The sequence below is a fragment of the Pipra filicauda genome, unplaced genomic scaffold (genome assembly GCF_003945595.2).
Source record: "Pipra filicauda isolate LSUMZ 115617 unplaced genomic scaffold, ASM394559v2 scaffold16_size7369187_pilon, whole genome shotgun sequence".
Taxonomy (NCBI): Eukaryota; Metazoa; Chordata; class Aves; order Passeriformes; family Pipridae; genus Pipra; species Pipra filicauda.
This window is the reverse complement of record NW_024104207.1, coordinates 3,021,824-3,163,292: the sequence shown is the minus strand read 5'-3', so window position 1 is coordinate 3,163,292 and position 141,469 is coordinate 3,021,824. Positions and strand designations below refer to the sequence as shown.

Sequence of the window (141,469 nt, the reverse complement as noted above, 5' to 3'; positions counted from 1 at the left end):
CCACAAGAAGCTAGCATGAAGATCTTCCATTGACATTGCTGAACTATCCTAACAGCTCCTTTTGATGAAGGTAGGAGGAGGAAAAAAAATTCCTATACACCACGATGCCACTCCAACTCAGAAAAGGAGGATACGGCATCTTTGAGGAACAGCACAAATTACTTGGTGAGGTCACGAAGCCAAAACATGAAGCACAGACTAACCGCGAGGACTTTAGGACAAGACATGGAACGCTGTGCTAGCTGCCAGGATGTTAAAGATAAGCCTTTCCACCACCTCAGATCTATACTACTTTTCTTACCCATCGCCATTTGCCTTTGTAACCTAAACAAACTGCTGTGAAACTGGGCTTCATCATCATCATGGCTAGGCTTTGCAAACCAAGATTTGGGAAAACTGGACTTAACGCTATGACATCTGAACATGAGACCCACCAGAGAGATGTGCCTCAGAGCTAAATGTTTGATGGACAAAACTGCAGTGAAAAACTGTTCAAGGAGCAATTAGGAGTGAGTTGAGCCAAAAAACTCAACCTGGAGACAGACCATCTTTGTTTCCCAGGAAAAGTGGGAGCATTTCCACCAGCAGCATTCCTGTTTCAACCCCATAAAGGACTTCAGCACTTTCTGTTAAGTTCAGTTCTACTGATTGCCAAGCACAAACTTCAAGGCAGAAATTGCTCAGCAGAATTAACATAACATGCCTTAACACCAAATGGTTATGTTTAATATCTTATTTTTCTGTTGCTGCACTAGTGTCAATGAAACAAGAAGTCTACTGAGAAAAATGCAGGCTCCAGCTCTTCACAGCTTTCAAGTATGAACCCTGAGGTAGCAAAAGCCTGACAAAATTATAGCACTAGCCCAAAGTTTTTAATACCAGCCAATTTGCATTCCTGAGTCACAGTCCTGAACTGACCACTCCTTTCCTCCCTCCTTCTCCAAAGCATCCAAGTCCATCACTTTCTCAGCTTTAAAAACTTATATACACAGTTACTTGCTTGATCATGCTGGAAAGATGCTGCTATGCATTTCTTCCTTGCTCACTATGGAAAATTTAAAGCAAATTCGTTACTCAATAGAAATTCTATCTTTGCTGCAAGAAAGTGTGTTCAATATCAGTAATAAAGTGCTATTACCTTCTTGATGAAAGGCAACCTATTAGTAGTCAAGAGTCTTTCTAATTTGTACAGGCCATAAAAAGTCTTGAAAGTCTTTGATGTGTTCAGAAGTATTTTTTTCATCAGAAGTAGTTTATCAAATTATCATCAAGGATAACAGAGTATTAAAGAGGATGTTTAAAGGGGAAGTCTAATTGTCAAATGACTTCTAGAAGCATCTCATTTGGTTTCCCCTTAGGAAAAAAAATAGATTAGAGTTTTATAATGAGTTATCTTTGCTTTTTTGGAAAGGCTTAAGACGACTAAGACCATATGTCCTCATTTCCCCCTACAGCATTGCAGAAGAAAGCCCCAGCAGTCGATACTAACCTTCCTGAGCTTCAATGCAAACTGGCAATTCTAATACACAGTTCTAAGAATGATCTCTAACTGTGTTTAAACTACTTGTTGAAACACTGGTGGCAGACTAAGATCTCAACACACTACACTGTCCTTCTAAATTCACAGAAGGGACTTTCAACAGAACTTCTTGTTTTCAAACACCTTTTTAGCCTGAGAAAAACAGTCTTGAACCATGCAGATTTTTGGCAATATCATATTTTATGTGCTTCACAGAATTATTAGGGTTGGAAGGGGCCTCTAGAGATCATCTAGCCCAAGCCCCTGCCAAGGCAGGGTCACCTAGAGCAGGAGACACAGGAATGTGTCCATGTGGGTTTTGATTGTCGCCAGACAGGGAGACTCCATGACCTCCCTGGGCAGCCTGTTCCAGTGCTCTGCCACTCTCAGTGTAAAGAAGTTCTTCCTCATGCTAAGGTAGAACTTCTGGTGTTTTAGTTTATGGACATTGCTCCTCATCCTGTCACTGGGCACCATCAAGAAGAGCCTGGCACCATCCTCTCAACAACCTCCTTTGAGATATTTAGATGCATTAATGAGATCCCCTCTCAGTCTTCTCTGCTCTAGACTAAACAGGCCCAGCTCCCACAGTCTTGTGTCATAAAAGAGATGGTCCAGACCCTTTGTGGCCCTCCGCTAGAACCTCTCCAGCTCCTTGTCTTTCTTGTATTGTTTCTTCAGAATCCTCAGCACGCAAGGCTGAGGCTATTATTAGTCATTACAGCCGCAGCTTGCACCAGCAAAGCACCAACACCCAATCAGTGTTTAATCAAAAGGTGTGCCAGGTCGCCTGGAAGAATTTCGCTGCTAATAACGCCGCGCTGCAGGATCAAAACAGAGTCCTGAAGAAAACTACGCCTAATCGCAGCCACTCGGGCTGATCGAATCAGTGCCGACACTTGGGGTTTTTTTTTTAATGACAGCCTTGTAGCGTGGATGCCAGATCCCGGTGGATGCCGGTTCCCGGTGGGTGCCGCCGAGCGCGGTAAGCGGCTCTCCATCTGCAGCCGGGGCGGCCCCACCGCCCCCGGCCCCGACCCTCCCCCGCCGCCGGTACCGCCGCGTTTCATGGCACCCGCGGCGGCCGGGCCGGGCTACGCGGGGCTGCCCCAGCCCGGGCCGCCCGCGCCCACGGGGGCCGGGGCGCCCTTCCGGCCCGAGGAGGTGCCGGCGCCCCCCGGCGCCGCTCGCCACGTCCGCCGCCGCCGCCCCGCCGAGACCCGCCCCGCTCACCATCTCCTTGCGGAGCAGGGCCAGCGCCGCGTCCAGGTTGGGAGGCTTGGGCGGGCGCGGCGAGCCCCGGCCGCCGCCGCTCAGCTCGTCCTGGATGCGGGACTTCTGCGCGTAGAGCCGCTCCAGGTCCCGCCAGCGCCCGCCCTGTCCGCCGCCGCCGCCCGAGGACGAGGAGTTGAGCAGCCCGCTCAGGCTCTTGGGCAGCGGCGGAAGCCCCGCGCCGCCGCCGGGCCCCAGCAGCCCCGGACCGCTCATGCTGCGGCGGCGGCCACCGACGGAAAGAGCAGCCCCCGCCCCGCCGCGGGAGGCACCGCCCGGAGACCGCCCCGCCTCCGGGCCGGGCGGGGGCGGGGGAGCCGAGCGGGGCCGGCGCAGGGAGGGAGGGACGGGGCGGGGTGGGGGCGACGCGGGGGCCGGGCCGCAGGTGCCCGGTGGGCTCGGGGTCGGGCTCGGGCTCGGGCTCGGGCTCGGGCTCGGGTTCGGCAGTCGCAGCACGGTGGCTTTGTCTGGGCCGAGGCGAGTCCCTTCGGGCGAATCCTCAGCCTGTGACCCGCAGAAACACCCCCGCGGCACCGTCTGCCCTCGGGTCATGGGAGGCAGAAGGGCCCTGCGGGAGCGGGGCTGAGCCTCTGGGCTCGGCCTAGAGGCTGGGGGAGGGATGGAACGCAGTGAAAGCTAGCATGAAAGCAGATTAACTGCTGCAGGCGGAGGGTAGCTATTTCTTCTGTGGTGATGGTGTTACATCAGTTGCCTGATAACGCGACAGTGCTCTCCCCTTCCATCAAGCTGTTTCTTTCTGTACTGTTTTGGGCTGCGATGGAGTTAATTGCTTCTCAGTAGCTGATACAGTGCTGTGTTTCTCATTCAGAATGATAGTACTGTTGATAACAGATCGATGTTTTGGTTTTTGTTAAGTCGTGTTTATCCTAAGCTAAGAATTTTGTGTATGTGTGTATGTGTGATGCTCTGCCACTGGCAAGGTACCCAAAAGAAGCTGAGAGGGAGCATAGCCAGGACAAATGATGTGAACTGGCCAAAGGGATATTCACCTTTTTTAGTTGTACTTTGTTTTCAATTAATTAAACTGTTTTTATCTCAACCTACCAATTCTACTTTTGATTCTCACAGCCATTCCACTGGGGTAGGGGAGAAAGAGAGTGGAGTTGAGTGAGCAGCTGCGCAGTGCTTAATTTTCAGCTGGGCTTAAACCACGACACCTTCACATCCCCACAGCTAAGTTTTGTACCAAGTGTTTTATTTCCAAGCACTGCAACCACTCAAACTTCGGCCTACCGAAGTGGGGTTTTCTTTTCAAGAAATAACCAGAGTTAGTGATTTTGAGTTAAGCCTCTACATATTTTCAGTTTTGTTCCTGGACTTGCATGGCTTTTTCATGGTTTAAATGTCATCAGACTCTGTGACAATTGTTTTCAAACCGCTTACTGTGGAGGAAGCTTTTGTCAATTTTCGTTCATGTTTACACACCACTTTAGAGATTGATTTTTCGGACAACCTGATATGTTTTTCAGAGCTTTGTACACTGGACTGAAGAAGATTTTTTTCCCCCTGTTAGTCATGATGCCACTTCTGCCCAGGTTAATTGTGAAAAACAAAATTGTGCTGACAGCTTTTTTGAAACTAAAGGCATTTTAAACTATCCCTATTGTAGATTAAAAGTGTCAACAAACCCCTCATCCTTCCAGGCCAAAGGTGCCTGACTGCAAAAATACTGATTTGGTTTGCTAAGGAAGTAGGCGCTGTATTATGTTCCTGCTTATTAGCAAATACATTTATTTGTTCTCCTTCCAAACCCTCCCCCCTTTTTTTTCCCAGATGACAGCTATTTGGAAAAGCTTGTGAGTAGTCTTATTTTATCTAGACCATCTTATTTTTTTTCAGTTTACCTGATCTCATGAAATTCTGAGTGCATTTTCTTCACATTTGGGTCCTTTAGGCACCTTGTTGCCATATCTTTACTATTGCAGGAATCTTTATGCTGGCTTACTACTCAACTTTGTAATCTGAAAAATAAAAAAAAAAATTACGTTGTGGGTTTTCAGTGACCCTTCTCTCACTTGGCTACATTATCTAGCCTTCATTCATATTAAATTTGTAACTACTCTTTAAAATCTGAATCTACTGCTTTATTTAGTCTGACCTAGTTATAACATGGTGATAATGGAAGCTGGAGTCTCTTGCAGTTATGTCCCTTGGTTATGGAGTAAGGTTTGCGAGATGTATAAACCTCTTGGTCTTTGTTGGTTCCTAGAATTGAATCACAGAAATGTGTTACTTGTCTAAACTGATCTTTGCTAAGGACGTTACCTAAAAAAACCCTACATTAAAAATACATGTAGTTATGTCATAAAGAATTAGGAAGTGGCAGAAGAGCAGTGTTCCATACCGTTTCCGTACAGAAATGCATTATGTCGTATTTTTAATTTACGTGTTCATATGTGGTGTTTTTCCTTTCCTCATTCATTAGGAGGTTACACAATGCCTGTGTATCATTTGTGCATCATTTACTAACATTCCTTTTTCCAAATGTGGTGATCTATATGCATTATAGTGTACCTTGAACTGATACATTAAGACTATTCCCTACAGCCTTTTCTCTGATGCTTTCCCCTCTCATAACTGACTTATCTACAAATGTTAATGGAATTCTTCTTTATGACAACATTGTGATAGAAGATGGTATTGTTACCCACAGTGGGGCAAGGACAACAGAAAGCTAAAGGTAGGTCATGTTAAAAAAACATCTACTAATTTTAAGTGCCTGGTTCATTCCTAAGGATGATTTTCCACCTGATAGAACTGACAGAAGGATGTGTGCCTCTGCTTCATGCTACCCCGCACAGAGCAGCACCTTTGCTTAAAGCTACCTTCGTTGGAGATTTAAAGTAAGACTCCAGATATTGCAGCAATAGTCAGCTGTGCATCAGGGATATCATAAGACTTGCTAAACAAGATGCACCAGAGCTCATCTGTCAATGTCCTTTTTGTGTTTGCAAGATGTCTCTGTTGGGTTAACTTACAGTCAGGATTGCTTGTCAAGGACAGGTCAGGATCCAGATATCACAAACTGAGCATAAGTAAGAGAAAATAATAATTACTGACACATGCTTTACTCTTCCATTTACTCCTCTAGTCAAAGTGCCTGAACATTCTCTGTTTCTTGTGAGGTCTATGGTTTTTATCACTGATGGGGAGGAACAGAGATCACGCTGTTCTGTGGCTCTCTGGGATTCATAGAATCATAAAATATCCTGAGTTAGAAGGGAACCAAAAGGATCGTTGAGTCTGATGTGAAACTCAACCCTTTGGCTAAAGAGAATCTAGAAGATGCTGGCTTCAATTGGAACCTGATATGCAATGCCATATAGTGGCATATCCAAACAGGAATCAGGTTTTCAGCTGAAGATCATTCAATTCTTAGGCATCGTTTTTCATCAGTTTTAAATAAAAATGGCTGAGTCCTAATTTTAACACTTTTTTTTTCCAGGTGTAGTTCCATATCAATGCCTAAAAGATGAAACTCCAATATATTCTAACACATATCACACGAGCTTCCAGCTAGGTCCCTAGCAAAGTGGTATCCTTAGATCTAGAGCAGGGATCCTCCTATTTAAGATACCTGAGTAAACAGGAGCAGTAATGGCCTCTTACCATTTTAATGTCTGCTACCTCATAGATACCCAAGAAAGACACCTCAGCCTTTACAGGGTTCAGAATGAACTGCTAGAAACACAGAAATATGGAGATCTGGGGATCCAGGCTTCAGTTTAAAGTTCTTGATGAAATGTATTCCTGTGGTTATAAACCCACTTGCTCTCCCAGCCTGTTGTTATAGCCCTTGTCCTTGTCCTTGTCCTGGCATGGACCCTGTTCCAAAGCAATGTCCCCTACCTGTGGTCTCTGATGCCATAGTTCCTGTCCCTGCCTTTTCTCACTGCAGCTGCCACACACACATGCTTGAGCTGTATGCCTCTGGAGAGAGACCCTGGACAAAGTAATGCCGGGGACTTTATACCCCTTCAGTCTGTGCACCTGCTCTTTGTGCGCCTTTCACACGCCTCTTGGTCCAATCGCAATTTATGGTCTGGGTTCTTCTAACACTTCACTGGATTCTTTCTTCATGTTCATGTGGGCAGGCCAATCATTTTTCTTGCCTTGGGGCCCTCCAGGGTCTCAGCCCTTATCTGAAGATATCCAGTCTTTATTTACTTCCCTGCTTAGCCATTCACGTTAACAAAGGCAGTTCATTTAGAGCTCACCTATGCTGATTTTTGAGCAGGGCCCACTCATGCTAAGCTCTAAGCAAGTTACAATTAAACTTAAGCCTACACAATAATTTCTAATATTGTATACATAAACTTATTTTAATCTTCAGTACTCTTGGTGCTGCCTTCTTCAGCTTCTCTGCCATGTCTAATGCTGCCCTTTAGCCCTCTGCAGTGAAGTCAGACTGCAAATTCTTCCTTTTTCATAAAGAAACAAAAAAAAAAAAAAAACAAACAAATTTTGACAGCAGCAGAGAAAGAATGTGTCTAGGACATGGGGGTTAGGTATGACAGAAAAGTGATTGGGTGATTAGGACTGGGCAAAGCAAGGGCAATAGATTCAGCAGGAATCAGAGGTTACACAGAGAGACTGGTCTACAGAGATCTGTTAGTGTGTGTGAGTAACAGTTTTATTACTGATGGCATCTTCCAGCCAGTCATAATGCACATGTAAGGTTTTTTGTGTTTTGGTGGTTTTTTTGTTTATTTGTTTGGGTTTTTTGTTTGGTTTGGTTTGGTTGGGTTTTTTTTTGCAAGTGGCAGCTGCTCAAAGAAGAACCCTGATTCCTCTCTCCTTTTTTTCAGTGAGCACGGTATGGATTTTTGAACTAATTTATGACCAGCAATTAAAGCAGTGAGAAGGAGTATGGAAAACTGAAGAGCATGTTCATGTGGCAAATAGGCAGTTCCATGTCTGTAATGATGAGTGATCTGATTCCTCTCTCTCTTGCTATAATTTTTTACACTGCCATCAGTTCCAAGTGCTACTGATTTATGTTGTGAAGGGGAAAGAAAGACTCAAAGTCTGTACTTTCATATAAAAAATTATAGCAAGGATCGTGCTTAGAAGAAATAAGGACTTAATTTGAAAGTAAAGTTGATGGGACCTCCAGTTAAGGTAACCAAACCTTTATTTTCCTGATGATACCAAAATATGGCTTGTTCATGTCTGTTTAACCTTAGATCAAATTATAAATCTTCTCCACAGTACATCACTCAGTGATGTACATCACTCACTGCAACACTGGTTTTAAAATCTCCTTATTCTGTTCTCTCACTTTATTAAATTAGGTGTCACGGTATCAGTCTTTTTCCTACCTCTCCAGCCTCATAGATTCTTCCCTTATATGAAATCCAGAAAAAGGAGTTGTCATTTAGACCACACCAAATTCATATTCCTATAATGTGTCCTTGTCTTCAGGGTTGCTGTTGTAATTAAGAAAGCAAGCCATTTTAGTATTTTTTATCAGTTGGTAAAAGCAAATCCCTCAAAATGAAATGAGAAACAATGGTAGGCTGTAGGAATTAATAATTTCAGTATTATGTGAAAATTCATAGCCATGAAAGAACCCAGCAGAGTTTTGTGAGATAACTGTGTAATAAACTAATGTCATGCCCACAGCTTTAATGGCTCTGAACATCTTTCCTTCATCTCCTTTTACTGTGCCAAAAAAACAAAATAAAAAAAGGACTTCAAAGTGCCTTTTGATATTTTTCCTCCCTTTCCTATGAGTTCAATATGGTTCTGATAAGCCTTTGCCTCTTCAAAAAGATGGCTCGAGGCAGCATTTATTACCACTACTCTGCAGTTAGTTCAGTTTGTTAGTCTCACAACACTGCACTTCTTATACTCTTAACAGTGCCTACTTGACTTACAATAACAGCTTTCCAGAATCTGATTACTGAAAGCAGATCGCCAGGGGATCAGAGCTACAGGCTTTAAGGGTATTTGTCTTATTATCCCAGTGACACTGAGCAGACCCTTTCCTTTAGTGAGATCTACATTGGGGTCAAATCTGGAGGATGCTGTCTAAGCTGGGCCAAGGTCATCTGAGGTAAAAATGATTGGAGTTCTAAATCTGCAGGCAAAACCGCACAGCAGAAAGCAAGCTGCTGAACAGGGATGGCTGCGGGTGTGCAGAAGTAGGAAGGATTTGTGCTTGCGGAGTGCAGCATATTGCAGATTCTCTAGCAATTTGATATCTGCCTTGAAGGCTTTTTTGCATGAGTCGTCGTCATTGGTCATTTTCAAAAAAGAATTATTTATTTCTCTGCAAAATGGTGATTTGTAAGCAAACATGGAAGTTTCTATGTACTATTATGATCAACTGATGTTAACAAACAGGTCATATTTCTTGTTTCTTTCTTCTGTGTTCTCCCTTAGAAAATGTATATAGGAGATTTTTTCCAGACTGAATATGGAAGCCTGTTAGGTAACATAAGATAGATGTAGATTACACTGCTCAGGAGATAAACACTTGTCTTCAGCTGTGAATGGCTGTAATGCTTGCAGATGGGGCATAATTTTATATTCAGATGTACCTGTGTTCTTGTAAAATGACCTTTCCTCTCCCACAATGCAAGTAGACATAGTTGTGCCTGAACTGAGTTGCTGAATAATCAAATTCATAACTGAGGCCGTAAAAAACCCCAGTTCATACACTTCAGTTCAGGTGGGCCAAATGCCATTGACCCATACTGCCCTCCGCCTGTGCTGGAGTTCTGCCTGCTGGTGCAAACAGCCTGTGCTCCTCTGCAGGCTCTCATAAAGGGAGAGTGATGAGCAGATTTCGGTAGGGCCTCTTCCTTCCAGCAGTTGAGGTTGCGCAGGATGGATGAGGCTACAGCAATGTCTGAAAGCGCAGCATCCAGTAGCCGAATTAAGGCCGGGCCAATGCTTGTGTGGAGCATCCTTGTAGGAACCTGGATCTCTTTGTCTTGTGCTAAAATTGAGCTGCCTCTGAGGTGGGACAGGGCAATAATTTAACAGTGCATAACATTATTTCTAAACACTTTAGAGGAGAAAGGTACTCTCTGTAATTGAAAATTCATTTAGGTAGAGAGAATGTAATTACCTGGCACAGTTAGAAAAGCAAAGCTATTGTGAATCTCTGATGGAAGCTGTCATCAGTTGTTTAATGGCCAACAAGTGAATAGAATTTTTGTTTCATATTTCATACAAGAACAGCACATTCAGCAGCCCAATGACCCCTAAATTCAGTGTGGGGACACTCAGTAATTACTGACTCAGAGGCAGATGTTCTACTAGCTGAACTATGATCATTGCTTCTTGCAGCATTTTAGTATGTAGCACGCAAAGAGCAACAAGTTTGAGCCTTATTTAGTATGGGGAACCAACTTCTGTAATGGTCCCTTCTTCTCTGTTAGAAAAGACTCTCAGGCAGTGCAAACTGTGGTTGCTTCTCTGACTCCATCCATGAACTGTAGACCAACACATAGACTGAGAGAAATGCATCCAGTGCACTGATGGGATCCAAAATCTTCGTTCATCTTGCCTTTCCGAAGCCCCTCCAGCTTTTCAGAATTGTTCTTCCTTGGCAGAGCCATTGGGCATCAGCTGTAATGCCAACAGCTGTCACTGCCAGGTAGGAATTGTGCTGGCATGCAACAATTGCTGCACACACCTTAGACACCTGCAATATTATTGGAGACAACTCACACATGACAGGACCAAATCATATAATAATCCAGTCATGTCTTAGTCATTTTACAACTTGGTGCCATCTGGAGAATAGCACAGACAGGGCCTAACCCAAAAAGCAATCTACAGTTAAGATTGCACAAAGAAACAAAACCCTAAAGTGAAACAAAAGACTAAAATGCCTGCAGGGGGGAAATACGACAACACATATCCACAAAGAGGGGAAGCTACAAAATCCAAACATCAATGCTGGAAATGACATCAGATCAAGCTGATCACTAATCAGTCGTTGACAGGAACAAACAGGTATGCAAATGAGTTAGAAGGAAAGAACAGGGATTTATGAAGTATTTTTGGCAAGTCTGGAAAACTGCCTGGGCAAAAGCAATCTAAAGTCTTCTTTGCTTTTCTCTGTTAATTGTCCCGGGAAGATGAAAGCCTACAGAGACTGCCTGAATAGGAGCCATCAGAAATAGGGTTGCTAACAAGTCCAACACTTGCCATGAAAATGTTAGTTTTAAGGCCCATCAGTGATTTTATTTCCACTTGCATCCCTAAAGAGTGCTAATGAGAAAGAAGTGGTGGATATCTTTTGAAGCTCTTGAGTTTACAGGTCAGGTAGGCAAAAGGAATTTGTTCCTTCTCACTCTTGTTTCTCTCTTAGCTTCTTGTTTAGAAACTGTGACAGGGTAAACTGAATGTAATTTATGCAAGGCCACAAACCCCTACAGTGTGAGAAATAAGATTTAACATACAAGGTATACATACTCTGAGTTCAGCTTACTGTTTTTACATGATCACTTTTCAGAGTTCAATTGCTCTTTAATTAATTATGAGTTTTCAGAACTTTTTGGAATCCCAGTAACCTGAAATAACTTTGAGATATCTCACAATTCTTTTCAATTTTCAGCTGTAAGCAAAAAGTATCAAGAGCCATCTCTTTTATGTTTCAATGAAGATGAAAATTTTTAGAACAGAGTCAACATAATTCAGTCAGTGCTCTGAAAACAGGTTACTTGCATCCTGTGGCGCTCACTCTTTTGAAGACATTTATATTTACCAGCTATATTCTTGTTGAGTCATGCTTTGCTCTGATATTGCTTTGAGGCAGAGAGAGAGAGAGAGGTAAAATGACAATTTTATGACTTCGGTGTACTGTCATAGATCAGAAGATAAACAGTAATTTATAAATACCATGATTTTTTAATAATTTAAAAACTGAAATACTTTGCTGTCTCTGCAATTAATTACTTTTCATTCTCATTCATTTAATGAAATATCAATCAAGCCATAGCTAGTTTAAGCTTCAAGAAGTGTGCAATTTAAGATAGTTTCTAATATTTTTGTAGGAAGATGCTTCCTAATATGTTCTTGAGATCTGTGGCATTCCTAAAATAAGCTCCATGAAGCTTGATCCAAATCTCGTGGAATTCGGTGTCGTTCTGTCCACTGACTTCAACTGTAAAGAGGATTGGGTTAGGTCTTAGGGCTGAAATAACAGAAGGCCTATGCATGTCATGCTAATTGGTACTCAACCTCAAGGACAACCTTATATCAGTTTTTAGTGGAGGCAGCAAACTGGTTGTCAAACGCATCCTGGGAGCAGCAATGACTTACAGTTGTTTGTGTTACAGGAACACACCACAGTGTAGAGCCAAATCAGTGCATATGGGTGATTTTTGGAGCCAGCACCACCAGATGCAACTCTTTTGTCAAGGGACATATGGCCTCTTTAGCTTTTCATGCTGTATGTCCACACCTTCCTGAACTACAGCTTGGGCTGTTGTTGGGGAAAATGGGCTTTTGGGGACTAGTGCAAACCTGTGACATAACAGCCTGACATATGATTGTAATCAGTACAGTGGTGATGTTTGAGGTTTCTTGTTTCACCTCTGGAAGAAAAAAGGGTAGATTGAGCTGGAAACAGTTGGTCACACAGATTGCTGTGACCAACTTTTTCTTACTGCTCATAAAAAGCAGTTGGATGTCTGTGGGGTCTGAATGTTGGATACTTCAGAGAAGAACTGGCGAACGAACTTGCTGTCAAGCTTTTTCCTAGGGGATCTAGGTTCTCAGAGAAACACTGATTTACCAAATAGACCTGGGAGGTGCATAATAATCACATAAACAAGGATCAAGAAAAATGGTGTCATTTGTAATACTGGCCTGTGTAAAGGATAAGTGGAAATGTAGGGAATTTAAAGAAGGATTTCATTAAGCAGTATTAATAGGAATGTTCTATCACATTTCACAAATAGACATTAAATGTTTTGTTTTTTCTTACCTGAGGGCAAGCACTTACCGTGCGATTTACAAGTGCTACTTCTGATACTGGCAGTGATACCAGACGATCTGAAGAACTGCAGGTGATCCTGGCCTGGATTGTAGGTGTATGATAACATCTCTGTTTCACTGCCAAACGCCCAGGCTGTGCAGATAATGTATTTTTACTCTTGTCCTTGTTGGTTTCACACTATTGCTCCATCTGGCTGATACAATTGAGTGTAGTTCAGCCTTACTCAGTTTTAATCTTCACCTTTCCTCAGGCGTTTGTTATGGTTTGTTTTGGTTTTTTGTTTTGCTTGGGTTTTGTTTATTTCTTTTAATAGCCATATAGCAATACCTTTACCATTGCAGACTGAAAGGCCTGGTTTGCTATAATCACTCCTTTTCCTCAAAACCTCTCCTAAAAGTGCACTGCCACATCCATTTGAACCTCAGCACAGCAGGACTACAGCAGAGCAGTTAGGTTGCATAATGCACTTCTCTAAAACAACTTGAGCAGATGGGAAGGAAAATAGCTTGAACTAGTACAGCACAAGTCCCCTTGGGCGCTTTTCAGATGGCAGTGGAAGTGCAACCTGGCAATGCCCTACTGTCTTTTATTTTGTCCTTTCGAATGACAGAGGCAGCCTAGTCTGAACGAAGGATTATTCACCCTGGCTCTTCCTCTCCTCCCAGTTTACACTGGGAGCACTGTACAACTACATACTTTTGAACATTCTTGTATGGTAATTTTTCTCATTGCACATTGCTTCATTTCTACTGGTATTTAGGAAAAAAAAAAAAGAAGAAAAATAATAAGTTAAATACTCAAGTGAGATATAAACAAGAACAGCATGGATTAAAAGGTAACTAAAAATAGTGGTATTAGTAAGTCTTTTTTTATGCTTATCAGGTAGGGAGCTCATGGCCTGTATGAAGAAACTAGACCTTGTCAGTTTATTAAAACTCTATGATCACAACTGGTTATTTATCAAAAACAGAAGGAAGGGAACACTACCAAGTGAGGCTAAAACCATCGCTTAATTCAACTTCACTGTGGTCACCAAAGTCGTAAATTTGTGTTTGGCTGGCATCATCTGTTCTCTGGTGTAGTAGCAAATGGTTATATAAAAACAGCAAAGAAATCAAGTTAAAGCTGACTGTTGTAATGGATCTTTAGAGAAAACAAACTACATGGTAAAACAGTTGAAGCAGAATCCATTGGTTTTGAGCAAAATCCTCACCCGAAAAATTTGTTACTGTGAAGTTAATTACACAGACGAATGTCAGTGGTGGTGTCACAGGCTATTGAGTCCTGGGTCAGCTAGTCGGTGAAGGAGGGACACATCCATGATCTGGCTGGAGGTGCTGCTTGTCCATGCTGACTTATGCTTAAAGGTCTGTTTAGTACTCTTGCCCCAGAGTGAGCCATGGCCGTACCTCAGAACCTGACCAAAGGGCCATGAGAAGATCAGACTTTTCTCCTGTCCTTGTTCTAATAAGACAGCAGAAGAGCCTGTCCTCTTTTTCTTCTTGTACTTCATCCAAAGATTCAGTTCATTTCCAACCCTGTTTCCTCATATAATTTATTAATGTCAGTGGTTGGGAAATTGCTAACTTCTTTAAGCTTTTACAATTTTCAAAAAGACTACAGCCTTGTGTGCGAGGATATTCCCTTATGTATGTCCTCTGCAACTTAAATTGTTCTAGACCTAGTTTAGGATGACAGCAATATGGGCCAAAGAACTGATAAAGCTACAGAGGGTTTAGGTTGTGAAATACTTTATAGTCCAGGGACAAATATTGAATACTAGAGAACCTGGAGCAGCAAGGTGCTGAGACAGATTTAAGCCTTTCTAAGCCAACTTGGTCCTGATTTTCCATATATGCAACAGTTGGGTTAACTTAACTTTGAATTTGAACAGGCTCTAATTCCTCCCAATCTCCTTCTTTTTCCTGTAAAATTTCTCAAGTTTTATACCACTCTGCTCAGTATCAACCTCTCATCTTAACCCAGCGCTATCTATTTCTTTCACATTTCTGAATGTGAAAGAATTACTCTTTTAAATGAGTAATTTTCTAACATTTTTGCTGCACTTGCTTGTCTTGCAAAGGTTGAATGTATTTTTTCCTACATTTTTGAAGCTTCAGCGTAATGTAAAGCATCAGGGGAGCCCTTCTGGGTTTTATTTGCTCTGCAGGAATCTGTGGTTAGTTTACTGTCTTTGCAGGATACCAAGTGAACAGCAGAGTTCATAACTGACGTTAGAGGCTTGAACAGGTTACCACTATCAGCACAGGTAGAGCCGATGCATATTTCATCACTTTGGCAGGGGTTTCTACGGGCCTTGTGATCAATGCAGGGATTCTTGTGGGAAATTCAATGAGGAGAGTCTCGAGAGATGTTGCAAGACAAGAAACACAGAGGCAGCTTTGAGGGGGTTGTGTTGGTGGTAGAAAAGAGAGATAACGACATTGAAAAAGAAGCAGTGAAATAAGAAAAAGGTAAAGAGAGAAGAAAAGCCTCTTTTGAGGTTAAGACCTCAGCAGGGAAGAAGGAGCTGAGTTCAAAGATCACTGGGGCTTTGGCTAGAGCAAAGATAATGGGGAGGAATTCACAAATTTGAAGTGTGTGTTTGGGGGATACTGCACCAGTGGTATGGTGAGGTGTGTAACAAGTGAGAAAATAAAGAAAGAAAAAAAAAGAAAGATGTGGCAAAAGGAAATAAAACTTTGCTGGAAACAGTGATTAGAAAAGTAGTACCCTGAAAACAGTTAATAAAATTGTCAGCAAGGTGGAAAGGGGAAGCCAAAAGAAGGGGGAGGAGAGAAAAACAAGAACATCTATGCTGAAATGCATTCAGGGGAGAGGGAATTCTTATTCCCCTGTTTTTTCTTAAACTTCTATTAATACACACAGTGAAGAGGTCTTATTTTTCCATTCACATATTTCTTTGCGCCTTTCCACATAACTTTTCTATGTTCACAGATATATATGTGACTTATAGGTAGAGTGACCCCCATTTTGCATCATCTCTGAGGGTTTCCAGAGAAGTTACAGCCTCAACAGAACACAGCTGTCAAACCATCTCATGGTTTGCAGTGTGAACAATCTGATGGGCAGTAGGTAATGGACATTTCCAACATTGATTCTCAGCTGTTGGAGGGTTTTCTTGTTTTCTTGAGAATATACTTCAGCATTATATTTTTGACTGCTACAGAGTCAAATCTGTCATTAAGAGCTGTTGGGGATTTACAAACCATGGCCTAGGTCTAATATGCTATGGCTATGCAACACTTCTGGTGAAAACCTCTGCTGTGCCATGTCCTAGTCGGGCAAGGACTGTTAGTAGCTTTCAGGGAAAGGTTACAATTTCATCTCTTTCCCTGGATCCTTTTTTTGCAGGAACATGGAAGGATTGGTTGGATGGGTAACATGTTTATTCAGGGACATACTGTCTCTTCTGTCTCTGAGAGGGAATGCATTTGGCAATGCGTTATTTTCAAGCTATATACATGCAGTCTGATGAGAGTCTTGTACACAGTGTACTGTATCTCTCTGTAAGAGGAATAAATGGGTACATACTGGTATAAAGCCAAGACCTGTAGCAAGAACTCAGCTCTTCATTGACAAGGAAAGTGCAAGTGACATTTGCACAGGACTTCGCAGCAGCTTCTCACAAAATATTACAAAGACTGAGAAAAAAACAGCCCCTGAAGAAACAGATGAAGTTGCATTCCTCAGGGATTACTGTGTGATGAGACTTCAAGAGCAGCGTGCAGCACTGGTAGCCAATGTCCCAAGAGCAATAATAGTTCTCTTGCCCAAGGCACTGCCATCATAAATGGGTAGCTCTGCCTCTGAAAAACTGGGGGGAGGGAGACAGTTAAAGGCAAACCCTGACATTTGGAAATTAGTCAGCCACCCTGTCTCAATCCTGCTTGCCTGCCTGTTTGGCAGTGGAGCAGGCTGGTGAAAATGTTTCTCTCATCACAGCTTGGAAGCAAGCTGGCAGATCTACAGCTGGAGCGTGTGTCAGTGTTACCTTCAATCAAAATGTTTCATAAAGGATTCAGTTTAGTAGCATAAAAAATAAAGGCTTGGCTTAACATTTTGTCTCTCTTGTCTTTGTCTTGCTTCTTCCCCTAGATGAACCTCATGCAAATCCCCATGAAAGGAAGGTAGTTTCAAACAAGCTTCTCACATAAGAGCCACACTCCCACCCCAGGAATTGTACCTGCCTCCCTCAGTTCAGTCCCATCCTACAGTTCTCCAAGGAATCCAACTAATGTTTAGAATAAATCAATTCCAATCCCAAAATCTGGTCTATACTCTTATATAGCCAAAATATGAACTTGAGGCTTGCTTTTCTCCAAGTTGTTGCCCACCTCTATGCCTTTGCAGAAATTCTTACCCTAGTTAATCACCTTTCCCTTCTTCCTCTCTGTCTCACTGTTATCTCTCTGCCATGCCGCATGTGGCTCAGGCTGTTATCATTTCAGCCTCCTTCCCTGCGGAGATCACAAATCCTCAGGGTGGAGAAAGGTGCCGCTGAGAGACGAGGAAGAGCTGAGAAGCAGTGAACCCCTTGCAAGAGCTGGAGAGGGCTCTTCTCAGCTTTCTGCTCACTCTCAGACATGCTTCCTGTCAGTCTCACGGCTCTTAGAAGAAAGTGGCAGAAGAGCTCGTTTTGTCTCAATTTGGCAGACAACCAGACAGTCAGGTAGGGCAGAGGGGTGCATAGCTGCAGATTAAGAAACAAATATCTGAAGTCACTGGAATAAAGTTGCACAAAGCCAGAGAGAGATTGTGAGAGACAGAGACTTCAGACAGCTTTGCTCTATGGTAACTTGAACCATGTTGAAAAATAGATTTTTTACTATTGTTGTAATGGAAGTGTTGCGTTTTGACAAATGTCTTTCAAGTGCTTGTTTCTTCTTCCTCTGACAGAGCTCTTTTTCAATAATTCAGATAAATTCTCCTTGGGAGCTGCATTTCTGTACTGAAATAATTAAGGTATGAGATTATTCCCCTAAAGTGCTAGACAGTGTGGCATCAATCATATCTGCCAGCAAGACTTTCCTCTGCTGTAGCAGCAGGAGTATTGACTCAGCAGCGGTTTGTGGACAGAAGAGAAGCAACGTTGGTAGGGAGATGGAACAGCTTTTATTAGATCAAATGCAGACCTGAAGAAAGGCCTTTTTATGAAAAGTTGCCCATTTTCTCCAATGGTGTGTGCTGGTCTAATGAAAGACAGGATTTCTTCTTGCTAGCCTTGTGTGCTTATGTTACCTGTGCTTTGATCAGGGCCTGCAGTTCTCTTCAAACATTTCCCTAGGACATTTGTTTGTTTTAATCACCACTGGCTGTTTCTTTTGCTATCAAACGAGCTCCTTTTGCTAGCCTTTGATATGAGGAATACATCACCCTGTAATCAAAGTGTTTAACTCATCCCTGAACATCTGGAGAGAAACCTTGAACAGAAGTTACTAGCTAAATGTAAAATACATATGTATTGAAAGCTGGGCAGGCTCAAGGGTGTGTGTGTGTATATGTGTCTAGTTTGTCATGCTGTATTGCTGACATGTGAAGGCAGCTGCTTTTTTAAATTACAGATTCAAGGCATACTTTTTAAACAGAGATCTAAAATAAAAAAATAATGCACAGGAAAAATATTTTCAATTTCTTATAACGTAATACCATTCAACTGAGTGTCTTAGAACATCACAAAACCACAGTTACATACTTACAGTGATCTTGTGATTATCATTGTAAATATTAGTAGTGGACTGACAAATGGCTTAGCAAAAATGTTTGCATTTTTAAATATTAAAGAGTCAGGCAGAGGGCGAGTGCCTTTCTAGTCTCACCGGGGTCACCTCAGAAGCCTCTTCCAGAATTCCTGCAGACTTCATATAGTTCCTATATACCTCTTCTGGGTTGTGATGGAACTACAGAAAAGCAGGCTGAAATTACTTATAGTTGATCAACAGGTATGTCTTATGTATATATAGCCATAGAACAAGTTTACATGCATGTAAAAAATTCTACTGCTTGTTTGCAACCTCTGTTGTCTCAAATAATGACTTCATTGACGATGTCACTACACATAGGTAGTAATACAGGCCAATCTCAATATCACCCAAGTTTTAGTTTAGAATGTCCCATCTTTTGCTTAACCAGAGGCTTTTCGCCAGTGGCAGTTCACCTTAGATTAGAATACTGTAATTACGGCTTCCGCTGAAGAAATGATTGAACACGCTCCCCGCTCTCCAAGAAGCCACAAAGTGAGCCATGTGGTATTAGTAACAGTTCCTGAGAAGATAAGGAAGACCAGGGGAATGTTCTTTAGCATGCAGGAGGTAATAGTGAGGTCCAGTGCCCTCAATGGGGCCAGGGCTGGACCATCTCCAGGTGCTGGAGGAGGGCTGCACAGCCATGTGGCTGCTCCTGGCTGTGTGGCTGGGGCAGGCAACATGGAGAACCTACAGTCTCCTTGAACCTCTGGGCAAGACGGTGACAGGAGAGATGGAGGGCTCTCCAGACAAGGATACATGGCCTATTTCAGTGTATTTATAGCGTAGTCTCCTTTTGTTCTGATCTGTGTCCTTGAGGTATAAGAGTCAATTAAGTCTGAATGTCAGAGCTAACATTGCTACCCGCAGTCACTGTATGAACAGGAATGTCTGTCAGCAAGGCCAGAAATAACCTGTCACCCAAAAATGGACAGGGCAGTGGGTAGAGTGGGCATCTTTTGTACAACCTGGCCTTTTGCCAAAAGAGTGATGCCCTTGTCTCCTCCAGTGTTACTTCCTGCAGTACCTGTCCAGTTCCTTACTGTGGGTGCTGCAGTCACTTTAGCAGGCAAAGTCGCCAGAGACAGCATTTCCTGCACCCAGATTGACTCACCTGAAGGGTGGGTGTCAGGTGGAACCTTGCTGGCTGCCTGGAGTGGCACAGGCAGGGAGGTGGGCAGCTGGTCCCCAAAGCCAAAGACATCCATCCTGCAGAGGGATGAGCCACACTCTCCAGGTGGAATAAATCCCACCCTCCATCTCTTACTTGTGGACCTGTGCTGTGCGCAGATCACAAATGGAGGCTCAGTTTTACCAAATCAGAAAAAAAATAAACCCAACTCAGCAGTGTTCAAACTGGAGATATTCCAAATATTAGGAACAAATAGAAATCACTGCGCTCTTCTTGTACAAAACATTTCTGGTACTGCTAAATGAGCCACTGCAAACGATGTAACAGTCCACTGATTTTTTGTTACTCAGCAGCTACTGTGGTGGTTGAGCAGTGAATAGGCTAAATTTCCTAGCAGAAAAATAATGAAAGAAAGTGGAAAGCTCAAGAGGTAGAAAGGGACTGACGAGACTGGTGGCACAGAGGAAGGGAAATGAGGAGCAAATGGAAGTTTGGCAGTCTGGAAAGGTTAGGTTTCAAACAGAGCCCCTAGAAAGGGATCAGGGGGTCACCATCCTATTAGGAGATCAAGGGATGGCAAGTAGTGAAGCCAAATGGAATAATTTAAAGAAGTGAGAAAGAGACATGAGGACATCACAGCATACTACTAGGACAGAGATCTTCCTGGTTTGGGACAAAGGAATTTGGTAGGACTATTATAATCTTAATTTTCCCATTAACTGAACAATTACAGAAGATACCAACACATAGTTTGATGATACACAATTTGGACTTGCAGTTAAAACTGGTTGAATCTTAGAGACAACATCTCAAGTTAAAAGGAAAAGCGAATTAAAAATGAATGGCTTGCCAAATCCCTGCTGCTCTGCCTGTGCGTGCAGGCAGGAAAGCTGATCTCCATCACTGCCATCAGGTAAGGGAGCACTCATGCACAACCCAGAGTGCTGCCCCATCTGAGCACTGATCCTGCTTGGAGCTACCTCTCTAGAAATCCATAGGGGCTCATCCCTGAGAGTAAAGCCTCACACAAATATACAGCTGTCTACAGAACTAAGGGAATTATTTTAGCTCATCCACCCACCTTAACCTCTTTTTCATCTTCCTCAAATTCTCCTTAGCATCTTTTTCCTCATCTGTTTTGTTGCACTCCTATTTTGTAGTCTTCCCTCTGTATCCATTACTGACGGCTGTCAAAGATAAGGTAGACCAGATGTGGTATGGCCTTTTTTAATGTTCTTCCTCAAGTAATGGCTTGCTAAAAATTAAATCATTTAGTAAAAGGACAAATTAAATAATCAACTAGGGTTCTTTTTTCCTCGGGTAACATAAGAGCATGTATGTTACATTTCATTTGAATTAAGGATATAATCATATCCACATTGCTGAAACTTATGTTTCATAAAGTGGTCTTATTATTTTCTGCATATTTTCCTTTGTGTGTGGAGTTTTTTCTTTCTATTAAATTGCATATCCATGGAGGATTTGGGGGCACTCAGCCAGTCAATCCAATTTGGAGTTGGATGGTGGTTGTAGTGGGCTAAGTCCCTTATCTGTCCCTTTCAGCTGTTTGACTCCTCTGCTATTGATGGAAATATAAAATTAAAAGTGAAATCAACTCAGAGGAGGCAAGAGCCCAGCAAGAGACTTAGGAGGGAAAAGTTGAGGAGGGAGATTCTGACTAATGTCACTGCAGCTGGGGTAATGTGCTGACAGATTTGGCTTTAAATGTGCATGCAGTAGATTGGGTGCTTCACAGGTATTGTCATTTTTTTTTTGTGTGTGTGTGGGTATCACAGCAAGCATAAGATGAAAACTGAAATCAGACTGGTAATGGTTGGGGTTTTTTTTTGAGAAGTGGAATTTATGGAATTCTGGTTTCCCATGTGGTGTGTACTGGGAAATGACAAAGCTCAAGGAATGAAAAAGACGTCTGAAAGTGGATTAGCCATTCCTACAGGATGATAGCAGAAGCATAAAGAGGAACTAGCCAGAGTATATACTTGATTCTATGCATGCATCCTGTTACGTACAGGCTATGGTGAAAAACCAGCTGAAGCAATTGAAATCAGTGGTACAACGGTGCAAAATCTGGCACAGGTAAGAATTAGACTCTGATGGACCAGACTGTCTGGTGTGTCCTGTGGGATTCATAGTTCTCTTTGTACCTTCTGATTTTGGATCAGAGAGGGCCTTGCGTTTCTTCTGCATTAGTATTTCTCAGTAGGCTAAATGGTGACAGCTTCCTACGTCCCGCAATGACCCAGAGTCACACTGGAGATACACAGGAGTCAAGCAATGCTGCTTTATGCAAACCTCTCTTCTGTGCTTCTGTTTTGGGCTGGCATTTGGCAATACACACTGCTGAATAACATCTTATGTAAGGGGTTCTCCCCAGGGAGGATCCTCTGCCTGTTGTATCCCAGTGACGTGAAAAAGAAAACATCATGGTCAGCATGGTACCCCATTGGCAGGCCAGTCCTTCTGCAGTGAGGGCAGGAAAAGGACGATCCTTTGTGCCTGAGGGACAGACAAGAAAATCTTCCTTCTCTTGAATGAGGGTTTCTTGCCATAGCCAGTACAGAGGACTGATGGGATAAATCCCACCTCTTTGGTAGGATTCGTGTTCTCCAGACCGCTTCCCTCTTGTCCATGTGGGAGACAAAGGTACACCTAGGGCTGGACTCAGTGTGAGGTGGGAAACAGAGTATTGGAAGGCAGAGGCCTCTATCTCTGAGAGAAGCTGGGGGAGAAGGGCAGAAAGGCTGCGATGAGTGTCAGGAGGAGAGGGTGAAGGAGAAAAGGAGTTTCTCTGCATCAAGGAGAGAGTGAAAAATAGTGAGGGGAAGCAACATAAGGAAGAAGGAAGCAGAATCTCACTGCTTATGTAAGAATGTTAAGTGATGCTGTCATAGATGAAAAGAGAATGCAGCAAAGGGAAAGAGAGGACAAAAGCAGAACTAAGTTGTTTTTCAGATCAGAAAATGTAATGCTAAATGAAGCAATAGGAAACATTGCTGGTGCGAGTGCGATTGATTTGGCTGACATCTATTTTCTCCCTCCTACTGGGCAGCTCAACAAGCTGCTAAAGAGAAGGACACATAAATCTCGGGTAGGTAAGATGTGTTGATGAAAAAAGGTATATAAACTTGGCCTCTGGTGGACTTGCCTCCCCATTTGACTGATGCTGATGTCTCAGGCCACAGACATCGCTTTTTGGATCTTGTACAAATTCTCAGCGGTTCTACAAGGGGCCATTCCTTCAAACTTCTGTCCTTGTGTAGACATGGATACTTCTGAATCAAGATACTGATGCTGAAAGCTAATTGTCCTGGGCTGGATTAATGCCTGTAGCTGTGTGAAAGCTACTGTAAGTACAGAAGAGGCTATGAGAATGGGCAGCTGGGGGTGGTGTCAGAAAGAACCTTCTTTACAGGGGTGACACAGATTTATGCTGGATTACAGTGCTCATCTCATCACCAGTTGGCAGGACACAAGTTCCCATGCACGTAAGAGGCCTCTCCTGTCTTGATTATCTGGTGCATATCAATGTGGGAGTTCTTGTTTACTTATCAGAAACCAATTTGAAAAGAGAAAGGGAAGCTCAAAGCAGCCTCTGTTTCTGCAACCTGTCAATCTGGCCCCACTCACAGTTATAATCTCCCACATTTCTCTTGGCTCCTACCCCTCATTTCTCTATACGGCTTCCAAGTTTCTTTGTTTTCAATGCTCCTGCGTGACATTCCAATACATAGAGGAGACTTTGGTCAAACCCCCTAGAACTCTATGTAAATTTTGTCCCAGTACAGTCAAGGCAGGTTTCACAGGTCTCCTGGTCTTTCAAATACATACTCAGGGCATCATTTCTGGATGTGAGAGGTTCTGATCTTGAGATATTTGCAGAATAGAAAAGTAAAGTCCATCTGTTATGGTATTTATAGATCCTTCATGGCTCAGGGAAATTTCCTCTTGCTAAACAATAGCACTTTATGTCTTTTCTTATGTATAGTTAAGCTGTAGAAAAGCTACTTGGGCCTCCCTTCTTGATAAGAGGACTTTCTTAGTCACACATGGATCAGGTCTCTAGCCCTGTTCACAGAATACTGCCCACCCTTTCAGGGACAAAAATTCACTACCCCCTTTATGTAAGGATTTTCTTTACATGTGAAGAGATTGCCACATGGTGGCAAATTACCTCCACTTTACAGCTGTACATACAAATGCCTAACCCAGTCTAGATTCTCTTCCAAATATGTTTTCTTTCAGCCCTTCCTGTGCTCTTAGGAAACACTGGCACTTCAATGTTAAGATTACATATTTCTTGTTTGTTTTTGTTGGGATGTTTGCCCCTCTTCTCTATTCCCTCCCACTTCACAATGCTTAGGATGCCATTACTTTTTCCTACTTCCTTCCAGCCTTCCTACCAAAAGAGAATATTTGGACCAGTATAATCCCTGGCTAGTTTCTTAAAAAGCCAGATAAACTTTTCTTTACAGGTATGAATGGGATGACTGTAGGGATAGCTGAGGGAGGAGGGAACCATGTCAGGACAAGTTCAGAGGGTTGAGACAGACTCTAAGTCCATGCTCTGAACAGCTTCCTACGACCCTCTCTCCTCAAGAGAGGGAACACAGGAGACAATTGAGGATCCATAACCCACTCTCTGCCATAATGCCATTGAAACCAAATAATCTCTGTGAGAAGTTTACACGCTTACTTTAAAAAAAGGCAGCAAATGCGACACGAGCTCTCTATAACAATCATATGTGAAGATTTTAACTGTGTGGTGCTCTGAAATGGGTCCAAAACAGGGCACAATTTCCTGCTGTCTCTCACATGCAGCTGCTCAGGGTCCAGTGCTCTTGTCCTCTCTCAAAAGAGCAAGCACCCTTTAGGATGCTGCTTGCAAGCTGAACTGTAGCATTGAAGGAAAAGTATCTCGCTCCACTGCACAGAAACAACAAGAAAGAGAGGACTCCAGGCACAGCAGGAAAGCCAAGATGTCCCTGAAGTAATTCCAAAGGCTTGCAGGCTGAGGTGTTTTTACAACACCACAGAAATATGAGATCTTATTTTTTGAGAGTCCAGATTGTAGGCTAGTGCCTTTTGTGCTTTCTTTTCAATACAGATTTGTTAAGAAGTGTTGAAACTGACCTCTTACTGAAATTTGTCTGTGCCAACATACCACTGTTTAAAGCAGTATTTTCCTTTGTATCTAATTTCATTCTTAGATGGCTGAAATAGATTTAGAAGGGTGAGTATTTGTTAAGCAATGTTTAGGATCAAGCACCATTTTTTGCCATTTAACCAAGCATATACCCATCAGACATTCTGAATAAAATTCCATTGTATGGGATTGTCTTCTGTTTTGACTTATATTTTTATGGCAGATTTACTCCTCTGACAGAGAAAATTCATTATGTAGCTGCATTTCTATTACAGATAGAGTCTTCTGCTAGCCAACAGATAAGCTTTCTATCAGCAGCCATGCTTCTGTGGCAGACTTCTGGGCTGTTGCCAAGCTTTGCCGTCCCTCCTTTCATGAACAGATCAATGTGCAAACATTTGAAAACCCTAAATAATATAATAGCTACGTGAATGCATGCTCAAAAAAAACCAAACAAAAAAACCCCCAAAACCAACCAAACAAAAAAAACCCCAAAAACCAACCAAACAAAAAACCTCCCAAAACAAAACAAAAGCAACAAACAAACAAACAAAAAAACAAACAACAAAAAAACCAAACAAAAAACCCCAAACCAAACCCACAAAAATATTACACCTACATAATATACCTAATGCAAATCTACAAAACCAAGCAGATAAGGGAAAGAGGTAGCAGGTAGCTACCATTTCCAAAGCTTCCCTGATCCATGGACCATATACATCAACTTTTCCTCTAAGCCACAGTGGAAACCTACCCTCCTATGCCTCTTTAACTCATCACATCTCAAACAGAACATGCAATGACAGCATCAACCAGAGCTTGTAATGTTGAGAAGAGCCTGGGTAAAGAACATGACGAAGAATAAGTAGACAGGAGAGATTACAGTGAGCTGGGTTGTTTATTATTCATAAGAGCAATGACAAGGTATGTGGGGTGTGTGTACTACCACTGGTTAGTACTCCAGCCTAAAACTCAGAGATGACTAGTAAGTGCAGCTGTGTTGTCCACAGTGGTTACTGAGGGCATCCTCTGCTGATAATTGAGCACCATGCACTTATAACAAGGCAGCAAGACTTTCCAGCTCATACTGCCACACAGGCTGCTGGCATTAGCACACATGCATTTTATCTTCTCTGCTCTCGTGAACTATCTCTCTGTTCTCCTTTTTGCATTGGAATAAGAACCTGGAGATAAAATCCCTTTTTTTCCTCTTTTACCCTTCAAATGAGAGGATGTGTGCTTGGAGTGATGCCTGCTAGCGGAAGAGATGCTGGAATACTGGAATCAAAAGATTCCCCGTGGATAAACAGCAGTGGTAAAAGAAGAAAACTGAACACGGTGAAGTGACCTTGGTGGACAGCTTTGAAGGAAAAAAATGAGAAAAGAAAGAGGGAAAACTAACTGGAAAGGGGTTAATGTGTGAGGGCAATATAAAATATAAAACAAATATAAGTAAAGGAATGGGAAAACAACCGGAAAAGTAACAACGAGCAGAATGAGAAGGCATAAGCAATAAAGCAAGAGAGGCAAAAAGATAAATCAAATCTCTCCTTACTCAAGGGTTGTACCACAACCTGCCTTGTCTTTCTTTTAAAATCCAAATTTACAAATAAAACTCATTAGGTTTTTTTTTCCCATTGGGGGGATATAAAAGATGCTAATAAGTTCTTACAAAGGGTAAATAGTTTAAGGGAATGATACTAGTGATGCTGAAGTATAAAAATAAAGTTCAAAGCCAGGACTGCCAATATAGGGTTTCTAGGTTATCCATACACTGCTACAGCACTAACAGATTAAAGTCTCATTTTAATATAAAAAGATGAAAAATTATAGGGATTTTATAATGTAGCCATTATAAAAATACCTTGATTACAAAACATAGTAAAGGCCCTATTCTATCAGGCTCAGAGTGAACAGTACTTTATGAATAGTTCCATTAATATTAGTGGAATCAACTTAGTGGGATCTGCTTCTTGGCAAGAGTAAGGGTGTCCAAGGTCAATCTGCTCAACCTCAGTGACATTTTTCAACTCTTAGACCAATTTCCATTCTGGTCTCTGGAGTAGTAAGGATGACAGTGATGACTGTTCAATTCCATCAGCAGAGGCACTTAGGTTTATATAGATAAATATTTGTCATAAGGAGAAGAATCTGTACTCTGCAACCTAAACCTATCAGAGCATTGAATGTTACAGTAGGTGCTAGTTCCAGCAGCAGTCTCCGATGCCATGAGGATGAAGGTTTCTGTGCTGAAACTCTGCAAATCCCTGGAAACAAGACCTGTTCTGGGATCAGTAGGACAGGTAAACAGGGGTACCACACCATGCAGCTCTCCCTGCTCTCAAAGCCTCAGCTGTCCTGGGCATAAACTCACTCAACAGATGAAAAAAGACCCTGACTGAAGTCAATGTCATACCACAGGACAGACAAGACCAGATCATTTTTTTATTTCCATTTCAAATGTCATCTGTTATAGAGATATGCTCTCAGGCCAAATCAAGTTTGTGGAGAGGAGAAGAAAACTTGAGTTTGAAAGAGAGTGGTTGTACTTCTGAAAAGGTTTCTTTCTTGCCATTTCCCATGTCAATTCCCAACAATTCTAGGATTTTACATGAGCTCTAGTGTAGCATTCAAAATGGAAATATTAAAAATTTAGTGTATTAGAACTCTGGAAGTTGCAGGCCCCAGCTAAAAAGCAGCTGTAAATTGGAGTTGGTTGAGTTGGTGTTCATACCTTTACATTTCCACAACTTACCTGTCTGATATGTCCACTTTTGCTCAGATGTCTCAAGCCTGATGCTACCATTTTGCACACTATGATCACTGTCTCCTTAACACACAGGACAGGTAAAGAAAGAAGGAAAAAGTCCATGAAAAAGCTATCATGCCTTCCTAATAAACTGTAGCATTATGGCTTCCAACATAAACTTGAAATTTGCCACTTGAATTCCCCTATAGGTCTGCAAGAAATCTTCAGAATGCATCTGCTTTCACTGCTGACAGATGGTAGAGAAGAGAACAGCAACCATGAAGACAACAGCATTTCACCCACGTATTTTTCTTACTATGTAGTAGCATAAGGTAGCTGTGAAATCAATGGTGTTTCAGAACATTTCTTGCACTGCTGACGTTTCTGGCTGGAGTTAGCCCTAACACACAGTCAGTCTACAAACTCTCAATCTCAGCACAGAGGTCACATAAAAGAAAAAGAAGCCAGAAGACAGGCAGGTTTATGTGGGTCAGGACTGTTTCTTTTATGTACCAGAGGCCAAACCTGCTGCTTTTCACCTCAAAATGGGGAACTACAAAGCTTTAAAATCCTCAGACTCTTTGCCCCCTCAGCTTGTCATAAGAGCAGCAAGGCAAGATACAAAAAGGAACTGCAGAAAGGAAAGAAAGAAAAAAAAATGAAGCTTTAATATATTCCTACTCTTTGACCCCATTCCTCATTTTCTGTGCATCAACAGTTTTAATAATCTGGTGAAAGCAAAATCTGAAACTAGAAAATCTTTTCCTAACTAGTGTCACAAAAAACCTTGTCATTTACTAAGAAACATTATGATGAGATTCAATGGCTTTAATAGGTTTTCTCTTTTCCTCTTTTTTTTTCTTTTCATTTGACAGCAGTTAGTTCTGCATTTTTTTAAATAGCTGCTCTGTAATGACCAGTTTGCATTTTAAAACAAATGAAAAATTAGGATCTATTTATTGAACTGAAGTTAATACAATAGTGGCTTTTAAATAAGCTAGATGAATAACAATAATAATAGTAGTAAAGCAGTGAAATCATTCTTACATATAATCTCTTCACTATGAAAATAAACCACTGCTACATCCACGCTAAGCGTATCTAGAGTAAACAAAACAGATGGGGGATTTCCCACTGCTGGTTTCTTTCTTCTAAGGATGGTTATTTTCAGTTCATAAACTCTCAGCTGTCATCCCCGATTTATCTTCGCAGCAGATTCCTGTTGGGGTCACAGGGCTGGGCGCTGGGGCGATGCGGCACGTCCCCCGCTCGCTGCGCTCTGCCGCCCCTGCCAGCCACGGCGTTCGTAGCCGGGGTTCGCGCTTCCCTTTTAACCCCTTTCTCATCCCTCCCTCTGTCAGTGCCTGACATTTTGTGCATCTTGGTTGTGCTCCAGCATGGTAAGTGCTCTACGAAGGAGAGGCACGCGTTTAGTTTGTTGGCGAGCGTCCTCCTTTTTCGGGGAGGAGAGAAAGGGCTACTAGGGACAACGAAACGCCGCCTGCGTTCAATCCGCTACCCAAACAATAGCTTTATTTAAAGATATGAAGACATCGCTGTGTAGAGATCCTTTAAAAAATGTTTTCGCCGTCCCCAGCCGCAGAGAGCGCGACCACTTTATTTGCTGGAAAGGGCTCTTCCCGCCCCTTCCCACTCCTGCCCTCCCTCCACCCCCCGCCTCCCTTCCCCATATATTATTACTCTATGCCACCAACGTTAAAACAGTCCCACCGCGCTCCCTGCCCTAGCTACGGCCGGCGGGGAGGCTTTCCCTGGCCCCGAGCAGCCTCCGGCCGCCGGGAGGCTCCCCCGGCCCCATTCCCGCTCCCGGCTGGGCGGTGCGGAGCTGTCTCTGCCCGGAGGGTGCTGAACCGCGCGGCGCGGGAGCGGCGGCCGGAGCCCTCCTGGCCTCGCCCAGCGCCTGGAGTGGAGGTAGGAGGCGAAGGGGGCGCCGGGGGATGGGGGGAACCGGCGGCGACCCCGCGCCGCCCGCCTGAGGAGCCCGCGCACAAAGCCGCGCCGCGGCCATGGAAGAGGAGCTGAAGTGCCCGGTGTGCGGCTCGCTGTTCCGGGAGCCCATCATCCTGCCCTGCTCGCACAATGTCTGCCTGCCCTGCGCCCGCACCATCGCCGTGCAGACCCCGGAGAGCGAGCAGCACTTGCCGCCCCTGCTCCACCCGCGGGGCCCCGCTCCGCCGGCTGCCGCCGCCGCACCGGGAGCGGGAGCGGGGCCGGGGACGGCCGCGGGCTCCGCCGCCTGCCTGGACTCGGAGTGCGCGGCGGGCGGCGGCGGGGACCATGCGGACAAGCTGAGCCTGCACAGCGAGACCGACAGTGGCTACGGGTCCTACACCCCCAGCCTGAAGTCCCCCAACGGCGTGCGGGTGCTGCCGCTGGTGCCCGCGCCCCCGGGGGCCGCGGCGGCTCCGCGGGGCGCTGGCCCCGCCAGCTCCTCCCTCACCTGCCCGCAGTGCCACCGGAGCGCATCCTTGGACCAGCGCGGGCTCCGCGGCTTCCAGCGCAACCGGCTGCTGGAGGCCATCGTGCAGCGCTACCAACAGGGCCGCGCCGCCGCCGCCGCCGCCGCCAAGTGCCAGCTGTGCGACCGCAGCCCGCCCGAGCCGGCCGCCGTGCTGTGCGAGCAATGCGAGGTGCTGTACTGCGCAGCCTGCCAGCTCCGCTGCCACCCGGCCCGCGGGCCCTTCGCCAAGCACCGCCTGGCCCCGCCGCCCGCACACCCCGGCGCCCCCGGCGGCGGAGGGGACGGCGGCGGCGGGAAGGGGGCGGGCGGCGGCCGCAAGCTGCCGACGTGCGCCGAGCACGACCTGGAGAACTACAGCATGTACTGCGTGAGCTGCCGCAGCCCCGTCTGCTACCAGTGCCTGGAGGAGGGCAAGCACAGCAAGCACGACGTGAAGGCCCTGGGAGCCATGTGGAAGCAGCACAAGGTGAGTCCCCCCGGAGGACCGGGAGGACCTGAGTGATGCCCAGAGCTGGGGTGATGCTCAGCACTGGGGTTTGTTCATCCCAGTGCCCCAACAACACACTGGGGTTTGTAGGACATGAGGTACTTCATGTCCATCATCCTCCCAGACTTTTCTCCCTTTGGCCTGGTGCTCTTAGGTCTCTGGTCCTTCCCGACTTCCCGGGGACCCTGCAGCCCCTGCTCAGATTTAGAAAACCCACAGATTCCCTGCCATGTTGGCCTCACCTTAGCCAGAAAATCTTAGGCTCAACCAGGCCTGGAATTAGCAAGTCCATCTCACTAACTTGTTTGCCTTCTGCAGGGTTCTTGGCCATCCTGTCCTCAGCCTTCCCATCCTCTCACAGTGGCAGCAGCTGCTTATGAGGAGATGGGATAGTTGTTCCTTCCTTTCACCACCTTCCTTTCACCCAGAACTCAGTGCAAGCTGCCACAACCACATGTCAATGAGGGAGAGTAGCCCAGAGCCACCCAAATATTTTAGACAAGAAAGTATGACACAGAGAATCACGGACATCATGTTTCCCCTGGGTCTCAAAGAGGTCTCCTCCCACTCAGTTCCCAAAGAAGCCAGGAGTAATGGCTGGAGAGACTTTCATGACAAAAAGATGAATAAGGAATTGTAGAATGGATGAAGACTGTGGACAAGTAAAACTTTCTCTAATTCCCTGCTCCTTACCCCTCCCTGGATCCCTCTGGGGAGATGTCAGAGCTGTCCGCTTTTCCACACATGGGGTTGGCTGAGGTCTGGTAGAGCTGCTGGGTCACTTGGCCATGCTCTCCTTGCTAAAAATAAGACTTTTCAACCATTTGAATGAAGACCAAGACATGACTTTAAAAGTTGAAAGTGTGAAGTTAGCTCTTTCTTTCTAAGAACAGTGGACCCTGGAAAAATGATTACTTAATACATATGAATGTACAGTGGACTTAAATACCTGAGAACTGGGAGCAGTCCTTTGGAACTTCCCTCTGTACTGGGGGTAAGGCACTTCTACTACAGGTGTTCAAAGAGCTCCGATGGCTATAGGATTCCCTTCTTCTCACTCTCTGTTTGCAGTAAGCAGTAAAGGAAGCACAGAGAGAACCTTTCAGGCACCGTAGGAGAGGTCAAAATCAAGACTGGTCTCATCATCACTCAGCCATGGAGTGGTTGAGCACAAGCTAAGATATTTGCAAAGCGAAAAATTGACTTTCAATTTTAAGATTCAAAAAAGATGCCTCTTGGGGTGATCTGCATTGTTTGTCCATCCAAGAAGAAAGACAAACTTTTGTAGTTGTTTCAGTTTGAATGCTCTGCCAAGGTCTCAGCCATCTGCTGCCTAACATGATGAGTACTTGTGCAGAGAAGTTCTCTTGGCTCAGAAGGAGTAAATTAAAAATTCACAGTTGCTATTCATATGCCAATGGTAGAATCCACTTCTGAGCAGAATTGTTTTAATGAGTGAGGTCTGAGTTCACTGTTCAAATGTGGCTGATGTTTTGGAGAGTGTGAGAGATCAGCTTGTGCTGTGTTATTTTCTACCTTGAGTTAAAACTGTTTGATGTCTTTTTGAACAGTGTGATAAACTCTTGTGTAATCAAAGTTCAGAATCAGTAATTTTCTTTCTTTCCTACTGCCAAATATTGTCTAAAGAATGAACAACAGCCTTGTGGCTTGTGTTTTTACTGCATTTTTTCTGTGACTAAGGTATCACAGATTATGATTTTTTTCTTGATTTACAGACTCAATCAATGTCAAAATCCTAGCAAAAAAAACCCACAAAAACCCCCCACAAAAACAAAAAAACAAAAAATACCCCCAAAATTAATTATTCTGGGGACTCTAAAACTGTGCTCTTATGAGTATTATTTTTCCCAGAACAATGTGCTTGGCAGAAAATAAGTATAATGGAACCATATAGCTAGACAGCTTAAATCATCAGCTCACAATCATTCAGATAAATTGCTTTGGAATTAGATATTTCTGCTTAGAAAGAGTTCTCTGATACAGCAATTTCTACAAGTTTATTACCTTCAGTTATTTTGGCCAAACCGTGAATTACTTACATTACGCCAAATGTAATTTAAGTTTTATGTGTTCTCTCTAGATGCTCCAGGCATAGCTGTTAGAGGTAGCTGGAAGGCTTGTTCTTAGCCAAATAAGCTTTTCATGTATTATTAGCTCTTTGCTCAAACTGTTTGACTCCTTTGTCTTGGCTTTATATAGCAATCTAGTGGCAAATTACAGAGTGTATAACCTTGTCCACAATGTGCTGTGGACTATGCAATGAAATGTGCATTTATCCTCAGCTGTACTGCTGACACAAAAGCTATACTAGACTGATTGGCCCCTGTTATTGGTGCAGGTTCTGCGCTACGGTGCTGTATATAACTTCTCCTACAGAGAAAGTAAAATGGGTGTAAAATAACAACAGGGCCCCAATGGCATAAATCTATGAAAATCCCCTGATTTAGCTGGACTTTATTATATTCACTTGCACGAAAAGTGCATCTGAACCAGCAGTTCAAGGTTATTAAGTAAAACCCTAAGTCTTCTGCTACAGTTAAATCCTTTTATACCTTTATAGCAAGAACAGTGACACCATTATAACATTTAGGTAGGACTTTTGGCCTATCAATATGAGGAACTATGAGGGACACATTTTAGCTCTGCCCATTCTAAATGGTTAAATATATGTATATACTGAAATGCTGAAACAGCCACAGCTGGGTAGCAGGGTAGCAGGCAGGTGTTGGAGTCCAAATGCTTGCTTTTATTTCCTGGCCTAAAGAGTTGTGTTCCCAAAATCATGTAAGCTTTATGAGAATTCAGCATCAGGACAAGCTTATCTAATCAATAGTTAATCTGCTGCTAAAGAGAGATGGAGGGAAAGCAAGTTAAATGAGCATGAACTGTTTGGTTGAAAAAGGACGTGGGCATTATCTGGTTTGTTTTCTGACATCAAAGGAAGCATCGGTCTTCTGTGCTCATCTGGGTTTAATTACTTACCCTTGTGATCTCAGTGTTCCTGTAATTAACGGAAATAGAAACTTGATATCCGTCCCCAGCCCCCACATGATTGGTTGCAAGACCAGGTATTAAAGTAAAGATAACTCCAGGTAGAGTACCATTTGTCAGGAGTTATTAATTGTCACAGTCAATGGAGTTTGTAACATCTCAGTTTGGTTTCCAATAAATATTCCTGCAGTACGAAAGATTGCTCTGGCTGTACAGGGCATTTTTTATGACTTGGTTGGTTTACTGAGGGCTTAGTCATGTAGCTCCATTTGATTTTAATGGGAAGGGCATGACTAAATTCCACTGCTTTGTAAGGTATCTTTTATAAATGCTTGGAAAAACAAGGCTATTATCTCTAAGTGGGTTTCACAAATGGAAATCTGGTCTTCTCAGCTTCATGCGGCAGTTGCGTTAATGCAACAACAGTTTTTAATGAACAGATCAATTCGCTTATGAGCCCTTTGAACAATGACACGGCTCAGTTTCTGTTGCAGCTCTTTGCAATGGGAGTGTGCCTGGAGCCAGGAGTGCTTGTGCTAATTATCATGGGTACATATGCTGGTTACAATTGGTCTGTGGTGGTTTTCTATGGCTGCTGTGATGCCCACACACAGCTTTTAGCTCTTCTTGTCTGGACTTCGAGATGATTTGAGAGCTAGGGCAGATGTTGGAAAAGTAGAAATTTTACTTTTGTCAGGACCAACCATTGGTTTTGATGTGAAAAAAAGGAGCCTTTGCCTTCCTGGGACAATTTGGTCAGGACAGTGATGCCTTAAGGTTCTTTTAGTTTTTTTTATTTTTCTAATTTTTATAAGTAGTTATACAGCAGAAGTAGATTTTAGAAGCTGCAGCATTTATTCCTTTACCCTTACCCTTAGCATAGTAACTACACACATATCCCAACCCTTTTACCCTGTTCCATGTTCCCCATATCAATTACCCCTGAATTCCATTAGAATATTTAGACTTATGTTTAAGATAGGCCTCTCCAGTTTGAGAACATTTGTACCCTAGCCTGAACCGCAGAGTACATTCAAGAACTGGGTAACCATGTGCCCTTTGTGCTCCGAGGAAGACTAAATGATGAAGTAGGTGGTCTTGAAAAGACCCCAGCCCCAATTCCCCAGGGGTGGATAGGGGGTGGGCCAGGGAAAAAGTCAGAGGGTGGAAAAACCTGGGATTGGTTAGACAGTATTATAAAATTGTAACATCCAAGGCAGAAGGGGTGCATGCATTTTGTAACCTATGTGCCTTGGAGGCACGATTAAATCCTTTTCTTATCTCGCCCCTAATTAAATTGCTGTGGAGTTTTTTTCCTCAGCTCCTTTAGGCATCAACAGTCCATGGCATAGCATAATATGCTTTTACCACCTATTTCTTTCTTGCTTCTACCCCAGCCACTTGGTCATATGCTGTTTCCACCTGGTTCTGTCTCAGGTTGACAAACCAAAGATTCAATGTGCCTTGTGGGTGAAGCAGAATGGGTGACGAAAAAGGCTGGGCTTCAAAGGCTGGGCAAACATGATCAGCCCATGGAGAGCTGACCTGAAGTCCTGATTGTCTGATCTAGCAGAAAATAGGATCTCTTTCAAGGACCTGAAATTTGCTCCTTTGACCTCAAGTAGTGCCAATGTCAAACATTGTCATTTTAAATTTTTGTGCATTGACAGGAGTTTGTGCAGGAAAATAGTAAATATTCAAATATGGAGAAACATACACAGTAATATGTCTTCCCTTTACATTGTTACAAATTAATTCTATAAAGCATATTTTAGTTTAAAATTTATCACTAATGGAATACCTGCAACTGGGCTAAAAGGAAAAAGTTGTGTCTAAATGAGGAAAAAAATCTCTAGGATGCCTTCTTTCTCTATAGCTCAGTCATAGCTCCCAGTCAGGGTTTGTATCCACTTCCTGCAGAGGTGTATGGAGTTAGGCAGCGCTTCTGCCTGCTGAAGGCTGCCTGCCTTGGGGCTGGGCTGTGGAGCGCCCACGAGGAGTTGCCAGGTCTGCTCTTTGCTGTCCTGTGTGAATAAGCAAGCACAGGGGGAGAATGAGTAGGAGACATTCAGGTGACATTCAGGTGGGAGCTACACTCAAAACGTTGGCAGCCTGAAGAAGTGTGCTGTGCCCTTTTCAGGGATGGAGGAATTTATGTCCCTCTAGGAGCAAGAAGGAAGCAGAGAATGAGTGGTGACTTACTGACTTTCAACCAGGTTCAACTTCTTGGAGGCTCATAACCTTTGTACTGTCCTACATACAAGGCTCTGTCTCAAGGCACACTCTGGTTCCAAGAAACAAGAGATACCAACTTTCTGGAAACCTCATGTTAGCAAAGATACTTTCCCTTCCGTTTCCTGATGTTGGTTACCATATACATTTGGTAAGGATAATTAACTGGACATTGGCAATCTGGTAGTTGCCAAGTCTGCCTGAAGGGTAAATCCACAGAGAGAGTGTCTAACCTACAGGACACTCATGATGGGATTTATTCAGTCCTGCATTATAGAATCATAGAATATCCTGAGTTGGAAGGGACCCACAAGGATCATCAAGTCCAACTCCTGGCTCCGCATAGGACCATACCCAAGAGTCACACCATGTGCCTGAGAGCATTGTCTAAATGCTCCCTGAACTGTCAGGCTTGGTGCTGTGACCACTTCCCTTGGTAACCTGTTCCAGTGCCCAATCACCCTCTGGGTGAAGAACCTTTCTCTAGTACCAACCTAAACCTCTTCTGACACAACTTTAGACCATTCCTTCCAGTCCTGTCACTGGTCACCACAGAGAAGAGATCAGAGTCTGCCCCTCCTCTTCCCCTTGTGAGGAGGTTGTAGACTGCAATGAGGTCTCCCCTCAGTCTCCTCTTTTTCAAGCTGAAACAAAACAAGTGACCACAACTGCTCCACATATGGCTTTCCCTCTAGATACTTCATCATCTTTGTAGTCTCCTTTAGATGCTCCTTTAGGAGCTTTATATCCTTCTCATATTGTGGTACCCAAAACTGCACACAGGACCCGATATGAGGCCACACCAGCACAGAGAAGGGCGGGACAATCCCCTCCCTCGACTGGCTGGCGATGCTTTGCCTGGTGTCCCCCAGGACATGGTTGGCCCTCCTGGCTGCCAGGGCACTGCTGATTCATTTTCAAGTTGCCACCAACCAGGACCCCCAGGTCCCTTTCTGTGGGGCTGCTCTCCAGACTCTAGTTCCCCAGTCTTATGTACACCCAGGGTTGTCCCATCCCAGGTGCAGATCCAGCACTTGCCCCTGTTAAACTTTATGTTGTTGGTGTTTGCCCAGCCCTATAATTTGTCTAGGTCTCTGTTCAGTGCCTCTCTGCCTTCAAGGAAGTCAACAGCTCCTCCTAATTTAGTGTTGTTAGCAGACATAATTATAACTTATAATGATAAGTATAACTTTGAGTCCTGCATCCAGGTCATTTTTGAAGATATTGAAGAGCATTGGTCCTAGAATGGATAATCCCTTTTACCTTTGTGCCTGACCTGTGAGCCATTTGCTCACTCATCACATGGTATGTTTATCTACCTGTGTGCTGGACTGTTTATCCAGAAGGATCCTGGGAGAGGCAGTATTGAAAGCTTTACTGAAATCCAAAAAGATTACATCAACTGGCTTCCCCTGATCAGCTAGGTGGGTAACTTTGTCATAAAAAGAAATCAAGCTTGACAAGCAGAACTTTGCCCTTGTGAAGCCATGCTACCTGTGACCAATGGCTGCCTTGTCCTTCAGGTGTTTTTCAATAACTCCTAGAATAATCTCTGTAATTTTACTAGGCACTGAAGTGAGACTGACAGGCCTATAGTTTCCAGGTTCATCCTTCTTGCCCTTCTTGAAAACTGGGACAATGTTTGCCAGTTTTCAGTCAACTGGGACCTCTCCTGATTCCCAAGACTGTTCAAAAATAATTGAGAGAGGTCTCTCAATGACATCAGCCAGCTCTGAGTACACTTGGATGATCCTATCAGGCCTCATAGACTTACTGGGATCCAGCTGTTGCAGCAAATCTTGCACAAGCTTGGTGTTGACTGGGAGTTTATAATTTTCACGGTCATGGTCCTCCAACTTGGGTCACTGGGACCCCAGAACCCATCATCAGTGTTGAAGACAAAAGCAAAGAAAAATTGAACACCTCTGCCTTGTCTATGCCACTGTTTGTGAGGTGACCATCCTAGTCAAGTAATGGGCCTATCTGCATGGAGAAGTAATGTTGGAGCACAAGCAGAGCAATATAGTTTCTGTAATACCATCCAGGCTTCCAGTGAAGCTGCTCCTGGGTCCAGTCAGACCATGTCGATTCTGTGTCTGCTGGGGGCAGAACTGTTGTTTCCTTCTCGTCCTCAAAGTCCATCAACAAGCCTCTGGTTCAGCCTAGAGATCTCAGGTGTCAGCTGAGGAACGGGAAGATTAGATCTTCAGTATGGACTTACAAAAGACATGTTTCATGTATCTCACCAGTCAAAAGTTAAAGGAAGGGTTTTTTCCAACTTTTCCAGAAACATTCACTCATTTGTTGAGTTGGAGCATGGAAAACAGGAACCCCAAAGAGACTTTACTGCGAAGTCTGAGACAGCAGATTTGTCTTTGAAATCCTTGTGTATCTCAGGTTTGGTAAGGTCTACCACATTTGTAAAGATTGCAGACTTTGATGGAAAAAAAAGTGCCATTTTGGGAAGCACTCGGGGATTTTTCAACATGACAGATGCTACTCTGTAAGTGTAAGACTATTATCTGCTTATACATGTGGGTAGCTGTTTTATAAAAAGGTATTTTGACTTACCTAGTCACTGCAATAAAGTGGAATGTGCAGACACAATACTTGACTGCCCCCACATGCATATTTCACCCTTATTAAATCTTATTACAATAAAAATTTTAACTGTTCTTTCCTAGCAAAAACACTTTGTGCATGAAGAATACATGCAACAACAAGAAAGACTTTTAGCACATTATTAATCATCAAATCCAAGGATTACTAAGAAACACATTTGCATTTTACTGCTTTTTCTTCTTTCCCCTCCTTTTTTTTTCTTTGCAGGCACAGCTCTCTCAGGCTTTAAATGGTGTTTCAGATAAAGCAAAGGAAGCTAAAGAATTTTTGGTTCAGCTGAAAAATTTATTGCAGCAGATCCAGGTAACTGTAGAATATTATCTGTTTTGATAATACAGTAATCAATAGAACTGAGTGAATAATTTATTTGATGACTTTGTCTCCTGTGCTATTCTTATCTTTCCTGGAATCATCTAACCTTTCTTGAATGGATTTTCTAGGTACAATTATTCATCAAATAATGCCTGCAAGCCCCTCTTAGCTTCTAGATTGTTGGCTGTTTATTGCAAGAAGCTGATACTCAATACTGGACATCTGAGCTGTTGATTAGTATTTGAATCGATTGGTCATGCTTCTGGGCTCCTTCCTGACTGCAGTTGCTTGAATTAGGCATTTAGGATAAGTTTTCATTTTAACACATTCAAAATTTACTACTAGATTTTCATCTTACATTTTCTAAAAATGTCCTCACTTCTGGAAAAAATCCAATCAACTTGTTTATTAGAGTATTTGTAGGAATTCCCTATACATACTCAGAAATACAGGAATATTCTACTCCAAAAAAAAAAAAAAAAAGAAACTGCTGCTAAATCAATGTGGTCATTTATTGAAGCATAAGATATTTTCATGCCTGTAATGGTCCAAATTTAATAGTCAGAAAAGGGCTCATGGTGAGTGCAGTAATTGAGGTTACAAACCCAAAATGAAACAAGTGCCTACTTCAACCAAATTTAGACTCATCAGTGCTGGAGGTCAGGTGATCCTTAAGGTCTTTCTCACTCTGCAGACTGTGCCTGAAAATGTGCCACAGTAATTTGAGGACACACACAGCACCCAGGAGGGGATAATTGTTTTTTGCTGCAGCAGTGCTGTACAGTGATGGTATATATGTCATTTGCTCTTTGATAGCCCACTCTGCTGCTTGCTCATCTTTCATCAACAAGTCCTGTGCTTGTTAGCAGCAGAAAACCATAAAAGCAGTAGTTCAAAAATCTGTATTTCGTTTATAATTTAATTATGAAAATATTCTACTTAAAACTCTAGATGATGACTTTGTACTACAAATGCTGTCTAAGCTCTCTGGTTGCCTCAGGGCAGCATAACTACCCACCCTCATAGTCTTCCATGCCCTCGTGGGGCAGGGAACAAACCAAGACTGAGAAACTGGCAAAAAATAAGGACAACTAACTGAAAGAAACCAGTGCAAAGCCACTGAGTGGCACATGTAAGGTTCTATGTTTTGGCTACAGTGTGAGGTTTCTCTTAGCTGACTTACCTATTTAAAGGTTAGGTAGGTCAGCTAGTCTAATTATTTAGACTTCTTTCACTGTCCAAGAAGAAAGACAGGCACCTCTAGAGAGCAGTTCTTCCTATAGATATGAACAACCATTTTAGGATGGCATAACTCATCCAAAACAGTAGTCTCTAGAAATCTTTTCTTGAGTCACCTAGCTCCATTAAAAATGTATTTTTCCCCTCTTGAAACCTAAAAGTGGCCTATTATGACTATTTACAACTATGCTGTAAAATCCTTTAATGTGTTTCAATAAAATCACTGCCAAATTGCTCTGCATAAGGGAGCTGCTACAATGGGATCAAAAAGCAAGTCATTTATTTGATGCTGCTCATTGCTTAAAATGCTAGAGGAGAGCTCAGAAGAGGAAATTGTATCCAGCAGCCACCCTGTCAAGTCTGGGCACAAAGCCGAATCTGACCCTCACATGTTGAGCCAATCTCCATCCTGAGTCTGAGTGAGGACATCAAATTTCGGCAAACCAAAACAGCAAGACTAATCAGCTGCATATGTATTCCTAAGTAAAACAAGGCCAAGGCACAGGTCCAAGATGATCACCCACACACTTTAACCCTTAAGGAGGTCCCTGAAATGGTCTTCTCCCGTGGCAAATTGCACTCTTCTCATGCGATGTTCAAGCATCATTTGAGGATAGCACATACTAGGGAATGTTCCTGGTAGGCAGGTTTGGTACAGGCACACTCTTTGAGGGGAAAGGGCTTAGAGTATGTCATGAGCTGATCTGTGCCTTTTGATTTGGACCAAAAAAACAGATTATTTTGGGGGCAAGAGATGTAGCATTTGTGCATAGATTTATACTCAGAATCATGTATTCTAGTAGAAGGCTTATAATGATTGCCACACACACATACAGACATATACCCCTCAGCAAAATGTCTTTAAAAAGTATGTTTACACAAAGGAGCAAGCAATATGTACATTTTATTATCCTGTCTCAACGCACAGCAGGTCAAACAGCCATCCACACACTTTATCTCCTCTCTGAGTTTGCCAGAGCTACAGGGAGCTGTGTTTTTATTATTGCTACATTACTTGGGTCAGTTTGCAAATTCATAATCTTTTTTTTCCCCTGCTTTGCAAATCTGTTGTTTTCCCCTCTTTTTTTCTTCATTTCTCTTTTCTGAGGTCATTTTTATATCTCTTGGTCTCTTCTTGTCAGATACTGCCTGATCCTCATTGCTCCCATTGCTTCCTTGCTCCTCCTTGCTGCTGTCATGATCTGATTTTCTCATTTTCCCATCTGCTATAACAATTTCATACTTTCTCACTTGAAGGAGGCATATCGCCAAACACCCCCTTTGATGCGTGAACTGAAAATGAGGAGAGAAATGATGCACTACAACCACTGACTGATTCAGGCTCTGTACACAAAACAGCACTTCAAGAGTAGCTGGATGGAAATGGGCTTAAGGGGGAGTCTGGTGTGATATAAGCCGAGGAGGGAGAGAGGCAAACAGGAAGAGCCTGAGACAAACCTGTGAGCAATCACTGAGCCGTCTGGTGTCTCTCCACCACCACACCCCATCTTGCTGGCAGGTCTAGGACTGCGAGGGGGCCCTCTTGGGGAGCACTGACCCTGCATCCCTCAGCTGGAGAATAGGATGCATGGATCCCAGTGAGGGAAGAGAGTACAGTGCTGAAAATTTTGAACTCAAATGAAAGAAGACAAAGTAAATGAATAGAAGAGAAAAATAAAAGAGCTAAGAATTAGAAAAGAGTTAGGGGAGTATGATGATTTACCAAAGAGGTGCCTCTCCTTCAGGACACTTAAAATCTTCTCACATTTAATGATGCTTTTTTCTTTTTAAATTTGTGTATTTGGGAGGGAAGCTAATAGTACAGTTAAACATCTCCTCAGAAGAGGAGCTTGAAAGCTTTCTCCTTCTAGTCTCATGAACAGAGGACATGAGGGAGAGCCTTCTTTTGAATGGGTACTTCAGCAGTTCCAGGGATTTATGTAAAACTAAGTTGTACCCAGCCCCTACTAAAAGCTCAGTGTTGGCTACCTCACATGCTGGCCTCTGCCTAGAGAAGTATTTTACCACAATGTGAATAAAAACATGTCTTTATTTTTTTTTTTAAAATCAAATACAGGGCTCCACTGCTGAGTGCTAGCTATTTTTAAAAAAAGTGCGTGAAGCAATACACGAACCTCAGGGCTTTGTATCTCATTAATTTCCTTGTCATAAGCCAGATTCTGGTCCATAATTCTGTTCTAATTGGTGTGGTGTAGAGCCAGTGATTTCAAAGTTGCTACAGTGGGATAATTAAAACAAAACGGAGCAGAATCCTCTTATGTATATGTATGCACTGTGTATGTTACATTTAGCTCTTACATTATGTTGTACTACATCTGTTGTCCAGAAAGTGCCAGTAAATCAAGGTTATAAATAAGCCCATTTGTGGCATAGTATCTTACTGTTTCATTTTATAGCACAAAGCTATTACTGGTACAGCTGTAATGAAATCAGAAAGGCAACAAAAATTCTGATCGTCTTGAAAGGAAATATTTTCTGAATCGAAAAACAGGTAAGAATGAGCAATAGCTTAAGCTGTAAAATATGCTTTCTTTGATAAGTATGACTTTCACCTTCTTCTAGGAAAATGGGTTGGATTACGAAGCCTGTCTTGTTGCTCAGTGTGATGCCTTGGTTGATGCGTTAACACGACAAAAGGCAAAATTGCTCACAAAGGTGACCAAAGAACGTGAGCACAAGCTGAAGGTGAGCACTCCTCTCATCAACTCAGCACAGCTGATGACACCTGGTGCAATTTGTCAAGTCCCCAACTCTTTACGTCATGAAATTTCCTAGTGACCAAATCCTGAAGTCTTTAAAGAGGTTGCAGTTCAGCAGTTTAGTAGAACTGTGCTTACATGTTTAAAACAAAACATATACTTCAGCAGTTTGTTGAATCAGGCCATCAATCTTTATTTATCTGATGGTTTTGGGTTATCTTTTGAGAGGTGCTTATCAGTGAGGTGCTTATCAGTGCAACTTGTGTGTCGTTTGGATTCTGGGACTTTCTGCCCAAGTAAAATGTGATTTTGATGGCTCTTCAAATCTGTAAATTCAGGCAAACCTCCTCCAGAAATCCATGAGCCACTCAAAAGATATTAAAAAATATAGTAAAGGGATGTGGGGAAAAGAAATCTAAAATGGTTGAACAAAATGGCAGTCAAGAAATATTTAAACAGACAAATTTCTTGAAATGTTGAACTGTGTATGTGATTTTGAGGTACTGTAGTGCCAGTCACACTAAAAGTATATAAGACAAAAGGAAAAATTGAAGTGAAATATCTAACATAGCAACTACTAAAATCTACTGAGATCAGCATTTAAGTTGCTTGACAAGAACCAACACTTAAGACATACTACTGACAGCACAGCAAATCCTGCAGTTTATTGCCGTCACAATGGTCCAACAGAACACAGTGCTATTAGGCCTAGTCTACAGCCATGTGGCAGTAGAATCAAGTCCAAAATCTGGAAAAATTAGATGCAGCTTTTTTTATTTCTTAATTCCAGGAAGGTGTTCTTAAGCGGAGCAGGAACAAAGGTGAATTGTGAAGAGAATGGTAGAGTATAATCTGCAAGAAACCACTCATGAAGTTTGCCTTTTAAGTGAAAGATTTTTTAAAAGCTTAGATTTTATTGAAAGTGTGATTGGAAATGTGAACACTGAAGATGCAGAAACATGTTCTGTGCTCTTTCTGCCCTGAGCAAGGCTGATCTTTGAGCAATTAATCTGCTCTGAAAATTGAGATTCCCTGTGCACAACATTTTGCCAAGCTAATTATCGGTATTTACCATACAGAGCGAGTGAAGCTGATGAAGATAAGGCAATGGCCATATGGCAGCTAAATTAAGCATAGCTTTAACACACTCTTCCATTCGTTGTCTATTCTGAAATAATTTTATACAATTCACTGCAAGCTGAGGCACTCATCAGAACTGTACTGATGCTTGTTTTCCAGGTTGTTTGGGACCAGATAAATCACTGTACACTGAAGCTACGCCAGTCAACAGGGCTTATGGAGTACTGCCTAGAAGTTATCAAAGAAAATGATCCCTCTGGGTTTTTACAGGTATTTTTCTTTCCAATGTCCTGAGGAAAAAAAAAAAGAAAAGGAAAATACATTAAAGCTAAATCTAAAAATGTGTGGCTTTGCTTATTAGCCTCTTCCACCTCCAAGGTAGGTTCACCTTAACTCCTGATAGTACTGTCTAAAAGCTCAGGGATCTTGGTGACTGCATGAATGTCCCAGCAAAGAGATGGCATTAACAGCTGCACTCTGACCGAGGCAGGGAGTTAGCAGTCACAGCACTTCCCTGACTGCTGATGTCTTTCCTCTTGCCAGTCCTTCCTTCTGGGCCGCAATAAAGGTAGTATGTAGTCAATGATAGCTTTCTGAAGAATATTATTTTATTCTCATGCAAGAAATGCAACACAGAGCTCCCTGATAAATTCAGAGAGGTCTATGACTCAGTAGAGTAGTATTTGCCCTTTGTGCTTCTCCCTTTTACCTTCCCATGTGAGAGTCCTTTCAACACCTCCTCTGTGAGGAAATCCAGCCTGAAGGGCTTGCATGTAGCTGTGCTTTACTGGGATTGTTGTACCTTGCAGGGCTGCAAGGCCTGTCTTGAAGTTGGAGGATCCAGGTAAACCTTTCTTTGCAAAATATGGCCTAGTGAAAATTGCCTTAGTTTACAGGATATTGTTTCTTAGGTGCAAGCAGTGAAAGTGCCTGTTGATGAGGCAAAACATAACAGTTTTATTATCCATAAATTATTTTTCTTATTACTTCTATTATTTTTATTACTTATTTTATTTTGCCATATTAGTTTTGTTGCCTTATTAGTTGGCTACGAAGAAAGGCACATCAAACAAAATGACTTGTGCACGGCTGTCAGCTGAACAAGGCACCCTGTACGTGTGAATGCATGACTGTCAGGGGACTGTCAGAGCATTCCTAAAAAACAGGATGAGAATAAGCCAACTTAAACCTATTAGCACTCCAGATTGATTGTTACTGTCATGTCTGGTCTCAAGCAAGAGAGGGGAATGTGTGGTGTATATTAATCTCAAGGTTACACAGATTTTAGCAGGCTGCTGGTTGGATACTACAGGACAAATGAAACCTTTAGGTTTTACCTATGTTCTGGCTAGATACATGCTTCGTTTTCATTTCAGCTTACTTTTTCTATAACCTTTGTGGCTTCATTCTTTGCAGTCCCCTTTTATAAAACAAATACTTTTGGCTTTACCTTTTCCTGGTTCATCTAATGATGGTTTCAAGACAACCAGCAAACACAGACGGGCTGCATTACTTTGAACAACTACTCCTGCAGTCAGGACATTGAGACACAGCCAAGGGATTCAGCATCCCAGTGACTCCAAGGTTGTAGGAAGGCTATGGGATGCTCCTCCACTTACTGCACAGACTGATTAGAGTTGTGGATGCAGAGGCTCAGACAGGAGCGTCTTCCAACAAGAGTAATGAGAAAAAGTGTCTGAACTCCTGCAATAAAGAAAAACTCTCTCTGACAAATCCAAAGGAAAATTCTACTCCCTGTAACTTACAGGAAGCTCACTGGTGGGGTCTCCAGATATCCAAATGGCAGCTTCAATGAACTCAAGGACAGTTGAATTCAGTGATTTCCACAGAGCCAGGATTTCACTTCCAGAAGAATTTGTTGTGATAATTTTAGTCTGACTTTTGACCTAATTGTCTGTGGGCTGGGCTAGAGCAAAGCTTTGAAAATGAAATTTGCTTTTGATGTAATGGCAGAAAATCCATACTATTCTTCAAAACCCTATCTGACAATTTAGAACTCCCACTGTGAGTAATATACACAGTTCTTACCATTTGATTTTTTTATTCCTTTAGGTTTCCTCCACTGAATCATCTGTGCTGAATGGAGAGACTCTAACATTTAAGTCTCTCTTTGTGCAACTTCTTTTTAAACAGGAGAGCATAAGTAGACTGCAGATCAGAGAAAAGAGTGCAGAAGTATATGTGGCATTCAAAGGCATGACACACAATGTAATCTTTCCAGGCTTTATAAATACAGTTTTTAGTTTCCTACCCTAAGATGAGATTTATTTTGAAAAGACAAGATGAAAGGATGCAGTATAAATGGACCTCACCCCAAAACAATCAGATCCCATCTCATCTGTTGTACTGTCTCCTTCCTGTGTCCTTTGTACTGTATCTCACAGGCATTCTGTCACTTTTAATGTGTGCATCTGCCATTTCACTATAAATGTGATACTTTCTTTCAGATTTCGGATGCTTTAATCAAGCGTGTTCAGGTATCTCAGGAACAGTGGGTCAAAGGAGCCTTGGAGCCAAAAGTGTCTGCTGAGTTTGACTTGACTCTGGATAGCGAACCTTTACTGCAGTCAATTCACCAGCTGGATTTTATTCAGATGAAATGTAGGGGTGAGCTTTTATGATTTTCCTTTTTCTGTTTTTCATGCATGTGTTGAAACAGTGCTGGGAGGGGTGAGGACACTGAGGGAGGAAAAAGAACTTGAAATTGCTGGATAGTTTTAAAAGGCATTCAAGCAAATTCAGATTACTGGGTGTTTCCTGGAAAGGTGTGCTCCAGGCACATATAGTGAGCTGAACAAGCTCAGATAGAGATACAAGATGCAATTAAAGATTTGAAAAGATACATTCTTCAGAGTAAGGCTTTGAAGATTATTAACACAGGAGCTGTATAAACTTTATGCAATTTTGTAGCATTCCTAGGTTTAACATGGTTAACTCAAAATACCAATTGCCCCTATCTTGTCAGGAACAGCTGAAGTAGTAAATAAATATTACTGGCACACGCACATGTGCTTGAAAAGGGAAAAAAAAAAACCCAACCAGCCTTTGACTTTTGACTTATATCTGAACTGTGCTGTGAACGGTGCCCAGCTTAATAAAAAAAAAATCACAAGGAAAAGATTCACAAAGGGAAAGTAGCTCCATGGCTATATTTTACCATGGTTTCAGGTGTCTGAATAATACTGAGGAACATGCTAAAGGGAAATAAGGTTTAAAAAAGTATTTAAAAGGACAAGCTAATGAACAATAGATACCATTGCCAAAAAATAAAAAAAAAGAAAAGAAAATCATGAGCTTGTAATGAGGTTTGTTTATATGGAGCAGGATGAGAACTGCATCAGAATTAGATAGATCCATAGAATGGCTGAATTTGAAAGCCACTGTGGTCCCTGGGAATGATGCCATTAGCTTCCCTCATTGGTGATTCAAGTCTTAATTATAGATGTGGATGACAGGATAAAGGCTGCCAGAAATCAGTGAATGAGTTAAGGACATTCACGTTGTGATGTCTGATGTGCTTTTTTTTTAATCTGAGCAAGCATAAAGATTTCTGTTCAGTTTATGTGGGCCTAATTCTGTATCTGAGAGACCCAAGATGAAGTAATTAGGATGGATACTTTGACAGCTAAATATGTGGAGAAACAATGGACAAACAGTTAAAGGCCAGAGTTTGCTCACCAAGAATGGTTTGCATCTTGATATAAGTGAGCTGTGTTAAAGTTACTCAAAAAACATCTGAGAACTGCTCCCTTGAAATGTTGTCAGATAGGCAAGTGGAGTCAAGAGAGGAAGAATAGTACTGATAAAACTCCTCTGAATACTGTCTGCACTCATCTTTTAAAATCAGTTGATATTTAATGCTGGCCATATTTATTTTAAAATGTATTTAATACTAATCTTCCACCACTCTCCTTTACAAACACATGTAATATTTAGTTAAACTAGTCACATAGATTGCTAATTAACCACAGGTCATCTGAGGTGAGGGCAACTTCAGTGTTTCGCTTTTGGACGTTCATCTGGCTTTAAGCTTGAAGACTTACAAGACTTTAACTGAGCCAAATTCACTAGGGCTTTTTGAAAGACAGTGTTGTCTGCTGTGCTTTCATTTATCATACAAATCACTGTGAAGCTCTAGTATCGAGCTAGACACAGTTTGAGGAGCAGAGAAGAGGACAAGACTGCTTCTGCCCAAACCTGTGCAGAGCTTCCCAACACCCTTGGGCTTTGCTCCCCAGAGGCATCTCAGGAAGGGCTTTTGCTTGAGCTGTCTTGGCCTTGATCAGGGATTACCTGTTGCATGTCCCATCAGGTTGGTCAGCACAACCAGTATGACCTGTACACACCATGCAAAAATTGTGAAAAGGGTGCTAACCTGGCCACCATTCCTGAAAGTGCATGAGGGATGGCGTTACTTCCCCTCATGCCCCCGCGTGCCCAAGCAGAATAAACCAGTGACTGGTTCCAACCTAACATTCATAGATATTGAGGATTGTTTAGTATATAGAAGTGTATTTATATTGCTCCATTTATGACAGGAAGTCTGTTTCCATTTGAACTGCTCAGTCTGACACTTTGGCCTTTTGTTTTCCTGAAATTTTACCTCTATGACTTCTCAACCAGCTCTGCATTATCTTAGAATCAGATTGGTTTGGGTTGGAATGGGACATTGAAGATCACTTAGTTCTAACCCTTCTGCCATGGGCAGGGATACTTTCCACCAGACCAGCCTGCTCAAAGCCCTATCCAACCTGGTCTTGAACAATGCCAGGGATGGGGCATCCGGAACTTCTCTGGGCAGCCTGTTCCAGTGCCTCACCACCTCACAGTAAAGACTTTCTTCCTAATATCTAATCTAAACCTACTCTCAGTTTAAAGCCATTCTCCCTTGTCCTATCACTAGATGCCCCTGTAAAATGTCCCTTTCCAGCTCTCTTGTAGGAGAGCTCTTGTACCCTTTAGGTACTGGAAGACCACAGTAAGGTCTCCCTGGAGCCTTCTCCTCTCCAGGCAGAGCAACCCCAACTCTCTCAGCCTGTCTTCATAGGAGAGGTGGTCCAGCCCTCTGATCATCTTCATGTCCCTCTTCTGGACCTACTCTAACAATTCTGCTTCTTTCTTGTGCTGGGGCCCCAAAGCTGTATGCAGTATTCCAGGTGGTGTTCCAGGAGAGCAGAGTAGAGGGGCAGAATCACCTCCATCAACCTACTGGTCACATCTCTTTTGGGCTTCAGCCCAGGATATGTTTGGCCTTCTGGACTGCAAATGCACCTTGATGGATCATGTCCAACATCTCACCCACCAACACTCCCAAGTCCCTCTCCCCAGGGTTGCTCTTGCTCCATTCTCTGCCCAGCCTATGTTTGTAGCTGGGGTTGCCCCAATGCAGGTGCAGGACCTTGCACTTGGTGTTGTTGAACTTCATGAGCTTCGCACAAGCTCACCTCTCAAGCCTGTCCAGGTTCCTCTGAATAGCATCCCTTCCCTCCAGCGTGTCAACCACACAACATAGCTTGACACTGACAAGGATGTTAAACAGTACCAGTCCCAGTTCTGACCCCTGAGGAACACCAATTGTCACTGGTCTCCACTTGGACATTGAACCATTGACTGCAACTCTTTGAGTGTGACCATCCAGCCAATTCCTTATCCACAGAGAGGTCTATCCATCAAATCCATGTCTCTCCAGTTCAGAGACAAGGATGTTGTGTGGAATAGTGTCAAATGCTTTGGGGCAACTTCAAGTAGGTATCATCAGTCACTCTTCCTTCATCCACCACTGATGTAACCCTGTCATAGAAGGCTACCAAGTTTGCCAGTCATGATTTGTCCTTCTTCAGATGCATGATTTGCATCTTCTCACATGTAGTAGTCTTGCATTTCAGGAGTGAACATCCAGACTTGGAATATCACTTCTCCGACTGTGAGGAGAACCTAGGATAGCAGGGTGATGTTTTGCTATTTATCACCATGAGAACTTGCATATTTCTGAAACCTGCAGTTTCACAAAGAAAAAATGTATGTGTTTCTTCACATCGGCTTCTCTTTCTTCAATCCTACCTGCCCCAGCACACCGACAAGTCATTAATATTTGCCAAATGTTGGTGTTGGAGTGAATGTTAATAAGTCACTGCAGTGGTTGATCTGAGAAGAGCAGATGCACTAAAGATGTGAGAGATAATCTGTAAAGGAAGTTTTGGGGAGATCTAGGGGAATAGGGCCAGCGTGGCTTTTCCAACTGAAAATTGTTTTGTTCCAAAAGCTTTGCAATATAAGGTCTGTACTATTGTTGTCAATGCTTAATGCATGACTAAATTTCTATTTTTTTTCAAACTCTGGCCTCATTCAACCTCAGTGATCTTGCATGGGTCATTTAGAGTGAAAGCATGCTTGTAAGTAAACATTGATTCACTGTGGTAGGCAAAGAAGAATGAAAATGAGAACAAATCACATTACATTTGCTTTGATGACATGTTCATGTACCTTACCGATGGACTCTCTGTAAGCACATATCTAAAGCTCATCTCAGAAGATAAAAATCAGAAAGAAAAAGCAATTTGGTAACAAATTAAATGTGCAGAGATGTGATAGGTGCAGAAGTAATGCTTAAGCAATCATGTTGACCAAAGGGTATCACCGATAACCCTCTGACAAGAGTCCCACTCTTCCCAGGCCAGCTGGCCTGCTGAGACACACACACAGCTCTAGTAATTGCTGGCCTTTTGAGCTTTTCCAGATCCTTTTCTCTGCCCATGTTTTCTTCTCTCTATTGCTTTTACTGAGTGCCTTGGCACGAATTTCCTGTCCTCTGATGACTGGCTTAATGCACACATCACATTTCCTAAATTAAAGCTATGGGAACAGGCAAATACATATTCCAGGTTTGTTTTGTTCACATAGCTGAACTGCCATGCAGTCATGGTTTGTGGTAAAACAGAGACTAGGTACAAAATAGAATACTTTTCTGTACTACCTCTGAATATTCATTCATATGCCCCTTCTCCTTCTCAGGAGTGATTCCTTCCCTCTTCTGCAGACCAGTCCATGAAGATTACCCAGACACATCACATGCCACAAATCTCTGCTTCTCCAGCCATGAGCTGTACAGCTCTGACAACTAAAGGGCAGCTGTTTCACTGTAGGCTTTGCCCTTGGTTCTTTCTGCTCTGTGTCATGGACTCGGGTCTCTTTGCCGTCCTCTTTCCTTCTGTCTTGGTAACACTGTTTGTAGGGCACTTGCTACATCAGTGACTCAGGTTGTTCCAGGGCTGTACTGCAGTTTTGGAGAAGATTCAAGTTTTCATGTTTCTGAGGGTCCTGTTCTTTCACTGCACTTAGTACTTTAAAAATTAATCTGGGAAGGTAGAGGGCATCACTGCACCACTTGCTTGTCAAGAAGACAACAGACAACACCTTAGAGCAGCCGTATTGTTCCCTGTGAGAGGACTACCCTCATCAGCTGTGAGATACATTGAGCAATGTGTTTTGGGGACTGCTGAGTTGACATGAGACATCAGTATCACATTTTTTTATCTAAGAGCAACCTGCATGAAGCACTTTAAAAATAGAAGGACATCATTCAGACTCATTAACAGGCCTTGCTGTGCCAATGCAGTATCATTTTCCCCTTTATATTTTTAATCTTTTGCTTCAAAAAGTCTCTAGAGGACTTTAAATTGAACAAGAAGTGGGACAGCACTGTAATTTAACATCTGCGTCTTTTTTTCCTGGCACTTAGCCTATATTTTTCTTTTCTTGGTCCTATCCCATTGCTCTTCCCTGTATATAAGTGTCCCAATTATGCAACTCACTTTGTGCTTTCCTATGACTTTTACAAGTGTTCATCTTTTCTCCTCCCAAAGGTAATCTGAGACCAAGGCAAATCTCTGCCCATCTGCACCCAGTGGAGCAGGCAGGAGGACAGGCACAGAAAGCATCATCCAGCAAAGCTGCACAGCTCCTTGGCATGAACATCTTACCTCTCCTTTAGGAGAGTTGTGCAGTTCAGGCCACTGGCTGGCTCAAAAAGAGTAGGAGGTTGATATGAATTACACACAAAAACTTGAATGTCCAGCAACATGGTAAAGGAGATGAGGAACTTCCCCACAGTATGTGTAACTATCGCACACAGTGTCAAATTCATGCTTCCACTGGGAAGTGGGAACAAGAGCACTTTGCTGGATGAAAGCATATTCTGTTCCTAAATGGTATTCCTGATTCTGTAATTAAAAAGGACTCATAAAACAGTTACTCTCTCCCAAAAATTCTGCTCTTTTCCCCCCCCCCCCAGCATCGTGCATTACATGAAGAGTCCCTGGAAGCCTCACATCAGTGTTCCTAGGAGTTTTTTTCCAGGGCTGGAAAGGTTAGTGGTTTATTTAGAGGTGAGGCAGCATTGTCTATTTTGCATCTTAAAGACTTCAGGAATTAGGTTTTCATCCAGTCTTGCCAGGAGGAGTCTTAGAAATGGGGAGGACCTGGAGAATGCCTCCTGAGAGGGTTAACTTGTTAGCAAAAGTGGCAGGAGTGTGGATGGCTGACACAGCCCTAGCTTCTCCCAGGCTCATCAGTCACTAGGAATGCATGGGCTAACAATCACAGAAAAACTCTAAAGTTGAAATGGTTCACTTAAAAAATCCCGTTATCTCTGAATTGCTCATTTTCAGGTTTTTGCCTCTTGTAATGTCATGTTTCTGTTACTTCTCCAGACATAGTGTCTCTTAGAGAAGAGTCTGAACTTCCCATGTGAGAAAACAAGCAGGCTTTTATTTATGACACCCTCTGAATCACCCTTAAATATCAAGGAATAGGAACAAGGCTTTCTTTTCACAGAAAAACCTTCAAGAGCTAATTTATAAAGCTCTTTTGTTTCATTCTTCTAGGCTACCAACCAGCTACATTCACTGTGGTGATGGATAATGCCAGCAGAAAGCCACGGTATCTTCTGCACTGTTTATCACAAGTTCGATGTTGACTTTCGTGTCACTTCCAAAGTGGGGGTGAAGCCTTAGCCCCGTCACACAGTGTCGTCCTTTTTCCCACAGTCTACTTGGTACACAAAATGTGAACAGTCCTGTTTGATCCAGAGATATAAAATAGGGTGAAAGGAACAGCACAAGGGCTTATGTCTCATGCAGACAGAATGGGAAAAAACAAACTGGAGGGTCAAAGCAGACTAGATGAAAGAAGAGCAAACTGATATTGCTAAGAACTAAGTCAATGAATGCTCATACCACTCAGTTCCTTGTAAGATATGATTGAGCTCTGCAGAAATGATACTGAATGGTGAAATACAGTCTTGGGCAGAAGACCAGACAGGGTCTGTGCATCCCTTGCATCCTACTTAACCTGTATGGTCTCAGCAGTGCAAAAGATACATGCCTGGTCTATCCAGAAGACTAAATTTTCACTTTATAATTTTCAGCAAAGAGTGAACAGTGAGAGTTTAATTGTGTTTAGGAGAGATGGGATAGGGGCCTCTTTCCCACAGAAGCACAGCTGAATGTTTTACTCTGTTTCTTTTTGTTTTTAAGATGCTGCTCTTGATGTTTCTCCTGAGCAAGTCACTAAAAAGGCACACTGGTAGATAACTTCACACTTGTAATTTCCAAGAGGAGTCTCCTGTGGTGCAGGAGTCCATTTTGCTCACCAAACCAAGGGATTTAGCTAAAGTTTGCAATTGGAACAGTTTTCTTCAACAGTTTCTTTTAAGTATGGCTTCCATAAAGATAACATATCTGAGGTGGTTTTAATGAAAAGTTGGGGGGAATGGGGGTGGTGCATTAGATTAGATTTTAAAAATTAGATTAGGTTTTTTTTAAAAAAAAAACACAATTAAAGTGATGAATTACCTTCCTACTGTTGTTAAAGTTCAGGCTCTGTCTTGCTGCTGTGCTGGGAGGAAGGACTTGTCTGCTGATTCATAAACCAATTCTTTGGTAGTGCACTGAACTTCCCGGCAGCACTGCATCTTCCATGCTGCCTGAGACACTCCCTGCCCCTCCTCTTGGGGACAGCAGGTGCTCTAATGTGAGAAAAAACTGTTCCAGACTCCTTGGAAGGAAACCAAACATGAGGTCCCCACACTGTAGTTCTTATGAAGCGACAGAAGCAAGTCCAGATATGTTTCTGTTTACGTATTTCAGCCAAATTATTTGTCTAACTGGCTAACAACAGCTTGTTATATCATTTTTACTGCCTTTTGTTTCAAGAAAGGAAATGGACCCTCTTCCTAACAAATACTGGCTCCCCTGTGAGGGAAGTGAGTCATTGCCATACTACTCGTGGCACAGACTAATGGGGTAGGGCAGAGTTACACTAATCTGTACCCAGTTCCTGTTTCAGTGCCACCCGTCCCATTACTGCAGCTGGAGAAGTGTTGCACCAGAAACAACAGTGTGACATTGGCCTGGAGGATGCCACCTTTGAGCCACAACCCAGTGGAGGGTTATATCTTGGAACTTGATGATGGAGATGGTGGCCAATTCCGAGTGAGAATTTCATTCAGCATTTATTTGTGTTTCTTTGTATGTGAGTTTCCTCTGGATATGGATTTGTTTCTGTCTGAGGGTGGGGAGAGGGGTTAGGTAAGACACAAGCTGTCAAAACATCCCTGCTTTTCCATTGTGTTGATGTAGAAAGCAGTGCAGATGCTGCTTATTAGAAGGACCACTGGCTTAGGTAGAAACTTGGCTGAGGTTATTCTCAAGCCTCTCGCAAAGCAGGCCTTGAAGCATCCCTGAAGTGTACTAAAGCAGAAAATCCCATACTAGCCTGCAGGAGCTGGAAGCGGTTCATGCACACAACACCGATTTCTTTGAAGCCCTTATTCTCATCTGTCCGTAACACCCCACTTCAACAGCTGACATTCTTGCTCCGGAAATGCAACTCAGTTTTTCTTGATTTTCTGAGTGAAAATGAAATCCTGCATAAAAATACAGGGTTTGTAAAACTTTTCCCTGGGAGTGGATGAGACCAGGCTGGTGGAAGCTTTCCACAGACAAGCTGTGATGGAGTTGGTAAGTATGGAAAGGCTGTACTTCAAGAACCTCAGGGTGAATGTCACAACTAATTGCTCCTGGTTGCTGGTGCAAGGTACTTATAGGCTCCCATCCTTTCCTGACATATCCTAAAAAACAAACTACATAAGTAATGCAATCAGCTTTCTGCCAGCCATGTCTTGCTAGAAGCTGTGGCTCTTCCTTGTCAGGCAGGCTTCAGGCTCCTGTTGCTCCAGGACCACGCTGGCCCAGTGCTTTCCCTAGGAGCTAGTGCCTTGAAAGCATTTGGAGATCATTTTGGGGTACAGCTGCTCTCTTCACAAATGGGAAATTTTGCTAAAACCATGCAGTGGCATTCCTTTGGGAGATGCAAACTGGCTTCTCACTGGAAACTTAAAGATTTCTCAAGCTGAAAATATCCTGGCATGGATCCACCTAAGGAACTGCCTCCCTGTACCAAACCACTACACTCACAGCCAGTAAAGGTACCTGATTTGGACACCCCTCATTAGAAGAGGCAGCAATATTGGCAGGACATTTTGAAGTGCACTGTGGTTTTGTAAGGTCTCCTCAGTTCCTTGGTCCAAGTAACATTTTACAGGGATTTGGTCTCCATTACTGAGAGTGTAAAAAGATACTTTTGTGAATGGCTACTGGGAGCTGCCAATAGAGTTAATATTAGTAGACAAGAGTGTTGTCATGTGCAATGAACGAAGAGTTAGAGACAAGGTGTTAGAATTCCAATGTCTTTGATAGATGTTTTCAAATAGTATGCACATCTAAATAAATACTTGTGAACAACAAGACTTCAGGCTGGTGCGCACCCAAGCTCATTTGTGCGGATGGGTTTTGTAACTGCCAACGGTTTTAGGACTGTCGGCATTGCCATGTCAAGATTTTGGATCGAAAAAGTTACAGAACCATCTCAGTCCTTAAAAATATAGAGTGACAAGTTCTGAGGGGAATGCTCTGCTTGCTGTGTTAGAAACATCCTCAGCTTTACCCATTAAAAGATAAAAGGCAGGCTTCTCAGCTGTGCCATTTCCACAAGGGTTTGCTAACTCTTTTAATGAAGAACTATATATCTGAAAGCAACTACATTGACCAATGTTTGTCAGTATTTGGTGGGTGGATTTAAAGAACAATTTTTGTCTCCCATTGGAGCAGAATCTGAATAAACAGAAACAGTGAACAGTGGTAAAAATGAAGCAGATTAGAAAATGTGAGAGTTTTCCTACAAATACAACTTTTTTGCACAGACAATTGCATGGACATGGAGACAAATTAAGTTATTCTAAGAAAACTCTTCTTTGTCTCCATGAAAGATCACCAGCTAACTCAGGACCCAAGAGATTTTGTTGTTTGTAGCAGCCACCATGGTAGCAAAGCGGCCAAACACATGGCCTGCTGTAAACTTAAGTAATCCCTTTCCTATTCATCACATACTTAATTCACTATAGGTACATAGCAAAGAGCCCTAATCAGCAGAACTGCTCCTAGGCATGTACTTAAGTGTCTTAACTGAACTGGGGCCTGAGTGGTCTGCTTAGTGACAGGCTTAAGCACTTCAGGGCCTTTGCTACCATAAACCTATGGACTTCACAGAGTCAGAGAAATCACAGGGGGAAAGGAATTGTGTCTTTCAACCTCCTGCCAAGACAGGATTTGTTTCCTTTTCTGTCAATTTCTATTCAGTTTTCAAAAAAAACACATAAGTTTCTAGGCTTCATTCAGTTCATAATAGCCTTTATAATCTGACTGATCCTCTTCATTGGTCTGCCTAGATGTTCCTCTTCCTGAAATATTTCACATTACACAAGTGCTTGCTGTTTTATAAATCTTTGCAGACTTTTTTGATGTCTCTGTTGTCTAGTTACTGTTTACTCATGTGATGTGTGTGATCCTAATTCTTAGGAGATCGTTTTCTTCTGGCTCTGTGTTTTAAAGTTTCAAAATTATATTTTAACTCAGGCATGAGGTAACCTTTCCAACAGAATAAAAGTGCACTTACTTGGCTTTTTTATTTTTATATGTTCTCCTCTTTCTGTCTTACATAAATATAATAATGGCCACAATGTGTCAGACACTGGGACTACTATCCAAAATAGTGGTTTGGAGTAGATATTTAGGAAAAGGGGATAAAAATCAATATTTGTCTGTTGCCCTATATTGCTTTACCCTTCCAGTTTTGTCTTCACTTTAGTGTCTCCACTGCTAACAATCCTTGATGTTAGCACTGCTGTGGTTGCTTGTGATATAACAGTATAATTGCCACATCCTGGGAAAAAATGAGAAGCTGTTCATTTTTGGCTTATATTTATGGAAGTCCTAACATGTGACCATGAGGCACAGAGAAACAGTTACACTATGTCCCTCTTTCTCTCTCTCCCTTTTTTTTTTTTTTTTGGAATGTTTAGGAAGTATATGTTGGCAAGGAGACCCTCTGCACCATTGATGGCCTTCATTTCAACAGCACTTATAATGCAAGAGTCAAAGCTTTCAACTCCTCAGGAGTTGGTCCTTACAGCAAGACAGTTATTTTACAGACGTCGGATGGTGAGTTGGGTTTTTTCCAGTTTTTAAGTCAAAAGCTGCAGGTCTAAGTGGCACATACCTTTACACCCACTAATGTGTTTGACACTTAGGGCATGGAGATTTTGGATCATCTGAGAGAAGAGGTGAGGAACTGAGTGTGCACAGGGATTGAACTCTCTTCCTACCACTTTTGGTGATTTTCCATTATCAGTAACACACTTCAGGTTTCAAATCTTGTGATTTTAGTTGACTGTAAACGTCCAGGATTTAACTAAGATGCTTGCTTTAGCATACAGAAGTAGTTATGCAACTCATGTGGTACTTTTTGTTCCACTCTGTCTCCCCTTCTCCATACATCTTTGGGATTTGCCTTTTTCTTCCCTACTGCTTCAATTTCCCAGCAAAGTTTGATAATACAGAGATGGGAATTCATGTTTGTTCCTCCGTAATTATACTTGACATCCATAATGACATTACAGGAAGTTCATCTTCATTAATGATATTGTAATGAATCAAGAAGTGCATGCTATTACCACTTCCACTTCTATGCTGTGTTGTCAAAATAGGCCAGTATAAAATATTTATACTTTAAGAGCTTTTTCATTTTTTTTTTAATTTTTTTTTAAAAGAACTTCACTTTGATAAAATAGTGAAGTCAGTCCTAACCAGCACTAGTACAGTGGATCTCTATTTCCATTAAAAGTGAGGTTGAACCAATTCACCTGTCTGAGCAGTTTCCACATCATGAAGAAGTTTTTGTCTCCTCAGTGACTCTGTTGTTACTGTGTGTGAGCAGAAAGTCACTGTCCTTAGCAACTTAAGTTCAGGGGAACAATCATAGATAATAAAAGGCATTTCTGAGCTGAAGAACAGCTGTGTACCAGCTCAGATCAATCTTGTGTAGCTGCCTACAGTACCAAGGAAAGATTGCCTTTATTATCTTGAAGTGCAGTGGGGTTTTTAGGAAAGCAGAATCCCATCCTTCTTATTGAAGTAAAGGAGTCACCACTTGGACACAGCCCCTCCTAATATAATCCTGCCTTTCCTTTTTCCCTTCCACAGTGGCATGGTTCACCTTTGACCCCTCCTCAGCTCACAGAGACATAGTGCTGTCGAATGACAACCAGACTGCCACCTGCAACAGCTACGATGACCGGGTTGTTCTTGGCACAGCAGCCTTCTCCAAGGGTGTGCATTACTGGGAACTGCATGTGGACCGGTATGACAACCATCCAGATCCAGCCTTTGGCATTGCCAGGATTAACGTTGTCAAAGATATGATGCTGGGCAAGGATGACAAGGCATGGGCCATGTACGTTGACAACAACCGCAGCTGGTTCATGCACTGCAATTCTCACACCAATCGGTAAGTGCTGCTTGCAAGCTTTTCTCATTACTGCATTTTTCATTTTTCTGCTGTACATCAGAGGCAAGTGCCTCAGAGAGCCATCTAGTCTAACTATTGGCTAAATGTAGTTATTTTATTACTTCTTAAAGTCACTAGTGACAGTGATTGCACCTTAACAATCTGTGTTGGTGTTTGTTATCCTCACTGTTAGCAGTTTTTATCTCAGGTCTAGCCTAAATCCCCCCTGCTGTGATTTAATCCCATTACTGTGTGTCCCATCCACATCAGCAGAAGGGAGCACAGCACAACAGTATGTAGGGTTTGTCTCTCATTGCTGGAGGAGCATAGGGAGAAAGGTGTTTGACTCTCTTTCGTAGGAGGAGTCTTGGTTGTGGGTTTGCACAACAACTAGGCAAAGCACTGGTGATCACCTATTCCAAATGCAAGTGTTTATTTCTAGTCCTGAAAGCTGATTAAAGGTAATGCTATAGGTCACACCTAGGCAAATCTGGACACAAGGGACTCTCTGACAGTGAGGGCTAAGTGACAGCTTTCGTTCAACTGAGCCATTGTACCGAAGAGCTTTGAGAAGCATCTCAACTAGAACAAGCAACTTAGACAAAGGAGGATTTCAGAAAGCCCCCAAACCACTCTTAACTCTTTTCTCCCACCTCTCAGAGGCTCTGTGTTCTCTATGCAACAGAGCAGTGGGGAGACATGTTCTAGCTGAAGCTACGTCCAGGGATGGATCACGTAGAGAAAACGACTGTCAGCACAGATCCTGTGTTGTGCTGACATGGCTGCATGACTTTCAGTGCTCAGGATAGTTCCTTCTGCCTAGTGCTGGCTTTGTTTCATTGAAGTGATGCCAGACTGTGCAGGGGAGACATGGCCAACTTTGTGTGAAGTTCCTGAGGTATCACCAGAGCAGAACTGCACTGCTCTCTCTCTGTGTCCCATGAGAGGGGAGGCCTCAGCCAAAGGTCATATGAGTACTACAGTAACTGAGATCCTTAAGAAGATCTCCTCTGAAGAGAAAATGAAAAATGGTGTATTTGTATACCTATTCTGTCACAATGATTGATGTAGGAATAAAGTGACTGATCAAGGATGTGTAGCAGGTCTGTGGCAGAGCAGGAATCAATTTCGGTTTAGTTTTCTACTGACTGTCCCAGCAGGTCTTCCACACTCATTATCTCAGGTGTTGTTTCTGTTACACCAAATGATTAAAATAAAGTTTTGCAGTGATTTTTAAAACACTCAAATGCAGGTATCTTCTTAAAGGGATAAGTTCATGTCAACATGCACTGTATCCTAAGGTTGGTTGTAATGTCTCCTGTTGAAGTTATTTATACTCTGCAGCTTATCTGTATTTTAAGCAAATATATTGCAATTGCTGGGAATTTTTGTTTGAAATATGGTTTGACTTTGCAGTTCATTACAGACAGGTGGAAGAATCTTTTAGCTAGACCAAAAGCCATCTGAAGTCAATTGGATTGTTTTCCATGACTCTAAAGACCTTAGATCATGTCCTACGACAAAATAGAGTAAAATAACATCAGTAAGACAAAACAGAATAAAATAACATCAGTATAATAAATATATCAAAAAGTTCTCTGTCCCTTTAACATCTTGATTCGATTTAGGGCGGAAGTAATGTTAAGCTGTATTAATTTTAATGCTCTGTGGAACAGCTTATGTTTTCTGGAAAAAGGCTGCCAACCATTCTGTGTACTACTGTCCCAGAAACCTATTTTATGGGTTTGGTCCTCAGCATGTTCCTCCCGGCAAGCCACACGCAACCTAAGCAAAAGCTTTTTTTCTAGTGAGCACAAACAATGGAAACACTTAGGATTTCCAATCATCCTTCTTAATCACGAGAAAAAAGTGCTTTCTGTTAATGATAATTTCCCAGTTTTTACCTGAAAAAAGACAAAGGCACATCCAAAGCATAGATAGACCCATGGAATATCTGTTCAAGTGAAGTACACTTGCAAAGGGCATGTAGTCTTATGAAATCATATGCGCTTCAATGAAATTAGGTCTAGGCATTATATTTTTAACTGTGACAGTCAACTAGGTCAGTTTTTTAACTCATTAGCTGTAATAGTCTTGTGGAAAGAGTTATTGCTGCCTAGTTGTTTTTCCCCACTGGATGCAAGTGCATGGCAGCACTGCATCACGGTCCAAAGGATATTCATTGTCAACGTCTAGCCTCTTGGATGTTAGTGTGATGAAAGTTACACCTTAGTAATAATTTCATGCTTCCTAAGCTTCACGAGAATAAATTAGGGCAATAAATAAATGACCATCCTCAAGAATAACCTGAAGTAGAGTTTGAAAGACTGATTCATGCAACACGTCACATTTAGAGGACTTTTCTGTTCCTTTCACTCACAGCATGCAAAATTGGATCTCTTTACATTCTTAAAAACTAGCATGACTTCTGTAAAGCTGGAAAAGGCATGAACAGAAGACTCTAATGCTAACAAAAAGCATTGCTATAGGTCTACTATAAACCTCCTAGCCAGGATAATGACACTGATGAATTATTCTTTGAGGAACTAAGGGACTTAGTTCCCAGTCAACTGCCCTTGTCCTTATGGGGGACTTGCCAGAAATTAACTGGGAGCATCATACAGCTGCTACAACCTGAGCCAGAAGATTCCTAAAAAACTTGGATGACAACTTTAAGGAACAGGTCCTAGGGGAGCCAGCTTGGAAAGATGACCTCCTTGGTCTGCTGCTTGTCAACAGGGGGGATCTTGTGAGTGAAGTGGAGGTTGGTGGCTCTCTTGGCCACAGCAACCACAAAGTGGTCAAGTTTAGAATCTCTGTTGACAGGAGGAAAAGTGCCAGCAAAACCTCAGCTCTGGGCATGAGGAGAGCAGACTTCAGGATGCTCAGGAATTAGTAATTAAGGCCCCCTGGAAAAACATTTTTTGCAGGTGGTGGGGTCCATCAGTGCTGGTCACTTCTTAAACATCATCTCCTAAGGGCACAGGAGGAGGTAATTCCCAAATGTTGGAAGTCAAGCAGGCAAAGCAGAAGGCTGAGCAGGGATCTTCTCTTGGAAATAAGGTAAAAAAGTGAGGTGTATGCACAGTGGAAGCAAGGTCAAGTGACACGGGAAGGATACAGAGACGCCGTTTGCTGTTGTAGGGAGAAAATTTGTGCAGCCAAAGCTCAGCTGGAGTTGAAGCTGCCAGAAATCTGGGTGACAACAAAAAGATTTTTCAAATATATTAATGGCAATAAGCAGTATAGAAATGTCATTGTCCTGTTACAGGATGAGGATGGTCACCTCACAAACAGGGACAGAGACAAGGCAGGAGTGTTTAACGCTTTCTTTGCCTTTGTCTTCAACACAGATGACAGACCAAGGGGGTCTTAGTGCCCTGGGCTAGAGCACCATGGCTGTGAGAATTATCAACTCCCAGTCAATCCCGAAATTGTTCAGGATGTGCTGCTCAAACTGGATCCTTATAAATCTATGGGGCCTGATGGGATTCATCCCAGAATCCTCAAAGAGATGACTCATGTCATCGTAAAACCTCTCTCAATGATTTTTGACCAGTCTTGGGAATCCAGAGAGGTTCCAGATGACTGGAAGCTGGTGAACATTGTCCCGATTTTCAAGAAGGGCAAAAAGGAGGACCTTGGAAACTACAGGCCTGTCAGTCTCACTTCAGTGCCTGGTAAAGTTATGGAGAAGATTATTCTGGAAGGTATCGAAGAACACCTGAAAGACAATGCAGTCATTGGTCACAGCCAGCACAGCTCCACGAGACGAAAGTCCTGCTTATCAAACCTGGTTTCCTTTTATGACCAGGTAACACACCTATCTGATCAAGAGGAACCAGCTGATGCGACCTCTTTGGATTTCGGTAAAGCTTTCGATACTGTTTCTCACAGGATCCTTCTGGATAAACAGTCCAGCACACAGCTGGATAAACATACCTTGTGGTGGGTGAGCAATTGGCTCATGGGTCGAGCACAGAGGGTAATAGTGAATGGGGTGATGTCAGACTGGCAACCTGTCACTAGTGGGGTTCCACAGGGCTCCATCTTGGGCCTTGTGCTCTTCAGCATCTTCATAAATGTCTTGAATGCAGGACTGGAAGGGATACTAAGCAAGTTTGCAGATGATACAGAACTGGGAGGAGCTGTTGACTCCCTGGAAAGCAGAGAAATCCTGCAGAGAGATTTTGACAAATTGAAGGACCGGGCAATCACCAACTAGAGGAAGTTCAACAAGGAAAAGTGCTAGATTCTGCACCTGGAATGGGGCAACCCTGGATGTTTGTACAGGATGGGGAGTGAGATGCTGGAAAGCAGTGCCATGGAAAGGGACCTGGGGGTCCTGGTTGATGGCAACATGAACATGAGTCAGCAGTGCCCTGGCAGCCAGGAGGGCCAACCATGTCCTGGGGGACATCAGGCACAGCATCACCAGCTGGTCAAGGGAGGGGATTGTCCCGCTCTGTTCTGCACTGGCGTGGTCTCATCTTGAATATTGTGTGCAGTTTTGGTTTGAGAAGTGGGAACCCTACGGGAACCTCGTGAGTTTCAACAAAGCTAAGTGCAGAGTCCTACATCTGAGTCACAGCAGTATGGAGGATGAAGGGATTGAGAGCAGCCCTGCCAAGAAGGACTTGAAGGTACTGGTGGATGAGAGGCTGGACATGACCTGTCAGTGTGCAGGTGAAACCCAGAAGGCCAGCTGTATCCTGGGCTGCATCAAAAAAACTGGCCAGAAGGTTAAGGGAGGTGATTCTCCCTCTCTAGTCTGCTCCTGTGAGACCTTACCTGGAGAACTGCATCCAGCTTTGTGGTCTTCAGCACAGGAAAAACATGGATCTCTTGGAATGGGTCCACAAAAATTTTCAGATGGATGAACACCTCTTCTCTGAAGAAATATGGGGTAGATGCCTCATTCCTGAAAACATTCAAGGTCAGATTGGATGGGGCTCTGAGCAGCCTGATCTAGTTGAAGATGTCCCTGTTCAGTGCAGGGGGGTTGGACTAGATGACCTTTAAAGGTCCCTTCCAAAACAAACTATTGGATGAGAGGTGATGTATGCCTGCTAACAAGAGGCACTGGCATGCATTGCAATAGATCCATTCCTTGGCAAAGTTCCCAAGAGCAGGAATACCAGGTGCTACATGTGATACTCCAGCTACTACGTGTTTATGTAAAGAAAGACGTGGAATTCACACTGAAATGTTTTACACTGAAAGACAACAGGAAGCCAAAGTCTAGAGTATTTGCGTTTTAGTCTCAAAGCCCCCTGCAATCAGGAGAGTCTCCTCACTGATTTCAGAGATCTAAATACAAGTTTTTTCATCACACAAAAATGTTACAATCGACTGAAAAATACTGTCATTGACAATAGACAAGGTAAAATTGTTAAGTTGCTGTAAAGCTAGAGATTAAAATATTGTTAATGCAGAGTTAAACTAATTATTCAGTTTATTAAAGTGTTCATAAATTGTCAAAACTTATTTTTCATTAATAGTGAAACTACCCTTCCTAATTCCTCAAGCCAATTCATGCAGTCCTATTCAGCACATCGTCCAAGCTGTTACTGAACGCATCATGGAGTAACAGCCTTCACTGCCACCAGCAATGGCATTTTTCATGGTAGCCAAATTCCCTTTTCTGCACTCCAGCCTTCCAGACTTCTACACTCAGGACGTATTGTTGCACACAGAAATCAAAATGCGCAGGACAAGCGGGATTTACTTGAAATAATGGAAGAGTGGGGCATATTTCCAGAATGGGATTATCATTTAATGATTGCTAAGTATTTATTGAGGAAGTGTTGTAACAAAAAAGTTGTATTTTCCTTTTCATGGCCTGCAGATTACTGGGGGTCTATGGTCTAACTGTCATTAAGTGTCTTAAAAATGCATTACAGTAAAGCAGCAGCTTTTATACATGCTGCCACAGAAGTGTACCAGGAGAGAGCAACATCAGTTTGTCTCTTGAGCTAGCTGGCTTCTTTTATCACAACAAAGGCATTATTAGAAAAATTATCCGTAATCCTGTCTAAATGGTGTACAGAAGTGAGGAAATGCCTTGCGTAATTTTACTCATGAACCTTGACTCTCCCTCCTCTCCTCCTAAAGAAAGTGACCATGAAAGCAGTCCAAAAAGCACTGGAGTCCTCAAAGCCCTCTTCCCAAGGAAAGCGTGGGGTGCTCAGTAAGAGCAGCTGTTCAGCCTCAGAAAAGGTCTATCCTCCCTCACAGCAGCACAGTGAGGAGCTCCTGCTTGCCTCTGTTCCTGCTTAGTCCTGCCAGAGTCAGACTCACTGTGGGGAGACGGCAGCCAAGGAAAGAGGCAATTTACCTGCTGAATTCCTGCACGATTTGGAGCAGCAAGGAAGGGAGAAGGTCCCCATCCCTCTGCTCTGCCCCTGCCCCTGTGGCTCCTGGAGGGGCTTCAGCTGGGTACTGCCCTTTCCTAGGCTGGAATCTGCAGGCAGCATCTATCTCCTCTTCAGTGGGGCTGTCCCCAGGGGCTGCAGAGGAGTCACTCAATGTCATTGTGCAGCATGCAGCTAATTAGCTCACAAGAAACAAATTAGCTTATCATATAGGAAAGAACATAATATCAAAAAGGCAAATTTGCTGTTTCTGTTTCCCTAAGAGAATCAATGTCATTTAAAAGGATGTCATAAAATCTATATCAAGTAGGATATAAAATGTGGGGTCCTACAATCAAAGCAGATCCTAAACAGAGAAAAAAAATAATGTAATCTCTTTGTAAATAGCTCCAGATCATAGTATTTTTTGCTTCCCACAGTCTTGTAATGAGGTTTATAATTGAGTTCTTTTAATAAAAACAGTCTAGATACTGAGATACTGAGGAGAAGTAAGCATCTTAACTTTTGATGGAAAATTTTCTTAGTGGTTGTGGAGAAGAGCTTAAAGAGAAATCTACTAGTGCTCATAGGAACAAAAAGCAAATCAAAAGAACCTCAAAATGGTGAAGTTTGAAATCCAACACATCTCAAAGCCAATCTGCGATTCATAGCTATATTATTACTGTTTGAAGAGCTTTAAATGGAGAAATCAGAATAGTATTACCTTCAGAGGAAATGCCACGTGCCACATGTAGTCTAAGGGAATACAGTTTATGACACCTAGTGGACAAGAGGAAAATTTCTTACCCTGCACTATATTCTTCCTAATCACATTCTGATCCCTACCCCCACTATTTTTTTAATGTTTTGCCTACCTATTGTGATAAATTTTATGTTAAAATCACATTAATCTTGTGAATGTTGTGTGCCTGAGGCAAGTGCATGGGACAAAAGACAGCTGCTTCCTTTCCCCCTGCAAATTACTTGAAATCTGATTTACCCTGAACAAATTGTGTCAGGCTGTAAATCCATTGCAGAGCCCCATGATATTAGCAGAGTAGCAGTGCCTGTGGCCAATCTGCATATCTAGTAGATATTTTTACTCTGTGTTCTTTAAAGCAATACTGGGTTTGACTAACCCCCAAGTCAAAGTGCATTAATGTCAAATCACTCAAGCATGTAATGGCTGGCTGAGTCTGTCCTGGCAAGCTCTGATACTACAGTAGATCTCAGCAGCTGCTCCTGACACAACCAATTATCAGTGGCATTAATAACCATGCCTGCACACTTGAAACAGCTCTCAACTTTCCCACTTGAAACAGTCTGATAGCTGAGCACCTTGTCTCTCTGGGAACTACACTTATTTGTAACCATCCCCACCTTCCCTTCATCCACAAAACCACTGTCTGTTACAACTGTGCTGGCTCCCTGGACTCTGAAAATCTGGATCTCCTTGGAGCATGCCAAGGTGAGTAGTTGAAGTCTGGGTCTTGAGCTGTTAGCAGGCATAATGATTAGAAATTAACACCTAGGAAACCAGCTTCCTACTTTTCATTTCCTGCTGTGCATCACTCCACTATAGTAGGGATATCTCTGACGTGCTGTGTCTCCAGGACTACTGTCCCCACTGGCTCACTTCCCCATATCTCAGCTGAGTGGACCCGTTAGTTCTAGACCTCATTTTCAGCTCTTAAATTGGAGTTGCAGGAGAGATGGATCTAATTTCTCTTTAGGATCCACCCATTAAACTCCCATGAATGTGGTGCATATGTTTCAGGTGAAGGTATGGATCAGTCATTGCCAAATGCCACAGGGATAATCATTTCACTGTGCTGCCCCACTCTCCCTTTGCTTAGTAAGACTTGTCCTAGGGAGAGCAACAGCAATGGGGACCTCTGCCTTCACCAACAGTGTGGTCCCTTTGTACCTTAGGACTGAAGGAGGAGTTTCTAAAGGTGCCACTGTTGGTGTTCTCCTGGATCTGAACAAGCACAACCTAACCTTTTACATAAATGGGCAGCAGCAAGGACCTCCAGCATTTGAAAACATCGAGGGCGTCTTCATGCCTGCATTGAGCCTCAATCGAAATGTCCAGGTAAGTCCTCTGCAGTCCAGTCCCACTTACCCTTTTCACCTAAAGAAGAATGTATGCTGCCAGCATAACAGCTGCTGGAGCTGACAACAGCATTTGTAGGTAGTCAGTATGGATAGGGGCTCTTTCCTTCTCAGTCTTACACCTCGGCTACTACTACTTTTTGGACTGCATTTGACCTTCTGCCTTGCCTGACCAATGCGAGGAGTAGCGCTATAAAACCAAGTAAAAGTATCTGCACACTACTCCACTAATTCCTGCTCTTATTTTCCTGCAACACTCTGCTTGGAAAGTAGCATCACTAACATTTCCTCTGCCAGTTTGACTAAAAAACATGTGTATCCCAATTCCTCTTAGATCTTATCTTTAGAGATAATTAACATTGGCAAAGGACTGAAACAGGAGCAGCAGAGCAGTAAGGAGAGCCAAGGCAACATAGGTCAGAGAATTAGTGCAGAGAAGAACCAGTCTGCCATCATTCCTGCTCTCTGTTCACAGGAGGTTTTCCTCTTAGAGGAACTATCTTTAAATATAATGCGTTTTTACTTCAAGACCACTGCATACGGCTAGAAACGGGGTGTGGTATAAGGAAGAACCTATGGAAACATCCAGGAGCCTGAAGACTGAAGGAGGTCAGCTTAGGTCAGGCAGGACCAATGCAGCCAGGGTGGAACACTCATCATTTAAAGCACTCAAACTGAAATCAGAAACCTCACATGACCTTATTAGTACATGAACTTCCAGCATTTTTTATTGGTGGCATCCAAATCTTTCAAGAAACTTTCTCGGCTTTATTTAATTTGATGCACCAACGTGGATGACAGGGGCACTTCTCTAGGCACCTCACCTCACAGATTTTTACTCATAGCCTATCTTCAGTTTTAGCTACTACATCCTTTAAGTACCTGGCTTACATTTCTTACCACAACTGAATTAAGGCAGAGCATGGCTGATGAGGGGGCAGGGGAAAACTCTGAAACTAAGCTTGTGTTTGCTGTTGAATGGTGCTCTGGTCCATCTGTGTGGAAACTCTGACCTTGTAGATATGTCGAGTAATAGAAGGAGCACTAAAATATCCTGTGCTCTGTTCTGCCAGGACAGAAAAGATAAAAAGATTTTCTTATATTTAGTACATGAGCTCCACTGTGTGATATCTGTCCTGAAGTACTTGAGGTCCCTTTCACACCCTGTGTCTAGCAAGCAGCACTGCTGGAGACCTACAACTGGTGGCTAGATTAGGGAAAAGACAGACACCTGGCTTCTAGGTCCCAAGGTGTTCAGGAGGGAAGGGGGAAGGAGATTGGTTTATTTCAGGGGCTGGATATCATCTGCATTAATATTCTTGACTTAAACTTGGCCCTGAAGTCCCACAGCCTTTCCCCTGTCATTTGTCTGCACTTTGCCTTCATGAATGCTCTCTGCTGAGGATGTCCCACTTTGAATCTACATTCTTCTTATTTCTTCTTTGTGCAGGTGACTCTGCACACAGGATTGGAGGTGCCACAATGTGTAAAACAGACCAAGCTGCCCAACAACTAATGAAGCCCCCGCCTGACACTGTGTTGGACTCTCTAAGCTTTCTCAGTGTGTTTTGGCACTTCTCAGTAAGTCAGCAAAAAAGCATTCTTTTCCTTGACTTAAAACACTGTGCGGCATGTTGCTCACCAAATAATCAGCTGGTTACAACTAGACCACTCCCTTTTTTAATTTAACAGCCATAGCAAGCACATCCGCTGAACTGGCACTCAACTGAAGATGTGTACCTGAACATATCTACAATGCATTGCACACATATGTATACTCGTGCACACACACGCAAACACACAAAAAAAAGTTAAATGAGTGTATTTTCCCTCTCATGGCTGGATTTATGCTTAAATATTAGTGATGCTGGAAAAAATGGGTAAGACTGAGGGGCAATGGATGTTGGAGCAATTTACCAGTAGGTGAACTGGATTCCCTTGCCACCTGAAGTCCTTAAATCAAGAAAGCATATGTTTTGACAGCTGAAGTGGAGGCTGTATGCTCAAGAATTCCTGGTTGTCAATTATATTCAGGGGCTCAAAAGACCATTAATTATTCCTTCTGGCTCTAGACTGCAGTAAGCTATGGGATAATGTCCCTCTAGAAGTCTGTGGCAGAACTTACCTCATTATCTGTGAAAAGAATAGGATTGGTTTCCAAACACTGCCATGAAATAGTTGCGCTCATTTTAGCTAACGCCATGATGCATGCAGAAATCAGATACAAAAAATAGAGAGAAAAACATCCTTGATGACATTTTAGTGTTGGTTATTTAGGCGTGACTGTGGAGACTGTCATATCCAGCAGATTTGATTGTGGTTATCAGCACAACTCATGAAAAACAATGCAGGGGAGATTCCTTTCAACTGAATCAATAAGAAATTTATTTAAATATGGCACACGCAAAGTCTCCCATGTTGAAAAATGCTGCTTTCCAGCCTTGATCCTGATAAGCCCTAGGCAGCTGTAGTTCCAATGTAGCTTTGAGATCAGAAGCCTTAATTTTCTATTAGATTACTGTGAGCTAATTAATGTCTTGATCCTAATAAAGCACTTGAGAGAGAATCCTAGCATTAATGCAAAACCTGTCCCTAAGAATTTTTCTGGATTGGGACATAAATCTTTTGCAAGACTTACCTGTGCCTGGCATCTCCCATGAAAACAAGCAGTCATTTCAGGTGCTGCCCATGACAACTGGAGTCTGTGACAACTAGAGATAGTGAACTTTTCCCACAGCCATGGCACTGTCACCTGCCTGCAGTTGTCAGAAAATACACTGATTTGCCTGTGTGCTTTTTCTGAACCCAGTTAACTTATGCAAGTGTGTGTGTGTATAATGGCAATGCGTGAGGACAAGATGCAGCAGACTGGATGAGCTCATGATATCTTGGACTCTGTCATTGTATCCTATGTAAGTGTGGTGCTATCAAACAAGAGAAACATAAACTCTTAAATCCCGTCAACGTTCTATTTCAGTTTTTTAAATCCTGCTGCTTATACAAATTTTCCTCTTGAAGCATACATGTACGCACGCACACGTTATCAGGCATGTAATTATCAAACCTGAAAACAAATATTCTAACCAAAATCCAGCTTACTGCCTTGTATTAAAGCACAGCCACAGGACAAATGGCCCAGGCCTGCCCTCGGGCAGCCTGCCAGCCCCCAGGCATCCTGCTGCAGGTCCCTGTATGGAGCACATCACTCAGGTAGTGCTGAGCGATGGCAACGCTGCCCCGCGGCAGAGCACACGGTCATCCCACTTCAAAGCCATTGCGGGAAGGGAAAGGTAGCCCAGAACAGAACAGTCCTGGGCTATTGCACAGACAAAAACCAGTCTGCCATCCTGTTGCCTGTAACCAACCAAGCACCCTGTAGCCCACCTCTCCTGCAGAACAGCAGGGTACCTTCAGCAACGTCAAGACTGAAATAGTAAAACCAACTATGGAGAAGAATAACATATGCTTTTAAGTGAGAAAGTAACAGTACTTTCTTCAAAGTCTGGAATGGATTGTATTAGTAAACTTGTAGAGAATAGAATAACTGTGCTATGCTGGTCTTGGTTTTGTAAAGAATATCAGAGACCAACTGTGTTATAATCTTCGGTTTCATTCAATACCATACGAACTCATGCAAGATTTTCTAATTAGCAGGTCTGTTTTAACCTACCTCAGCTAGAACACTACCAGACCCCGAATTTCCTCTTGAGTGTGCTCTTCTATGAACGTAACAGTTGTAATCATAGTGTTGGCTTTGAGTATTGCCAGTCAGAGTAGTGTATGGGAATACTGTACATAAATTGCACATAGTTTTTTATATTGGGAAACATCCTGTGATAATTTGAATATGGAAGGCACTCTACCTTCACATGTATTAAAAGCAAGAAGGCATTGTTTGTATTGGGACTGAACCTTTGTCTTTACTCCCAACTTCTGTAAAGGAAACTCACATGAATTTACACCTTTCCAATCTTCAACCACTGCTAGATATATAAAATTAATTCTGAATGGGTTTTAGAAGCGTTTGCAGTACTCAGTTTTGGTTTTCATAGTTGCTTTGGTATCAGTTCCTGGTATATTTTACCTCGGGGAGAACACACTGAGTGACACGTTATTAATTTCTAATGAAAATACGGACAATAGGTAGGATGTGCTTCAGAGCAGTAGAGAAGCTTTTTTTACCCTCTATGCATTCGAACATCGTAAAAGTAGGGAACAGATTAGTTACCATTATAGTCTCCTTTTAACCTAGCAGAAATGCAAATAAAATAAAAGGAATACAGTTACAGTAGGCTACCTGCATTAGTAAGACTAATTTACCCTAGGCCAAAAAGTAAACGTGTTTGTGCGTGTTGGTTGTGTACACATTCAAGGACTTACCTTTGGCATGGCCCGTAGCAATAAACCAATTACCCTCATAGAGTGTACGTTTGTGGCTTCAGCTGCATAAATTTTCATAGTTTGATTAACAGAAATAATGCTTAAGTAATTAAAATTACTGTAGGAAACTAATTATTCCACACGTGAATATTTACGCAGAGTATCTGGACGGCAGTGGTCATTTGATAATAGGTAGAATAGAATTTTCCCTTTGCAGAACAGCATCAGTTGGGGAGAAGTGGGACAGTCCTATTGCTCTGCTCAGGCTAGTTAGTTTCTTTCTTTGCAGGTAACTTCCCCAAGGTCCATCTCATTATAAACCCAGCAAGTTTGCACGTTCTTCATCTACAGTATCTCTTATACCAGTTTTTGTTTCCTCCAAATCCTTTCTTTAGGAGGGAGTCAGCTTTTAGTCCTTGTAGAAACTGTGTTGCTGACTGTCCAGGGAGAACCCAGAGGGCTGAAGGGCAGCATAGATTTCCAAGGGGACCAATTGGGATGCTCTTGCTTCCTTTTCATTCCTCAGAGTATTTCTGCATCTCTCTGGGACTCCAAGCTCTTCTGGCACCTAGATATACACAAAGCTGCCTCTCATGGGACTCTTTGGCTCCCAGAGGCCAGGCTGCTCCTTACAAGCAGGAGAGCAAAGCCTTTTGCACTGGGATGAATCCCATCCACTACAGTAGAGCCCACACAGGGTAGCTGTAAACTGACTTAATGTTTTAAAAAACCCACCAAAACACAAACAAGCCCTCCCCTAATAAATATAACAAAGCTTGTCTTCTGCATACACAAATTTGGAAGCTCTGAACAGCTACAACATAAATAGAGCAGGTAAACTTTCTGTTCTGCAGAGCAACAAAGGACTCTCAGTTTTCACCTGTCCCTGTGAACCCCAACCTTAGCCTTTGTGAGCTTGCTTCCTGGCTCTTTCCTCTGCAAATTTCCATCAACTTCAGTGGGAACAAACAGAAGTAGTGTGCCAGCACTCTCAGACTTCCCAAGGCATGCAATGCTACAAAATTTCCACTCCCTTTTCCCTCATCAACTCAAAAAGAGCTCACAAGAAGTTCTCCTACTAAGACTTAATGTCAATATAAGCACAGATGTAGCTGACAATCCCTTGTTCCTTCTGCTGTGGAAAGGTATGTGCTATAAATAAATTTGTATGTCAGTGAGGACAGTAGTATACTGTGATGTATCATGAATTTGGAAAGCAATTTGGCTTCTAAAAACAGAAAAAGATAGGCAGACAGCACTGTCACCTCCTATGTTGCCTATGCACTTCAGATACATAGAAGAAAATATATTGGACTGAACAAAATAAATAAAATAAGCATGAGCTTACATATATCAGAGTTTAAGAGGAAAAGTATTAAATGTAATTTATTATATGCATAATGTTCCATCATGTTGTAAATATTGCCATAATAGTGTATTGCTGTAGTTTGTTCTTGGCTGGAGATAGAGTTCTGTGGTAGTGCTGTGCAAGTTGGGTTTTGTTTTGTTTTTGGGTTTTTTTTTTCTCAAAATATAGTTAGCAAAGGTAGCAGAGAGCACCTAATACTCTGGTTTCTGAGTTGTTCTGGAGCAAGATGCAGCTTTTTTTTTTCTTTCTTACATGACAATATTTCTTAAACAAGGTAAGAGAGATGAGATCAAGGCTAAGCTGCCACTACCACTGTATGAAAAACACCATGTTTGCAACTGCCAACAAGAGGTAGTGCATAATTCGGATTACCGGAAGGGATGAGAAGGGATGCAAAATTCCACAACCTGGTGACAGCAGCTTTCTAGTGCCATCTAGTATGCCCTTTGCTCACAAACAGAAAGATGAGTTATGAGAGTTGTTATACCTTATCTCAGGCCTTACCAGCTTCGCAGCATCCTGCTTAAATAGCAAAATCAAGAATTCAACTTTGAACCACGGAAGACAATACAAAAACATCAAGCATCTTGGCTAGATCAACTTTGTAAGGGAGATTACAGTATCAGATCAACCATGTAGCAAATGTAAAGGGCACTTGTCACTGAAAATTACCAGGCAAAGATGGAGTCTTTTTTTTGTTGTTGTTTTTTAATAAAAAAGTGAGCTGCTTCTAGTTTTTACTGACAACATTTCTGGTGATTCCTCTGCCCAGCTCTACTGAATGCTGCACACACACAGCCAGGTGGAGCAGCAGCCTGAAGCACAAATTTGCCATAAATCAGATGCACTTGGTCTTCTGAGGTGCAGGAGCCCATATACAAACCTCAGAGACTGAATGTGTAGGGCTCCTGCATCTTTGCACAACACAGGAGATAGACTTGTGTTCCACTGACAGAGACACTCAGCAGCATTTTCCCTTTCTGTTAAATGACCTTTTTGTTACATTTGTTATTGCAAACAGTTCCAAGCAGAATTAATTACAAAATTATTTTTTATGCTAATTGGAGGGTTTCTAACATATTCTTATGAAGCAGTAGGTAGAAATATTCCCAGATCCTGATTGCATTCCATCATCCTCCACCTCCCTTAAATGTTGTCAATAAAAACACTAACCTTTCCAGGTAGCATGGTGAGAAGACATTATGTGATGAATATTAAAAATAAATGCATGAGGTAAACCTGCTGTTATTTCTGATTGTCATATGAAGCATGAATAACACTAATTTAAATGTTGGCAACCAAAAAAGTGCAAAGGAATAAGATAATGGTGTTCACTTCTGGTTAAATGAAAGACAAGAAGTTGTTTCTGTGTTTTCTTTTTAACTACAACCCTTTTTTTTGTTACTGTCATTTCCCATAGCTTATCTTAATTTGGAGCTGGTGAAATATACATCTCTGCTATATGTGTCTATCGCCAGATCAAAAGGAAAATACAAACTTTTTATAATTTTGTACCTGTAGCAAATGTTTGTATTTTTTGAATTAGAAACAAACTGCTTTCTGTCTTTTGGTCCAACTAAAACTTTGTGTATTATTATTATTCCCCTTTTGGAAAACCTGATGTATAAGTTTATGCTGTTTTACAGTTTCTAAATAAATTCTTATAACATTGCCAACAAATTCAGCATTAGTACTGTATTTATTATTCCTGATTATTATAAAAAATATTACGCCATAATGTAAATGAGGCACTCATGTAGAATGCATGCCTAACTCTAACTGTCCGTACCTGCTTTGTTACCACAATCAAGAACAATCCAGTAGCTGGAGAAACCCAAGAGTCCTCCCTCACTCCTCCCTCCACCTGTGCCTTAACTTCAGACATACCCTGGATTCAGTGGCATGAAACACCTCTCTTTCCCAGTACCACTCCATTAGTTCTGGCTCACTTTGGTTATAGGGGATCTATTATTTAGTTGCATCCCACCTAAGACACTTCGGGTGATTTCCCAGACTCCAGAAATTTCTGACGCTGGAGTAAGCAGAGCCTGAAAGAACTGTGACACCACTAGGATCTGACTGGAAAGCCCTTTGGGTAAAAGTCAAAATGGGCAGAAAGCTTGTCAGAGCAGGGGAGACAAAAACTTTGTGAGATGGTTTAAAATGACCTGCCATCTTGAAGCTGCACACCTCTATCAAGCTGACGGCTCGTGAGAGACTGAGCAATGCTACAGAGGCAGCACACAGCCCCTGCAAAAAAACAGTCATTGAGGCCACACAACCTTTACAGATGTCTGCTAAAAAAGCAGAATAAAGCATGGTGATAACAGTGACACAGCAGCACCAGGGTAAGAAACAGGAACCCAGTCAAAACAATCAGGAGTAACTACAGATGACAGTGTGGAGACACCATCTATCACACCTTTTCTTTTTTTCTCCTGCAAGAGACAACCACCTGGCATCAACACCTTTATGGAAAGGGGTTTGACTGGGAGAAAAGATAATCACAATGGCTTTAGCATATAGGGAAACAGGGAATAAGGATAACGGTTGTAGGAAAAGGCATGCAAGAGAAAGCAGATAAGGAAAAATCCTTCTGTTCTTCCTTTGTACTTCATTCCTGTATGCAACTGCAAGTAGAGGGCAAAATAAGATGGGCCCTGCTCCCCCCTTTCCCATAATCAGTTATTCAGTCAACATTGGCATCCGTGTATAAGCATGTGCTTAGAAACCAACGGAGCTTACTGCCTGAACATAAACTTACATACTCTGCATATGCTTACATACCAGCACACGCCAGCCCAGGAAAACGCTGGTGCATAACAGGCTCTAAACAGTTTTATTTGCCAGATGTGATTGATGCATCTAGTAACAAAACAGGACTAGAAGTACCATGCTTACCTGACAACAGCATCCTACAAGAATGTAGCATGGCCAGCTCAAATCACCTTGGAGACTTGATATAAATAAGCAACCTATCGCCATGTAACAAAGCTTTCATAATGCATACACACCAACACCATAAACGAGTGTGAAGATGCAACACTTTGAATAAACTTTTTGTTTTCTTCCCTCGAAAACCTTTATGTTCCGCTATCTACTCAGCATTTCAGTTTTCAGCCTTTTAAGAACTGATTTTTTTCATCACTTTTTTACAGAGCTTACAAGCTTGAGACCAGGACTGCAAAATCAGACACCCCATTCTGACCAAGGTTCACTCCCAAACAGCTTTTGGGAGCTGTAGAGGTGGAAAGTAAACCCTTTAACTTACCTAAGCTGACTGAGAACATAAAGTCCCACAACACATTATACGCAAACAGCTGAACAAAACTTCGTCAAGAAGTGAGCAGTGAAAACTAAGCTCAAGGATTAAAAAGGAATTAAAAAATACAGGTTATCCCACAACATCGAAGGCCCACCTGTTGCCGCAACAAGTCTTGATGCTCTGTACTCAATTCTTCTTAGTGACTACACCTTCACACGCCATGGTGATTTGACATTTCTATAATGTGAAATAAGACACTAAGTCTGTAATCAGATATGATTGTTAATTCCAGTTTGAATCTGCAAGCAATATGAATAACAAGAAATCAAATTATGCAATTATGAAATGTGATAACAGCATTTAGCAACCCAACTCTGCACAACCCTCCTCTTCCCACACGGCTTCAGAAACACTCCCTTCCACTTTTTACCTGCCTCTTGATCCTTACAGGCTCTCTCCCTCCTTTTAGTCCTCTCTGTGGTGGCAGAGCACTTTTCCAGGACCTTCAGTAAGGTGGAAGATGTGAGGGAAGGAGCATGCCAGAAAGCATCCCTTTCTGTGGTGTGGCCCTCCCTACCCCAGAACACTTTCCCATCCTGTGACAGGGACAGCCTCTGATGCTGCTGTTCTATTTGCTGGCTGCAAGCTGACACAGACCTCACTGCTCACTCAGGGTTAGAGATCACCTAGCTCAGGCTCCCAGCCCACAGGGGTACTGGTACACCCAGAAGTTTCTTTCAGTTTGGAAGGTCGCTAACCATTGCCAGTTCTAAAGGATACACCACCTTAAAAACAAAAATACCCTAAAAAATATTTAGCTACAGAAGACAAAACCTGTTCTTCCAGAAACACCAAACTGCTGAAATCCAAATAGCATCAAAACTTCAGTTTCGACAAAGATTTCATAGAAAAGCCTTAGAGGCACAGGGACACTCAACAAAACAAACACGAGTTACTAGGAACAACCAGCAGCTATAGAGTGTCTATGCCTCTTTTGGCTTAGTCTTACATGGTTTTGTTTTTAAAAACAAACCATCCAAGCCACCAAAACACTATTTGAAACTGCTTATTTGGAGATCTCTGCAGATGTTGAGTGTGTAACTCCTACTGTGACAAAACTTCAGAAAAATATTATTTTCATTCCAAAGCAGGTAATTTTGAAATCTTGAGGTTTTGCTGGACAAGAAGACTCTTGTGCAGTTCCACTAGCCCCTAACAATCCATAAAAATATAGAAACAAATTTATGTTCGATAAATGTTTGAAGACCACCTACTTCAGGTTCAGAGTGAGTAAGGTATTGCTTTTTCCATATTCCTTCCATATGAAAGAGATATATATTTTAATCCATTAGTTAATGGATTAAATGAATATTTTACTTACAGCCAATAAGCTGATTCTAGAAAGTGAAATGTTTGTTTTGACATGTATTGACTAATAAAAATAGACTGTGTGACCTTCTTAATAAAAACTCTCATTTTTATTTATAAAATGGTAAATTCTCATATTCTTCCCAAGGCAGAATGGAACATAGAAAATGCTGCAACGACAAAATTTAAAAAATTAGGGCATGGTGGGAAGGCGAGAGGCTCTGTAAGTCTGTGTTGGTAGCAACATGAATTCTATCTTATGCATATTGTCCATTTCACTCTATCATTAAGTTCATTTCCTAACTTTGGATGATTTGATTTTCTTTATGTCACGGCTTTGCAGAATCAAGGTCCCATCTCTGAATTTTCCAACTTGTCCGGCAGGCCAAATGCTAGGCACTGATTTCTTCCTTTTGGCCTTCCTGAAATAGGAAGAGGAAAAACAATAATTAAGAGAAAAGCAGAAACACATGAAAATGCTTAATATGGTGAAAAATGTCACCTATTTATGCAGTCAGTGTTTGGTATTAAGGAGTATCAGATCATAGCAAGTAGTGATCCCAGAACATTTTATCTTCGTAGACATTCAAAATTTGCAGCACATTACAGCATGATTTACATTTCTAAATGTTTAGAAATACAAAGATTTTTGGACAGAGAAGGAACATTAAGAGCACAGAGTGAACCTGCTACACTACGATTAAGAATGTCAGCTCACTTTCAAACCCCTGTATACTGGAGCGTGTGTTTTGCAGAAATTATTTCTTAGGGCAAATGCTCCGAGTAAGTGCTGCATCGGCACACAGGGATTTTCATCCATCTCACCTCCAGCTGCAGTCTTAGACATGTTGGGACAGAACTGACATATTTTCAGTTAAGCTGTGTAACTAAAGCCTCTGAAACTGCTAGACAAAGAGCAATGTCACTATTTTTTGAGGAGTTCTGCATTTGGAAAAGTTCATTCCACTATGATGTGCATGACTTCTGGTACAGTTACATAGGGGATATGCACTGGGGAGACTATGCAAGTCAACTCCTTAAAAACAGCTCACCTCTCCTTCTGTTCTTTCTTCTTCTTCTTAAGAGAATCACCCTTATGTTCCTGTTTTTAAAGATACATATTTTAATGAACAAATAACAAACAGAACATGTTCATTAAACAACCACCTGCACATAAAACACGCTATAGCCTTTGCTTCACAGAGCAGCAGGCACTTAAAGCCAGCTGGGAGACCTGACAGAACAAGTGATGCAACACATTGTGGAGTCACTGCTAGGAGTGCCGAGAGCCTTTCCTGTCACCTTACAGCCCACTCATGCCCAACAAGCTGTCCTTGCCACGTGCAGAAGCAGAGGCTTGCTCCTTGGGCATATGACAGATCCTAGGGTCAAAAGATGGACTTGCCACCAGGCAGGTGTGCCCTGTCCCCCAGCTGAGTGTATCTGTCAAATAACAGGGTTCAACATGTCTGGTCATGCAGTGGATGTGCTTCGAGCCACATGACAGAGGAGGAGAAGTAGGTCCCTGGAAAAGAGGGTGGCAGGAAACCGGCTGCCAGAGCAATTACCCATGCCACAGCCTGCTCCCACCTACAGGAGAAGGCTGGGAGTAGGCTCAGAGCCAGATGGGCTGTGCTAGAGGATGGATGCAACAGAAACCTCACCCTTGCTTTAAATAATGAGCAAGATCCTAGATGGAATTGTGCTGATATAAAAGCAGTTGAAGATCCGGCTCTCTGTGGTTAGACAACATGCAACAAACTTTAATTGAGGGCCATTTTTTTTATCTTAAAAGGATAAAAAAAAACAAACGCTGCTGATGTTGTGTCATCAGTCTATAAGCTTCAAAGGATGAGGCAATGAAACCCACCACAAGATTAACTCTGTGCCCTTCATACTGCACAGAACTAGCTTTCACCAATAAGATTAGTACTGTGGGAGCCAGGAACCCAATCCATGGGGAGCAGCAGGTGTCAATCTCGGGCACTCCTCCTGCGCCTGAGGCATTATATGTCAGGCTCTTGGGCTAGCTCTTACATGCTGCCTTTTTATACACAAAATTTCACACAAACCTTTTCCTTATCAGCATCTTTCACTGCTTTTTTCTCTTTCATTTTCTCTTGGTAAGTCCTGTAGTTCACATGTTCCTTTTTGGGGGGCTGCAACAAAGATTGGGAGGGATATCACTGATAAAATTTTAAAATAGGTTCAAAAATTATTGACACATTTGCATGGACAGTATTTTTCAGGTGGTAAAGGTGAGAGAAAGGGACTTAGAGGATGTAAGGTAGGCACCTAGAAACCCCATTTTTCTTGGTGAAGACAGTAGAGAAAAACGATAATGCTCTGTATCAGTCCTACAAAGTTTCCACGTACATACCTCTCCCCACTCCATAAAAAAATCTAAAAAATAATTTTTCTTTTACACTAGTGATGATAAAATGAAAAGTCCTCTCCATCTTTAACTCACTGAGTGAAGCTTTAAAAAGCAAGCCTCTCTCTCCAACAACTTAGTTTTGAATGGCTTGATTAAAAATTAGTACATGTTGTTTTTCAGCCTAACCAGTCACTACTTCTGTGATAACACAACTATACTAGTTTTCCATTCATCTTCAGAAAATAAACAAGACAGAACAGAAGATGTAAAAGTAAGGATGAAGTGGGAGAAGGGCCAGGGCAGGGGACCTTGTGTTTTAAAAAAGTAGTACCAAAGCCCTCCATGTTCTTTACCACATTCATGCACTGCAATAGTGGGTGACCTCTCAGCACAAACCAAGTGACAATTACCTTGGCTCCCAGCATGATAGCACGCTCCTGTTCCCATATGCGTTGTTCATGCTTCTTGTAGCCAGTGATTCCAAACTTGTGCACTTCCAGACGTGCCTAGCACAGAAAATTGCAAGTGTTTCATAATTTGTCCAACCTGTTGTACAGTAATGCTTGGCAGACCACGACAAAGTCATACTCCCAAAGAAATCCTGGCTAATGCTGGAAATCAGCACGCTATAAAATAAACTAGCTGAGTTCGGAGCTATACCGCAGAACAGTTAACTAATCTCTAGATTAGTCCAACTAATCTCTAGACAGTGAGGACTGCCAGGGGGACAATTTTCAATTCTCCTCATTTCACATAAAACAACACACAGAATGGATCTCCTCCATATAAAAAAAAAAAGAGAACCAGTGAGAAACATGAATGGGCAGATGGTGAAGCGGTTTGACTACACACATACATATAGTTAACACTATACAAGAATACTCCGGCAAAACCAGTGCTGAATTCATAACTTTTTAACATCAGTGATTAAATCCTCACTCTTCTTAGCAGTACAGAGTTCCAAGCAGAATCTCCAGTGAGATATTTCATAGCACATCCCCGAGCAAAGATAAGGCACATGAACAACTTGCACACATCTGTAAATGAATTATATCTAAGGTGGCCAAAGCTAGTTATGCTCATATAAGAACAGAAGAGAATAAAAAGACAAATGGAAAAAAGCCATCTATTGTTTCAACAGATGCCAATACACCTTTTTTTCCCTCCCACATGAGATCAGAAATCCAACATTTAACACCATGGGCCTGAAAGAGCTATGCTAAACATTATGGGTACTCCAGTAGCTTTACACAGGTAACATACAGTGTTCCTCCTCAAATTTGCATTGAAAGATCAGAAGAAAGGCTACAGAATTGTAATAAGCCTCTCTTCACACAGAGCAGTTGATTACAGTCAGCATGTTCCTCCTTTGGCATGGCATGCAGACAGAATTACCTATTAGGAAAGCCTCACCGATAAGAGATATCCATTTCTGGAAGTGTTTCCTATTGGTCCCACCATAGCTTTCCCAAGGATATAAATACACACACCTGCACACTAAAACAAAGAGATTGGACAGGTGCTGCAGACTTACTTTTTCAAAGTTAAATTCTTGTTTGTTCACATTTGTCTCTTCGTTCGCTATTTGGGTCTATAAACAAAAGAAAACATTTCAAATTAATATAACAAATAAAACCAATCTAAATGTTGATCGTAATAGGTTTTTTGAAAAGCAGTGAAATGTAAACTGAGTTGTAGGTACAGCTTTCCAGCAGTACCTTTTCCTAGCTTTGTTATCTTGATCTATTAAAAGAGAGAGTCTCAATGGCATTTTTAATGTGTAGATATTATAGTGTCTTACTGGAACGATCTTGCACATTTTATAGGGTACCATTACAGCACAGTGCATATAGCTTTGTCCTGCAGTTCCTTGCCTAGATCATCTATCTGCTAACGTTTACAAAGAGTTTCATAATTCAGAAACTTATTAATAGCTGCAATTAATTTATACACTTTCAAGAATAATTACATCTTATAAGAGAAAAGTCATTTTGTTTGAGACAGGCAGCGCAGTGGTAATAGGTACCGACAGCTGGGGCAACATGCAGAACAAGCTTAATTCCCAAATGCATATATATATTAGTGCCCATATCCAGCTCCACTAATGCAAGACAAACTGCTCCAAAGGGTGCACTGTCAGCAAACGGCAGAACCCACTTAGTGGTGTTTAAAGAAAGTACTCGCTCAAAAGGAGCTCAATGAAAACCACATCTTTTCTAGTCCATGATTTACACAGAGACCTTCCATCAGCAGTTCTCAGTTTGGAGGGGAACTCTCCAGGGGGAACAGGCTGTATCCTAGGAAGAAAAAGAAGCGTAAAATCCCAAGGAAAAGAGCTCCATGCTTGCTTTTTACAGGAGTGTCCCACACAGGACACTCTGGAGCACTAACAAATCTCCCAAGGTTATTTTAGACTGTGTCTGCTTCCTGATTTAAGGGAGGATATGCCAAACCACCTCTCTGAGTGGAAGCTCTGACCGCTCCCAGGCCCACTGATGTGGGCAGGCAGCACGAGCAGGGAAACTGCCATCTGCTCAAAAGCATCATCTGCTCATCTTTCCGCATTTGCTCTCAAGGCCACTATCCCCCCTAAGGATGCAGGAATACTACATAAGTATTAAAGCTTTTCCTTTTCACTCTCCAGGACCTTGAGCCACACTGAGTCAAGGGTTCAGGCCTGAGGTTTACACCAGGGCTTCCCTCTGCATCCACTGCAGCCAACCTTCTCTCAGCTCTGCAAAACTTTCTATATAAAAATGTCCCTCTCAATCACAAATAAAGCCGGTTATCTTCAGAGTATTTTGCTAACAAGCCTAACAGCAGTCTTCTCATGCATAAAAATTTAAGCTGTAAAAAGCATAAGAAAATAAATACTTAGGGCAATTTTTAGAGGAAAACATGCTGGAAAAAGCACAAAAGTTTATGGATTCAGCCAACTGCTTGGTCAGTCTCTTGAACTTCCCAGTTCCAAGCAGTTCAACCCTAGATATCAGTAAGTCTCCCTGAATTCAAGACAGCCATACGTTGGCCCATCAGAGTTTATTTTAGAGTTGGGCTTCTGATGTTATGGTCATAAAGGCAACTCAAGGAAAACAACCAGAGAAGCAATAAAATCTGGAGACCAATGAACCAGCAAGGGATCCCTCTGCTCAGCTTCCAGCCAAGCCCATCCAGGCCTTCCCACTGAAGCAACTCAGTTATAATTTTTGTAGTGTGAGGTAATTTAGCACCAACAAACCAAACCAGAAGACCGAGATCTAATGCTGTCATGCCTTCCCCCATCAACTACCCAATACTGATCCTCAAAGACACATGTTTCTGGTCAACAGCCCAGTGTTGCTGTGATGCCAGAGAAGAGAGATTTGGCACCTCACATCCACACCTATTGACAGGAACAGAGCAGCAAACAAAACACTCGGGCACTGAAGTAACCAAGAGGCTTTGCTTTCCATTTCATTCCCTTCTTGACGTATCGTCAGTCCTGTCTGCAGATCAATTTATTTTGCTGGAATACGCCTATTTCAAATATAGGATACTTAACCAGAGATCTTCTGAAACCGAAAAAAAGTAGTTTTCAAGTCCTAACTCCACCCCTGCTTCATCCAGCAGTCCCGCAGGATGAAGCAGGACTGGATGCCATCGAGCTGAGCACGCGGATCGCCAAAAGATCCCGGATTTCCAGGCAGCTGTATCAGCAAGCGGGACAAACCCAGGCACGGGAGGGGGCCGGTGCCGTGCCCGGGGAGCGCACCTCGTCCCACGGCTCCCGCCCTGTGGGAGGGCGCAGTGGAGTCCCCCTACCCTCCCGGCCCTACCTGGGCTCCGCCGGCCGGCGCTGCCGCGGGGCTGTGCCGCTCCTTCCTCTTCCTCCCGTGGAACACCACGACCTCCACGGCCGGCGGCGCGGCCGGGGCCGGCGGGGCAGCGGCGGCGGCGGCGCTCAGCTCGGCCCGCAGCTCCCCGAAGAAATCGCGGGCCCCGCGCCGCCCACCCGCCGCCGGCTGCAGCCCCCGGCTCTCCTCCTCCTCCCCTTCCTCCGCCGCCGCCCCTGCGCTCCTCTCGCCGTCCTGCGCAGCGCTGAGGGCGCCGCCGGGCTCCTCACCTGCGAGCCGAGCACATGCCGCGGGTCAGCCCCGCGCGGCCGCCGTCGCCCCGCTCCGGAGCGAACACGCCCGGCCCCCTCCCTTCCCCGGCCCCCAGGCAGGACCGCGGTGCCGGCGCAGCGCCCGGCCCGGCCCCGCGCACCCACCCAGGTCGTAGAGGGCTCCGAGCACCGCCTCCAGCCGGCGGCGAGGCTCCCGCGGCCCCATGGCTGCCGCGGCCAGCGGGCGCTCCGGCGTGTGATCCCCGGCGGCTCCCGTCGGCCCCGAGATGGCACCGCCCATGGCGCGGTGCCCCCGCCCTCCGCCGCCGCACCGCGCTTGGCAGCCGGGTCGGGGCGGCTCGGGGCCATGGGCGCCGCGGGAGGCTGCGGCGGGCGGGAGGGCACCGCGGCGGGGTAGGGCAGGCGATCGGGGCGCGGGGCGGCGCGGTGGAGCTCGCAGGACCATGGCGACAGCGGCGGCGGCGCCCGGGCGGGCGCGGCGAGGGGCGCCCATGTACTCGGTAGGCAGTGGCGGCGGCGGGAGCGGTGCCGGGGGGAAGGGGCTGCCAGCCTCAGCCACTGTGAGGTGCCGGTCACTCCGAAGCAGAATGGTGCAATCCCCCTCCGCTCTTCTGCCCCGACTTGGGTCCTGAGGAAGCGGGGGCCGCGCTCCGACGGGAGGGGCGAGGCCTCTCCCGGGCTCGGCGGGATCGGGTGGCGGCCGAGCGGCAGCCGGACTTCTCCCCTCACCGGTTCACCTTCCTGGGCCCGCTTCTTTGCCCCAGCTGCACCTCCCGGACCTGTCGTGTCAGTCGCGACAACCGGGGCTCCCGATTCCGAGCGCCGCGTCTCCCCTCAGACCGGCTGTGGAAGGCCAGCCGGTTTGGGGAAGGTGGGACGTGGCTCTTCCCTGGCGGGGGCTGTGTCCCGGAGCAGCTGTCTGGGGCGGCAGGTGTCCGGGCGCTCCGCAGGGTTTCAGCCCCGCAGAAAACTGACGTGCCAGCGGCGGTGGATACAGCGCTGGGAGATTGTCGTGAGCATGGAGTGGCAGAAACGGGTTTTCCCGTGTTACATGGTCGAAATGACTTTATTGACCTTGTTTGTTCCCTACAGTTCCTTTGCCAGCTTCAGACAAGGAGGTTTGAGTGTGGGGTGCTGAAGCCCCCCACCTCCGCCCAAGCATTTGGAGGAGGGGACTAGGGATAGAGGGAAATCGCTCCTTGTTTCGGCAGAGATTCCCAAACTTCTCTGTCGTCTGGTATACCAAATGCAATGCAAGCACCATCGTTACATTGCATATCCTAGTTACACGGAAGTGGAGAAGCTCCAGGCTCCCGCTCTTTTGATTCTGTACTTTGCCACTGTCACAGTAACTGTGCCTGTCACTGAATTTTCTCATGTCCAAGTTTCCAACAGTGTTTTTTAAGTGTGCTCTCTACCAGTTGGCAATTGAAGCTGAACAGCGGCTTGGCTGTAACGTGTAAAAGCAATGTTATAAATCTTAAGTCGTTGGCAAAGTATGTGGTTTGGCTCCCTCAGTGCTCTTTCAGAACAGGGTGTAAAAACAACTATTGCCATGGAGAGAAATTAGTTGCATATCAAGTCTGAAAACATGAATGAGGAGCAGAGGCAGAGAGGTGATTTTTCACTGGGCTGTGGCCTTTGCAAAGCTCTGCTCACCAGAGCAGTGTTGGGGAATGGCTGTAGCAGTGCAGCAACTGCTGATGTGGCTGATGATGCCCACGCTGAGTGCTGCTTTTCTTTGTCTGGGTTTCGTGTAGTTGCAAATTGCAGGATTTAAACTTTTGTAATTGACATAAATGTTGCTTATATTTTCTGAGAACTGACTCGTCACACACTGGTCTAAGAAGGTGTATACTTAGAGCCAAATAATATTTCTGCTGCTATTCTGAGCAACCTTTTTTTTTTGCCATTACAGAGCATAAGGGATTTATTTCTGATTTATTTTTAATCAAGAGGGTTGATATAAGGTGTCAACAGCAACAGATGGCTAATACAAACTCTTTCCAGTCATCTTAACAGTTCTTAGCTTACTTAGCTCTTGCAAAATACTGACCAGTTTAAAGCTGTGGAAGAAGAAAGGTTGAAAACTGTAATGCTATAAACTGTACAGGGGGAAAAAAAGCCCAGAAAGTTTTACGTGAATATGGGCTTGGATTTAATACCCTCTATAGGATTGTTTTGAAAGTCTTTGGAGAGTTTGTTACTGTGAGGCAATTCTTTAAAATGCAGTAGTGGAAAGAAAAGTTATACAATCTACTAAATGCAATTATAGTAGGATTGTCTCATTGGAGGACTCAAATCCCACTATGATGTTTGACCTTCTCATGTTCTTTTCTCCACACAGTATAGGCAGATTTGGAGACCATCCTTTTGCCTATACTTTGTGGTGAAAAGAACATGAGAAGGTCAAACATTAGAGTAGGATTTGTGTCCTCCAGTAAAATGAAATTGGCTTTTGATGCAGTTAAAGCTTTGAAGGAATTTTTGTCATTCTTCAGTGGAGATATTCCTGATTTGAGTTTTTTGTTTTGTTTTGCCAAATTATTTTGTGTTGATAAATGGACAGTGATTAAAGGTTTGCTTTCTACTTTAAATGTCAACTATTCTGTTAGTGTTGCTGATGCGGCCTGTGGGCAGCTGGCAGTGGAACCTGGGTTCCTTCTCCCAGGGTTGAAAACCCAGCTGCCACTGCAGGGCATTTTGCTTATCTGTTCCTGGTGTTCTCCTGCATGTTTGCTGGCCAGACTTTCTGCTCAGCACCAGAAAATGTCACTGTAAGAGCCCATGAAGCAAAGTGGTTTATTTCTTCACTATCAGATTGGTTCTGCACCGGTCGTATATAGGAAGAAGAAGTGGAATGAATGAAAAGGATGCCTCTGCTACCCTTCACGTGGTACTGTGGAGGAAGACATAAGCATTTTTATTTTTAGCATCTTCTTCTAATAGATATGCTTGATCATAAGTGATACTTTTATATTTGTGTTTCACAGAGACTTACTCCAGTAGTCTTACTTCTCTGGTGGCTAGTGCTGCTGTTTTTAAGTTTAGAGAAGTACAATTTCAGTCTTGGAAAGACCAAGGGGTCATTCATACAAACTGTGGTGTTATAGGACATAATAGGAGACATCTCTCTCCAGCACAGAGATCTACTGACTCAAGGGGAAGAGTTTTTTCTCTGAGATTTTTGCAGTAGGATGGATATACAATTAGTTCTTGATATGCCATTTGTTTTCCTGCTTAGCAATGGTATTGGTAACTCAGAGGCTGTGCTCTCTTTTTACCTTTGTGTGCACCATACAGCATTTTGATCTTCACATGGCTGACGGCGTTGGGTTTTTTGTTTGTTCCTGCTTGGCTATGTTTCATGTACCTTATGTCCAAGCTTTGTGAAAACTACCACGAGTCACCAAGGTCCGAGATGCAACTTTAAGTAGCAGGGATCATTTTTTGTCTGTTGATGATTGTGTTTTTATAATGTCAGTCATGGCATTGTCTTCATCAAGCTGTGAGAGTTGGAATCAAAGGTGTTTTAGTTAATACCTATTAATCATGGAGAGCCTGGAGGGAAGGGACTTTAGCTTTAATAGCCCAGCTGTTCTCTCAGCTTCTTCCTGTTGGGCAGAATTAAGTAACGTGGCATAGGGTGATTTGGGGATCTTTGCAGTTGAAAAGGGTCGGGGTGGGGTTTTGGGGGGTTTTGTTTGGTTGGTTGGTTTTTTGTTTGTTTTTCTTTTTAATTTCTTTCTGAATCACTGTTTCAAGCAGGTAATATTAGTTCCTGCACTCACAGAGTGTGGAATACAGATGTTATTGAAAGCTAAAAAGAAACCCCAAAATGTTGCAGACATATTGCAACATGTAGCCAAGCAGATCACCAAATGGTTCAAGACAGTGTCTCATTCTTCATTTGTATGTTCCTAGCAGAAAGAGCTCACATCAAAGAAAAGAGATGAGTTTGAAGATATCTTGGAGGAAAGACGGTTGTCCAGTGACTTGAGATACGCAATGAAATGTTATACTCCCGTGATCTACAAGGGACTTTCACCTTGCAAGCCAAACGCTATTAAAAGTGCTGTTCTCCAGTCAGAGCAAGTTCAATATGTTATCAAGCAGGTGAGTCTGGACACTGAACTGTAAGATGAGGTAGGGTGGACACAGCCAAGCTTTGTGTGGCAGCAGGGAAAAAGACCTTGTCAAAATGATAGCTGTAGTTTGGAAGATAGCTCAGTAAATGGGTAACTTAAGAGCCGTACTCTTTTGGCAGGAAAAACAAATACTCATTTATCATAGAGCTGGCACGTCAGATAGCTCATTCATGGAACAGTGTTTTGATTTTGCATATACCACACTTTACCATTAACTTATCCAATGGGCCTGACTTTTTTTTTTTTTTAAATTTCTACTCCTACTCCACTGTCCTTACCACAAAGCAGCATTGTGAAAGACAGAAGCACTCTCTTTCTTTGTAGACATTTTTGTCCTTTGGGGATGTCTTATTGTAGTTTTACAGGCTAGTGATGTATTTATGAGCCAGTCCTAAATGCTACTTTCATTAAAATGAGAGTTACATTTCAGAGATAATTCCTTGAAACACTGTCTAACATGTAACCATATTTTTGTTTTAAGATGAAGGGCAGCTGCTATTTTGTAATGAATAAAGTATTTTATGGTCAGACTGGCTGATATTTTATACTGTATTGAAATGCCTGAAATAAGAGTGTGTGCTAGTTAGCAGAGTAACTATTTTCAGTATTCATAAAAAATACTTCCAAGTGAATAGAAATATATAAGATGTTTTGGTTAGTCCTGAGTGGTCAGTGGCTGCTGTAAAATTTTTCTGTTTGTTTATTTTAATGGTCAGTGTTACAAATGATGTATCAGTGTCTGTTATGATGTGACAAAGTAAACGATGTCCTGCAAAGTAGTCCTGTTGCACATCATGGATTGCTAAGTAGTATGAAACCCAAAAAAGTCTTTCAACTTCAGAGACACTAAAAGATTTACTGAAAGAAAATACTTTACAGAGGACTTGACAGAAAGACATTTGTATGATGTTTTCTTCTGAAGTGCTGCATTTTTGATGGAAAATTATTTTGATGGATATTTTCTGGGCTAGCATCACATGGTTGAAGGGGGTTAGCAGACCACCCATTGCAGCCTAGTTACCAGCCTTGCACAGAGATTACTGAAAGTATCAGAGACTGTCTTGGGCAATGAGCCCAACAGTCTACGATTAGTGACCCTCCTTCCTGAGCAAGGTTTACACGGCTTTACACAAGCATACTAGAATTTGTTCTCATGCCAAATTGTTGAGGTTACTAAAGTTCAGTATTCAAAATGAAGGTCATTTGTTTGTTTTAGCTTGCTATATGTCACTGATCTGGTTTTTTGATTCCTGATTTTGGGGAATAAGTGCTTAGTTCTATAGTGGATGTTCACTTAAATCACACAGGATGATCTGTGTGGTAATCCTTTTGCTGGTGAGTGAGAACAGTATCTCTCCCTAGTGAATAACAAGAAGAACTTTTGGCTTCCTAAGAGAAATTGATTTTCTTAGGCTGAAGTGAAAGCAGCTTTTGACTTCTTTAAGCATTTAAAGTAATCAGTTAAAACTACATGTGCAAATACTTAGGATGAAGGATAACGCATTTAAGAAAACACAACTGAAACAGTAGATATGATGGAGGAGATGGATTTTCACATATGTCGCAAAACAGAAATAATAGGTAAACAGTGCTGGCTTCTAAACAGAGCTGTGCTTTTTTTGGTGGCTTTTTCTTCTGCCATTCCTTCTCTTTCCTCCTCCCTGTTCAGTAGAAGTCATATTCCCTATTCCATTATAGTAAAAGGCTTAGTTTTCAATTAAATATTTCCAGATTCAAAGTATCAAATAGGAGGGATGGCCATTTTTTCAATCTGTTTTAAGAAACTTCAAAAGGGAATGTGCATGGCAACAGGAAAAAAGTCATTAATATGCACAGTTGGTAGAGACAGTGCTTTGTATGCAATTCAGCTACCCATTGCCAAAGTGATACGTTATTAAGAAATTGAAGTGTGACAGGGCTGAGGTTCTCCGTAAACTCTAACCCAAATGCACTTAAAATATTTCCGTTGTGATTATCTCTGCAAATGTAGGTTAAATTTTACTAGTCAAAGAAAAATGCACACAGCCTTCTTTAGACGGATAATACAGGAAATATTCTTTGAACTTAAATCTCCTCTGCACATGCTACAAGTTAAAACATTCAGATGGTGTGTTTGGTGTGGGGGGGAAATCATTGCACACCCTTCCCCCTGCCATTGACATCTAAGCACATTCTTGATTTTTGGGCAGCTTTCACTTGGCTTTCTCGTGTTGACAGACACCGAACAGATTCTGTATGATTAGATAAACACCTATCACATGAAATAAAGTGTTGTGGACTAGTGCAGTAGTTCTGCCATAGTAGCTGTGGCACATTAGAATGGTGTGCATGCGCAAGGGGAAGGGAACAACTTCTCACTGCTATTTTGTTTCTCTTTAGTTAGCCAAAGAGATGGGAGAATCACCTGATATTATTCAAGAAGAAGCCACGGAAATCCTGGATGAGATGGGCCACCGTATGCAGTTAGGAGCTGTCAGATTTTTTGCCTTTACTCTGAGCAAAATATTTAAACAGCTTTTCCAGAGAGTTTGTGTGAATGAAGAAGGAATGCAGAGAGTGAGTACCGGTGGGGGAGAAAAAGTTATAATATTTTCATACCAGTCACTTAGATAAGAACTCTAATCTTTAAGTAAAAAATATGAAAAATACCCTTTGGTATTTCTTAACAAATGTGGGAGGAAAGAGACATGATATATAAGTATTTTAGAGGCAAACAGCAATTAGGACTTTTTGTACATTTTCCAAATGCTTTCTATGGTAAGGAATGCCATGTGCCCATGATTCTGTTAGATCAGCCACTGAAAGAGTCTTTTCTATATCATACTATAAAATAATAACACTTTTAGCTGAATTGGGGGTGAAAACAATGTTACGTGGCTGAGCGGACTGGCTGTTCTGCAAAACCTTCATACGACTAATGGTAGTGAAACACAGCACCTCTGAGGCAGAAGATGCTTTAGGTTTGCTTCAGTTTCCTGGGAGCCATTGTCTCCCTCTTTCATTTCAGGATGCTGCTGTTTTGGAGGGTGTACTGTATTCCCTGGAAGTCAGCAATGCCAGTCCTGATAGCCCCTATTTGGTTTTTCATCCCCATTAAGAGGGATTTTAATTAGACTATCACATAATGAGGTGGCCCTAGTTTTTGAGTCCTGTGATACCTGTGAACCACAGGTTGCTAGTCTGGAAACAATTGCTCCAAATTTCCTATGGATTCCGTGCTGAAAAAGGTATAGAGTGTGTGGACAGAGAAAACACCCAAACAAATCAGTTTCTGTTTGTCTTAAGCCCAGTGAAAGTTTACATTTGCAAATTTCAACAGTCAGTTGGTAAATACTGGAACAATATTGTTTGCACTGTTCTTTTTTAGTTGCAACACGCCATTCAGGAGCATCCAGTTGTACTGCTGCCCAGTCACCGAAGCTATGTAGACTTTTTGATGCTGTCTTATTTGCTATATACGTATGACTTGGCTTTGCCTGTCATTGCTGCAGGAATAGGCAAGTATGTTCTTTTAACAATGTTTTCAGGATTTGGAGAATCGGTAGCAAGGGGTATGGTAGCTGCACAAGTATTTGTGTTTAACATCTGTTCCAAATATGTCTTGTTAAAGCCTCCTTGGGGGAGAGGCTTACAATGTCTGAAAGCTTCTCACTGGTGCTGAGTTGTTTTTCATAGCAAGTTCACCCAGGAGTACCCCATCTGCCCAAGGCTGGGGCAAATATAAGACTTGCAAAGGCAACTTCTCTATTGCTTTTATGGCCTGAGAACAGGCAAAAACTTACCCAAGAGCTACTGTGGATGCAGAACTTCTTTATACTTCATTATACAGTTTTAAGTGCAATCATAGTAGCCAGATACGAAGTGCTTGTTGCCACTGTGACTGATTCCCTTGAACCATTGGCATAACTCTGTTATGTGAAATGCTGAGAGCAGAGCTGGCTGGGAAGCAAAATTTCATGTCAGAGGTCAGGATTTTGGACATACTTAGTTCTAAAGCAGACAAATCCAGTATATTTGTGGGAAACAATTCTTGAAGACTTGAACAGTAAATGTGTTTTGAGTTAATATGTGTTTTGAAAACCTGGACTCTGTAAGCACTTAACTGGGAAGCCTGATCTTGGAAGTCTCGGGTATCAACCAGATCTTCTAAGCAGGCAGAAAACCACCTTAAGGTCTGGTGCAGCACTGTAATATGTACAGGTAAGCTAGCAAAGATCTGGGAACCTACTGCTTTACTGTAGTCTACTTTTCCAGTCAAGAGGTTGGAAAGACCAGTAGAAAACCAGCAGAAGCTGGGAGAATGTGCTTGCTATGGAAGATGAGATTCCCGTGTTCTTTGAGTTTGCATCTGGGTGATGCAGGTTAGATTCTGGTGAATTCAGAAATCAATGTCTCATACCTGCCTTGATCAAGGTGTTACAGTATTATGTTAAAAATCTGCTCACATGCTGTCATAGGTTTTGGTGTAATCCTTTGCTGACTTGGATTAGAGTCTTTTTGAGTTTTGGACCTCAAAATGGTATCTTATGATACTATTAGCTTACAGGGATTTTTTAACGATTGACATTTTTTTAAGTGTTTTGGGTGCTTCAGGGTCAAAGTTCTCCTAAAGAATTAGGGGCTTGCAGCTTGATGTTGCATGTGTGTATTATTTTTAATTCCTCTGGAGCAAATACAGTTCTCTGTGGTTGTAGTTGTATTTACTGCATATCGTGTTAGAGGTTCACAAGATGTGGTTTACAAACTCACTCTCAAAGTGATACTTGTGCTGAGTGGAAAGACACTCTCCTGATATAGGTGGTAAGTGCCTTTGCTTTGTTAATTATCTCTTGGCCTCAAGTAGCATATAGATAGATCTGTGGGGATTAGCTAAGAGAAGGTAAACAGTTGTCAGTAACACTGGTAAATCCTCATGCAATACATTAGCAGGAATCTAACTGGTGCTAGGATCACGTTTCTGGCATCTATGATGTCTTCAAGGCAGTAATTGTCAGAATGCAGCTAGAAATGTGAATTTATCTTAGTGCATAACTGTTCTCAAGTATTTCATGGATTGAAGTGGCACATGGCCAGCTGCTGTTTAGACTTGTTTTAAATGCTTCCTTAAGAAATTTTTTAAAGTTAAGTGTTTCCTGGTTTTGACAAGTTAAGCATTGACCATCGTTCCTTAAAACCAAAAAATTTACAGAAAATTTTAGCTGGTTTGATGTATGTCCCTCAAAGTGATGATCAGGATCATAAACGATCTAATGTAGTTTAACTAGCCAGGTAATTTCTGTGTCTTCTAGGATACATTCAATAGTAACTGCTTTTTTCTACAAATGAGTGAGACGATGTACTTCAAAAATTTAGTCTTTATTATGGTTGAACTCTGGCCATCTAAATTATGAAAATAAATTGCTCTAAGTGAATGCAGCTTACCACAAAAAATCGAAAGGATATTATAATAGGCCATTCATGTCTACATGAGTCTTGCTAGGCAATCTGAAGACAAATAAGCGTATTGGCAACAATGGAGTCCTTGTAAGAGATTTTCTGTATTCTGGTAATTGGGGTATTAGAGAACATGGTTGATTCTTCTGGCTGATATTAATCAATAAATTTTGTATGTGTGGTTTTGTTTTCTGTTTGATTGTTTTTCAGATTTCCTAGGAATGAAAATAGTTGGCGAGCTGCTACGAAGGGCAGGTGCCTTTTTTATGCGCCGTTCCTTTGGTGGGAACAGACTCTACTGGGCAGTGTTTGCTGAATATGTAAAAACAATGTTGCGGGTAAATAAATTACTAAACTCTCAAAATGTATGCTTAAGAAAGACTGTTGGAATGATTCATGTGAAATATGCAGGATGCTGTTATGGGTATGTGATTGAAAGTCTTCATGGTGATCTGATTACGTCAGAATTGCTGTAGGTGAAGACCATTACTCTGTTATTACAGTTCAGCAGTAAGTGATAAACAAATTACTGCTTATCAGTTGCTTTGGATTGTGTGCTCATATCTCATGACAGATACAATATTTTCATTAATTTAACTATATGGTGTGGCAAATACAATGAATGAATATAGGCATAGAGATGAATGAAGTTAGACATGCATATCTTCCATTAAAAAAAATAACTTACTTACACTTGAAGTACTTAAAACTCTTTGTGGACAATAAAGAATAAATGTTTTATCTGACCAGCTTGTTTGTTTGTTTTACTTTTGAAGAGTGGCTATGCCCCAATTGAATTTTTTCTTGAAGGGACTAGAAGCCGCACTGCCAAGACTCTGACTCCAAAATTTGGTAAGTTTATTGAAAATGTGGAACTTTTTATTATTATTATTAGTGTTTTAATTACTGGCTATGTGCTTTGTAAGCTCTTCAGATAGAAAAGGATGTTAAAGTATGGGAAACTGGGAAAATCTGTCAGAGTACTGGAAAATATTATGGTTGGAGTTCCAAGGCCATACAAAGAGCAGCAATACATGTCACTTGCACTCCACTGCTTTTGCTCCCTTTTATCCATTGTGTACTTATTTCAATTACTCTTTACCCTTTTCTTCCTAGAAAATAGGCATCTCTTGACCAGCAGAGAAATATCGTAATCTAACTGTAAAAGTAATGGACAATCTTTAAAAGGAAGATACTGTGTGACCACAGAGCAGTCTGCTGAAAAGAGCACAAGTAGCTATCTAAAAGCATTGCTTCCATTTACCTTCTGTTTTAAAGCTTGGGCAATATCTTGTGCTTCTGCTTGCTTGAAGAGACAACAGGCACAGTGCACACTTGCTAGCAGTTTCTAAAATGCAGAGATACCCTTTTCAAAGTTAAATTGCAGTTCTTTTCCCTCTTTGAAAAGGACAGGTGATTCACTTTTTTTTTTCCAATTTGCAGGTCTTCTCAGCATTGTGATGGAACCCTTTTTTAAACGTGAAGTCTTCGACACATACCTTGTTCCCATCAGCATCAGTTATGAGAGGATATTAGAAGAATCTCTCTATGCATATGAACTCCTAGGAGTCCCAAAGCCCAAAGAATCTACATCTGTATGTAAATTCCTTAAGAACAGGACATAAGTGGATATATACACACCCTGTAGCACCAAAATTTGAGTTTTGCTCTTCCCATTTTCATAGGGGTTGTTAAAAGCCAGAAGAATCCTCAGTGACAATTTTGGTACCATACATATCTACGTTGGCCAGCCGGTGTCCCTTAGAACCTTGGCATCTGGGAGAATCAATCGGTGCCCATACAATTTGGTTCCCAGGTACCACATCTTTCCATGGTGTATGCACAGGAAAAACACTTGTTTAGTCCTCACCTATGTAAATAATTAAGATGTTCTCTTGTACTTTGTTTTCAACTTCTCTTGCCTCCCTCCGTCTGACTATTGAGACCACTGAACCTGTTTTGCCTTAGCAGAGGCTTATCATGCTTGTGAATGGGTGTTTCTGAAATGGGTTGTTACTTGCGTGGCTTTGCCCTGTGTTGAGAAGATGCCATTTTAACGTTTAATGATGATACGTGAGCCAGTCAAAGCTCTATGGTCTGAGAATTCAGTGCTTCTGCCACTTTAAAATTTCCACCTTTCCCTCCCTTCCTGCTTTATTCCTGCAAACTGCTAAGTGACCACGTTTCAGGGAGCTGTAGCTGTGACTGAATTGGGTGGCTTTTGCAATTTGTTATGTAAAACATAATGCTTTTGAATTTTATTTGAAGATACCAAATGTACAGCATCAATACAGAGTTCTGTGCTTCAAGTACTGTCATGAAGCTACTGATGTTTCGCTCTATACTTCTGTTCTACATAGCACAGAGGTAGAATCACCCTCTAGATGTTAGGTGCTGTAAAGTAGTTATGAGTCTAGGAGCAATATGGAAGAAATGAAGGGGGGTGTGATTTATATTCCAGTTTTTGGAGCTCTTTACTTTGAACTGCATTGTTCTTTTCAGGCATCTTCCCCAAAAGCCATCGGAGGATATCCAGGAATTTGTCAGTGACATAGCTTATAAAATGGAGCTCCTGCAAATAGAAAACATGGTTTTGAGCCCATGGGTGCTAGTTGCTGCTCTTCTGCTCCAAAATTTGCCAGCCATGGAATTTGAACTTCTATTAGAAAAGACCCTGTGGCTTAAAGGCTTAACACGGACTTTTGGAGGATTCATTGAATGGCCTGGTATGCACAAAAAGTGTTTTCTGTTCCTCTTGTTGCTTATGAAGGATAAATTAGATTTCTGTGGAAGCAGTGTATGATGACAGCTTTATAGAATGTTTTCTCAGAGTTGTAAATGGATTTTAGGGTATGCTAAAAATTATGCTAAAACCTGACAGGTTTTGACTTAACCTTTAGAAGATACTACTTCGAAAAATTCTTAGGTGGAAGGAGAACAGATATTTTACTATTATATCCTAAATGAGGGGGAGATGGTAAGGTACTTGTATTAGAGTACTGACATTAGTCTAGTGTCTGTCTTTCTGAACCCTATGGAAGTCACAGGCAATTTTCTGATCTGCAGCAGTTAACTTGGTGTAATGCTACATTTACTGCTTGATATTGACTGTAATGTAAGTTGTTACTGTGGCAAAGAACTAGTAGAAACAAATGGGGGAGAAAAAATCAAAACTCTTCAGTTGTCTGTTAATTTTTAAATTTCACTTTATCTCCAGAAACAGTGATGACTTTTTGGAAAGAAGGCTTCTTTTGTGGTTTTATTTATATACTTATACACAAACACACTCTTTTTTTTAATATATATATGCAGGCTGCTGAAAGATTGATTGTCCTTTCAGATTTTCTGTTTTAAACTTCCCTCTGTGAGCCAGGGTGACACAGGTAATTAATTCTAGAGCCTCAGGATGTAAGTAGTAAAGCTAGCAAAGAAAAATATTGTGTAATGCACCATTTACCTTTTCACTGTAGGTAGACTTAAACCATGGATCTTTGCTTTTGTAGTCCTGTATATAAACAAGGATCCCTTTCACTACTGCAATAAAGAAATAGGAACTGGCTACTGGTATAACAGAACTCTGTCATTTCTGGAAAAAAACCACTTCTTTCAGGGATCCACACTGCAGGGGAAGCAGGCAAGTTCTGCTTCTGCCAGACTGGTAAAATCAAGAATTTCATGACAGTATTTGAACAATGTTTAGAATCTTACTGCACAGTAAACTGAACAACATACCACATTCAGGTTAGCTTATTTATTTTGTTTATTTTCTTAGCAACAGTGAATAAGCATTTGCTTTAGTAGGGTTGTGATATAGTTGGGGAATTGTTGGAGTGTGCTGGCTGTGCTCAAGGCATCAGTTGCATAGAAACAAGGTTTGTTGTTTTGGTTTAGATTGTCAATAATTTGAAAGAATAAATACATTTTAAAGGCTAATTTGGTGGTGTCAGCAATTATGTGTACCCTGTCCATTCTTCTGTCTCCAAACAGCTAGTTGTTTCTTCCTTTGTGATGCAGATTGGTTGTTACAGGCAGAACATTTGCTTGACTGTTAGAAATTTTATATTCAAAACAGGAACTGCAGAATTACTTACTCAGTCTTCTGCTTCCTATTGCATTGAGAAACTTGGGAGCTTTAGCAAAACTGGAATAAAGTAGGCTGAAGGAATAAATAAGATGCAAGGAGACTTTGCATGAAATCTGTATTAAAGGAAAAGAATAGGCGTTTTTTTCTGTCGGAGGCTATATTGATGTGATATGCTTGTGGTGCTGTGAACATACTTTTTACTGAATATTTTACTATATTTTGTATTTATTGCTTCTTTCCTTGAATGCCAAATTGATTCCAATTTTGATGCAGGGAATCTTTTGATAGTATTTAAAGTCTAAGGTATTCTAAAAGGGTGAGTATATTTTCAAGAGCAGATATACCGCTCTTTATCTGAATAAAGTTTGTGGTGTGTCACACTGACAAGAAAACTTTACCAAAGCTCACAGGTTTATGATACTCATGCCTGCCTTGGGAGAATTCTTTTTTTAAACAAAGCTGCAACCCGCACACTTCCTTACTTTAGACGTTTTGAAAGGATTATCTTACATAACAGGAAGAGATTTGAATTTAAGTACAGTCCAGTTTCTCATTGAGCAGGTATGTTACGTTACAATACTTATGTTAGGATTTCCATAAATTTAATTTGGCATGAGGCCTTCCTTGTGTATGACAGTTGATGAAAAGGGCTATAAGGACCTGTACATCTGATTTAAAACTTGTAGTGTCAGAAATGCCTAAGCAGAATTATGATCTCCATTTCCTTAGTGATGAACGTATCCATCAAACCCATATCTCCTCTTTTTATGTGAAGGCTCAGAATACTCGTTCCAGAGACAAAGGAAGCATTTGTCATTGTTAGCCAGTGGAAGGAATTAAAGTGTTTGAATTTAAAGTGTTTTAATTAGAGAAATGTCTGGAATTAGTTCTCTCTGTGTCATACTATTAGGCTACCAGTTCCTGGTATGGATTGTTTTGGAACATCTCTCCAACTGAATGTTTGGTGTAATAATTGGTCTTCAGTGATAAAACTTAATGAAAGAGTGGTGCATTTTAGGCTGTTTCAGTAGAGTTATTCTCCCTTTTGCATCTTCCTGAGTGTTGTGTTTTCCTGTTAGATAACCTGTGTGCCAAAAAAGCAGTCCTATCTGGCCTCACCCTGCATTCCAACATTGCTCAACTTGTCGATGGCCACGTGGTCCTGAATGACAAAGGAGTGGAGGATGGAGCTATAGGGGAGATTGTCTTCAAGCGTGCCCTGGCCATCCTCATGTGTGCCACATACAGAAACCAGCTGCTGAACGTGTTTGTGCGTCCATCTCTGGTGGCACTTGCCTTGCAGATGACACCCAGCTTTAGAAAAGGTACATTTGTATTCTTGAGAATCTGCTGGCTTTGCTCCTTGTGCCATCAGCTGTGAGAGGAGTTTGAGGTTCCTGTGACTGCTAGAGGGAGCTATTTGAGACCGTTATACTTGGGATAAGGCCCATGGCTTAGGGTGGATGTATTGGGGGGGCATGCGGGTAATTTGCTTGTCTTTTTTTGTTTGTTTACCTTTTGATGCCTTTGGAAGTAGGTATATTGTGCTGAGAGGGCGGGGGCAAGGTGAGCTGATCTCAGTTCCTGGGTTCCAAATTGCACACAACTCATGCATTTATACAGTGCAGTCAGGTCTCAATCTTTCTTCCCGCTATTGCTTCTGAAGTAGCTAAGTGTTTTCCAATACTTAGTACTTAAAGAAACTTTGCAGAATTCATACCTTAGTTTTTTTGCAGCATCTGATTATGTGGCATTTAAAGCATGTTCTGAGAAGCTACGACTCCTTGCTCTTTCCTTTTGTTAACAGTTGAATCAAGTTCTTTGAGTCCTTGCTGTTCTGTTGTGGTTTCTGCTGTATGTGTATGTATGTATGCTTTTAATGTCAAGTCCATACTTTATTTGAAGTAGGTACTCTCTCAAATAAGGGATAAATGGCTCTTCACGTGCATGTCTTAAATTATGTTTTTAAACAACAGTACTTTACAATGTTTTTTCCAGAGGAAGTCTATAGCTGCTTCAGCTTCTTGAGAGATGTTTTTTCTGATGAGTTTATCTTCTTTCCTGGCATTTCATTGAAGGTAAAAACATGCTTTATACAAAAATACTGATTTACTTGCAGCCAACTAAAATAGCATCTGATTCCAGGGCTCTGCCAAACAAGTGCTTTGTGATAAACTCCTACGGTGATATCACCTTGATCTGTAAGTGGAAGGGAGAATTTAAAAGAGGGTCATTTGGTTAGTTGCAAAATGCAGTCTGAATCCACAAGGTTGCATATGCAATCTTTTTTTCTCTGAAATTGCCCGATTCTGAACTATTAAAATGAACTATAGCAGAAGTCTGGCTTTTTTGCATAAAGCTACCAGTTTTCCAGCACAGGTATAAAAATATATGTAAAGCAGTCTTTTAAATGAAGTGTAAATACTGTCCTCTTGCTCTGCAGTTATGAAAGAGACCTTGGGCAGTGAAGAAAAAAAGTGCTAATGTAGATTTAATTGAATTCTGTCACAGAGTGGGTATGTTCTGTCAGCACAGAAACAAAACTGAATTCTTGTTGAGGTTACGCTAGGATAATTTTTTCTGAAAGCTCTTGCAGACTCTGTAGAAGAGGAGCACTGCTACTCTTTGTGAAAGTGAAACTATAGGTATTATACCAACTAATGACCAACCGGTTTATGCTGTTATCTTTGACAAATAGAGTATGCAATTCTAAATTTAAGTACCTATTGTCCTCTGGGTGATTATACCCCTTCTCCTGCTGCTGTGATTAGTTGTTTTGTATAGCTCCATGTGTGTGGTCTGTGATGGCTGGGCTATCAGAGGCCCGATAACACCCAGTGCCTCAGCTGTTCGAGTTTGCCTCTGTACCCACCTCTCCTTGACTGCACAGCATGGCAGTATCTGCTCCTGTAGTGTCTATACAATGGGTAGTGTTCCTCTTAGGCCTTGAACTCTGAAGGTTTCTATGTTCCAGTGTATTAGTAAACTTTTTTTTTTCAATATTTTGGTGGTTTATAGTTGAGCTCTTTTAGCTTTTTATTACTGGCATTTATCTCGTGGAGAGTCAGGTAGTACATTATGAGCACAATGAGGGATGCAACCTGTGAAGTCTTTTTAAGTGAAAACTTTCCTATGGCATAGCAGCGTCCCTCTTAGAGTCTTACGGAAGCTTTAGTTGCATCCTGTTTTCTTGAAAAGAGTTTCCCCTCCTTCTACCTCCTGCCCCATGCAACCATCAGCTCAAAGGCAGTACTGTTCCTGTGTACTGCCTTACTGCAGGGCTCAGTGTGCCTGTGTGCACCCCTAACACAGCTGGACACAGGCAAAGCGGGAACACTGTGGGCAGCACTTGCTCTCTGCAGGACTTGCTCTGTTAGTTTGTACACAAACCTGCTGAGTTGGAGCTGGCTCTGGTCCAGCCAGCTTGAAATGCAGGTGAGAACAGGCTTATCAGTAAAAAAACTGGTTCAAAATCGTACCCAATATATATTGTTAAGTCCATGTGGAATTTTTTGTCTGGATTTTAAACCTATTACATGGGATTTTTGTCAATGCTAAGGCCAAATATCTGATGGTGATAGTTGTGATCTTTCCTGCATTAGAAAAGAGATAAGCATAGTTTTTCTAAGAATATTCAAGGCTTGTGGCTATATTAAAATCTCATAGATTTTTATATAGAAGAGAATTGGGCTTTTTTAAAAGGCTGATTGGCACAGTTATGTTTAGTTTTATTTGTAGCTTTTTTTATTTTGTAGCTTTTTTGAAGTGGCTGAACATAGCAGGGAGCAGGAAGGTGGCTGACTATGACTGACTTTACTGGAGTCAAATGAAAGAGTTGCTGTAATGTTAAGCAATCTCTTACCCACCCCTCTATTTGTTCATGTGTCTGTTGTGTCTATGTGCCATGCCCTTGTGTTATCTGTGTGTGTGTCCCCTCCCCCTTATGCCCATATTGGCAGTAAAATGGTATTGTCATTGATATTTCCATAATTTGTAAACTTTTTGGCCGTTTTATTGTCTCTTTGGTAGAGGGCAGGTCAGTGAACTGTGTTATCATTTATTGCAAACAGCGGACATGAGGTAAAGGCAAACCCTTACTTTAATAATAGATAAACAAAAAAGAAATACTCACAGAAAAAAATCAGACAACCTGACCCTATTTTGACAAAATCCTGAGGGAGGATTTTGCAATAGCAGCCACAACCACTTTCTTTGTGCCAAGGCCTGCTGTGCATCGAGATACTGCTGTGTTTAAGAACATGTTCCCACTGCCTTTTTGTAAGGTTATTTCTGGTAGATAGGAAAATATTGATTCAAGTCCCTTGAAAACTGAGTTCAGAAATGAAAGTCATGCCCTGTTGTGGTTTCTGTTGTTGATTTTGTGGGAAATGGACTTCCTGTAAATGTTCAAACATCAGTTATGCATCTCTCGCCCAGGATTTTGAGGAAGGATGTTTTCTGCTCACAAAATGTGATGCCATTCAAACGAGTCAACAGGAGATCTACCCTACTGACAAAGGAAGTGTAACGGTGTCTTTCTTGTCAGCTATGTTCAGACCTTTTGTGGAAGGTTACCAGGTATGTTGTCCTTCAGAAAATTATCTTTTTTTTCCCTGTGTTTTATAGGGAAAGTAGGAGAGCTGTGATACTTCTGCAGCATAAATAGTGACTGTTTTCATGGTGGGCGAGTGCAAGAGTTACAAAATAGCAGTAAAACACCACCCTCTCTCCGGGATCCTGATTTTAGTTTTTGACTCAGCCTTTTCCAGTTACTAAAGCAGTAACTATCTTGTAGTGTGATGGCTCATTGTAGGTTTTTAGGCTTCATGGGGAGTGTGCTGCTACCGAGTTCATTGTTCTTTTTTACGAGGAGCTCTTGCTTAATTCATTTTATGTGGGCTGTCCTCCCAGGTGTGGAAATGAGTTTACATCTCCTATCCTCCCTAGCTTTTATGGGAGTCATTAATTACATCTGTACCTCTTTAAATTCTTCTGGTTTTCCAAGGTTTTCAAGAGATTAAACACTTACATTCCTGTAGTAAGCAATGTATACAAATCCAGGAGGCTAAAATCTCAAGTATGTCAGCACAGGATTAGTGGGACTGTAGATGTTTAACATAGTGGAATCTGTTCATGATCTGATGTATGACTTGGGCCGAACTGTACTGATTTGCCCAGTTTTCCTGTCTGTGAAACACATATTGCTTTACAAAAATTAAACTGTTTTTTATTGTTAGAACAGGAATGTTAAATTAATGTCTAAGATAACTATTATAGAAATACTGAACCTTATTTTAATATTGGGATTCTCATGCCTGTAAAACAGTAATAAAACTTTCAGATGCCCTATGTAGTGACCTTTTGAGTTCCTCTCCTACACTTTTCAAAGTGGAATAGTAATACTCACAAGGACATGTCTGTTTGTAATTCATAACAAGCTGACAATCAAAAAGAAAGGAATGCTAATTTTCTTTAAAATGTTAGTTAATTTTCAGATACCTCTCAAAGGAAATGAAAGAAGCATTTACTGAGAAGCAGTTTATACCTGGCGTCCGCAACTTTGTTTTTCAACTTCTTGAGAAGGGTGTGTACAGCTGTTATGCAATATGATTTTACAAGAGTAGCCTGTTAATAGAAAATTATAAAAATTTTAATTGTGTTTCTGCTCTCTCCATAGGGGTTACGCAGTGTTATGAAGCCCTGTCTTCTGACATGCAGAAAAATGCCTTAGCAGCTCTTGTGCAACTAGGTGCTGTGAAGAAAAAGAAAATGTAAGCAATGTTGGCTTTTTGATCTGTAGAAGTCAGTGTGTAGTCTTAGTGGCAATTCTTAATGTCTGAGCTCTTAGTATGAAACAAAACAGTAGAACCCCAACTGCCTGAGCACCAGTCAGATAGTGGTTGACTGGATTTCTGGAATCATAGTGAAGACCTGGTAGTTCCTTTCTGTACAAGCAGAATGGCACATCCTCATAGTGAAAAGACTTCTGTAGGACCTAGCAACAAAATTCATTAACTTACTAGTAGGCTGCTTCTGAGTCCCTTTACCTTTTGGTTTTCAAATTTTCTCCCAAGGCTCTGATAAGCAGAAAGAACAGAGCTGCTTATTTGTAATAGGAGAGTTACTCTGTGTGTTACAATAAGCCTTGTCAGGCAATGTAAGCAAAAGTCAGGAATACTACTGCTTTGGGGGAGTTCAGCACTGACATCTCAAAGCAATTTAACTGAAAGCTTAATCATTAAAGTCTTTTAACAGTTCATAGTTTTTAGGCCTAAGATTAAAATTCACCATTGTTATACAAAAGTATGGTGATACACATTATTGTGTTATCAAATTAATTTGTGTTGTGGTGCTTCTTACTGTATTTAAAAGTATGACCAAGGAAGTCCCTGCAGTGTCTTGAGTGTTTCACAGAACATAGGTGATGACCCTGAGCTATTTCCTTATGCCTCCGTTCAGGAAATGAATAGGTTAAGGTTTGTAATGCTCTTGAAAAGCGCACAAAATACTGTAGTTGTTATGTCCCCTGCCACGGCACTGTGCTAGATAGATGTGTATACCTAAATTGCACTTTCAAGTAAAAGGAATAAATTGAGTGCAACAAAATTTGACACCAGATGAATATTTGGTTCAGTTTCAGAGAATCTTGAAAAATACAAGATTGAAAACAAACAATTGTTCTCTTCCTGCAGTTGTCCCCTGTTAAAATTGAGGGAAGAGGGAGGCATGGGGACTGTGAACAAGAGAAAGGATAAAGAAAGCATAACTCTTCTTGAGTAGAAGTCTGATGTCCTTAAATTTAATATTAATATATAAATACTATGTAATTGTGAAAATGTTTTAAGTCAGGTTTTAATTCAGGTTTAATTCATAGTTGTGTAGAAATTACTGGAATAAGAAATATTTATTAAAAAAACTTTTTTTTCTTGTAACTATAGGTCGAATGGATTCACTTACAATGTAAATCAAGAGGCTGTTAGTAAAATCCTGGACATGTTTGGTAAGTGTTCTCTAATTAATTTGAAGAGAGCTTATCAAGTTATAAATTACTTTTGGACAATGCACATACATTCGGTGTAGTGCTTTTTCCCTAGTAATTCCATAGATTTAACTGTGTAAAAATCCTAGTAATATTTTTTTTACAATACTTTCTCTGGTGTCATTGGCTGCAGCTTTGAATCTCCCTTCTTTATTTCGCATACTGTGCAAACCAATGACCAAGAGAAATGAAGTAACAAGTAGTTAAATGGCATGGTGTTTGTAGCAGGTTGATCAGAAGTGTTTACCCTTTTTTTTTGTTAGATGCTCGGATACCTGTACAGAAACCTGTGGCTGCACGACTCTAAGTGGTTCCTGATACTGTGAGTGGATGTAAGTGCCTGCTGAGAACACGGACCACTGCCCCACTGGAGCAGGGATGGGAGCGGGCAAGGTTCCCCTCTTGCCCAGCCAGCCTGCAAGCTGAGAGGCAGAGAGGTGTTTTACAGCTGGGCAGCTCTCCATGACCGCTTAGGAGTTGCTGCTGTGAGGGTTAGAGTCGTATTTGTATCCTCACTATCTTTTGTTTTTTAAAACAAATTAAACATTGTCTTTTTTTTTAATGATAAGTATTTAAAGAGACGTGAACAGTAATTGCTACCTAAATACGTTTTTCTAGACTTATAACAAGGAATGTGATTGGTTTCAAGTATTTCATGGATATGAAAATGTAACAGGGAGTTGAAAGACTTGCTATTAATATTTAGAAAAAAAAAACCATTGCGGGCTGGCTAAATGCAAGGCAAGGCATTCATAAGGAATGAAGAGCACAAATCAAACCTTGGGCAATAACCAGGACTGCTAATTGTGTTGCGTTTTGTGTTTTGGTATTTTTTTGTTTGGGTTGGGTGTGTTTTTTTTTTTTTTTTTTTGAGGCAACTTGGCATTATTTTAATTACTTCATGAATGTTATATTTAAACACTGAATTAAAGCAGCGCCGTTAACGTGTCTGTCTGTCATCTCTTCCCCCCCTTCCCATCGCTGACTGCGGTGCCTCTTACAGACCCAAAGCGGGGACAGGCGCGGGGGGAAGGGGAGCGAGCGGGCGGATCACGGGAACGCCGGGGGCGGGGGCTGGGGCGGGGCGGGCTGTTCCGGGGAGCGGCCGCCGCTGTGCGCGGGGCCCGGCCGGCGGAGGCAGCATGGCTCCGGGAGTGGAGCTGGGTTTCGCGGCGGCGGCGGCTGGGCCGGGCGGGGCGTGGCGACTGCGCAGCGCCTACTTCCCCAGCAAGGTCGGGGGGCGGCCGGCGTGGCTGGGCGAGGCCGGGCTGCCGGGCCCCGCCGCCTTGCGCTGCGGCCGCTGCCAGCGGCCCTGCGCCTTCCTGCTCCAGCTGTACGCGCCGCTGCCCGGCCGCTCCGACGCCTTCCACCGCACCCTCTTCGTGTTCGCCTGCCGCGGCCCCGCCTGCTACCGTGGGTCGGGACCGCGGGGGCCCTTCCGCGGTGAGGCGCAGGGAAGGAGGGAGGGAGGGAGGGGTGGAGGGGCGAGGGCGGCCGGCCGCCTCCGGGCTGACCAGCGCCTGTCTCCCGCAGTGTTCCGGAACCAGCTGCCGCGGCGGAACGACACGTACCCCGAGGAGCCGCCCCCCGAGGAGCCGCCCCCGGGCCCGGCCCCCGCGCCCCCGGGGCGGCTGAGCGGCGGCGCCGCGCTGTGCCGCGTGTGCGGCTGCCCCGGGCCGCGCTGCTGCGGCCGCTGCCGCCGCGCCGCCTACTGCGGACCCGAGCACCAGGCGCTGGACTGGCGCCGCGGGCATCGCCGCTCCTGCGGGCAGCACCCGGCCGGAGGTGGGTCCGGGGCAGCAGAGACCTCCGAGGCGGGGGAAGCCGCGTGCTGCTGGGTGGTTAAATGCTGGAGATGTGCTTGATGCGCTCGTGGAAACTTTGGCTACTCACAGCATGCCATAGAAAAGTATGAGAAGTGTTATGGCCATCAGGGCACCTGATGCACGCTTCACTTGTCTGCGTGTGCTAGTTAGAAGGAGATGTGCACCGAGCTGCCAAGATGCAGGTTTTGAGTTTTAAAAATGCACCGAGCTGTGAAACTGCAGGGTTTGGGGTTGTAAAATGCTGCTGCTAGCACTGTTTAGTCTGCCTTTCACATCACTTAGGTTTACAGTATGTTCAAAGCAACATACCTGTTGTAGTTTTCCACTGTCCCTAATATAGTGTGTTTCTTACCTTCTAGTCACATCTAGCAGTGATGTAAATCGTTCTTGCTCGTACTGTGTTTGTACTGTATTGTTGCTACGTAGTTTGCTGTGTGGCTTTTTGGGGGAAGGACGTGAAATACGAGATGATGTTGTGAAGTGGTACCTGTTTTCTGTTTTGTAGATGACTCGGTGGATGCAATTCCAGAGCATAATGAATTCCTTTTTCCAGAATATGAAATTTTGATAGAACCTGAGGAACCAGAATTTCCTGATGACAGCACTATAGATCCTGGTGATGAACAAGTAGCTGTAGAGACATCAAAGGACCCGAAAGAACAAGAGGAACTTGAAGCTACAGGCAGCGCAGGTCAGAAATAAGATGCTGCCTGTAATTCTTCACAATGAAGCCTGTATCACATCTTTAAAATATAAAATACTGTGATTTTTAAGTGTTCATTGTAAACCACTGGTGAAAAAGGGCTAATTCTACACTCATTTATGATGCAAGTTTGTTGTAGATGTTCTTCTGTAATATAAGTTGCTTTTATGGGAGAGACTTACTAAGCCCTGACCCCAGAAGCTGTTAAAGCAGCTGTTGCTGCAGGTAGCTTGTAGTTACACTGTGTCCCTGCATACTTCCAATAGGTAAGGAACCAACTCAAGTGAGAAGGACAGGACCTTGAACTGCTGGATGCTGTTGGAATTGGGAGATTAAATTAGACTGTCTTGGCTTGACTTGGTTCCATTTGTCTTAATTTATAGAAAATACTTAAAATCTCCTTGTCTGTGCTAGAAAAAAAATGTTTTGAGGCTATTTTAATTGACCTTGAATTAAGCAATTGAAGTGCAGGCCCCTTCTTCCCTGTTCCCCCCAAATTCATGATGTGTTTGCAGCAACTTAGCTTTGCAACACTAGCTTTGAACACACCCAGGGTGGAGAGTTTGTGGTAGTGCAGGGGAAGGATGCTGGGTTCCCAGCTGTGCCTTGCTGTGGTCCAAAGCTGTCTCAAGACTGTTTAGCGCCCTGACTTGATGTGAATGTTGTTGTGTGACAGATACACTGCTCAGTACTAGAAACTGAAGTCTGGCACATGCACGGCACTGTTGCACTTTTTTCAGATGTCATACCCTGAAGGTTCTGCAGTCTCAGTGATACCCACTGGGAACCATAAACTGTAATTAATTAACTCCTTCCCTTTTCCAATGTTCCAGTACTGACATCTATGTTTAAAATGCATCTAAAACTAGTAAATGAACCTGTGTGTGACCAAATTTTAACATGCCACAAAAAGAAAGAAATCTTTGAGTGATTTATGCAACCAATGATTTGTGAAGCAAAATGCATTTACAGGTGCTAATATAGTTTTTAATTTTTTACTGTCTTGTATTAGCTCGTAACTTTTGTTGTTCTTTTTTCTTGTTTAGGTGAAACACTTCAGTCCTTAGATGAAGAGACACTGGAAGCATTGGCAAAACGTGAGACTGAAGAAGACAAGATCTTCCAAATGTTTAAAGAAAAAGTAGCTGCTGAACCAGAGCAGGTGAGAAGATGGGGCAGCCTTAGAACTTTGTGGTTCTGGCACAGCATCCTGCTGCCTCTGCAACGTTTCACTGCCTTTTGTACCTAGTTAGAAATGAGGATGCCTTCTCACCCTCCACACACCTAACCAACACACCCTCATTTCCTTATGTGCACAACATAAGTCATGCTGAAGTAAGAATTCAGCACCTGCTCATCTATCTTAAACAGAAGTTGGTCAGGATGAGATGGCACAGGGGTGCTGAACCCCCAGAGCGTGGGAAGACCTGCCATCCTGTGACCTGCCATCCTTTCGTTCTAACCAAAGGACATGGTGAACCACTGCATTATTCCCTAACCTGTGGCCCTGTTTGCTTTCCTTCTCAGCAGAAAGAAAACTGCAGAGAAGAGCTCTATCATTGTCACCAGCTGCACTAGGAGGTGGTTTGGTTTTTTTAAGGTTGAAGAAATTAGTGATGGCTTTAAAATTTTTACTATTTCAAACAGAAATTCCCCCCTCATACTATTTCTTGCTATTACAAGAGGCTGAGTCACATTGTCAAACAAAAGCATGGTCCCTGGTTCCATTCAGAGGAAACACAGGCCTAAATCCATAAAAGTGGTGGAGGAAGAAGAAATTCTCTCAATTTTTTGCCTGGTACCCGAGGGGTTAAGGTACATATACAAAAAGTAGGAGATTTGTGTGTCTCCTTTTCTACTTTAGGTATGTGCATCACCTCTCTCTCATCATCCCTGTACTGACTGATCTGCCCAATGTCCTCTTGTTGATAATGCCTGATTTGCTATGAACAGAAAAACTAAGGATATGTCTGAAAATGCCTCCTTCTTGGGCCATTAGGACAATCCAGTTGCATTTAGATGCAGTAATGCATAACAAGAAGAGCTGGGTTGCATTCCTGACTTTGTGTGCAGTTCTGTGTGCTAATTATCAAGCTGCTCTTTCCCCATCTCAAGACTGTAACATACATTTCTGGGTCCCTTAATTAGGGAAATGCAAATAATTGGAATTTATCATTGCAATTTATCCCTGGATCATTGAAAAAGTGTTGCATAGTTAAGAAAATGCATATAAAACAACCCATCTTATTTAGAATACCATGTTTGCAAATGATATTTTGCCATGGTTATTACTTAAAAGGATCTGACCTTATTCTGCGCCGTCTACAGCTTTGTCTAGCTGTAAATACCAATTTTATACCAAAACCAAAAGATAGTAATGAGAACTTAAACTTCTGCTCTATTTCAGATTATTAGATACTGCAGAGGAGGAGAAGGCCCAATCTGGGTGTCAGGTGAAAACAGGCCTGAAGAAAAAGATATCCCAAATTGTTTATGTGGTGCTAAAAGGATTTTTGAATTCCAGGTATGTAAACTCATTTAAAAATAATACAGGTAATGTATTTCAGACTTAACAGGATCTGATTGTAATAGGTGTTGGCTTGTAGTCAGAGCAAGAAAGTTGAAGTTGCTACATACTAACTATGCTAAATGATTGCACAGAGCCTTTATTTACTATTGTAACTGCTTTTTCCACCAGATAATTTGCACTATCCATAAAATGGTGCTCTTGTGAATATGGAACCCTCTCTTAAGTAACAGGAGTCCAGCGTGATATATTTCAAAAAATTCACAATGTGAATTGTAAATATGTCTGGCTGGAAGTATTCAGTTGTGAAATTTTGAATGCTAGTGATGTATGCATGGTGAATACACTTAATGTCATGTGAAGGTAAAATATAGTCATGAGGGTAATTTCAAATGGAGTGAGGCTCAGAATTGGGGCAAGGCCTATAAGGTCAAATAAAACTTCTATAGATGAAGTAAGTAGGGCCATGCCTTTGATTCTCTAGGCATCTACTACACTGCTTTGGGAATTTCAAATTTATTTTATTTGAGCTGGTGCATGCAGTCACTTCAACTGGGATTTGGTGTAAGAGGACATAAATTCTCTTACACCAAATGCAGGATCCTTCTTCAGAAAGAGAAGCAGGGAGAACGGAGAAAGCTGTGGCCTGCCTCTAAACCTTTTGGTTTTCTTTGAAGATTATGCCACAGCTCCTGAACTACCTTCAAGTTGACAGCCTTGGAGAGAGCATTGACTGGGGAACGCTGGTGGTGTACACTTGTGCTAACAACTGCGGTGGGGCACACGAATACCTGGAAGAGTTCATATGGAAACAAGACTATTCCGTGGGCCATGTTTTACCAAGTTGAGTCATCTAAATGGAATACTTGCTTTATTTCATTGCATCTCTGCACTATGTAAACAGGTAGTTGAACTAGAAGTCACTGTTAACAGCGGATCTTGTAACAGTGATAAAACTGCTATAACTGGACCTCGACAGCCTCTCTCTTGTGCTCTGGGGAAGCTTTTACTTCAACCTGGTAATGAAGCCAGATGTGTTGGTTCTGTGAGTTTCATTTCAAATCTCATTTCTCAATGTTTAAATAAAGATGAAAAGCTTTGGATTGGTGAAATTATCTTTTGTTGGTGATAGAACTTCAAAAACCGAAAGACTGGTGTTTGTCAGGACTTTGTGCTACTCAAAAATTAACATTCATTCAGAGAAAAGCAGACTACTGTAAACTCACTTGAGTGCTTATGCTGTACAGGAGTCATAGCTAAGACAAAGCTGCATAGCTTTTTGATGTGGAACTTAAGTCCGCTTCTCTTTCTGAACAGGTGCACCCAGTCTAATTTGACAGTTCTTACATGTTCTGATTGAGTGGTTTGTGGAGATAAAATGCACAAAATTAAGTGTTTTATCTGACTTAAACTATTTCTGCATGGGGCTAATAGTTTTAACCCAGTTATCTGGTGCAGAAGCAGTTTTAATAAAGTGAGCCATACCAGAACACATTTGTCTTGTTACACACTGCCTGTAGCAGCAAATTTTCAAGCTGAATTGTACCTTAAGTCTGCCAACTTTGGTAAAGTTTAAAAATAAGTGCCCTCTGCAGGGATCCTTCTGCTATTTGACAGCCTTATAGCTGAGGCAAGAGAAAAGTGAAACCGTAATCTGAGGTTACTGTGGTAGCTGCTTAACTACTCCTGTGGTTATAGCTACATTTGCAGAAAATGCTTTTTTGTGTGTCAGTGTAGAACTGACTTCAGTTACATACTCCCTTATCCTGCTCCAACCATTCATGGCTGCCAGTGACTCTGAAAGTGATTTTATGAAAGTCCTAGGCTCACTGTGGGGTTTTTGAAATCATTTAGATGTTGAAAATACTCAAGTGAGCAGGCAGAGAATGCTGTACCTGTAAGTGGTTTTGTTGATGCAGGACTTAATTTCTAGAAAGGTAGTTTTAAGCTTTGGTACATGTCACGAAACAGCAAACAGCATCTTAAGTCACTGTAGTACAGCTCAACTGATTTTACTGAAAACCGTCCCACAATTACTTAGGGCTCCAGGCCTTCCTAAAGAGTTGAAGAGTTTTTCAGGTAAGCTGGTAATAGTTCAGGGTCCTGCAAAAGCAGGGACAGTCCTACAATTATAGTTAAGAGCTCTCAGAGTGGTGTGGCACTAAAGGCAGTGTTTGAGTATCACAAACTTATCCTGGCACAGCTACATTATTAGACAGCATCTTTCTGATAAGAATCATGAAATGAATTAATAAACACCTAGTGAAACACCGGTGTAGAGGGAAGACTGAAGATTAATGTCACTCACGATTTGCAAATGGAGTAATATCAAAGCCAGTCAAAACTTCATTTTGTCTGGAATGAAACACCAACTTAGTAAAGAGACCACAGTTTACATTTGGGTTAGTTTTAAATAAAAGTTGTTTGGAATAACGTGCAAGTCAGAGAGAGTTTACTATTACTGAAAATTTACTGAAGAAAAAAAGTTTATTTTTAGTTCTCAGCCCGTTAAGCTTGAAGCATGGTTCAGAAGGAAGATTATGTACATACTGACTAGTCGGAAGGGCTTTGACATTTTACAGGAACATTAATATAGTGAGACTGTCATAGCTGGTAAAATACAAAAGTAGTAATTTAAAGAAATTCTAGGAGCTAAGCAGGGGTCTTTTGTTCCAATTCAGTCAAGTGTAGCTATTTAAGACTTGCCTAAATCCCATTTGTTGAACATAAGGCAACACATATTTGAACACAAACTTCTTTAACCAGTCATCTCTTTTGTTTTAACATATTGGAAGTATTCAAGATAGATGTTTCCAAGGATGTGACTGCTGGTAAGTAAGCCAGAACATTGGTAAGATTCTCTTAAAATGACAAGTCACTTACAGTAGTGCATGTGCTATTAAAAAATCCAGATTAAATTAAAAAAAATCAATGTATTTCACTCTACCAGCTGGGTAATTTTAAAATTTATTAAGACAGTTCCCATAGTTGTATAAACAGGGTTTATTGTACATGTGGAGTTGAAGAAGGAAAGAGAAGAAAGGTATATATTATATATATATGTACAGTGAGCCATTTTCATTAATAAATTTATCCTATCTTGCTTAATACTGGAAAGAGGAAATGTGACTGGCACCAAAGAAATTTAAAGTTGAAAAAATTTAAAAGCTCAAGTTCTGAAAATTATAAAACCATGGTCTTATGGAAGGAACTTAAAACATATATACATGGCAATTTAAGTGGTTTATACACTGAGTGACACAGTTGCATTTGTCTTTAAACCAACTTACAGATTTCCTATTAATAGAACTGGCATTAAAACTATTTAAAAGCTAGGATATAAATAAAAATTGGAGGGACTGCTCTAGGAACAGCCCAGTAAAGCAACTCACAGTAACTCAGTAGACATATTCAAGAATACAGTTCCCCTTGACCATCAGGGAAGTAGGCACTAACTGGGAAATAGTCCAAGTCCTGGTGTTGCAGTTGCACTGGAAGTCCGTCTCTTGTTACTGCTGTGCCATACACAATACCTTTTAAAATAGACCCCTGATTTCTCTGAAACATGTAGAAACTATTACGTTGTCTTTCTGAATCCCTTTAAAATAGGATAGATGTTTTCAAATGCTTCATAGATTTCTGCTCGTACTTTAGCACCTGAAAAATGATAGGGAATTAAGTTAGTTTGTACCTTTCACCTAGTACTCTGTTTTAGCTTTTAGAATGTTTATTTTAATATGGCTCTATATAAAACCTACGCATATCCATAAATCCTTATTTTTACAATCTTCTTTAAAACATATTTCATAGAGAGCATACATTACCAGCCTTCTGTTTATTTTGTCAAGTGTTACAACCTTCATTAGCATCTCTGTGCAGATGCTATACTTGCAAATGGGATTATCCTATACATAATTTCCACAGAAGACCCAACTACAAAGCACAGCCCCGCAGGATGTTTCTGCAGAAAGGCCTAACTGATGGAGATTTTCTGAGTGTGAACATCTGTGGGAGGAAGGTCTGGCAGTGGAGACTGCTGCAGAGGCCTGCCCATTCCCCACACTGCAGGGACATGATTCTTTTGTCTGCCTGTCTTGTGTTTTTTTCTCCATAGCAAGACACAGTATGAAGGGAAAAGGAAGGGTGTAGGTGGAGTGCCTGAGGTTGAAGAGGTCCTAGATCTCCCCTTCTTTGTCTGCTGTGTCATGGGAGAATGGCAGCATCCTGCAGCCAACCTGCCAAAGAACAGCTGGCTCAGTCACACATACTCAGCCCACAAAAACAGTCTTTCAGATTTTGCCAGAAAGATCACCTGCAGTCTTACAGCTTTTTGGGCACCTGCATACTACATTAAGATTCATGATCATTGTTCAAATGGATCTAGCCAAAGGTGGTGTTGCTTCATGCATTCTCATCTGTTAAGGAATACACATAGTGCAGGTAACACATAGTGCAGGTAGCTCGGTATGCAGCTGCAGCGCTGAGCTGCAGGTTGGGATGCAGATTGAGCTGTGTGTGGCAGGACCCCCAGGCAAGAGGCCCCGTGAACTGCCGACTATTTGGGGTCCCTCCTCGGAGGCACCCAGCTCGAGCTGTTATTTTGTTATTGCACCAAGATTAGACTGTACTATGGGAAACCTGGGGTGGAGCTGGTAAGGAAACCTTGTCTGACTGTGTGAGTGTGGTGTGTGTAGGAAGTCAAGTGGGGCACCTGTCGGCTCACTGGAGACGATCCGCTGCAAACAGGCTTTGGTCCTGGTGCAGGTGGTGCTGGTGTGACTGCCAGAGTGGCTCCTGGGTGGTTGGACAGGGAAGTTTCCTTAACACCATCCACAGAACATTCTATTAACTCTTCTTTCTCAGTACTGTCATCTCTAAAGGAAAGTACCTGGCAGCTTATCTATCCCTGTGTGTTCTCTGTAATACAGTCTAAATCTCACCTACCGGAGTAAGATACTGTCTTGACCTACCAGTTAAAACCACTTTTCCAGAAACAAAAATAAGCAGTACAATTCTTGGCTTGATCATTCTGTAGATTAATCCAGGAAACAATTCTGGCTCGTAGCTGTAAGAGAAGAGAGTGACAGTGTTTAAACTTATAAGCCTGTAAACACATGTTCCACTCTAACTTCTGCAGGACTGGGCAGAGCAGATGTAGACTTCACTGAAACTTGGAGAGGGTAGTAGGGTAGATCATTTTGATGGTTTCATAATGGGCAGCCTCAGCTGCACCTAAGGCAGTGCAGAGATGGGAACAGTGCAACGGAATAATCTAAACAGATGTCACTCTCTAAGCTAGCTAGTACGCAACAGGAATGAAACACAAGCAAGCCTTTTTTTACCTGCTGAACTGCTGGTGTGTGAGTACCAATCCTTCCAGTCTGATGGGAAATTTCACATCGCAGCTGCCCACCATGTTCTGAATTTTAAAATCCAAAAATTTTGCTGGAAAGCCCAGTTTCTGAACAACTCTTGCATACTTCCTTGCTGCCAGTCTGGATTGCTCCTCACTGAAGTGAGAAAAGGATATCTCTATTATTGCCTCAGTTTTATATTACTTGAAGCAAACAGCATTAAACCACAAATATCTAACTGGGAGAAAAATGGCTGTGTGGAGGAAAAGGGAAGGTCACATGCAAAATTTTGTTATCTAAAATTAACAAGTAGCACTGGTTTTCATGCTAATTTTGGTAGTAATATCCTGGACACCACTAGTGTTGCACTCACTGTTTATGAGGCACAAAACAGTAAATTATAAATCCATATATTTCACGCTTTTAAAATATTGACCAGAGTCCCTCTAATGGAACATGAAAACTGTTATGTAAGTTATCACCATAGAACAACTTTGAACTACTACTGCTAGAAATACATGTTTCTATAAAAATCTCTCAACTGCCAAAATCCTCTGCTTGATTGAGCCCAGGAATTCGAATAGGTTTAACACAACTGCACAGCCTTACATGGTGTTACAGAATTCAGTTTGTTTCAGTTTTGTAAACAGCTGTGGATCTGGTTGTTCCTGATGCAGAGTAGGACAACTTGAACTTCAAGTGTCACCAGGCAGAGAAAACGTTTCTCTGTACAGCTCTATTCATTCATCTCTGCTCATTAGCTTATTCCTTCTGGATTCCTAGCAGAGTTCTTCAGAGCAGAATTTCTCTTCTGGCCACCAGAGTTAAACTTTTGTTTAGTTTTCAATTCTTGTGCTTCAATGATCATGTTAAGAGCTAACTAACTAAGATCAGATGACAGGGACCAGAGACTTGGAGCTCTTATCCTGTGATGAATGAAACTATTCAAATATAAAAACCGTCTGCCACTGCCCCTACAGTCTAAGCAGTTCCAGTGCATAGTCACTGAATTTTTAAATTATTAGAAAAAAGCACAGATAACTGCAAAGCCAAAAAACTGAATATAATAACCTCTGCAACCCAGTTTATTAGACTGGATGAAAGAGCTTCAGAAATAGAACTACCATTTCCCCTCTAGTTGGGAAGTCCCTTTAGTCATGAAAAGACAGTTTGCATAGAAATGTGTATTACACAAACAACTGTAAAAGCAACATTAGTTCTACCTGTATGACTTTGATGTATATATATATATATAAATAATATTACTTCTAAAGCATCATGATAAATGAGAAGAGACAGCCTGAATTAGTTTGCTTGTAGCCTAAACATACCTTTTTGCTCCTGTGCACACCATTTTTCCAGAGCTGAATATCAGTGCAGTAGTACGTGGTTCTCTTATTCTCATAATAACAGCAGCAAAACGCTGAAATGTGAGCGTTGAGACTATTAGTGATATATTGCTGTAATCATTACATTAAAACCAAAACTGCATCATCTAAGGAGCAAGTTACACTGTAGTGTAAAGAAATACTAAGTTCAAACATACTTACTCATCACTCAAAGTTTTCTTGAAATGCTTAGATCATAAGTAGCTTCAAACACACACAATGAGAGGTAGAGCCAGGCAGGAAGGATATTTACCATTGCATTGCTATTTTACTAAGTTAATCTCTCATTACTGTATATGCAACATATAAATAACGCTAACATTTGCATCAGAGCAATAGAGACAATTTCAAAAATAAATTTAAAAGATTTCCTCCAAACGTCTTGAAATTTGATCTGTTATAAGCACGATGGAAGACTATCTGCAAAAATTTTATGATCTGTTTTGTTTCTGTGTCTTAAAAAAATTGGACAGTGTTACAATAGCAGCAAACAGATGAGCTGGAGATGAAAGTTCTGTGTCAACAGAAGTCACCTTGGCTACCACAGTAGGACACAGCAGCCCGATTAGCTCTACCTTTTTATTCTAAGTAAGCATTTCCAAATTCTTAAACTCCTTGAAGCTAGAGATATTGGAAACTGATATGGGCATACACACACACACACACACACAAGTAAACCCTTCTTTGTTGTATTTAACTTGGACTAGCTCACCATGCAGTCCCATGAATTGTTCTGCTGACATAACCAAGGCGGTAGCGTGGGTTACCCAACAGCACACTTGTCAAAATATGTCTTAAATAGTTCAGGCAAGCAACATCTTTCTGTGATAGATGAGTGTACTGACTAAACGTCAGGAGTGTGTTACATAACCCTCCTTTCTCTCTGACATGGAAAACAGTATTTCGTATTGATTATTCTAGCCTACGAGTTTTACACAGCCACCTACCCTCCTACCTTAGGAGTCACCAGGCATGCTCAAATTTTTGCTGCATTAGTATCTTACTCACAATTATGTAACAGCATCACTGATATAAGCTTACAGTAACAGTTGTTTATGACATATGCCTGCTTTAACCTTTGAGAACAGAGTGCGGGTAAACTGCAGCAAAGTCCTAAATACTAAAAGAAAAAACCCCTACGCCCCAGGAAAACTGAAGCCTTCCCAAGGTTAACCAATTCAACTGCACAACACCTAAACTTTTATTAGTGTCCAGCTACTGTGGTTGCAAAGATAACATTTCCAAGAGGAGCCACCCAAAAGAAAACTGAAGCGACATAATTTTCTTGATTTCACACTCCAGGTCCTCTGCTGTTGTTCAAGGTTTCCGAAGCTAAAAAACCCCACAGTTTAACAGACTACCACTTAGGAGTAGCAGGCAACTTAAAAGTCGATGTGCAAAAAAATCAATTTCACTTCGCTGTTTCACCAAACTTAGCCATCAGAAGCAATGAGATGGCAGGAGTACTGGGGGAGAACACAAGGGAACAGAGGGGAATTGAGACTGAAAAATGAGCAACTGTGCTGTGACCACAAGAATTCCAAGGGAGCAGCTAGGTGGAGGAAGTCACAGAGTATATAGAACAACCATGCCCATATGAACAGTAGCAGAGCTACCACAAAAAGCTTGGCCAGTGTACTACACTGTTGGTTGGGTTCTTCTACCAAATTACAACCTGGTGCAAATCACAGCTACCTCAGTATAAAAATGCTTTTTACTAATTTGACAGAATGTTCTAAGTTTATTAAAGATTTCTTTTTAAACTATAGTATAAAACTGCATCTCTAGCAGGTTTTTTTGGTCTGTTGCAGAAACCTGCAGCCACAACTTTTGATATACATTTCTCTTACCTTGGGATTATATTCAGCATTTCGGGCACGAAGTGCAATAGTTTTTAGGTCAAGTTTGCAACCAAGATTCACTGTGGACACAATATTCCTGAAGACAGGTGAGAGAAATATATTAAAAAGACAATAAGGAATTCGCGTGTCTTCCTCATTTTTAACAAAGCTTAATTAATTTTACTTTTTCATTATTTTGTTTCTCCAAGTGAGTTTGAATGACATCTTTCCTACTAACAGGAGCACCAAGCAGTGTTTTGACTCAGGAACCTCCTTTTGTAGGGCACTAGTTCCTAAGGCATGATTGCTGATTCCTCCTTTTCTACCAGCAATTATGAAAAGTGTCCCATGAGAAGAATCTCTATTTCAGTTTGGCTGGAAAAATTCTTGATTTTGAGAGCCCTCACCACAATCAGAGAAGCTGCTGGAAACGGGAGAAAATGAGGTAGTACCATCTGAAATTTTCCTTGCTATGCCCTTCAAGGGGGAAGGTGCAGAACTAAGTGGGAATAGCACAGGATGTAAATCCATTACCAGGAGATGGGATAGCAGGTCTCTAGAAAGTTTAAAAGAAGTTCCTAGATATAAAACTTTGTTTTCTGGAAAAATCCTGAAATTTAAAGGTCCTCAATGGTGGGGGCGTGGGGAAAGAGGAGTATGAGAAACTACTCTTTCGATTCACCTTATCCATTTCACTTTGTCCCTTCCATAAATTTCTGAAAAACTCTCTTTAGAACTAAAGTTTAATGAAAATAATTCCATACCTAAACTTAGAACTAGTTCTAGGGTTTTCTTCCCTTCTTAAAAACTCAGTGTTACCCATGCACTAGAAAAGGGAACATGATGAATTCCTAAACTGCATAGAGTTAAATTTACAATGGTGTTAACTGAAGACATATCTAACACCCTCCACTGTTATACTTAAAAGATGTATGGTTGACAAATCACTAAGAAACTGTTTACATTATTAAGTGGTTTAGTAATGAAGCTAAGCTAAAAATAAAAGCAAAAATTACTCATATTGCTACAGGAGACCCATAAATTCTGAATCCTCCCTTTCCACCAAAATGCAGTACCCAATTCCTGATGTGCCTTTCGTCCTAAGTCTTTAAAAGGACACAATGCACTAACGCATGGGGCACTCACTGTAGTTGTGGCACTATCCCAGAACTCTCTGACGCTGGTGTTGCAGGAGTTATCGGTGTCATCGGAGTCATTGGAGAGGGGTACAGAGGTGTGGTTCCTGGTAAAGGGGCTGTGGTAAGAGTCTGTGAATGGAAGAGCTGGGGAGTTTGACCAGATGTTCCCTGTGTCGCTTGCTGTGACGTAGATTGTTGCGCTGCTTGTTGCTGCTGCTGCTGCCGCTGCTGTTCCTCTAATATAGACAGACTGTTGGTGCTCTGGACAGGCTGTGGTGTCAGTCCTGTGCCATAGGGCATCATTGGGCTAAAAATGGGAATTCCTGGAGTCATTGCACCCTAGAGAAGCAAACATGAAAGAGAAACCACAGATCATGTTGATTCCATTTTGTTTTTAAGAGACAAAGTTTTCAGGGGGGGTCTAAAAATAAATCTATGTAAATTGAGTTGATGATCTCAAACCTGGAGCACACAGTAGTAACTTGTTAAAAACAGAAAGTCCTTGGAAATGCTTTACAGAATAAAGCATAAACGTTTTACAGAATAAAACACTACCCCTAGGGATCCGACACGTTTCTCACACTACCTTGCAAGCATGTCTCAACTTTGACTCACAATTTAATTTGCAATTGTTTGAACACAGACTGTGCCCATTTCACCAAACACATTCTTAGCCCAGCAACAATCTATTATGCACGTAGTTTAAAGGGCAACCACCAAAATTAAATTAATCTTTCCAACTTGTCAGTCATGTTTCTACTTAAAGGAACCCCATGTATCTGCATGTTTTATACCTCTGGATATCTACATTGATGGTTTTACAATTCTGCTTTATACTAGTATTATTTGATACCTAGCAGAATTTTTCACATCTGCAAACAAAAAAACCTGAAGTTACATGCAAGAAATGGAAAATGCTTTCACAAAAAAAAAGAAAAAATCAGATAATAGTTGCATTTTAGATCATTTGCTTTTACCTGAGGGGAGGCTAAGCCTTGAGCGTAGGGTGGCAAACTGTTGTTCTGATCCATGATTCCAGTTATTTCTTTGGTGAGGCCAGAAGTATTTCCTTCAATTAATTTAAATAAACTTCAAATCCTAGAGGATTTTTAACCGTTTAAAACATTCCAGCAAAGTAGCTTTTAAAGCCAAGCTGAAAGGTGCTAGGAAAACATCAGCTCCAGAGAAATATGTTATGAGTTTAAAACACCAAGAAAAATCTGAAAAGAAAAAGAGTAATATCTTGAGAATAATATCTAAAAATAAAATGAAAAGCAAACCTATGAGCTGGTGACTCAGATAAAAGACACACACCCACGTATAAATACATATAAGAAAATTCACGCATATGCACACACACATGCACAATCCATAAAAATAACCTTTTTCAGGCACACTCCATAGAAACTTTGCAGCGTGATTCTGCTGAAGTTCCTCGCAGGTTACCTGACCCACATGGGCAGGCTTCTGTCTAACCAAACCTCCCTGCACAAACAATTCAAGCTATTAATGCTCATTCTACTCTAAGTTTTGCTTTAGCTAGAAAAGCATAGATTTTTTTAGAATTTAATTCCCTTGACTACTAACCAAAAAGCTTACTGACACATTGCTTGTAAGTCTCTTCCTGACAATTTTAAGTCTTGGGCTTTCAGAAGTTATTTTTTTCTTCTATGAGAAAAGCATCACTGGTCAAATCAGAACTAGGAAAACCTCTTATCCACTTCCAATAGACTTCAAACAACAGTGACATGTGCTTTATCAGAAAAAAAAATAAATATGTGAAAACTTATTTCAGATGTACAAGTGAAACATCCATACGATTTGATTTTTTCAACTATGCCTCTGTTGCTGTCTTACAGAAATAAACAAGATAAGTGAAGAATTTAAATTTTATGCTATCAACGATATAAAGTATTTTCCCATTAATTTGTAAGCTTCTTAACTATCGCCTAGAAATACTCAAGGTCATTTTCAGGCCGGAGGTTGGCCACCTCAAAATCTGAAGAAAGCTTATTCAGCCTTTTTTTTTTTTTAAAGATATGAGAGCTTAGAATTACAATATTTACACTGCAGCTAAAAAGGTCTGCTTTTTTTTCCCCCGTGACCATAAGATATTATGATCTTTACCCTCACCGAAGGTATCAAGCAGAGCATCCAGGTTTTATGACCTGGAGATAGGAGTACATTAGAAGCCTAGACATTATCCTGGAAGAAATAAAGCCAACTCCTCGACAGCCCAGCTGTTTGGTAAGAAGCCAGGTTACCAGGCATGCCAGAGCCTGCGGCGAGGACATCGGCTACGCAGAGGCCCATCTTGTAACCACCTAACGAGGCTTGCCTGGATCGTCACTACAAACGCTGGGAAACGTTTTGGTCGAGGGAACAGAGTCCAAAAGCAGGAGACACCACGGAAGAGGCCCCGACACACCCCCCCCCCCCCCCCCCCCCCCGAGGCCCCGTTCGGGCTCCTTCCCCAACCACTTCCCGGTGGCCACCGCTTCCCGGTGCCCTCCAACCCCTCCCGCTCCCCATCCAGCACCGGCCCCGGTGCCGCGCAGGGTCCCGCCGCTGCCCGCGCCCAGCCCGCCCCCGCCGCCACGGTCGCCGCTCGCCCCTGAGCCACGCCGGAGCCCCGCGGCGGGGCAGAGCAAGGTGGCTGGGAAAGAGGAGTCCCTCCCCTCTTTCCCCGCCGCGGCTCAGGCCGCCGCGGAGGCGCGGTGCGAGCCCGGCTCCGCGCACCGTCCCCGCCCTCCAGGCCCGGCCCGGCCCGGCCCGCACCATCGCAGCCCCGCCGGCAGCCACCGCCCCTTCCGCGGGCAGCGGGCGTGCGGCGACCGCGGCGCCCGGCGGGGCTCGGTACCTGCTGCCCCGCTCCGCTCCCGCCGCGCTCAGCGCCCGCCGGACCACGGTCCGACCCGCCCCCGCCCCGCCGGCGCGCCCAGCGCGTCACTTCCCGCCGCCGCCGGGAGAGGAGCCTTCGCTGGGAAGAACCTTCTGAAATTCAACAAGGGCAAATGCGGGGTCCTGCACCTGGGGAGGGATAACCCCATGCACCAGTACAGGCTCGGGGCCGACCTGCTGGAAAGTAGCTCTGCGGAGAAGGACCTGGGGGGTCCTGGTGGACAAGGAGCTGTCCGTGAGCCAGCAGTGTGGTCTTGTGTCCAAGAAGGCCAATGGTGTCCTGGGTGCATTAGGAAGAGCATTTCCAGCAGATCGAGGGAGGTTATCCTACCCCTCTACTCCACATCTGGAGTACTGTTTCCAGTTCTGGGCTCCTCACTACAAGAGAAACATGGAGCTCCTGGAGCGGGTCCAGGGATTAAGGTGCTGGAATATCTCTCTTATGAGGAATGGCTGAGGGAGCTGGACCTGTCCAGCCTAGAAAAGAGATGACTGTGTATAAATATCTAAAGGGTGGGTGTCAAGAGGATGGAGCCAGGCTCTTCTCGGTGATGCCAAGTCATAGGATGAGGCAATGGGCAGAAACTGATGGACAGGAAGCTCCACCTGAATGTGAAGAACTTTCTGTACTGTGTGGGTGACTGCGCACTAGAATAAATTGACCAGAGAGGTTGTGGAGTCTCCCTCATTGGAGATATTCAAGAACCATCTGGAGACAGTCCTGTACCATGTGCTCTTGGATGATGTTGCTTGAGCAGGGAGGTGGCCCACTGTGGTCCCTTCCAGCCTGACCGATCCTGCAGTGCACGAGACCTGGTTGCAGGGGCTGTGCTGGAGGTTGTTCCCCACATTATAGCTGTACAGACTTACACACTGCAGTGCTGCACTGGTGGCTCTTGCTGCTGTCCGTGTGCAGCACCCATGGAGGCTGCAGCCACTGCAGCTGTGCTTCCCAAGCAGAGTGACACGCTTCTCCTCCAGAACACCACGTGTCCCCTGCATCTCCCTGTCCCCCTGGCCTTCTCCCCTAGCACCACTTCAAGCTTCTACCCCAGCTCTTCTCTCATTTCCACTCATGCCATGGCACCAGGCACCGCAGCTCATGGCCCACCTCAAGGACCTGGTGAGACCCCATCTGGAGTACTGTGTCCAGCTCTGAGTCCTCAGCACAAGAAAGACCTGGACCTGTTGGAGTGAGTCCAGAGGAAGGCCACCAAGATGCTTAGAGGGATGAAGCACCTTTCGTACAAGAAAAAGGTGAGATAGTTTGGATTGTTCAACCTGGACAAGAGGAGGCTTTGGGGTGACCTAATTGCAGCCTTCCAGTACCTGAAGTGAGCCTACAATAAAGACAGGGACTTTTTACAACAGCATGTAGTGACAGGACAAGGAGGAAGGGCTTTAAACTGAGAGAATCAGTTTAGATTAGATATTAGGAGGAAGTTCTTCGCTGTGAGGATGGTGAGGCACTGGCACACGTTGTCCAGAGAAGTTGTGGATGTCCCATCCCTGGCAGTGTTCAAGGCCAGATTGGATGGAGCTCTGAGCGACCTGGTCTAGTGAAAGATGTCCCTGTCCATGGCAGCAGGGTTGGGACTACATGATCTTTAAGGTCCCTTCCAACCCAAGCCACTCTGTGATTCCCGACCCTTGGTCTTCACAGCAGTTCTCAAGGTGCTCCCTCTTACAGAGCCAGAGCCACCCTGGTCCCCACCTACCCAAATACCAGATGCTCTTTGATAACTCCACCACAGCTGCTTATCAACCTGCGCGTTTCCAAGAGCGGGCACGCAGATGTCAGGGGCTGGCAGCGCTTGGACAGGGCAAGAACCGGTGCCTGTGCTGCCAGGAGGGCCCAGGCGCACACCGAGCTGCTGGCGGGGGCGGCGGAAGGACGGGGCGGGTGATAGCGGGGCACGGGCGAGCGCGGCCCCGCACCGCGGCCCCGCAGGCCGCCCGCCGGGGCACGGCGCTCGCCGCCCGGCAGAGCAGCCGAGAGGAGGCGGTGCTGCCGTCCCAGAGCGGCTCCGCTTCCGCCTCCGGTGCCGCCATTTCGCCGTGAGACAGCACCGATGGCGATGTTGTCCGCAGCGGGATACGGGCCCTCCCGGCCTGAGATGGGCTATGAGCTGGATGGGCCCGTACAGCATTACCGCTTCTCGCCCTACACCTTCAACGGAGGGTGAGCAGCCGCGGGCAGCGAGCGGGCCGGGACGAGGCGTCCGGGGGAGGGCGGCGGTGGGGCTGGGGCTGCCGCGCCTTACTCCTGCTTCCCCCCGGTGCTCAGGGCGGGTTTGTCTCCCCTCAGGAGCTCCTCCTTGCAGAGAAAGAAGGGCAGCACGAGGGGTAGCAGGGCTCGGCCTTGCCCTGGGTCCGTGCAGCCCTTCAGGTTGTTCGTGCGTGGCTTTCGGCACACTCGGGCTCCCTAAACAGTTACTGCTCGTAAAATAAGCACCTTTTGTTCCCCGGGGGAACGTTTTCCGGGCCCCAGGAAACGTAGGAATTGGTCATATTACAGAGTCATAGAATTGCTAGAGTTAGAAGGGACGTCTGGAGATCATTCGGTCCAACCTCCTGCCAAGGCAGGATCACCTAGAGCAGATGACAGAGGAACCCACCCATCCAGGTGGGTTTTGGATGTTTCCAGGCAGGGAGACTCCACAGCGTACTTGGGCAGCCGGTTCCAGTGCTCTGCCACCCTCAATGTAAACAAGTTCTTCATGTTGAGGCGGAACTTCTTGTGTTTTAGTTTATGGCCCTTGCTCCTCGTCCTGTAGCTAGTAAACATGTAACTGTGTTGAACGCTGCCTTGCTGTACCTGTTTAAGGCGGGTGATGTTTTACACATCTGAAGTGGTAGCAGGATCTGGCGAGGATAGTGTTATTTGGTTTTTTTCTTATAGTGCCTAACTAATTTTTAAAGGGCATCTGTTACTTAATGGTAGTACACCTGTGGGAATCACAAAGCTAGTTGTTTGGAAGTCAATAAGATAACATCGGATTTAAAAAGTGGTGATAATTTAAGTGTCCTCATACTGTTACTTAGTACTTTGCTTGTTTCAGAAGGGTGAGTCATTATCAGGCATCTAAAAGACTTAGTCTATTGAGTCTGTTTCTTGCCTGGTGTAGGGACTCTGTTTTACCAAGTTTCCATACGATTTTTAGTCAAAGTAGAGGGTCACGTACATATATTTTCTTCACTGAGTCTGTTACCTTCTTATGTTGGTCTTGGGTTACATGTAGGGATGTGCATAGAGGGGAACATAGCAAGGAATATAACATGCTTGACAAAATGTGAGTCTGGATATAGAATTCCTATCTAGTCTGTTTCTGTGTTGCCTAAGAAAATATTTGTGCTGAAACTCATGATTATATCAATACTCTTCATTAAGGACTGTGCTGGCGATTGCTGGGGAAGACTTTTCTATTGTTGCCTCTGACACGCGGCTCAGTGAAGGCTATGCAATTCACTGCCGGGACAGCCCAAAATGCTACAAGCTGTAAGTCCAGATCTTGCAAAAATTGAAACAGATGAAAGATGTTTTATATTGCTGACCATGTCACCTGCCTCCTGCTTTAAGTAGAATTCTTACACAAAAAGCACAGTAACAAAGTAGATTTTGGAGTCATGTCGAACATTGCTGTAATTCAAGATGTGATGTGATGTTGTAAAGATAGCTAGTGTTGCATGCTCTTGAAGTTAGCTGATAACAGAACTATTTTAGCATGATACAAGGCTTAATGTAAGCTAGGTGGTGGGTTTTTTTGGCTGGATAATCAGAAGAACTTTGGCGTTTACTGTAGCCAAACTTAATCCTGTGGTAACTCATTCTGCTTCATCAGGGCACCTAGTGTTAGTATGCAAGTGTGCCCCCTGCAGTCAGTTGTACAGTTTCTCTCTAGTTAAACACCCGGCACTTTGGAGAAGTGTTTGTTTTAGGAAAGGTAAACCTGTCAGTAGTTCCATTATTGAACTTTTTATGCTCATTTTATGCTTTTCTTGACTCACTTTGATAGCATCTCCTTGGTCTAAAACTACCTATTGTTTACATTCATTCGACTGCAGCAGGTATTTACCTAGTAGGCTGCCATCATTTTTTGATTCCTTTTTTCTTTGTGTTTTTTTCTTTTCTAAATTGTTGCCACGGGATCAGAGGAACTTACATTTCTCCTGGCTAACTCCTTACTATATCTTTGACTCTCTGATACTGCCCAAATGGAAATTGCATACTGCACACGATGGCTTTGTGCAATTCTAGTGACAGGCTGAGAGAAGATTGCATTTTGAGGTGTTTTCTGAAGGACTGCTTTGTGTTAGTCTGTATGTGTTAATGTTTGTAGACTCCTCTTTACTAGAATTTAAATTTCAAGGGTGTGTCACTGTGGCTAGTTCATGAAGCATTTTGAAACTGAGCAGAGAGCTAAGCTTTTGTAATGCATCTACAGCCAGATAACTTCTGTTGCACTGATACCATAAATGTCCTGTAACCACTGTACAAGCTTAATGCAGCCCTCGGGTCCGATGGAGTAAAATTTGGACCAAGTGATAGGATCTGTGGCTCCCCAGTGTAAAACACATCCTTTAGCAAGACCAAATTGTAATAGATAGAGTGAGGAGTGCATGCAGAAATTAAGAATTTCTTCTTATTGGTCTTACTGACAGTTGAAGAAAGGTGGTTTGAAGACAGGCTTTGCATGGTCCTGTGCTTGATGAGTCATCTCCAAGATGTAGGTTGCAGTTACCTTTCATACACCACAGATCTGTTACTACATTTTAGACAACTGTTTTTGATAACAGTAGAAGAACTGAAAATACATTTTGGTGTTCTCAAAATAACCTACTGTGTAAGAAAATGCTCTAGTTCATACTAAATCTAAAATTGCAACAAAATGTTACATTTTTCAGAACAGAACAAACGGTCATTGGATGCACTGGTTTCCATGGTGATTGCCTTACCCTTACTAAAATTATTGAAGCAAGATTAAAGGTAACTACCTGTATTATTGTATTTAGAAACTTACGTTCTTAATATTATGCTTGAATCATAATATTATGTGTTTTAAATACAGTTTTTGCTGTTCTTCAAATGTCTGTATCTTAACTGTGTGGCTAGTGATAGATCAGGCAGGAGAAGTTGATGCTGTGTTCTTACTAAGTGTGACATCACAAACTTAAAGAATGGAGAAGCTGGAGAGGAGAGTGTTAATGAGGTAACATCTATTAATTGTAAAACTTTAAAGACATTTAATTTTTGGCTTGTAAGAAGGCTTTAACTTTTAGACAAGTGTGTTGTCAGTAATCATGCTAGTTAAAAGTGTTGCTTAACATCAGATTCTTCTGTAGTGAGGTTACAGAAAATGTAATTTTGATTGAATGTCAGATTTAGTGTTTGACTTTATTCTTGGATGTGCTCTACCACTGGCAGATGTACAAGCATTCCAATAACAAGACCATGACTACTGGGGCTATTGCAGCAATGCTGTCTACAATCCTGTATTCTCGACGCTTCTTTCCGTACTATGTTTATAACATAATTGGTGGACTTGATGAAGAAGGTAAGAATTTACACAAAAAAAGCTAAAAAGGAGAGGCTGAATTTCTGTGAGTGGAAAGCTATCCCTTTACATCTCAGGTGTATTGATGGAATAACAAAGTTTGTGTTCCTATTCATAACACCTACCTTTAGGCATTATGATACTTACACAGATCAAATACATATTATACATCTGACTTGTTTCCTAGTTTTTGCTGCTAATTTGATCTTCTGTTTCTGAAGGTGTGAAAGTCTAAAAACTGTTATAAATATTTGATTACAAATAAAATCTCTACAAGTGAAATCTTTCATACTTTAGACTGGAAAACTTTTTAACAGCTTTACTGGATTTCTTAATTGCACCTTTAAAGGAGATGTTACCAGTAAAATTGTGTATATTTTACCCAGACCTGTGAGTGTGGTAGAGATTATTATATGTGAAGATTTACTCCAGAGACAGGTTTCTACAAAGTTATTTTTAACTGTTAACTGACGTCTGATGAAAATCGTGATTTCTACACGGAAGCTGTAGTTTAATGTACAGCCCTTCCAGGACTTACTGGGCTCTTGTCCAGTGATTTGGTTGAGTTGATGAAATACTGTATTCTCTGGCTTTGAGAAGGAGCTCCGAGGTGGTCTTGTTTGGATAATTTCAGCCATTCCCTGCAGTTTGTTGTTACCATTAAGTTATATTGCTTTCCCAGTCTTGCTAAGACACGTCTGCGGTATGTGGAGTCTGGAAGGGGATTAGTCTCCCTTGCATAATGGTAAATTTCAGATTATGAGGGTGCTGTAACAATTGCTCAGAATGTAGGTTTGCATGCATGGACTTAGCTTGGGTCCAGTAAGATTGATTTTTGATTTGGCTGGCTTTCTCAGGGCTCTTCAGCTCCTGTGCCGTGCTGCCAAGTGCACTGGCCAGTTCATTGGATCTGGTGCAGCCTGTCTGAACAGAAAGGCGGGGCTTGGCCAGGTCCTGCCTTTTGACTGGCATGTCCTCATCAAACCCTGATGCTTCAGAGCTGCAGTGTGTCTGCATCTCTGATGTTAGTGGAAGCCAGTCAACTTTGCACAACCTGGCCTGGCTCCAGAGGGAAGTGTCTAAGAGACCAGAGCATCATCCCTGGTTCTGGGAGTGCAATGCAGAGGAATAAAAGTATGCTTTCTGGAGGTAATTCAAGAACTGTGGTGTTAAGAACGATGTCTAAACTGCTTCTTGGTGTTAGCCTTAGAACCTCCAGGGTTCCTTCTGCAGCACTATGCTCTGGCATATTTTTCTGCTTTGACTGCACATCAACACTTTTTCTGTGGTAAGTACTGTCTTAGACTACAGACTAGAAAACATCTGTTGGAACATGATTGTAGCTTAAATAGAGAAAATAATCTTGGAAATCATACCAGGCCACAACCATAGTGAGCCTACTGTACAAAGCATTGTCTGAACATACTGCAGTAAGTATTGTTTGGTAAAGGTTTTCTGGGATCTGTGGTGTTCCTGACACTGCTTACTGAGAGTGCTAGTTCTTGTTGGATATGCTTATCAGTGTTGAGAATCTTTCTGAATTGTTACTAGATGCTAATTTTTTTGTTTGATTCCCAGGAAAGGGAGCAGTATATAGCTTTGATCCAGTGGGCTCATACCAGAGGGATTCTTTCAAAGCAGGTGGATCAGCAAGTGCCATGCTGCAACCTTTGCTGGATAACCAGGTAAAATAGTTTATCGGGTTTTGGTTTTTTCCTTTTGTTGTCTCAGTAAACATTTGTGACATTCAAATGTAGCTTTACTTCTGAGAAGTACTGCTTTTGAGAGACGTTTTAAATCTATTACAGGTATGACCTGTTAATCCATACATTTATAAATTATGTGGCATTACTTTCTCAGGAGAGATCAAAGTTTTGCTTTGGGATCTGTTCAGGTTTTTAATATGTAACTAACAGTGCAGCACCTGTTTAAAAGACAGATACATATTTTAATTAGGGAGTTAGGTTTCTCATAGAAGTTTTTTAGGGTTTTTTTTCTGGGTTTTGTTTTTTAGGGTTTTTTCTTAGCTGATAACATAAATGTGCCTGTTACTTAGCATGAAATCATACCAAAATAAGAAGGTATAATTAGTACATACATTTTATCACTTAATATACACTTCTTTAAGTCTTCAGTTTTGTACAACTCAGATACCATTTTCTAAGAATGTTCTTACATAAAATTAATGGAAAGTTATTCAGTTGACTCCGTGTAAAAATACTCTAGGAATATTTTCGTATTTAGTTGATGCTGTTAGTGGTTGAATGGGAGAAATACCAAAGCATGTTTTACTCATTTTATTCGCTGACATCGGTGTTGGTATTTAGTCAGTTGAGCCTGATATCAACACAAATTTTGTGCTTAAAAAAGTAATAAAGGAATAAGCACTCTTGACTCTTATCAGCTGAGAAAGGAATAGAGTATTTCCTTTTTTAAAAAATTTAAATAACAGCATGTTCTCAGCTTTGACTTAGTTTTGAACTTTATTAACTGAAGGAAATAAAATATCTTCTGCACAAACAAAGTTTTCGTAAGTAGTTTTTTATTGCTTATGAGTTTCAGGCAAAGTGCACTACTCTCCTTGTTTACCTGTTCTGATGCTTAAGTTGACACTTAGATTTATCAGGTAAAATGTACTATTTAGCACTATCAGATGTGCTCCAGTATAGACGTATTTTTGAATTCTAGGTACGCTGAGGAGTATTTGCTTTTAAGAAATGTTCCATACTACAAGTGACTAGAGAGAAAAGGCTTGTGTGCAGTTATGATGCTGCTAACCCAGTGAAAAGTTTTTGAAGGATTAGATCAGTTCAGATCTGAATGTTCTTTGTGATCTTGTATATGCTGAATGAGCACGAGCAGCTGTGCTAGCTGTATACTGGATCTGCTTCTTGTTACTGTTCTAAGAGTATCAGCATTGGCAAAGTTTTCAACTGTAAACTGTGTGGAGGAACGCCTTTGTCAGCTTTGGGTTTTTAAAACAGACAAGCCTTTTCTTCTTTTTAATTTGTCTAAATCTGTTAATTCTAGTGCAGAGACTGAAACAGCTTTCATGCTAGATGGATCATACTTCCTTTAAAATGCATTTTCATCTTTTCTTAGATTGGCTTCAAGAACATGCAAAATGTGGAACATGTACCTCTGACCCTGGAAAAGGCTTTGCAGCTGGTTAAGGATGTCTTTATTTCTGCTGCTGAGAGAGATGTGTACACTGGGGATGCACTTAAGATTTGCATTGTCACAAAAGATGGAATTAAAGAGCAAAGTATCCAATTGCGAAAAGACTAATTCAGTTCCCTTATAAACAAGTATTCTGTAATGTACAATTTACCTGTGTTATGAAGACATTAGTCTTATTAAATTTTTTCAAGAAGTTCAACTACTGTAATGCTGAGTATTTTCTTTGTTAGAAGTGGTGGTGTTTTTTAGAAACCAGAGCAGTTCCTGGTAAGGAAGCAGCTAAAAGTTACAAGTCAGTTTTGTTTGTCTCATCTTAATCTGTTGATCATTCTAAATCCAATGAGAGTTTAACCCCCCTTCTCACAATCTCTTATGCTGCAATATGGGAGAGTTCAAATCTAATAAAATTTAGGTTCACAGACTATTCTGGTAATGCTTTCCGTTCAGCCTTGGTTTAGCGAGAAAAGCATCCGTTTTGTTCGTGCTGCCTTCTCTGCACTTCATAGCTTGCTTTTCCTGTCTTCTCCTTTCTCTCTCTGATGTGCTATCCTAACATTTGACTTCCGTGTACTTATTTAGAGAGACTGCATGGGTCACCTGCAACCAATTTCACTGTGTAAGAGGGAAGAATGTTAAATGGAATTTTTCAGAGTTTAGTCCTGGACTCTGCATCTGTGCTCACTTCTACATGTTTCTGTTTGGTTAATGCCCCAAATTTGAAGCATCGTTGTTTTCTGGCTACTGATGGAAAATAACGTAGTATGGAGATTCCTGAATGCTTTTTAATGTTTGGGAGCTTTGTTAGCCCTAGTACTGCTTTTGATTCTTGGGAAATTGCATTAAGTGTAGTTTGTTTGATGTGCTGTATCGCACTTCTGGAAATTGGCTTGAGTACTAGGACCTTTAGAAAAAGAGAGCTGCATCACCAAGGGCAAAATAGTTTTCTCTTGCCTAGGAGTCCTTTCACAGTCTGTAGCTATTTGAAAAAGGACATATAAAATATCTCAGTGCTTGAGGTGGCATACTTGTTCTTTAAAAGAATAATTTTGCTGATCTAACATCGTCTCCTATGGTAACATCGTTTCCTGTTAGGATGTGCCTGGCTGCCTTCAGTGCAGCATTTTGGGTGCTGTGCATTATTCCTAGCTCTGGCTAGTCTTCACTAGCAATGGTAGTCTCAGGCTTTCTAAACCATTTAGATAATGGGTAGTATTTTGAATGTCAATAATTGAACAGCTAATGCATTTAAACAGACTAGCTGTGTTCAAGAAATCCACTGAGTGGGAATTGAACAACTGCCGATTTCCAAAGTGTTTGTGAAAGCACTTGACCACTGGGTGCCAGTGTTGGACAAAGTAAGAAGGGAATTGCTGCTTGTCCGTGGGGAACTGGGCAATGAGAAAGGCACATAGCATCTTAGTCTGAGAACACTGGGGCTGAAGTGACTTGGGTCACACAAGTCAGAACTTCTAGACATGTTCAGGTAACTTAAGAAGATGTTTAATGTTTTTTGCAAAAGTCGGATTAGGTTGATTGTATAAATGACTGTGTAGCTATATGCTGTCTATACTGAGAAAGCATATGATGCAATAATTCTAAGAACGGAAAGCTTATGCCTATTTAAAGTACAAATCAGTAATACCAAATTAAATACATGCTCTGTTACTTCTGTAAAAGTAAATTAAAGCACCTTAAGGTCGACTGTCTTTGATGCCAGATTTGTGTTGAATTGCCCAGGTGTTTCACAATAGATTGTTAGAGCTTTATGCAAGGTTGGTGAAGTTTAGTGAAACTAAATAGCATTTCTGTTGCAACGAAAAGCAGCTGAGGGTAACAAGTTGACATGCCTGCCTTTGGGACAGGTCTGGTTGCAATATTTAAAGGTAAAACAGTAAAAGGATAGGGCAACAAACAAGGGGAACTGTTTAATTTTTACATTAATTAATTTAATGTTCTTGCAGGATACCAAATGTGTAGGAGAGTTGCAGAGATTCAGTTGAAAAGTTTTGATAAATTTGGATGCTTTTGTGTTTAAGGGTAAATTTTACATCCAAAAGAAAAGCATATCGACAGATTTTAGGAATTACTGGTTTTAATTTGAGTTGTCTAGGCTTATCTCTGTAAGTTCTTTCAGGAGAAACTGTGATTAGAGTGTTCAGATCTCATTTGCAGTCTCACAAGAGATACAACAGCAGATGCCTGTTTTCCTGCCACTGTGTGTCAGTGCTATCATGTTGGTGCACTTGTGCAGATCTGAGATGGCCATTTCGTCTCCTTTGCAGTTTCCCTGCGAAGTACCTGTGGCTGAAAAACGCATCAGGGACAGGAAGCTTTTCCCCAGGTCCACTGGACTGAAAATACCAATTTTCTTTCACAGAAGAATGTAGCACTGCATTCACTCCCTCTGTGGGTGGGTTTGGAACCAATGATGTGGGAAGGCTTGTCTTCCACATTTCTAACTTTCTGTGTACCCTGCCCTGATGTCATCACTGCTCCTGCTCAGAGAGAGGAATTACAGGAATGACAGAATATGTGTGACCACAGAAGTAGTCACAGGCTGCTCAGCTAGAAGCTACTTGCTTGTTAGTATTAAAATATCCCAAAATTTCAGGTGTGTCTTACAGATAAAAGACACCATGTTCCTTAGCTCTGTGAGATTGTCATCCTCGGCCTGGAAGGTAGGAATCCCCTGACTGCAGCTCTTCTTAGTTCTGTGCCTGTACTTCCTATGTGTAAATCAGCTCAATACTTATCTTGCACCATATCTACAACGTAAATGAGTAGTTTATGAAGCGCTTTGAGCCTTACTTGGTTACAGAACTGTCTAGGCAGGTAGGCTGTAGAGGTACACAACTGGGCAAAGCAAACATGACAGTAGCACTTAGGGTTGCTAGAAGCAGAGGTCTGGATTGGGCAGACCTACTTGACCAGGGGTTAGATGGCTTTATTACAATTTTGTGTAAGAGAAAGGAAGGAGAGGGAAAATGTTTATCTTGCAATCCTTTCCTTAATTTTAAACATGTTCTATGTATCTTTCGAAAGAGAGCTGTACTGCAGGATTGCAATAACCTTGGAGCAAGCACTTGTAACCACCTCGTTCAAGAGCTTGCAAGTGGCAGGGTGTACAAGAGCAGTGCACAGCGGCCGGAACAGCTAGCTCGACTTCACCTGCAACAGTACTAAGGGCTGCCTTAAGATGGCAGTAGTTAGTTGCTGTCGCAGGCTTCTACACGATTACACGCGGGGCCGGTAAAAATAGTTACACATACTTTAGCAGTTTCCCACTATAATGTGCTTTGTGGTACCGTGTGTTGAGGAGATGGGAGGCTTTATTTTGATCTTGGCCAAATGGCTGCATACACTTGCTTATATAAGGGACTGTTCAAGGTCAGAATCAGCCTTAAAAACTAAATTTTTAAAGCACAGTCTACTTTATTATTTTTGGACATGTTTTCAGCAATATTGTTTATGCATCAAATCCTTTTTATGTATGGAGGAGGGGGTTTGTTACTATGGAAAGTGAAAGTGCTTGACAAGACATAAATATTGCATATATGCTTCTAAAAGCTTAGTTCACTATATCATTCAAGGATAAGTTTAATTTGCCTTTAACTAAAACCAAGAATTTCTTGAGGTCGAATTGTAAAATGTTGTATAAGCCAAATATCAAGCTTTCTCACTCTAGGTTGACATATGCCTTTTATACTACATATGCCTTAGTGTGATGGGAGTAAGGAGCAGGCTGCTGACTAGAGAAAACCATTTAAATTGAAATTATAAAACACTGTATGAAGTACAGAAGTTTGAAGTTGCCCTACAGCAACTTACTCCTTACTCCTTTACATTATTTATTTATCTACTTAGGGGACATAGTTGTAATTTCTCACACTTGACAAACTTTTCTGGATACTCTGTAATATCCATCCTGGAAAGTAAGAGAAAGCTGCTTTGGCAAGTGATCTCAATTTAGCAATTTGGGATTTTACAAACCTAAGCCTGGGGAGAAGCGGCAGGGACAAATGGGGACTGATTAAAGCAACATTAAGTGAATCTGAGCAAAATAAAGTAATTCTGTTTCTTTTCAATCTAGTAGAAGATAGATTTTAGGAGCATGAACTAACTGCTGCCTTATTCAGGGTTCCTGGTCCCAACTCAAGAAGTAACTTTTGAGTAGAAGGGATTTGGAAATGACAGCTTTCAAATTCCTCTTTTCTCTTTCTTTCAGCCAATGCTTTTGTTCAATGTGAATGTCCTTTGCTTTTACGCCATTTGGGGCAGTCGTAAACCAAACAATAAGGCACACGGGCCTGAAGTTAACTAAGGTTTGTCTCTCGATCAGTCTTCTCAAGCCAAATTCCTTCTGAGAAGGGGTTTTGTCTGTGTGAGTGCAACAGAGTGAGACCAGCCTTATATTCTTTCGACAGTAATATGTAGTTAGTTTAATTGTATGGACCATTTTCTGTGTACTTCCTTTTCCACGCAATTTCAACAAAGTATTCATAATTACAAAACCATGGTTTAGCAGAAGAAAAACAAACAAAAAATCCTGAGTATCTTTCCTGTTAGGCTGTTCTTGGCCCTTTTCCTAACAGTTGCTGGCAAAGTTCAACTTCTGTTCATTTCGGAGGCTCAAGTGGGGGTAGGGATGGACTTTATTGCAGCCTACAGTAATTACTATTCTTTGGCACAAGACACACATTAAAGAGGTACTGGCAAGAGAGTAGTCACGGTACCAGAAATTCAACCAGTTCTTTGCACTTTAGCTCAAAGAACCAGAAAAAGAAAGTTAAAAAGCAAGATTCCCATTTTTGCTGAAGAAGAGGAACAAGATGTGGAAGTTTGCAGTGTTACATAGGTATTTTTCACAGTTGAGGTAAAGTGCTTTTGTCTTTCCTGAGACCTGTCTTCTCTGAAACTCAGGTATTTCCATTCCTTAGCTTACTACAGCCACACAAGTTTTGTGATCTCCTTGATGGTTCTACAAAAAGTCACCGATGTGCTGATCCACACAGGTGCCCACCCAGGTGTGGGTATGTGACACCTACAGTACCTGGCCTACTGAGGTGGCTTAGGTGAACAGGACCAATTCTCTGTTTAACCAGGCTTTGTGAAAACTGGCTGTAATCAGCTTGGCAGTCAGGCCTGATGGATGATTGAGCTGTTTATTTGTCTTTCAACACCGCTCTCATACTGGAGACCCTGGGTGGCTCAGCTGAGCACCTCTTCTCCACAACCAACCTGGAGCCATGAGTATGGGTGGAGCCATACCCAGCTGGGGGTACATGGGAGGTGAGAGATGCTATAGAATGCCTCGAAAGTTGGTCCCCTACAAGGAGCCCCTCCTCAAACATCCCAGTAGAAAACATACTTCTGTTTGTAGCTTGCTTATGCAGCAATGCAGAGAACCTCATGCACTGAGTTACCAGAAAGTTAAGACGCCTGGTTTTTTTGGGGGAAAAAAAACCCAATAAAAAAGAGGAGGGGAGGCTTTTTTTCAGGGTTTATATAAGTGACCATTTTGGAGAAAGCTGCATTCCAGTGTCACTGCCTTGTGCTTGATCTGAACTTATGTACCCTTGAATGCAGAATGGTTAACACAATCTCCATTAAGTCCTACAGCAAACAAACATTTTGGTGCGGCTGGTATGTGTTTGCTAGTTGCAGACAAGCCGATCTCATTAGAACTGCATTTACAACTTTTGCCAAGCATTTTGAAACTGGTTGACATGCATAACAGCTGCCTGAGCTGGAATGGCATTCCATTCCCTGCCTCCATCTTATTAGTGCAGGGGATGGCTTGATTAATGACAATTAGATGGGATTTTTAAAAATTAAAGAAAATTTGTCTCTGGATGAGCCATGCAGTGTGTTTTCATTCTCTGATTTACAGTAAGTCACAAAGTCTGGGGTTTTATGGCTTTTCACAAAATCCAAGAGAAGTGCTCACCCTTAGCTAACTCACAAAATTTGAAGTAAAAATATTTTAAAGAGTGATGCAAAGTGTTTTCAGCTGCTACTTAGGGGGGCTTTTTACATTAAACTGCTTTTAAAAAACACTATCAAACAAGATTTCAATGGTGACAGATTTTTCTCATACAACTCCGGCATGGGGATCGCTGTGCAAGGTAGGGGAAGGAAAACCTTGCTGTCCACACTCTGTGGCATGTTAAGTGATGCTGAGCAGAATTCACATAAGCTCCTGTGAAGGTCCCTGTGATATATGGCTCAGCTTGGGCTACATGTTTGCTAGACCACTGTATGACAGAGTTTATCTGCAATCCTCAACTCTTTGAAGCTATTACCCTGGTGGCCAGTGTCTCTTGGCCAGCTGTCCTGTTTCAGCTAGAGCACGCACTTGATCACAGAGGAAAGCATTTCCGCAGGAACGTGAGGACCTGATTCCCCCTCATTTCTCCAGGCCCTCAGTGCAGAACTGTTGAGCTTACAGCCTTGAATAGACAGGCTCTTGATTTGGTGCCGGATATTGCATCTAAACCATCCAATGTATTTTGTTTGGCTCTACAGCCTTTAAAGTCAGTGACTGTGGTGCCCTTCACCTCTGTTAAAATGCTTCTCTGTCAAAGGGACACCCTCTGTCAAACACAGTGAAGCACCAAACAGCCAAGATGCTCTTCTCTGAGCAGCTGGGGAGTCACAGTGGCCAAAAGAGTATCTATATGCAGGCATTCACATGCCTAATTTAACCCATAAAATTCCTGCACAAACATTTAAGAGAGGTTTCTGGCAGTTCAGTTTAAACCCTGCATTTAGTTTAAACCTGGTGTTGGCAGAAAAGCTGCACTCGTATTCACTCTGCACAAACCTAGAGCTCTGAGCTCCAATTCGTGCTCCCAGATAAATTTAACTATGGTGCTAGAAGTCACCATTGCAGTTAAAATAAAAAAAAAAAAAACAATGAATCAGACTCCTAAGTAAGTGAGGTCCTTTTGCCTGGTTGGCTCAGATTAAAATGAAATAAATCGACTTCTCGTAAGAGAATGCACTTACAGTGATTTAACTAGTATTTTGACCTGCACAGGTAGAGTGCTTTTTCGTAAGTTGTTTCCATTCAAAGCCAAAATGCATTTTGGAGCTACTCCAAGAATTTAGTTTCTATTAGAGGCTACACAAATCTGCCCTTTCCTTGCACCATTTCCTTCTCGTGGTCTTGCTAACAAAAAGAACATTGAGGCCAAGCTATCCAACAACAACCAGTGGATGGTCCTCGAGTGTCCATTTTGAGATCCCAGAAGTAGTCTTGGCTCTGAACTGGAGACTAAAAGCCATCTGTTTGTTGATTTGAACTGAATAGCTCCAGTTAGTCTCACTACAGAGAAGGTAGATTCAGAGATGGTCTGATACATTCAAGCTTCATCTCAGAAGCTGTGGGAATGAGTTCACGAGAGATACAATTTTCCATCCACATCCCAATCCACATGCAGGCACTTGGTCAGCCAGTGTGGCTCTAGCTAGTGTTGGACTACAGGATCGCTGCCTTGTAAATGCCAACTGTAAGTTTTAATGAGACGACCCAATTAGATGGCTTGACAGACCATCACAACAGTGACGCAACTGCACTCAACCCCAATTACAGAAGCAGCAGAATTTCAAAGAACTGCTATTAAAGTCACAGAATAGCTCGCACACAGCCCTGCAAACAACAACATCACCCACAGGCTGTGTGGAGCAAAGGGAAGGGCAGTGAGATTAAAGGCAGAAACAAGTCAGAGGAATTAATCCAAATACTGATTTTTCCCTTTCTAGCACTCAGCATGGGCATAGCTTGGGTTTCAGGTATCATCTGTGTTCTCTACATAGCTCCCACTGTATTGGTCTAACAGTGCTTACAGAGTTACAACGTGGCCTTTGCAAAAATGCACGTGTACAGAATCACTTGTGGCAGGCAGTGCGTTACATTGTCCTACAGATACCAACTGATGCACACAACCGTATTCATTGACCCTCCCACACCCACAAGGCGTTTCATTCCCGAAAACCAGAGAAGATTTTTATCACCCTACCCCCTGACTGCAGAGGATCAATCAATCTGGATTTTAAAATTTTGTCTCGTCTTCCCCCTCCAGTGGGGAATCACCTGCTATCTCTCATGGTTTGAACTTGGAGTCTGGCCATGCCATCCCCACAGCTTGCTACAGGCAAGCTTTCTGAATGCTTAGCCTCAAACCACTTGTTTTTAGCATGTTGAGCCCAACACCATAAATGTCATCAAGACACAATCCAACTAATGGAGCGTTTGAGTAACACTCTCAAGACAAAATTGCCTTTGCAGAGTGTGCATTGATTCCCAGCAGTTACAGTCCTCTCCTGTTGACACTGAAAGACACACCAAGTAGAAGGTCCTGCAGGCTTCGCAAGGCCCTGCTTGTCAAACCAAAGAGCATTTTACAAAGTTCATCTCCTTTCCAAATGAGCCACTTTACCTCATTTTTACATTTATGTCAAGGAGGATCCAAGACTAACAAAAAATGTAATGAAAGTTGCTGGCTACTGAATCCTCTGTGGCTTGTCAATGTTATTTTCTCTAAATTAAAGACCCATACACACACCCTGCTTGAACCTCATGACACAGGCATCATAGAAGAAAATCTCAAGAACTGAGCTGATTCTGAGAGAACAATTTGTTTGTCTTACTCATGAGAGGGAAGGAGACCCCTGTGGTGCTGCTGTAGTACACGGAGAGAGATGCAGGCAGCAGGGGCTCACGTGGCTGCGTGGAACATCTGTTCTGCCCTACAGATGCTGTCCAAGTATGTCTTCCGAGCCTAGTGCCAGCCATTATTCAAAGAAGTATTACACAGAGACACCTCCTTTGCCATCAGCTCTGACTGAGCCCTGTCCCAGTAAGCTGTTGGTGGGAAGCATCCACCAAGGACTGGGAGGCACCGTACTGTGGTTTCAGAGTCAGATCCAGTAACCATGACATAGCTGGAGCTGCAGCACAGGCCACCACAGATTGCAAATTTTCTGCTTGCTTTTCATGTTAGTATAAATCACTTGACACCATATGAAGTATTGCTGCCAGCTCTTGACAGCCTCTCGGGAAGATTCAACAAACCACAACTTGTCAGTGGGAGTTTTGCCTTTACAAGTTCAAACCGAACTACCCCAACCCTTGTGAACAAAGAGCAACACTTCAGGAAGAGAATAGATGAACTCTGTAGCACTAGAAACATGTCTGTATTTGTTTCTGCGGGGTAAAATATTCCCTCAAGCAGAAGGTCATTAACACATAGCTAGGTAGTTTTCAATAAACTGGTGCCCAACCACTGTGACAGTAAATGATAACCTAGTGCATCACTGAAACCAAAGGACACCCCATTCCTAGCCACCACGTAAACTCTAGTCATTGCTCTGGAGGCTGTGACATGCACAGCAATAAGTGATATGCTTTAAGAAGAGGAAAGACAAGGCAGGGCAACATGGCATGAAGTAGAAAAGCTGCTCTGCAGACAGCAAGATCACTGTAGGTGCAAAAGGTTGGCAGGGTGGGAGGTACACACCTCAGAGCTGCCCTATAGCCTTTATCCAACCCCAGAGAAAGGGATGTTTCCTTGGAGAGCATCCTCTATGCACATGCATTATAGACACCAGTGAAGAGCTGTTGTCACAGGGATGTGGTGGGCAGCACACACAATGACTGCTTTCTAGGGGTGTGAGCTTAACGAGGGGAAACAGCTGCCTTATTTTCCACACTCCATCCAGAGCACTAGAGCCAGTGGCAGGTCATATCTCTGCAGACTTATGTCAAGGATTAAATAAAAGCCGAACTGCTGTAAACAGCAAAGTGAGCCTGCAACTGTATGCCAAAATGCGCATGCAGGTCTGCAACCTGCCTCTCTTGCACAGTACCCTGACACACTACTCAAGAGGCAGAAAATCAAACTAAACCAAACAAATAAAAAAGGCAAGATGGAAGGAAATAATTACATGTGGCTTACAAGGCTGTTAATTACAAGAAGAAAGTCTTGCATGCAGTGACTGCGTGGTTAAGCCAGTCAGTGAAACTTGGAGCAGTGGACAGCAATGCCATTTAGGAGAAGCAGAGCAATAACAAGTACTGAGGTTTTCAGTGTTTTCCCTGGTGACAGCTTTGATCCTTACGTTCCTCAGTCAAGTAACTGAAATATGCATGAGATGACACACAAGCACAGTACAGAGCTCTCAGGCCTTTCTGCCCCCAGCCGCTTCCTTCCTGTTTACTCAGGCACCTGTGTAGCAATGTGTCACTACATGTCAAAGTGCAGCACCTCGGCTTGGTGCTTCACGTGTATCTCCCCTCTGCCCCCCAAAACCCACCCGAATTTGTC

General features: G+C 42.4%; 7 protein-coding genes across 13 annotated transcripts in view; 4 read left to right on the top strand and 3 right to left on the bottom strand.

The window, feature by feature from the left end:
* Positions 1 to 3,103, bottom strand: part of FAM89A (family with sequence similarity 89 member A) — a 6,346-nt gene extending 3,243 nt beyond the window's left edge. Inside the window, exon 1 of the mRNA XM_027721434.2 lies at positions 2,753 to 3,103. Coding sequence (XP_027577235.1) covers positions 2,753 to 3,007 — 255 coding nt within the window. The 5' untranslated portion in view covers positions 3,008 to 3,103. The remainder of the gene's footprint in view (positions 1 to 2,752) is intronic.
* Positions 3,104 to 29,199: 26,096 nt separating this feature from the next.
* Positions 29,200 to 74,588, top strand: TRIM67 (tripartite motif containing 67). 4 transcript variants are annotated; one of them, XM_027721392.2, is made up of 10 exons: positions 29,200 to 30,531; positions 38,626 to 38,721; positions 42,553 to 42,675; positions 43,929 to 44,039; positions 46,238 to 46,391; positions 54,135 to 54,280; positions 57,208 to 57,346; positions 58,388 to 58,691; positions 66,977 to 67,139; positions 68,610 to 74,588. In XM_027721392.2, exons 1-10 carry the CDS (start codon positions 29,611 to 29,613, stop codon positions 68,673 to 68,675), a joined length of 2,223 nt encoding a protein of 740 aa, XP_027577193.1. In that variant the 5' UTR covers positions 29,200 to 29,610; the 3' UTR covers positions 68,676 to 74,588. The 4 variants fall into 4 exon arrangements, with proteins under 4 accessions (XP_027577193.1, XP_027577191.1, XP_039235436.1 ...); XM_027721390.2 differs by having other exon boundaries at positions 54,123 to 54,280; XM_039379502.1 differs by having other exon boundaries at positions 46,238 to 46,397; positions 54,123 to 54,280.
* A 1,846-nt stretch (positions 74,589 to 76,434) lies between these two features.
* Positions 76,435 to 84,378, bottom strand: CUNH1orf131 (chromosome unknown C1orf131 homolog). The gene is made up of 7 exons (XM_027721349.2): positions 84,168 to 84,378; positions 83,734 to 84,020; positions 81,453 to 81,509; positions 80,329 to 80,424; positions 79,614 to 79,700; positions 78,594 to 78,643; positions 76,435 to 77,963 (listed from the first exon to the last, which is right to left on the bottom strand). Exons 1-7 carry the CDS (start codon positions 84,301 to 84,303, stop codon positions 77,834 to 77,836), a joined length of 843 nt encoding a protein of 280 aa, XP_027577150.2. The 5' UTR covers positions 84,304 to 84,378; the 3' UTR covers positions 76,435 to 77,833.
* On the top strand, positions 84,184 to 105,677 carry GNPAT (glyceronephosphate O-acyltransferase). Of its 2 annotated transcripts, none has more exons than XM_039379499.1 (16): positions 84,184 to 84,523; positions 87,948 to 88,139; positions 90,551 to 90,727; positions 91,539 to 91,668; positions 93,815 to 93,942; positions 94,381 to 94,456; positions 95,048 to 95,199; positions 95,290 to 95,420; positions 96,107 to 96,330; positions 98,768 to 99,013; positions 99,687 to 99,766; positions 102,126 to 102,266; positions 103,173 to 103,272; positions 103,366 to 103,459; positions 104,627 to 104,688; positions 104,991 to 105,677. In XM_039379499.1, the coding sequence occupies exons 1-16, from the start codon at positions 84,290 to 84,292 to the stop codon at positions 105,032 to 105,034; spliced, it is 2,211 nt and encodes a 736-aa protein (XP_039235433.1). In that variant the 5' UTR covers positions 84,184 to 84,289; the 3' UTR covers positions 105,035 to 105,677. The 2 variants fall into 2 exon arrangements, with proteins under 2 accessions (XP_039235433.1, XP_027577149.2); XM_027721348.2 differs by having other exon boundaries at positions 84,217 to 84,523; positions 87,951 to 88,139.
* Positions 105,678 to 105,836: 159 nt separating this feature from the next.
* PDCD2 (programmed cell death 2) lies at positions 105,837 to 110,898 on the top strand. 2 transcript variants are annotated; one of them, XM_039379500.1, is made up of 6 exons: positions 105,837 to 106,170; positions 106,261 to 106,512; positions 107,107 to 107,244; positions 108,303 to 108,418; positions 109,664 to 109,780; positions 110,461 to 110,898. In XM_039379500.1, exons 1-6 carry the CDS (start codon positions 105,870 to 105,872, stop codon positions 110,629 to 110,631), a joined length of 1,095 nt encoding a protein of 364 aa, XP_039235434.1. In that variant the 5' UTR covers positions 105,837 to 105,869; the 3' UTR covers positions 110,632 to 110,898. The 2 variants fall into 2 exon arrangements, with proteins under 2 accessions (XP_039235434.1, XP_027577144.1); XM_027721343.2 differs by having other exon boundaries at positions 107,059 to 107,244.
* Positions 110,899 to 112,733: 1,835 nt separating this feature from the next.
* LOC113988087 (TATA-box binding protein) lies at positions 112,734 to 122,426 on the bottom strand. 2 transcript variants are annotated; one of them, XM_027721344.2, is made up of 8 exons: positions 122,366 to 122,426; positions 120,483 to 120,725; positions 119,513 to 119,844; positions 118,376 to 118,463; positions 116,469 to 116,560; positions 115,126 to 115,293; positions 114,754 to 114,848; positions 112,734 to 113,440 (listed from the first exon to the last, which is right to left on the bottom strand). In XM_027721344.2, exons 2-8 carry the CDS (start codon positions 120,534 to 120,536, stop codon positions 113,361 to 113,363), a joined length of 909 nt encoding a protein of 302 aa, XP_027577145.1. In that variant the 5' UTR covers positions 120,537 to 120,725; positions 122,366 to 122,426; the 3' UTR covers positions 112,734 to 113,360. The 2 variants fall into 2 exon arrangements, with proteins under 2 accessions (XP_027577145.1, XP_027577146.1); XM_027721345.2 differs by lacking the exon at positions 122,366 to 122,426 and adding an exon at positions 121,639 to 121,873.
* Positions 122,427 to 124,413: 1,987 nt separating this feature from the next.
* Positions 124,414 to 131,563, top strand: PSMB1 (proteasome 20S subunit beta 1). The gene is made up of 6 exons (XM_027721346.2): positions 124,414 to 124,588; positions 125,798 to 125,905; positions 127,312 to 127,393; positions 127,832 to 127,961; positions 129,540 to 129,646; positions 131,064 to 131,563. The coding sequence occupies exons 1-6, from the start codon at positions 124,479 to 124,481 to the stop codon at positions 131,247 to 131,249; spliced, it is 723 nt and encodes a 240-aa protein (XP_027577147.1). The 5' UTR covers positions 124,414 to 124,478; the 3' UTR covers positions 131,250 to 131,563.
* The last annotated feature ends 9,906 nt before the right edge of the window (positions 131,564 to 141,469 follow it).

Bases quoted from the DNA above. Each gene is read 5' to 3' on its own strand.
- CUNH1orf131 (XM_027721349.2), bottom strand. From the start codon at position 84,303: ATGGGCGGTGCCATCTCGGGGCCGACGGGAGCCGCCGGGGATCACACG. The intron at 84,021-84,167 runs GTGGGTGCGCGG...CTCGGCTCGCAG, and splicing joins CGGAGCCCTCTACGACCTGG to GTGAGGAGCCCGGCGGCGCC. The intron at 77,964-78,593 runs GTGAGCTGTTTT...TTCCTATTTCAG, and splicing joins AAGAAAGAACAGAAGGAGAG to GAAGGCCAAAAGGAAGAAAT.
- PSMB1 (XM_027721346.2), top strand. From the start codon at position 124,479: ATGGCGATGTTGTCCGCAGCGGGATACGGGCCCTCCCGGCCTGAGATG. The intron at 125,906-127,311 runs GTAAGTCCAGAT...TACATTTTTCAG, and splicing joins AGCCCAAAATGCTACAAGCT to AACAGAACAAACGGTCATTG. The intron at 127,962-129,539 runs GTAAGAATTTAC...TTTGATTCCCAG, and splicing joins TGGTGGACTTGATGAAGAAG to GAAAGGGAGCAGTATATAGC.
- LOC113988087 (XM_027721344.2), bottom strand. From the start codon at position 120,536: ATGGATCAGAACAACAGTTTGCCACCCTACGCTCAAGGCTTAGCCTCC. The intron at 114,849-115,125 runs GTAAAAAAAGGC...CTTCTCTTACAG, and splicing joins ACACACCAGCAGTTCAGCAG to CTACGAGCCAGAATTGTTTC. The intron at 113,441-114,753 runs GTAGGTCAAGAC...ATCATTTTTCAG, and splicing joins TGGAAAAGTGGTTTTAACTG to GTGCTAAAGTACGAGCAGAA.
- TRIM67 (XM_039379502.1), top strand. From the start codon at position 29,611: ATGGAAGAGGAGCTGAAGTGCCCGGTGTGCGGCTCGCTGTTCCGGGAG. The intron at 46,398-54,122 runs GTGAGCTTTTAT...ATCTGTACCCAG, and splicing joins TATTCAGATGAAATGTAGGG to TTCCTGTTTCAGTGCCACCC. The intron at 54,281-57,207 runs GTGAGAATTTCA...TGGAATGTTTAG, and splicing joins GAGATGGTGGCCAATTCCGA to GAAGTATATGTTGGCAAGGA.
- GNPAT (XM_039379499.1), top strand. From the start codon at position 84,290: ATGGCACCGCCCATGGCGCGGTGCCCCCGCCCTCCGCCGCCGCACCGC. The intron at 93,943-94,380 runs GTAAATAAATTA...TTACTTTTGAAG, and splicing joins ATGTAAAAACAATGTTGCGG to AGTGGCTATGCCCCAATTGA. The intron at 95,421-96,106 runs GTACCACATCTT...TGTTCTTTTCAG, and splicing joins CCATACAATTTGGTTCCCAG to GCATCTTCCCCAAAAGCCAT.
- PDCD2 (XM_027721343.2), top strand. From the start codon at position 105,870: ATGGCTCCGGGAGTGGAGCTGGGTTTCGCGGCGGCGGCGGCTGGGCCG. The intron at 107,245-108,302 runs GTCAGAAATAAG...TTTCTTGTTTAG, and splicing joins TGAAGCTACAGGCAGCGCAG to GTGAAACACTTCAGTCCTTA. The intron at 109,781-110,460 runs GTATGTAAACTC...TTTTCTTTGAAG, and splicing joins AAAGGATTTTTGAATTCCAG to ATTATGCCACAGCTCCTGAA.